General features: G+C 46.1%; 1 protein-coding gene and 1 long non-coding RNA gene across 2 annotated transcripts; both read left to right on the forward strand.

Moving 5' to 3' along the window:
- Window positions 1-609: 609 nt before the first annotated feature.
- On the forward strand, window positions 610-90294 carry LOC119175670 (E3 ubiquitin-protein ligase KCMF1). The gene is made up of 7 exons (XM_037426600.2): window positions 610-834; window positions 19736-19903; window positions 31646-31785; window positions 37039-37140; window positions 53605-53764; window positions 68129-68411; window positions 89719-90294. The coding sequence occupies exons 1-7, from the start codon at window positions 819-821 to the stop codon at window positions 90077-90079; spliced, it is 1230 nt and encodes a 409-aa protein (XP_037282497.1). The 5' UTR covers window positions 610-818; the 3' UTR covers window positions 90080-90294.
- A 9262-nt stretch (window positions 90295-99556) lies between these two features.
- LOC142777438 (uncharacterized) lies at window positions 99557-107901 on the forward strand. The gene is made up of 2 exons (XR_012888092.1): window positions 99557-107572; window positions 107702-107901. It is a non-coding gene; the product is annotated as an uncharacterized LOC142777438 (long non-coding RNA).
- The last annotated feature ends 23172 nt before the right edge of the window (window positions 107902-131073 follow it).

The raw sequence follows: 131073 nt of genomic DNA on the forward strand, positions 1-131073 counted from the left end.
TGCAGAAGATTATTTTTCACTCACAGCCAACAACGCCCTTGCCACCGCCGTCAGAACTTCCTCGAAAAGAGCTATCGCTTTAAAAGAACAAAATTGATCTTTTGTTCCTCCAACGAGTTGTCCTATTGAGGTTTTCTCCTCAGTTGTCGTTATTAGAAAGTGATTAGAATAAATATTCCGTTGTTCAATTATGAGCTCTTCGATTGGCGATTTAAAAATTTCAAATATTCACACACCCCTAATATTTGCTGAGCTCTGTGTATATGCAGCTTACGTTTGATTAGTGCGGAAGCTTATACGCTTTTATAAAATCACACCTGCCCATAAATGATTGGAATCAAAATAGGAATGCTTTTTTCTTTGCATTCATATACATGTTGTGCGTAGATGCATGCAAGAAAAAGTCACTTGACAGTTTTCTTTGAACTGTAAGGTAACAAAGCAGCCCGTAAATTCGTTACAGTCTTATATTACACCTAAGAATTCTAGAAAAAATAATTCAGCTGCGTTTTAGCATAGACTATGTTTTTAGCTTCTTGCTAGATTGCTTTAGCTACTTATGGCTACTTTTACGCTGCAATCTAGCCATTTTTGTTCTCCGGCATTTGGCAACACTGCGTGTGACGCCATCGACGGCAGGAACGTCGTGTGGACGGAGTGCACATCGCGGTTGTGTAGTAATGGGAGTCTTTTCAGCCTATTTGTTAAAGGACAGCCGCTGATGCGGTCACAGTGAATGTATATTTCCGCTGTAATCTCGGAAATATTTGTGCCGCCTTGTCTCACGGGCCCTGTTTACTTCTTTATATTGTTTTAGGATGTCTCGGCACGAAGGTGAGTTAGCTAGGGTCATAAGGCTTAAAGTACTCAATATCTTCGTGAAAAACCATGTAAAATATGGTTCTCACGCACTCGTGCTCCCTTGTATATGCTGTACGATGTCTTTGTGGTGCATATGGTAACACAGCTGCTGGAAGCTTCTTGCCGCTGTAAGATATTCTGTATTTCTTAAGCCTAGGCATTTTCTTTATTGCATTGCAAGTTTGCAGAACCTGCATCGATAGTTCTTTGCCTTCGAATTGACTGAGCTGTGTCGCACTGGATGAATGCAAGTGTTCATTGCCGTCTAGTTTCTTGCTTACTAGTATCGCATTTTCAGCGCTGTCTCGCTGCGCTTGTCGAAGTGACGTCTGCGTGCTGTAGTCCGGCTTCTGTAATTGCAACAGCCGTTGGTGTTGAAACAGAAACTCAGGCGTTGGCTATGTGGCGGGATCTATGAATGCATTGCAAAGGGGATGTCTACACAAGCGTCGGACAGTGCCGCATACTTGTAACGTCCATGACAAATCGCTCGTCTCGTCGTAGGACGCCTTGTGGCGCCAAATGCAAAAGTTAGTGCAGACTTATGATAAATGCAAGTGTGACACCCAACGCTGCCAAACGCAACGAGGGCGGAATAGCTGTTTATTAGAAAATTGGCCAATAGCGGTTGTCATTCGAAGGTTTGCCGTGGAAAACTGCGTGATTCATGACACGTTTAGAGGTGGTTGTTAACTACTGAAATTGTAACAGCCACTCATTGCTATGCGAGCTTGCTTGCGGCATTCGTACGCCGTTTTGAAACCTTTAAACGTTTTTGGGAGAATCTACAAAGCTCATCTGATTGGAGGAAACCATCTGTGAAAGCAGAAGTCATGAATGGAAACCAAAATAACAGCTGCACATTCAGTGCACATGATATCCAACTTAAGTTTATAATCCTAAGAGGTGGTACATTGATCATATTTGATGTTGGACATCATTATAATGTTGTTTAGAGGGGTAAGCATTTACATTGGGTCATGGTGAAGAAAATAGATGCTTGAATTGTGCTTTTGCATCTGTTTTCTTTGTGCTTTTTGAGTGTTTTATTCTCATGTTTTATATAACTTTTGGTGCAGAGTTGCAAAATAGAGCAACTCTGATTAACGCAAGTGAATTTGGTTCAGAAGTGTTGAAAGTGGCATCCACAGCTCTTTGTCACATGTTTACCTTTCTTCTACACTATTTGCTGACCTCATTCTCAATCTGCATTTTTTAGCCTTAATTAGTGTTGTGGGAAAGGGAGCCAAAGACCCTTAAAGTTTAGAACTGTCTATTCGCCAACTGATTAGCTTTTTGAATGATTGACATTGAAGGGCTACTAAACAAACAAAAAACAAAGCTTTAGATTGAGAGAAAACGACATACTTGGTCAATGGGAACATGGCGCTGCAAGATATTTGCAAATAAGTGCTGTAATGATGAAGGTGCAGCATGTAGAACCCGCTTTGGCTAGTTTCGGCATCTCGCTTGACCTTCCCAGCTTTCTCTACAGTCAAAAGGGGCAGGCCTCTTTATTGTGGCCATGCCCACTTCTCGAATGTAATGTAACCTGTGCAATTAGTCATTAGCCAAGGACTGAGCAGGGCTTCCTCTTGGTATTGCTCCTGTCAGAGCCGCGTGGTGTGAGAAGTGCGAGCTACATGTAGGAGGAGGAGGAGAAAAACTTTATTTATCCCGAGAGGCAAAGGTGCGGTGGTGGAGTATCAGAGGAGCCTACCCAGTCTCCGCTACCCTCTTGGCCCAATCCAAGATCTAGTCCTGGACCTCGGGTGCCAAACTGCACATAGCAGCCTCCCACTGCTCCTTACTATTAATGTGTAGAGAATTGGGTGCTGGGTTTCGAGTACACCCCCACATGATATGGTCTAGGTTAGCTCTTTGTTGACAGAAAATGCACAAATGGGAGGGGTATATCGCAGGGTGTATAAGATGGCGAAAAGATGGGGTAGGAAACATACGCGCCTGTAACTGGCGCCATAGTATTTCAAAGTAGCGCGAAGCTCCATGGTGTAAGGGGGGGGGGGGGTATATAGTGCGCTGTAGGCAGTAGTGATTTGTTATATTGTGGAAGGTCAAAAGACGATCTCTCGCTCTGAAAAAGGCCGCGTATTCTAAGACGCCATCAGAGGCCTGCGCTCGGCCGGTCATTCCTCGAGCACAGGTATGAGCCGCCTCATTGCCACTCAACCCCGCATGCGCGGGCGTCCATATTAGAGCAACGTCTTGCGTGGGAAGATGTTTCTTAAGAATTGAAAGGGCAGTTGATGAGATGCGACCTGCTTTGAAGTTACGTATGGCAGTTTTGGAGTCACTTACAATCATAGTGATATTGGGTATGGATAGACCTAAAGCAATGGCAGCCTCCTCTGTTTCCTCCAAAGAGTTGACAGTGATGGATGCTGTTGTGAGCACCTTGCCATTATAATCGACAGCAGAGAGGGCATAGGATGGGAAAGATGGGTATTCTGCCGCATCGACATAGAGCACACCATTGGCTCCATGCAATTTTTTCTGAGGAGCTTTTGCTCTTTGGATTCGATGCTTAGTATGTTATGTTGAACGCATGTTTTTAGGAAGGGGCGATATAAGTAATTGTTAGTGTATGTGGTGGGGAATCTTGTATTTAGCATTGGTGAGTGAGGTGAAGTCAATTCGGGTAGACGATTAAATGCAGCGACCTGCTCTAGTGGTGGCGAGCCTTGTGTATTGAGCTGTTAAATGGGCTTCACGGATTTCACATGGGGTATTTATGACTCCTGTCTGTTGGAGTTGTGCGTTAGAGGTATTGATTGCAATGCCTAGTGCATATCTGTAAACTCTGCGGAGAAGGGTGTTGACCGATTCCTCCTCTGGTAATTTAAGGTGAAGGTAAGGGAGAGTATATGTGATATTACTAATCGCAAAAGCTTGTATTACACGAAGTAGCTCTGACTCTCGGAGCCCTTCATTTTCCCCCGAGATTCTTCCTATCATTCTTAGGGTGTTTTCAACGGTATTGCTTAAAGCTTCGAGTGTGTGCGTATTAAGTCAGTTGTTTTGGGCAAATAAACCTAGCACACGAATGCGAGATACTCTAGGAATGAGGCACCCATTTATGTGAACTTCGATCATTGGAATGTGTTTGTTCCAACGATGAGTTGGTAGAAGGAGTAACTCTGATTTACTCGGTGTGCAATAGAGAGGCATTTGAGATGTTAGTGGTGCTATTATATCTACAGCTGTTTGTAGGGTGTCTTGAATGTGTCCATCTGAGCCTCCTTTCACCCATAAGGTGATATCATCAGCATAGATGGAGAAGTTCAAGTCAGGGATCCGTTGAAGAGCGTTGGGTATAGGTAGCATAGCCAGGTTAAAAAAGATTGGAGAGAGCACTGACCCTTGAGGCGCTCCGAAGCTGCCTAGTGTATAGGGTGAGGAATGTTCTGGACCTAATGTAATGTAGCTGTACGGTCTGTGAGGAAGCTTCTGAGGTAAGAGTACATTTTAGGGCCACAAGAAATTTGGTTGAGGCCAGCATATATAGCTGAGTGGGCTACGTTATTGAATGCTCCATGTATGTCCAGACCAAGAATCGCCTGAGTATCCTCCTTAGGTTAGGAGTTATGTCGTGTTGAAGGCGAAGCATCACATCTTGTGCCGAAAGTGAGGCCCTAAAGCCAATCATTTCTGGATGCAGTAGTCCATATCCTCCACATGTCTTTGGAGCATGTGAGCAAGCACAGCATGCTCCATAGTCTTTCCGAGACACGATGTTAAGGAAATGGGCCTCAGATTTTCTACTAAGAGAGCTTCGTTCGGTTTAGGTACGAATATGACTCTGGCATCTTTCCACGAAGGTGGAAGGGTGCCTGTGTCAAAACAGTCGTTAAAAAACTCAATCAAAGCTTTAATAGAAATGGGGTAGAGATTTCTAAGTAATTTGTTGTTAACGCGGTCGGGGCCTGACGCCAACGTGGTACGGAGTGTTGCGAGGGCGTGCCTAACTTCCGCCTCCGTTATCGGTGCATCTAATGACTCATTAGGTTTTCCTGTGTAAGATGGTACAGAATCCTTTCGTAATTGAGGTAAATGCAACGTGCGGAGGTTATCGAACAGCTTTCCTAAATGGTTACTGTGCTCGTGTAATAGTTTAGTGATAGCGTGGCAGTGTCGTGTGCAAGAAGTACTGGGGGTATAGCAGATGTCTAAGAAGTTGCCACGTTCGTTTATTACTGAGGTGGTCATGGATTCCTTCACAAAGCTGACCCCATTGCTGTGCCGCCAATCTAGTCGCATATCGCTCGATTTGTTGGTCTAGCTTCGCTATCCTAATGCGGAGTTTCCCGTTGTGTCACTGGTGTTTGTCGAAGTGACTGTTTTGCTTCCCACATATGGAGAAGCTTGGAGTCTAGAGTACTTATCGGAGTGTCGGGGGGTAAAGTTTTCCTGTGAATTTCAACATCTTTTTGAAGCTGTTGAGTCCACTCAGTAAGGTCTGAAATACGTGAGGGAGCAGTGCTGTTGCGGGTCTCTATAAATTTGTCCCATTCTGTGAGCATCAGTGGTTTGGGTGCAATGGGTCTGTGTTTTAGTTGTAAAGTAATGCTAATAATGTAATGATCACTGCCAAGATTAGTTTGGGTGTTAGTCCAAATCATTGTGGGAGCATTTTGAGTGAGGGTAAGATCGGGGGATGTATCTTTGTTCACACTGTTCCCCAAACGAGTAGGCTCCTCTGGGCCGTTGTGCAGTGTAAAACAATGTGCCTGAATATGGGACCAGAGGGCTCTACCTTTCGGTGTAGATGCGGTGTAACCCCACGCTGGGTGGGAGGTGTTGAAATCCCCCACTATGAGGAGGGTGTGTTTGCCTGCCGAGGATGTAGCTCGGGCACATAGGGAATCAAAGCGGTGGCTTTTCTCGTGGTCTACTATATACGTTGAGAATGTATAAGAATGGCGAGTTAAGTTTATCAGGTAGTATTTGGAGAAAGTCGTGCTGAATGTTGATGTCAGTGAATTTTGAATAGGTAACTGTAAGGTGCTTTTTAGTTAAGACAGCAGTGTTTGGTTTGGTATCAGCCAGGTTTTGATGCATTCTATAACCTGGCAGCTGCACTACACCATTTGTTTCTTGTAACGCAATGATTGGGGGAGGGGTAGTTTGTGATTTGATGTACTGCAGGAGGTTTGCCTTTTTTCGGCGAAACCCCCTGCAGTTCCATTGCCATACGCAAAGTTCAGTGCTGTTATGAGGAGCCATTTTTGCTAATTTGATTTTGCTTAGGTTGGGCAAGCTCTGGATTGTTAGCGTGGACCGTGTCGATCCACTGCATGACTCTATCTAGGGTTTGTTGCATTAGTAACATGGCTTGTTGTATCCGGCTGGCCGAAGACGCCGCGAGGATTCAAGGCCTTGCCGCCTGAGAAAGGGGGTTACAGAGGGGCCCGTCTCCCGGCCCCCCGTCACCTTTGACCACAGCAGGGACACTTCAATTAAGTTTCTTCTCTCTCTCTCTCTCTCTCTCTCTCTCTCGAGGCCATGGATTCATGTAGTTTCTGCAAGGATGCTGTGGAGAAGGTAATAAAATTGTCTAGTTTTTCTTCGTGTTTGGTTACTTTTTCTACAACTTTGTCAACCATCATAGTTTCGCTTCGACTTGGTCTAGTCGCTCTTAGAATGACAATGTGGGAGTAGAGACTTTTCGTTTTTGCGCAGATAGTTGAGCGGGGCCCCTAGCTATTGGAGTGTGTGGTGAGTAAGGGGTTTACTCAATGGGCCCAGGTCATCGGACGCACTCAAGACAACCTGATAACACGAAGACATTCTCTATATTGGACGAGGACAAGAACACACTCGATGAAACTTCACAAAGAACATCAGGACGATGCGAGGTTAAAAAAAACTACTGGCAAGTTCCTGTCCACGCAAGACGCAAGTCTACATCTTAACACTCAATGCACTTAACTCCCGCACCACCAAGTTTCAAGTTTTCAAGACGACACTCACGCGCACCGTCGTCGTGGTGACCTGAAGCTCTCTCGTCGTCGGGAGGCGGCGTGCCTCGTGCTTGTGGAGTCCGTACCGAGGTGGGGCCCGGCCTAGAAGAGAACCGCCAGGGGCATCCCAGTGCGCTGGTCAACGTCTGGGCTTGACTGTACTCACACCGAGAACAGCGTACCGACGACTGCCGCGAACAGACCTGGGACAGTGTCTCGCTCCGAGACCAGATTAGCAGCTGGCCGTGAAGAACGTTGCTTCAGACCAACCCGGGGGTGAGGTGGGGCGATGCCCAGTCCAGAACACACCTGAGGACTTCAACGCCGAGACGAGGCCCGGACACGGAGGGTCAGAACGAGCAGTCGGGGCGTGGCCCGAACTTGTTCTTGCGCTCTGCTCTCTGGGGTTAGCCGAGCTGTCCCCGTGGCTCGGGAGCTTTCCACGAGGTACGCGCACGAGCACGCGCATAGGTGAGCTTCATCGTTTCACCGCTATCACCATCATTGTGATTCCCGCGCACCCTGAAATGCTAAATCGACCCCGCACACCGATCTTCTACGTAAGAGCACGACGCACACTCTCCAAGGCAATGTTTTTCACCACAGAGTGGTTGAGGGAGGAGCTGGTGGTGGTGAGATAGGTGTAGGGGTGAGAGATGAGGCGGGAAGGTGTGGTGTGGTAGATGGTTGTTTGAAGGACTGAAGCTCTAGGCGTAGTTTTGTATTTTCTGCCCTCAATTTAGCCATCTTATTCTGCAATAGTTTGAGCTGCCTTTAAATGGAGCTTTCAGGGAAGGCTACATCAGCCCAGCTCGCCTCGTGTCCAGGGCCAGTCCGGGGGCAGGGGTCTCGATGAATGCTTTTCTTGCGGCTGCGGCTGTGGCTTTTTCGACTTTGTTGTCTTGTGATACTAGGTGAGCGTCCTCTAGAAGCATTCTTGAAAGATGTGCTTGGGTCGAGGAATGGAGCTGCACCTTGCTCGAAAGTTGAGGGTGCGGGCTTTGGTTTGGGCTTGTAGAGCTGTGGGCACTGGGGCGAGCTGGTGGGGTGGTCACTGTTCCACACCACACACTTAGGTTCACATTCATGATCAAGGAATGGGTTCGGAATGCCACACATTAGACATAAAGGCTGAGGGGCGCCTGTGCATATGTCTGGTCTGTGGCCAAGCTTGCGGCAGAGATTACAGGCTTCCATCTTATGACGATAAGGTACGCATCTGGTGATGCCACCCTGATAACTTATGTAGAACGGCACGTGCGTACCTCTGAAGGTGACCAAGATGGACGTTGTGGAACCCATGCGAGGTCCGGTCAGGATGAGGCCTAGTCTGTCATAGTCCAGTAGACTTGACAGGGTGATTTCAGGTGTGTGTTCCAAAGGAATATTACGGATGACCCCTCGGCATGTATTCGATGGATCGGTAATGTGGGGGACCACTTCAAAGCTGCGCTCGTCCATCTTGATGGATTTGATACGATGGTATGCTTCGGTGCGTGCCGAGTCCAGTGTGCTTATGAGCAGAATGTTGCTTACAGAGTTGATGCGGTATTGGTCATGTAGGGAGCTTGTGAGCGCTGCCGCTTTTAGGACAATGTATGAGCTTCGGAAGTGGAGTGTCAGCTCAGCTGAGGCCTCCACGTATTCGCAGGACTATTTTGTAGTCGTCCGCTGGAAGTGGAGGGTGGCTGGGGGCACTGCGACAAGTCGATGGGGGAGCTTTCTGTGACTGCTCTTGTGAAGTGTTGATGGCAGGCGTCGATTTTTTCGGGGATGAAGCGGGCTTTAGTGCCCTGGCATACACTTGACGCCAGCTTCCTTCATTATCAAGAGCTTCGGCGGGGGGAAGCTCCTCTCCCTCTGCTTCATGGTTGACCGTGTTGGTAGGCTTAGCCGGTAGGCCCACCGAGGTAGTCAAACGCTGCCAAAAGGTCGATCTTCGTGGACGCGAAATCTGAAGCATTCACTTGAAATCGCTTCAGATGATGTGGTCTATTCCGTAGAAAGCTTGACATTTGTTCAAGTTGCTATTGAAGGACTTAAGCAGTCAGAAACAGGAGTTTTGCTGGAGCCATTGCGAAACGTGGCCGCTCCCAGTGGCGTCTATGGCACGTCCGCCTACATGTAAGGTAAACAAATCACATGAAAAGCTCTTGCTACATACTTCAAGAAATTGAAAAATCAGTTTTTGGATGCATACACAAGAAAAGATGACAGACACATGCTGGAACTAGCAACAGGTTTTAGAACGTGGGAGCTAGCAACAGCAAGCCTGTTGCAGTGGTTGTCTTATTGTGTATGCGTCCATGAGCTGGTTATTTGTATCTTTGAGGCATAGAGTTTCATACAATAATACCTAGAGGGAAATTTGGCGATAGTGTCTATGCGGGCTTAAGGTCCCTAGATAAAAAGTTTTCAAGGTAGCGACACCCTCCCTTTTCTTCCTTGTTTATTTGCCCGGAGTGCCCCCTAGAAGGGTCAAAGTGTGCATAAAAAGGGAATCTTTTGGTTCAGTGATACTGCGAATAGAAACAATCCTACCAAATTAGAAGTAAATGAGGTGGAAAATGAACGGTTACTTATTTCAAAATACTATAAGCAGTTTCACATAAGGACCAGTGGTATGTGTGTTACTCAACTGGTGCACACTGAGCACTTCCAGTACGAATTATGTCTTTTCATCATGATATCATCGCTCGGTGTGTGTATGCCCCGCCGCGATGGTCTAGTGGCTAAGGTACTCGGCTGCTGACCCGCAGGTCACGGGATCGAATCCCGGCTGCGGCGGCTGCATTACCGATGGAGGCGGAAATGTTGTAGGCCCGTGTGCTCAGATTTGGGTGCACGTTAAAGAACCCCGGGTGGTCAAAATTTCCGGAGCCCTCCACTATGGCGTCTCTCATAATCATATGGTGGTTTTGGGACGTTAAACCCCACATATCAGTCAATCAAATCGCTCGGTGTGTCTGCGATGATCAGGGCGACACCTGTGCTTCTTGTGGTGTGCCGGTGCATACACCGTTGAAGAGAGCGAACGAGCAGGTTGGCAGGTATAAAAAAGGCGCGTGCGTAGTGTGTGCTCTCGAGCTTCGCGGGCAGATGTCGGAAGGCGCTGTTTGAAATCCGCTCCTATGGTTCACAAAATTTCGACCCCCAGTGTACATAAACTTAATCACAGCTAATGTTCTTTCAATATGCACCTGAACTTTAGCTATGGACCTTCACCTTAGAGTTACAATAAACACCCATCACAGTGGTCTAGTAGTTATGGGGCTTGACTGCCTGTTTGAAGGTTGTGGTATTGAATCCAGCCCAATGTGGTTGCATTTCCATGAAAGTGAAATGCTACAGGCTCTTTTGCTTATATTTAGGTGCTTCTTAATGAGTGCCAAGTGGTCGAAATTCAGGAAACCCTATATTACAGCATATCTCTTAATTATAGCACGGTTTTGAGATGTAAAACCCCGGCAATTATTAGTGTATATGCTGTTAAGATTTAGAATTTTATTGATACAGGGACAGAAATGTTACATATGTTTAGTATACATAAGGAGGTCCCGAAGTCAGTCTTTATTGGGACCTCCTGTTCAAGGCAGATTACATTAATACGTAAGGTTCGTAGCAACAGTAGAAGTTTTCATAAGTATGAATTGGACTAAACACATTTTCAGCAGAACAGTAAAGCAATATACAAAATGAAAATAAAATATACGTAATTAAGCAAAATGTAGGTATGAGTAGTGCTATGCATGTTTGAAGTAGAACAGGAAAACGAAAACAGAGTGAAGCTATAATACACAAAATGCGCAAATTGAAAGAAATAAGGATATAAAAAGGAACAGTATTAGTACTTATGTATGTGTGATTTTAGTTCTGTCTTAAATTGGTGTGTCTTTTATTTTTTATATAAGCTGGTAGTGTATTTCATTATGATATTGATAAAAATGTAGCAGTCTGTTTACTGTAATTGTTAAGTAATTCGGGCAAAAGAACGTAATGGTTATGCACAAATGTAGTATTACTATGAGCAGTCAGGTCAGACGATGACAAGCAGATCAGAGGTGCCTTGGTTATGTTTGTATAGAATATGGTTCCTAGGTTATATTTGAGGAGCTCTTAAATAGTTAGAGGTTGTTTTTATAAAAGTTAGCATCCATCTCTAGAGAACCGTGAATTTTTGGTAATGATTCTTATTATGGTTTTGTGATACTTGAAGGGAAGCTGAATGAGTGTGATAGGTGTTATTCCAGCACATCATGACGAGTGAACGAATGAGTAGTACAGCGACAGTTGAAGGGCCAATAAACAGGGTTTGACAAGCTACACCTTCTAAACAAGCTTGCCAATCTATACAGTAAACTACGGTGATCATATTTTTCAATTACGGCATTGCATACCTTGTAGACTCTTCATTTTGAAACTGATTCTTGCTCCTGACCAATCCCCCTTGTACACTCAAACATCATTATAATGAAGTTGCATGTTACACAAAATAGTTTGTTATATCCAAAAACTTTTTATAAAGGTTTATTGCTAACACTATATCTATTATATAACCATTTTTCGTTTACTGCATCATAACCAGTATTTCGTTATATCTGGGTTCGTTATATCGAAGTTTGAGTGCATGTGCAGTGATGCACACTTGCCCATGAGCAACTAGACACACCACTGAGCTCGTTAAGTCCTTTGCCCTATGAATCAGCACCTTGGCCCTGCGGTGATGCAGTTTTGATCACGCAGTCGACATTTTTATTTTCCTGTGCCCCCTTCTGCCATTTTGTAGAGCGCGAGACTGTTGGAGGAAGTGGTATTGCCAGAAGGAAAGCCTGTGAGATAAATAGCCATCGCACTACTTAACCGCTAGCCGAAGTGTGCTTTTCTCGCATTGTGCCTTCTCCCCGCATTGCTGTGACACATGGTCATGTGGGGGAAGTCTTGCTCGGTCGTTAGCTGCGCGCCAATGCATCGCTCACGTCTTGTCATGTTGCCAAAGGGGGCAAAGTCACGATGGCAGGGCTACTCTGTTGGTTCCCATTGATTTCCCTATGGCGGAAAAAAGTAGCGAGGCGACGGGAAAACGTGAAACCAGCCGAAACGGTTTTTCTAACCCTGTAACTTCTATTCACAGAATTATTGCGGCAGCATGTTCACAAGGGCTGCGCAAAGATATTCGAAAAAGTATTCCCAAATACAGATATAGAGATACATGGGTTGGAAGCCTAAAGTACTGATACTGAGATAAATTTCTCTTTGACGTAGTGAGGTATTTCGGAGATACTTATTAAGAAGGGAAAAAATGTATCTAGGAATAAAGATACAGCATTGCAGATACTAAAATACATTTTTTTTTTTCGGTGAGGTTCATATTCCATAAAAACATTTAAGTGATGCATAATATTGTAAATCTTATAGCTCATGGAAACTTGCAATTATATTGCTTATCACAGAACTGCTCTTCCGGTGCCTTTGAGGTACTGCTTATATCCTGTTACAGCATTTGGATATACTTTCTGGGAAGAAATGAAGTGTATTTACCTTGAGGAGTAGTTTGAAGGTTGATACTGATGTTCGCAAATCAGAAATTATCTTTCTACAATGTTTGAATTCTGCTTTGAGCACTGAAGCGTTGTAGTGCTGACAAGCAGTGCGGCCCATTTATCTGTATTCGATGCAAAGGCGCAAGGGGCCCAAGTGATGCACTGTTACAACAAAAATACCACCAGATTTAGAGGGCTTTATCACCCATTAACTGAATGTTAGGTTTTTCCATATTAACGACCACTCCAGACATGTGGTGAAACTGTTTAGTCTTCTTGAACACTGATTTTGTCAGAATGAAAATAGGCTGTGTCGTCATTTTAGCATCAACACATTTATCTCAAACAATAATAAACATAATCATTTGTTCTAACTTGCTGACAATGTAAATACTATAGGTAGCGAGAGAACTGCCTCTGTGGGAATTAAAAGGGTGGTTTTACTGTACAAGATATGTCACCAAACTACTATCTCTCGACCTTGGCAACATGTTTTGCCTAGTTTTGAGAGTTCTTAATGCATCTGATGACGTTAGCTTTATGGTGCGTTCATTTTTAACTCAATAAAACTATCAAGATGTCTTTCCTATGTTGAAGAATTACAGGAATGGAATCAAACTGTCCGAAAGCTTTATTCGAAATTTGAATAAAGCTTTCACTACCACCTATGCTATCAGGGCCCACTTAGCAAGCCCCTGTAAAAAGTCATCTTTGGGTTGCGGGATCCTGGTATCGCAAAACACCGTTTCACGCTTGTAAATCAACTAGGAATGCACCCTGACATGCTGGTGGGGTGGCGTAAAGCGCAACAATGACAGCCATTATTGAGTCACTTGCACTGCAACAAGGGGAAATTTGCAAGTGTTGTTGCGCGGAAAGTCTCTGTTTCAAGGCAGTGTCCATGCGTGTGGCAGTTGTCTGGCTGCAAGAAAAAAAAAAAAGTCATGCTGCACTGGTATTAAGTGACAGCCAAGACAGCGACTTTCTTTGGCTGAGGCTGATTGGCGTCCGTGGTTCTCCTGTCGGTGAGATCTGGTGCTTTTTCATATTGGCTATTTTATGCCTGTGGGAAACCATTGCTGCCCTCCCAGTTTCAGTCACCGGAACGTGTCTTTGTAGTTTAACACACACTGACAGAAAGTAAAAAAAAAAATGGCCGTAAAAAAAATGGGCCCCATATCGGCAGGTTTCACTGCAAATGTCGTCAAAAGATGATAGTCCTGCTTTTGGAGAGAGTGAGCAAAACGTTTATTTGATGTTCTGCGCAAGAAAATTAGTGAATGGTATTCTGAAGGTGCTGCGTTAGTACCTCGATTCGTGCAGCGAAGGCGAACGAGCGTATCGAGGCACGTTAGACACAAGCTCTATCTGGCAGTTATCTTCAAAAACAAAGGAAGGCATGCGCGCCTGTCTCAAAAACGATAAGCTGTAGAACACAAAGCCCCGGGCAGGTGCCACCACGGTGTCGTCTTAGCAAAGCGTTGGAAACACTTGCCTTTTTGAGCATAGTGTTGCATTGTCAGCGCAGCGTGATAAACGCTACGGTCCTTAGAACTGCTAATGCATGCCTTCTCTAGTATAAATACATACAGAATGCTGGTGTGTTGTTATGGTGCCTCATATATGCGCAATAATTGCTTTTCAATTGACATTCGCACAAATATGAACGCTAAAACTTCAGCAATATTGGTGGGCGCTGCGGATGGGGTTGGTCGTTTAGAGTATCGCTTAAAGTCGTTTGGGCGATCTTTTCAGTGGACAAACAGACAAATGTACAGAAAGACAGACAGGCCAAAATTTTTACGTCGAATAACCCCAAAAAAGACTATCGTCTTTAAAAACTTTCTCCTTTGGAAACTCGCCTCAGCTCATTTCTGGGGAGGGGGTGGGGAGATACCTGTGCCCCACACAGTATCGCGATACAACCAACGCATCGTAGAGATATTTCACTTCCGAGATACAAATGTATTTTCCGAATGTATCTCGATACAGAAATACAGGTGCTCAAAAGTATCTCTGAAATACTATCTCAATAATATACTGCCTAGCCCTGATGTTCACGTAGTAAAAGTGTGCATATTTCTGTTTTTACAATTCTTGGACCTTGAGGTTGTTTACTGGCCCTGTAAATGAGCACCGACATAAATTTATGCATGTCAAAATTTTTGTATTTACAAGTTATCAATCCCCTAGTTGACCACAGATGCACGGTTAAGCCATGCTTTTTGCTATGTTGGAGAATTTCAGGGGGCACAGCACTCCAGTATAAGCAAACGGGTTAACGGAATATTGGAATAGCAAATGGACACTGGCAGAGAACTAGGATTTGTTCTGGGATTCACTGCGATAGCTTGTGTTCATGTTGGTGTACCCTGTACATGTATCAAAACAACACACTCTTCACACATGTTCTGCACTTCAAACAACACAAATGCAGCACATAATGGTTCCCCGACATGAGTACATGACACATCATTTGGAGTGGTACGATGAAGATCATGGATGAGGCATGAGAAGTAATAGTCGCTGGGAGCAAGAGCGTTTCCGAGTATTGGCGGCAAGATACGAGCACTCAGATCGCCGCTAGCATATCGTCACTCAGGATAGCATGGGCCGTGCAAACACTGAATGATAATGTTGATATCGCAGGGTGCTGAACATCCCATTGAGCTTTTGTATGCTGTTTGTCCTTGAAATTATATAATTTCTAGGTCACAAATGCCATTCATATTTGGTCAAAACTGCATGCTACAATGCATACTGAGCGGTTCATCTCCAGTTTGAAATTTTGTGTCGATTCCCCTTTAAAGGGCCTGTAAACAACCCCAAGGTCCCAAAATTGTTGTAAAGAAAAATAGTGCACTTTTACTTCGTGAACATGCTGCCGCAAAAATTTCTCTAATACGTTCTATATTAACGAAGTTACAGGAGCTAGAACATCGCGTTCAGTTCATTTCAAAGTTTCGCACGGCCTCGTCACCCTTCGCCTTCATAGATGAGGCCTGAGGAGTAAGATGGAGGGGAAGGCGTGGCCCGTTGTCGTGACTCCGCCCACTTCGGCAATGTGACAAGACGTCATCGATGGACGTCATCGGCAAACTCGATCATTCGCAACGCACTTCCGCTTGCCGTCATGCCTGGTTGTTTACTGTTTACCCGATGCCGATGCTTTTCCGCAGCCCTAGTCACTCGATTGGCAGCAAAACTACGTTCCAAAACCTGGACATGAGATTGGCCCGATAATTCTGGAGGTCGATTTTTTGGCAGCAGATTGTCACGCCATCTGGGAGCTGCAACACAAAACACAAATAATGCGTTTAATAATGGGTGTGCTGATCAATAGGTGGAGCGACAATCTGCTCACTCCCAAAAACTGCGTAAGTGAAGTGTCCTGTTTTTGATGCATGAAGCCTATGGAAAGTTTCGCAACTCGTATGATTGAATAGCTCTGTCATAGCTGTAGGTGGGAACAGGAACTGAACTGTCGTTGACTTCACTACTGTTTGTTGAGACCTGGTTTTGACGAATCGACGAGCCGCATGCTGCGTCACGTTGCCGAGTTGTTGTCACTGCGCGTGGAGCATTGTTCAGGCGTAGGAAAGGAGCGCGGGAATCGTATTTCGAATGCTCTACTCTGCAATATTCAGAAAACGTGATCGCTGTGGTCTTTTCTAGGAATTACGAAGGTTGTTGGGTGGTGTAAAAAAAGTCTGAGCCCGTGGACTGGCCATTTAAAATGAAGCGCACAGTTCTTCATGGTGCCTTGCAAGGAAGCTTAGGAAACTGTTGTCATTTATCGTCTCGAAAAAAGGCAGTTAAAGAAGTTCTTAGGCAGTTTTGCATTAAATGTGAAAGAAACGTGTAATTGTTGTTTTGGTTACCTTCAACTGCACAGAAGGCCAGCAATGTTGGTATAATGTGAGTAGAGCAGGCTGGCTGCAACTATAGTTGGCTTCACAAAGAACGCTTTTTTCCATTTCACATCTTCTGATGATGTTTATTTACCCCTCCGCAATTGGCCCAGTTTTGTAAAGCAGAACAATGGGGGCTTCATCAGTGGTGGTGTCTGATCCAGGGACCAATATGATGCAAGCTTTGAGTGGTTCGACTTCCACTCCAGCCTGCTAGCAGCCAGTCACTGCTGCAATCAGCACTGTGGGTTATTAATACAGCTGTGCAGGAAAGGGATACTGAACATAATAAATGTTGGGGCTGACATTTTCAACTAAGCTGAAAGATCAGGTGCAGTGATCAGTAGATGCAATCTTCATTTCTGGCAGAAACTAGTGGAAAATACTGGGTTGAATGCCTTTTTTTCTCAAACTGCCATAGGCTGAACTAAAGGAGGTGACATTTGTCCTTAGAAACCGGCATGTCAGCCGTGCCAATCCGTCTCACTCGTACTGCAGTTACTATAAGCAGGATTTTTTTTTTTTCATTTTATTGAGGTTGCTATGACTGCATTTCAAAAAATGCACAACACTGATTAGACCCATAGCCATAGGCTAGTAGGGGGTCTAACGGGAGAAAGTAAACAAGCAGAATACACTTTGTATAAAAAAATCAGATAAAAAACGTTGATTTTTCAAAAAACGAACAAAAATACTAGAAGATAATATTGGGTTTTAAGGTGATGAAAATGCTTGAGAGAACGTACAGAAATGTATATAGAACACATTGTTGCACTTTGTTAATAAACAATGAAATAATCAAGTACAGACAAAACATCAAACTATGTGTAAGGCTTAGTACATGGTCATTACTATTGATCTACATGTAGCAAATATTTTTTGAGTGCGCTCGAGAAAGCCCTAGAATCTTTAATCTGAAGTGGTATGTTATTCCACACTTTAGCTCCTACGAACTGTAGTAAGCGTTCGCCATACACGTTTTTAGTAGGTGGAAGATTAAAATTCCACAATGTCATGCATCTAGTGACGTGGGACGAGGAAGAAAAGATAGATACATTGAAAGGTACACTGTGTGCAATAACATTGGTACACTGTGTGCAATAACACTGTGTGTTCATTGCTGGTCCGAACCAGCAATGAACAATGCAATGAACAAAGTCTCTGACGGTGGGGCACGTCTCAGTAACTTTGTAGAAGCAAGAGAGAGGAATGTAAAGAAGAGGTGGAGAAAGCGAAGTAACAGAACGGGAAAATGATCACGTTATGGGATTAATACAACTGACTTAGAAAAAAAAGATGGCTTTCACCTTCCAGGCGTCTAGGTTATAAAGGACCGTGTGACTATTTATTGTCGCTGGAATACGGACAACTACGAGACGCTGTCACTCTGACTTGAATAGTTTTTGCTTGCGTTCTTGCTTGATTGCACATAACTGCTGAGGTGCAACTTGGTAACTGTAGGCAAACGGTTAACAGCTCGCCATTGCGTCTCCCTTCTTGTGAAGTAGCCACAATGTGAAAAAGTGTTCTCTGTGAGCTGCTGGTCGGTTCTGCTTGTGGTAAAGTGTGTGCATCTGTTGTTTGTGGACTGCTTGTTATCTGCAAGGACAACACCTACCACCGTGGTTATTTTGTTCGACTGCTGACCTGAAGGTCGTGCAATGAAATCCTGGTTGCCGTGCTTGCATTTTCGATGGAGGCAAGAACTCTTGAGGCCTGTGAACTTATTTAGGTGCACATTAAAGGGCCAGTTAACAGGCTTTAACTTTTTTTACGCGCCCCAAAGAAGCTCGCCAATTCGTAGAGTAGACCGCCCCGATCACGTTTTTCGAATATTGTAGTACTGCGTGCTGCGCAGTGCCTCCATGTCGAAAAAATTTCTGCGCTCTTTTTCTATGCCTGACCAATCCTCCTTTCACGCGCAGTGATGCGAAGTTGTTGATTGGCGACTTGACATAGCATGCAGCTTGTTGATTGGTCGAAACCAATCACAACGATGGTCTACGCCTTCCCCTCCCTGTGAGGGAGAAAGGTGGTGACGCCACGTGAAAATTTGAAACCAGCCGAAATCGATGTTCGAATCCCTGTAAATTCCTTAATTTAGCACAAAGTGGCAAAATTTTTCTGGCAGCAAAAGCGCACATATTTCTTTTTATATCAATTTTTGAACCTCAGGGTTGCTTGACTGGCCCTTTAATGGCAAACTCTGGCGATATCTTGATTCATGTTAAAGTACTGATGCTTTTATGTTCCTCAGATGCTCCTGTCATGGAGGCAATGGTAGGGATACTAAGTAAATCGTAAAATAATTTTAAATAAGCAAAAATGCACAATGCCGAAACCCAGCTAAGCAGTACTGTCTTTGCATGACATATAAGCTAGTGAGAACAGGAAATTGTGGAATGTGTGCTGGTCCCATCAGCGTGGAATATGAAAGCTGTGAACGCCAAGAAGAGCACACACTGTGCAGAAAGGTGACCACGGTGCACCAGGCATAGGGTGTCTGTGACTGACCATGCCACATGCACAAGCTCCTTCGAGCTGTCGGATAATGACAGCTGTGTTTTGTGTATCATAGCTGTCATTATCCGGTAAATGTGGTTATGCCACAATGACAAATGTGAAAAAATGGCAAATGACAAAAGTGACACCCACCACAATCTAAGCTGCATATTCACAAGGTTTACACTCTTATTTTATCTATTACTTATCTTTCCTATTTTTTTATTGCGCCAAGCATCAACAAAGGCGTGAACATATGAAATCGTACTCTAGAGACTTTTTTAAAACTTTAAAAATAGTGCTTAGCACCGAATAAAATAATAAAACATTTTTATAGTCATTCTAAGCAGCACTATTCACATTTATCATTGTGGCAGTTGTCACATTTGATTTGTTTTGTGATGGCTTTGTTTGTGGCATCTTTGGTTTTGTGTGCATTGTGGAAGTGCAACGTAGCATGTATATATTGGCTTCATGAAACGACAATAAACAGTTGGTAGTCTGCGCTCTTTCCTTTCTCCCTTCTCGTTTTTCTTCAAGTTTGTGCAGCAAGTCTATTTTTTAAGTATGAACCAACTAGTATGCATGAAAGTATTACTTCAACCATACTCCAGGATGTTTAGGCACCATGTATGGGTCCGTTTTACTGACTTGCACTAACTGCGTAAGATCGCAGAAAATTTTCACTCGTGTAGCCAGAAGATTACATAATGAGCATGCGTAAATGGCAAGCGTGTCTGGTTTATCGTTACTGGTGTCAGTTGAGCAATTAGCATTCTAGCAGCCAGTGGGACAATACATCCTCTGCCTTGGTAACAAGGAACCTGTACACAATTCTGAGACTTATGAGTACTTCAGACTTGATTGGGGACCATGTTTCATTCCATTTCTAGCCTGACCAATGAACTTTTGTCAAACTCTTGCTTATGTTCTCTTACAGGTGTGAGCTGTGATTCCTGTATGAAAGCAAATTTTCGGGGAAAACGTTACAAGTGTCTAATTTGTTACGACTACGACCTGTGTGGCACGTGTTACGAGGCAGGAGCAACCAACACAAGGCATACTCCAGACCATGCCATGCAATGCATTTTGACACGCTCAGATTTTGGTGGGTGTGTTTGCCTCGTTTATGGTGACCTTTCATATTTTTTGCAGTGCCAGTAGATGCTTGTAGTTGTCACTGAGTTTACTTCTATATGCTGACTTCTTATTGCTTGTTACATAGCCAATTTATGTTTTAGCAGTCGAACCAGCATATTAGCCCACATATGACAAATTTTAGGATATCGAGCAGTTGTGGAGTCTCATTGAATATCTTTTTATATAAAATATTTTATGTATATAATTACCTGTATTTTTGCAATTCTCCTCACATTTGATATAGCTGTTTGACTGTAGTTATGGTACATGACTCATTCCAGGTTGAAGTTATTCTCTTCCTTGACGGGCAAAAAATTTGTTTCATTGGTTTGGGGTGCGCTTCAATAAACGCATTTCAGACATCTTGAAATTCAGTAAAGCACTGAAGTGAACAGAGCCCTATCCGGACATTACTTAGAAGACTTCACTTGGCTTGTTGCAGTGGTAGTTTTTTTGTTGTTAAGGAAAAGAAGTTGGTCGAAACATAGGGAAATTTTAAAACGTGCTTGTGTCTGTATCGATTGTCTGAGAGGATCAAGCATATTGATCCAAACTGCCCTTCGGGCGAATATTGTATTCAAGCTTTTAATGCGATATAATTTCAGTTCAGCTGCAATGACCACACAATAAAATGGGGAAAAAATGTAGAGTAAATGGGGAAAATGTAGAGTAAAAAAACTATAAAATTCGTACTTTTGTACAGTAATTCACAAAAGTTTTTTGAACTAAGAATGTACACGTGGCTTGATAAAACCTAGAATTTTTTTTTTTTGTGGTAGAAGAAAACTGGTTCATAGGTTTGCTGCACTGAGAGGCTCTGCCTAATTAAGGCACATGTCATGATTGCCATAGACTTAATTAAAGCACAGCAGCTATATTTGGAACTGTTCCCAACTTTCCTACTTTGACTTGGTGTCCCTTCGTAGCTGTGCATTGTTGCACTCTAATTTAAAGGGGTACTGACACCTTTCTTTAGAGGTCAATTTACTCTGCCATACAAATCTCCTGTATACTTAGACGACTCACACACTTAGCAAATGCTGATAAGATATTTCAAGGTATTTCATTTTGATATTAGTCAATTTTTTCGTGGCGCACCTACCAATATCGACACTACCGTATAAACCGGACTATAGGTCGAGTGGGAATATAGGTCGACCCGCCAAGTTCAGGTTACCGAAAAAGAAAAAAAAAAGAAAAAGAACCCGAAATTGCCGAACGACATTTATTTGCGAATTGGGCGCACCGCACCCCGATCGTCGGAGCTCCCCTCAACCACCATCGCAACTGTTCCTATTCGTCAGACGAAGCACCACTGTCTTCTGAAGACGAGAGTTTGTCGCTGGCCGCCTCCCACAGTGCGTCGTCTTCCGTGCCATACAGCGAGTTGCTGATAGAACATTTCTCAAAAGCGATTTCCAGCATGGAATCTGGCAAGGAATGCCAGGCGGAAAGCACCCAGCCACTAACAGTCGCAAGCGGAGGCCTCTGTAGGCGGCCCAGTGTCTTTGGGTTGTCGCCGTACATTTACTTTTGGTACTCCAGCCGCACTCGGTCCTTGAACGGCTTGTTTAGCACAACGTAGATCGGTTGGAGGGATGACGTCATACCACCTGGTATGACGGCGAGGTTCGTTTTTCCATCGCCCAGTGCGCACATCGCAGCGTTGGTCAAGTGACCACTAAACGCATCTAACACCAGCATGCTGCAAAGACGCAGCAGTGCACCTGGCTGACGGTTCCAGACTACTCGTATCCATTCGAGCATCATGGCCTCGTCCATGTATCCCTGTTTGTTGACTCGAACGACAACACCGGGCGGGAACACTTTCTTCAGCATTGTCTTACGTTTGAAAATGATGAAGGGCAGTAGCTTTCTACCATCTGCCATGCATGCCAGCATGACGGTGAAGCGCGAGTGCTCATTGCCAGTGGACAACAGCTTCATATCCTTGGCGCCACGCTGCATGATCATGGTCGATGAAGGCATGTCAAACCACACGGGGGTCTCATCGGCATTGTCAATCTGCCCAATCATGTAGTTGTTCTGCTCCCGAAGCCGGTTCACGAAGCCCTGAAAGTTTATAAGCTTGTCCTCGAACTCGTCTGGAAACTTCTGACAGATGGATGTGTGCCACCGGAAAAAAAATTCTTTGCGTCTTATGAATCGATGCACCCAAGAGTTTGGTGGACGAAACTCTTCTCTCGTGAGCTCAGCTTCTCGAGCGAGTTCCACAGCTTTCTTGCGAACGGTATCCACAGTCACTGGCAGCGAGCCTGCATGAACTTCCCACACAAAGTTCCCTAGCGTATTCTCCAGCTGCGGATGAACCGCACTTCGCCCACAAAATGACATTTTCCGAGGATTGCACATCTGCAGCTTCCCTTTCTGCACCCTCCAATAGCGCACGCTTTTTTCTGATACACCTAAGCGGCGCTGAGCAGCCATATTCCCATTCGCTTCTGCGAACTCAACAACCTCTAGTTTAAATGCAGCTGAGTAGTGCCTTCTCGTACCACTACTCATATTCAGTGAACGAAAAAAAGACCACCAAAAATGAAACATAATGTCAAGTGGAGCGAGAACTTAGAACAGATAGAAGGCAAATCACGAACACAAAAAAAAACAGACGAGAGGAAAAAAAACCTGCTATTGGATTTTAATGCGAATATGGCAGTGTCCAGCTTCTCATGCACATGCAAGCCACATGTTGCCAGACAGCGGTGCACTGTCCGGTAGACACCGCTATATAAGACGAGGGGCGACTTTAGCTCGTTGTTTTATTGAAAATATCTCGACTTATATTCCGGTTTATACGGTAACTTGACACCAGGCTACAGTACTAATTCTGGTTATTTCACGTGGCAGTCGGGCTAGTTGCGATAATGTTAATCACCGAAACACGAAAAATGACAGCTTGCGCGTCGCCTTCTCAATCGTGTGCTCGCACCGTGCGGTCACTGTCATCCAGCGTACCTTTGAAGTGAGCTAGGGGAGTTTGGAATAAGGTACGTGCACGCGCCGTATTTACACGCGTAATGAACACACTTTTTTGTCGAGAAATTGGAGCAGAGTTAGGGGGTGCGTATTATGGGGGGTAGATTTTATGAAAACTTTTTTGGGAGGAGCGAAAAATGCGGTAATGCAAAAAAAAAAATTGGGTCACTTAGCCTTTCGCTATTACCATACGCGTACATTTTTTGGAAATAGCTTCTTTGTTGCACTTAACTTATTTTCGGTGGCTGATGGCTCTATCTTCTGCAAGCTGGCCCCAGGCCGCCCGCACATGCCATAAAAACGTTTTGCGGCTATCTTTTCTCGCAATCGTTTAACTGCAACAGTGGTATCTGCTGTGATCTCGAGGGGAGTCCAGAAGCCTGCGCTATGTCGCTACGATGCACTTTGCCAACTTCGTGGTAACCTCTCACGACGACCGTGACGCCGCCGTTAACATTGTTGCAAACAATCAATATTGCAGCAAGCTACCCCCGAAGTATCAAAATTAAATGTCGATAACAAGATTAACGACAAATTACGGCCACCGTCTCGCTTTTATATAAGAAGTTCCTCTACGCGCGGTTGACAAGTGAAGAGAGAATCGGAGGTTTTACTGTGTTGTAGAAATCATCACATTTTTTCTGGACGACGTGCAATTTTTTCTGGTTTTCCAAAAACCTGCAATGCGATAGCGACAAATGACCCTTCAAGATTGCAAATCTTGTTGTCGTCGCTCGAAAATCGCGGGCACGTGGTTGGGCTTTTTGAAAATGCCCGCGTCGGTTGGCGTAGGCAGTTTCGTGACCTTCGCTTGCTGTGTGCTTATTAGCACTGTTGTCTCTACGCTCGCATCGATCGTGAACCCCCGCTGTGGCACACAAATAAGATGGGGGACTTGCCCTCCACAGATAGAAAGACAATACGGCACGCGGCGAAGTGGGAGAGGGAGCAAGCCGAGATGTATCGGCAAAATAATAATAAACGGAAGAGATCCAACGGGTGAGAAGGCGCCAGGTGTCAGTTAGTGGGACTGCAGCGAATGAGTGCAGGGAGTGCATTTATTACGCGGGGTAAAAAAAAATCCAAATTTTTACGACTGAAGCTGGGGGTGTGTTTATTATGTGAGTGCGTTCATTACGCGAGTAAATACGGTATACACTTATCAGACGGCAGATTAATCGTCTGATTTAAAATTTGTTATCATGGCCCCATTATTTTGCCCTGTGAAGTCTTGTGCCCGTGAAACGGGGGACCATTCATGCAAGTTCAAGCAATTGCCGTCCAATCCAGCACTGAGACAAGCAAAAGTCGTCTTTGTGTGCCGCGGTTGAGGCAAAATCTGGATGCCAACCAAACGGAGTTTACTCTGCTCGTTGCACTTAACTCTGGACCCGTGTACAAGCGCAACTTACAGTTGCTGACCGACTTCGAATTGTCATCAAAGAATCATCCCAACGCTGTGGCCCCCCTGTCGTGACAGTTGCCACACATGGGGTGCGCAGCAGACAACCGATGAAGCCACGTGTGGACGAGGATACGTCACGAAAACTTGCGCGTGCTGATACATTCGGTTCCTACTGTATCCTGACATCACAACATGGTATGAGCAGCGCCTGGTGGTGCTGCTCATATCATGCAGGAGTGGAACAGCTGTGCCATTTGCACCAAACTTGCTTACCTGTGCCATTCTGCGCTGACCCACCCCTGCTGTGCCAAACTGGCTTATCAGTGCCATACTGCGCCGCAGCACCAGAATGCAGCCGCAAATTGTGAAAGCCATCAAGCGCTGTTCCTGGAAGTGTGGCTGAAATATTGTCTTGTTGGTTTGAGCCCCGCCACGGTGGTCTAGTGGCTAAGGTACTCGGCTGCTGACTCACAGCTTTCGGGATCAAACCCGGCTGCGGCGGCTGCACTTCCGATGGAGGCGGAAATGTTGTAGGCTCGTGTGCTCAGATTTGGGCACACGTTAAAGAACCCCAGGTGGTCGAAATTTCCAGAGCCCTCCACTACGGCATCTCTCATAATCATATGGTGGTTTTGGGATGTTAAACATCACAAATCAATGAAATCTTTCTGGTTTGATGGAATTGGTTATAGTTTTGGTTTCGTAGAGGCTGTGATCGCTTCAGGAGCAGCTGTGAACTTTGATCCTAAAGGCGTCATCGCGATTGCTATGTGCGCGCGATCACGCCAGCCGTCAGTGCGAATCGCTCGTGAACTCTTCCACGTGCTGCGCTCTTGACGCGAAGTGAAGGCAAGAAGAGCATTTCTCCCCATTTTGTAGAGTTACACGATACAGATCTATGAGAGTAGTTGGCTGCCAGCCTTCTAATTTGTTGCAATCGGATGCATTGTTTCATCATTCCGGGGAAACTTTTTTTATAAAGATGTGGTGGCCACTGCACACAGGCCTGCGCAGCCTCAGTCTCGTCACTGATTAGCCCAGTGTGACACGGCCATTTGCTGCAAGACGCTTTCGATACACGACAGCGCCACTGCAGTCTCACCGGAGGCTTACATCACCCCTGCTGGCTATATAACCCAAGCTACCAAGCTTGGTTTATTAGCGCTTCTACATGCCTGGGTGTGCACACAGAATGAAGTCTATTTCATTTTTAGTTTCGCCATTAGAGCGTCGCCACATCCACTTACAGTTAGCCTGTTTTCTGAAGAAGATATTTAAGATGAGTAAATTATTACGTTCCGTGAACTCTACTAATAACTCCCCTCTGGCATTTTTTTTTTATTTGAATATACTGCAGGCTCTTCACGGCCCATTCAGGAGTGGGGACAACAAAATGCATACTAAACATAGAAAAATAAAGTACACACACAAGATAACAAGAAACAAAGATACATTGTCAGCATCTCACAATTCCAATTGGACACATTGTATTAAGTTCATAAATGATTAAATGGTATTACAACACACAATATTATTGTCTAATCTGTTCTAGTGGTGGATAGTTGATGGAAAAAGGGAGTGTTATAAGCATTAACATGACTGAAAGGTTGGTGGATTGTTTTAGAATGTTCAGTCGCAATGAGGGTTTAGGCGGGTCTAGCAGGTAATGAGAACGAAATATGCGGAATCGACCATGAAATAATTGATAAAAAAAAGTTTAGTCGCGAGATAATTCTGCGTTGTGAAAAAGTTTTAAGTTTCCCCTCTCGAGTAAGCCTGGAGAATTGCATTGCCTCGAGAAATCTGAATATACAAACTTAACTGTCAGTTTTTATATTCTTTCTATTTTATTAATGAGGTGCTTTTGATGTGGACTCCGGATGAGATTGGCGTACTCTAAATATGGTCTAATTAATATTTTATGTGCATGAAGTTTAAGGTGTGGTGGTGCAGTGCGCAATTTTTTCCTCAGAAAGGATAGTTTCTTCTCCGGTTTACGACACATGGCTAAAATATGTGGTTCTCAGTTGAGGTTAGGTGAGAGTGTACCGCCAAACTATTTTACTTCGTCGCTTTTGTCGATAGTTGTGTTTTCTATGGTATGTGTAAAGTCAAGGGGGTTCATCTTATTTGTGAATGAAATGAAATTAGTTTTGGTTGTGTTTAATTTCATGCCCAGGAATAAAGTATTCGCAACGAATTGTTCAGTTTAACTCGATCGTCTTCAATATTTGCTTCGCAGCCGCTGGGGACCGAGGGCCATGGGTTTATTGCTGTAGTTATGTGAGGTATCATCAAAGAGTGTGCAATGGAAGTCCGAGGTACAGTCACTAGACAGGACACTGGCAAACTATCTCAGGAGACAAAAAATCTCATTAAGAGACGACAAATCATGAAAGCCTCAAATGCAACTGACAATATAAATATAGAGCTTGTGGAGCTTTTGAAGTTCATAAATAGGCACAAGGTAGCCGACATCAGAAGGTATAAAATGGAGAGAACTGAGCCTGTAAAAAGTGGCAGAAGCCTAAAAGCAACGAAGGAATACTTGTGCATAGGCAAAAAATTGGATGTATGGATTAAGGGACAAGAATGGCAATGTCATAACCAATTTGGATAGGATAGTTGAGGTGGCGGAGGAGTTCTACAGAGTTGTACAGAAGCCGAAACAACCAGAATGATATCAGAAGCAACAATAGCCCAGAGGGGTTTGATGTCCTACCAGTAACGACAAGGGAAGTAAGGAAAGCCCTAGAAGGAATGCAAAGAGGCAAAGCCGCTGGTGAAGATAAGGTAAGAACAGACCTGTTGAAAGATGGTGGGGAAATTCTGTTTGCAAAACTGGCCACCTTATATACAGTCAAGCCCACATATAACGGCCCCACTTAAAACGAACTTTCGCTTAAAACGAACAATATCCGCGTGACTGTGAAAATATACATTGATTCAATGGCACAAATTCGCACTTACAACGAACGTCTCCGAGTGCCGCTGATCGGTTACAGCAAACGGAGTCAGCGGTCTGCCGACTTCCCGGGAAACCGATTTCGACCACTCATCAGGCATCAGCGAGGTGCCCATACATTCTTATTGTTAAACGCCGACCCTGCCTCTGCGCTTTTCTAGTGTCCGCTCTCCCCAACCCATGGAGGAAGAAAAGTTGTTTCCTTCCTCCATGGCTCGACTGCTCTTTGTTACGCACCCCTCCGTCCTTTGTCCCTTGCTACTCTGAGAGCCCCACATCTCCAAACGAGGCCCGTGTTTTGACACTGCCACCAATCTTTCAAAGACCAGTTGGCCATCTACCCTGTTTTTGATCGCTGGTACTGTCGTTGGCGGCGCCGGCCTGGAGTGACCAGACCATTTGCCAACATCGTCGGCCACCGACTGTATCTGATAGTCTGCGTCTAGTGCACGCGCGTACGCTACCCCAACGACTCTGATATGTGATTCGTTTCGTGTTTAGGACTTGAAGTTATCTTGGGAAAGGATTCCGGGTCATTGGCTGTGTTCATTCTCAGCCCAGAATGCTTTGAAAGTTTTATTACTTTTTTTGTGGGCAACTGGCCTTAGAAACATATTTTAGTGTCGTAATATTTTTAGTTTTGCTTTTCCTTTTTCTCCATCTTTTTTGTCTTCCTTACCCCCTTCCCCAGCACAGGGTAGCCAGCCGGTTTAAAAAACGGCTAACCTCCCCGTCCTTTCCCTTTATTTTCTCCTCCTCCTTATTTCACGAAGTAAAATTTAATCAACTAGTATTGTGTTTATTTGCTATGAAAATAATCATTGAACAAAGTTTTCCAGAATGCTCAACAGCATGACGTCCTTATTTTGCATTATCAACTGAAATAGGGAGTGCTCCAAAGATGACTGGCTCCATGAGATTTGCAATGAATTGAAATATTCCTTGCTCACCACAAGAGTCCTGAGATATTTATTCATGTCCTTGAGTGTAATGCAACTTCCTTCTCCTCCAGGATGTGAAGTTAGCTGCTCCAGATTTCTCCAAAATGGAAAATTTTGGTGCTCCTAAGTGCTCCAAACTTGAAAGTTATACTGCTCCAAGTGCTCCAAAATGAAAATTTTGCTGCTCCAAGAATCGCTCTAAATTGAACCTCGATAGTATTTATTACTGTATACTACGAACATGTGAAAAAGGGTAGGAAAGAAACAGATGGACGCCCGTCTGTCTCTTTGGAGCCCCTCTTTGTCATGTTCCTAGTTTCGTGCCAGTAACGAGATGTTCAGCAAAATATGTCCATTTAAGGGGAGATGCGGGTCGAGAAACGCGAGTTTTTTTTTTTCAGAATTACTGATTTTTTAATTTTTGCCTGTTTTGATAAGATTAGTACCTCTACTGTTATGAAAAAAAAAAAATACAGGTCGAGACTTAACTGGAAATGCTTTAAAATTGCATCTAAAGAGTAAAAGGTGCCTGTTAAAAGGCGCAAAGTGTGCAGTCTTTGAGCAGCTTGTGGCCGATAATGCGCCGCCGCTTGCCATTGTTGATCGCATAAGCTGAAGAGTCGAGCCTCACTCTTCAAACGACAACAGTTTTCTCGCTGATTCAGCGCAAGAAATAATAAAAACAAGCACGCTTCTGTGCGTTTTTTGAGCGCCGCGACTGGCTTATCACGTGGTACGGATCGTGGGACCGCCATTGGCCGCTGTGCGCCTGTATGTACTGTGTGAGCCTATTTGCAGGGTCCATGTCTTGTTGAGCAGTGCAGCTGAACAATGCTTTTCTCGTGTAATTATCTGCGTTATGAATGAAAAAAGCCATTGCTCGCAACTGAAAGCCGTTGTGCGGCGCGCTCTGTAGGAATAGGCTACGAGCAGCTGGTTCGATTTGTGGCAGTTGTTGGCTTGCAAAAGCCAATGCATCAAAAGTCATTCAGACTTGTCAGCTGGAAAGTTTGTGATGTGGCAATGGATGATGTCAGCGCCAATCTTGTGAGGTCGAAAGAGCTCACAGTGAGGGAACTTAGCAGGGACGACATTGCCATTATGTATGACGGTATGTGGCAAAAACATGGCCGCAAAATGGCATGACACTGGACTTAGTTTGGATTTCGCAGTCCTGTCGAACTTCTTCCTAGCTTGCAGTTGGCATATGACTCTGCCAGATGGAGCGGAAGTTTGGCAAGCGTTTCACGGCCCTGTCTGTGAGCGAAATGTCTGTGTGGATTTGGCTGGAAAAAGCAGAGAGAGACAAACTTGTGGGGCTGGCGTATTTTAGTGGCAGTGGCCACTACAAGAAAGATTGTTCTTTTTGGTTGTCAAATTTCATCAGATTTAATGATATCTTTCTTAATAAAAACTCAATTTTAACTTTAAAACTCAAAACACAAATTTTGCCATTTTTTTTTCAATGTGCCCCTCCTTTTTCAGGCACTTATAGTGCTCGGATCTGAATGAAGTTTTGCCCAAATTTTTTCCAAAGTGTGACAAATGCAAAAATCTAGCTTAAGTTTTAATATTTTATTGCATTATAAAAAATTGTATGTAAACCTTTACTAGGGTAGGTGAAATATAAACTTTTTACGCCTATTATTTTTCACGCCTATTACATATTTTGTATGTGCTTCCTAATTAGTTATTTGCATTCTACACTTTATTTCAAACACCCCGCCGCGGTGGTCTAGTGGCTAAGGTACTCGGCTGCTGACCCGCAGGTCGCGGGTTCAAATCCCGGCTGCGGCGGCTGCATTTCCGATGGAGGCGGAAATGTTGTAGGCCCGTGTGCTTAGATTTGGGTGCACGTTAAAGAACCCCAGGTGGTCGAAATTTCCGGAGCCCTCCACTACGGCGTCTCTCATAATCATATAGTGGTTTTGGGACGTTAAACCCCACATATCAATCAATCAAACTTTATTTCAAACATCATGAACTATGAATAGTAAAAAATTACGGAAGATCAGGCATGAAAAGAAGGGGGGCAAAAGGGTAAAGGTTTTCGCTTTGTCATGTTTCAGAGCTAAAAGTATGCAACTTGTAAGAAAACTAATAATATATTTGAAATCAGCATGAAAAGTTCCATAAACACCTTAAGTTTCATTGCTCTAGGGTGAATATTGAAAAAAAGTGTCTTCGAGTAGCATCTCCCCTTAACCTTGAAGTGTAGCATGACGATAGTTATAACACGAGAACAAAACTACGACACAGAGACAAGAAGGACACGAACGTCGTCGTTTTGTTCTCGCGCTATAACTATCGTCATGCCATACCAACTAGCCCAAGCTGCCACACTTGAAATGTAGCCTTGCGGCAGTGCAAGTTTTCTTTGGATGGTAGGTTTCATGGCATAGCAATGCTGTGTTACAATGAAACCACCTCTGTAGGGGTGTTGTATGCGGTAAAATGTACATACATTCGTTCGCTTAGAAATTTCGAATTATCGAAATTAATGTCAAAGGGAATTCGAATACTGTGATATTCATGTGAATATTCGAAGTGTCCGAATATTTGCCCATCTCTAGCTTTTTTCAAGTTGTGTCGACTAGTGGCTAAGGAATGGAAAGCTACATACAGGTTTGGATGAATTGAACCTTCTACATAATAAATGTGCTTTGGTTCAACTTCATTTTGCAGTGTATTGTTGTAGGCACTACCATGTTCAAGTCATTCTATGTGCCTTTTTAAATTGTCTTTGCTCAAAATGACATAACTTGAAAGTGACAGTTTCTTTTTGCTAGCCTGATATTTCATTCTATTTATGCAGAAATAGAACATGAATGACTTGAGGGTGAATAGATATTTGAATGAAATTAATTACTATTGAACACTTAAGTCAACTTATTATGACATTATATTTGTTGAAATAACATAATGAATACCTTTAAATAATGTTTAACCATGACTCTTTTAAGGACAGTTATTAATAAGTGGCATCTAAAAGGGTTGTGAGTCCTGTATTTTGCATGTGGTGGCTGGAGCTTATGTACTTGAGCACAAGGTATTCGTAATATTTTTGACTGCTGCATTTTCATATGAGCCAGAGCATCTATCCAGTAACAAAACATTGAAGCATGCTTTTGGCTAAGCCCATTTCGTAGGTGTTTGTTTTTTTACCCGCGTTTTTTTTTTCTCTTCTGGTCTTTTGAAAATTCTCAAGAGCACAATGTCTTAAGTCTACTCTGAAGAAGGGGCCTTGCGAGTTCAAGCTTTCTTGATAGTTTGTTCTCCATACTGACAATAGAGGCAGCTTTTAGTTTGGCCTTATTTGAGTATGCCTGAATGGGTCAAGGCACTGTTACCACAATTACTGATGAGGAGACTAGTCATCCTTTTTTGTTTTTACTTCTTCAGACCTATACTATGGTGGGGAGGCTGTTTCTGTGGAACAGCCGCAGTCATATACCTGTCCAATCTGTGGCAAGATGGGCTTTACCGAACTTGCCCTTCAAGAGCACGTGATAGCCGAGCACATGGATGCTACATCAGAAGTGGTGAGCAGTTCTGGACCTTATAAGCTGTTGCCATAGTGTGCTGAACTTTGTCCTTGTCTAGCGTGGCATGCATTAAGAGGTTCAGTTACTAGTGAAAAGTAGCGGCAGCTGTGTTAGTTGATGTGACAATCTTACTGATGGAAAAACTCGTAGTTTGCAGACAAAAAATATAAAGGAAAGAGGAAGGTGCCCAAGTGCCTGGTGCATTTTATTAAAATATGAAATATAACTCTTTCTTAAAGCCCATCTACCAGAAAAAAATATAAATGTAGTAAAACAAAAAAATTAAACTGGAAAGAAAAAAAAAACGACAGGCCTGCTTGGAAGGCGCAGTACAGTCGCAGCGAAAGCTAGAAAAACGGCCTTTCAGAGCCTTTTCTGAACACTCATTGGGTAACTGCTGCAAGCATACTTGCTTAATGCCCACTACGGCATTAATAATAAAAATTTTAGGGTAGTAGGCCGCTTTTTGTCATTCTTCTGTGAAGAATGACAAAATTCCACTACACTATTGACAAATTCCACTACACAATGACAAATTCCACTACACTATTGCAAGGAATTTTCTGCCAATTGTTCATGCAGTGACTGATGACGATGAGGAATTATGGCTGAAGAGGGTATGTGCCGCAGTTGATAGGGGAACAAGAACGAGGTTTTGTAATGAGTTGGAGCATTGGACGACCCACTCGTTATGCTATTCGCATTGTGCAATGAATAATTGTTCTTTCACTGCTTTAAAACACTTTATGAGTCGTATTAACGCGATTGCTTTCCCAACATTAAGCCTACCTAAAGCAAGTTTGCCAACAAGTCCCAAGCAGCGGCATGGCTCAGTGGTAGAATACTGGGCTGGCACCTAGCTGACCCGGATTCGAGCCCTGCTGTGTCATTGGTACTAGGTTTTTTTTCTTATTTCCTGCGATGTGGTTACGAACATTGGCGGTGGCGGTGAACAATTCTGGTGCTGCGCGATACCAGAGTCGTGATTACATAACAGCGTTCGCTGTAAAAGGGTGATGCTGTCGATGTTAGAGAGGGAACATCTGAGTGCGGCCCACGCCCCATGCAGCGTCATGCACAGCAAGCAGTTAAAACCAAGCGCATGTGCTAAAAGACTCAGAAGGGGCACATGCCACGTGTCGTCTGCTACTGAAATGCCCCTTTGTTTGAATAGGCTAACCACCCTAGTTCGAGCATGGCCATGCTGTCGCGGGCCTGCAGAGTGATCGCACTCCAATAGGCGTGTGAATAGTTTGAGTGAATTTTTACTTATGAATCCCTGCACTTAAGCATAGGTTTCCTATGGTTCAGGTTGGGGCTCGTTGGATCATGATTGCAACAGGGGAAGAAACAGCGTAAAAAAGTCACGGAAGGTAAACGAGAACTCTGAAATCATTAGCAGAGCGCGTGGGATATGCATACCCAAAATAAAATGCACGTTATCGAGCCGTACCTTGTCAATTGGCAGCCAGTATTGAAATCGCACCACACACAAGTTTAACACTAACGAGGTTACGAATAGGACACACACAATCACACATACGTACCTTCTAAACTGCACTTTATCAAGCCGTACCTTGGCAATTGGCTGCCAATATTGAAATCACACTTCACACAAGTTTAACACTAACGAGGTTACAAATAGGACACACACATATCACACATCTGTCCGAAAATAATCCACCCATGGGCGAGAGATGTGGAGAATCACTTAGTATGCTTCACATCCTCATTCAGTGCACTGAATTGGACGATATCAGAAAGAAGCACTTCACATTACCCTACTGACAACAATTTCCACTGAATCCTGTCATGTTCTTCGGTAGAGGCCCGCTTTTGACATGTCAGTCACTTTCTACTTTTTTTTAAACGATTTACATAGTTATCGTATCATACACCGAGGGGATCCATAGCACGGCCTCTCTGCAGAGGTCGTTGCTGCGGTGACTGCTATTTAAAAAAAAAAGGACCTACTTCGTGGCCCTTGGACTCAATGCCATGCTTCCAAAATCACGACCACAAGTGATTGATTTTCACAGCAGACGTCACACCACTTCCATAGTTTTAGTATTTACATGTTTTACCCGCCTTTACTGCGAGGAATTTTAGGCCCCTATTCAGCCACTTAACATGATTATTTTTCGCAACTTCACATCCCCTGAATGTCATTGTGAATAACTGATCATTGTTATCATTACATCATCTTTCATGGCACTCTTTGGCCGAGCATGGCCCTTGCAGCACTAAAATTCATATATCGTCATTGTTATCACATGCGTTTGGTTTTTACTGCTTGCGCTGCATGAGAGCGGGAGCCACACACTTGCGTGCTCCCTCTAACAGTTGACCGACTTGTGCATGACACCAATTTAACTTTGATAATAACTTCCAGGAGCCATTGTCAAGGTTAATTGTGGCAGGTCACTTTTACTTTCATAGCTATTTGGGGCCTCTTAGAAATGATATGAGGGTGTCTATTATTGAATTAGTGTTGCAATAAAAAAAAGCCAGTTGCCATTCTGTACTTATTCAAGATTTCACATTATGGGAAAGTTATTGTCAACAGACATAAGATTGACGCAGTGTTTGTACTCGCCGTCTATTTTGTCAGATCTTGGGAACCGAGAAAGATGTTGGCATGACTCTAGTAGAACTCACTGTTGGGCTAGTTGGTGCATGTCTTGATTAAATAGTCAACTGTCAACTTCACACCAAATTCACACCCACAGAGAGGAAAAACACATAGACACCACAGGCGCTCACTTTCAACTGTTTATTCCTTGAGGAAACTGGCTAATATAAACCCACTTCTTGTCGACACATGCACATGATCAGCCCTTCTTTTACTTAATCACACTATCAGACACATGCTCTCTAGATAACGTTTTTTTTACTCTTACAGGTTGAGTGACGTTTCGCTAACATACTTGATACCCTGAGAAGTCGGTTTATATTAGCCTGTTTTCTCAAGGAATAAACAGTTGGGAGTGCTCGTGGTGTCTGTGTTTTTCTTCCTCTGTGGGTGTGAATTCGGCGCGAAGTTGACTATTTAATCTAGATGTTGGCATGAGCGAACGTTATGTTTGGCATGCACTTTGTCCTTTGTTCCTTGCGGGGTCTGTTTATTTGCTAGCTGCCTTTCACTTTCATGAAGGCACTAATCGTCAATTATCTTGTAGTTGGTCAGTGTAGAAGATGCGTTGTCAGATAAAAAACTCAAGCAGACCTCTACGTCTCCACCTTTCTACCAATTTGCAAACAATTACAAGAAAAGTGGCTTGCCTCTTTATACTAATAAACACTCATTTTCGCCCACATCCGTAACTGGCTTGATTATATGTTGAGGCCCATCACATTTGTCTACTTCAGGATTGTTTTAAGCCCCCATTCACACCTCTAACATGTCATGAAATAACATATACGTATGCAATCACTGAAACAGTTTTGCACACGTACAGTGGTAGTCAAAATTTTAGAGACTGCAGGAGCGGGTGGCAAATAGCACTGTGGCGCCTTCTGGTGGCTGCCTACAAGGCCCAAGGAAGTCTGCATTGCGCATGGGCATCTTTCTTTACCTGCCAGCTGGCTCATTTGCTTTGTGAAAGAGTGTGCGTACCGTAAGTTCAGTAAAAGCGCAAGGTGTCACTTCTGCAGTTCCTGTGGAAGCACCTAGTGATGATGTGATAAAAATGCGTAATTTTTACAGGCTTAGCTCGGTGCGTGCCGTACTCGCGCCTTGGTCTCAGACGTTCCACAGCACGGAAAACACACATTGAATCAGTTCTTCTAAAGTTGACCTATCTAATAAGATTACCCAGCAACTTTCATTTGTGGAACTCACGCATGCTGGAATTTCTTGTGGTGTTTGGTGCAAGGCGTAATCTAGTTATATAAAAAGAGGAAGGAATAAATGTGTGCAGGCGAGCACTGCAGAAAGAGGAAGAAGTTGAAATCGTGAACAGCATTCGGTCTGGTTTCTTTGCCAATCGTTGGTTTTCCTTTACACAAGTAATGTAACTAAGTATTTCTCATGATTTCTTGCGGTTTGTGTAAAAACAAACACAAGTTGCATTTGTTATCTGTTCACTTCTTCAGGTGTCATCTACAGTTGCTCAATATCCAGATGTGGATCAGCCTGTAAAATTTATAGTGAGTATTACCAAAGGTATTACTAAAGGTTACTAAAGGCTGACCAAATTAGAGTGCGAAAGACAACGCTGCTTGGTAATCTGATTGCACAAGTTGAATTCAGAAAAATGACGCTATGCATGTCGGAGCACTTCCCGTACAAATGACGTATTTTTGACACAATATCAGTGCTCTGTACTTCCTCGGCAACTGTAGAAGTGACACCTTGAGCCTTTTCTGACATTCGGCGCACGCATACTTGAAGTGAGCTAAACAGCAAGCTGGCAGGTATAAGAGGGCGCACGTGTTCAATGCGTGCTCTTCAGCTTCGCAGGCAGTCGTCGCAATGCGCTGCGTTGCTCTTTGCCGCACACTCCTGTGGTCTCTAAAATTTGGACTGTCACTGTACCAACATGGTGGGACATGAATTTTGTGATGTTTTATTAATGCTTTCACATCAATATTCATGCACAGAGGCCAAAAATGTTCGAGTGCTGTCTTTATCAATTGAATCAGGCTAACTGCCAAGTAATTGTGATGTCTTGGCATCATCAAAGCCCCTGTAGTGGAGTACCAGTATGTTAAGAACCGTAATCTACGACATGACAAAGAAGCTATCAATTTGTGTTGCATTTCTGGGCTGCCTAATCTTGATTCACATGTTGATTGTATTATTTGTTTACTGTGTTGCTTTACTTATCGTAAGGTGCTGTGTAAGTGCCCAGTGTTAACATTTTTGAAACTTTTGTATTCTGAATAGTGTATGTTAAGCGTCTGCCCCTCCAAGTGCCAGCATCAGCCTAATTATTCATCTCATTGTGGCCATTATCAAACTGCTAGGGGCTATTTGCTAACTGCATGAGTCCGATCCTCTAGCCACATAATTGGCTCCTACATGCTCAAAGTGCCCTTTATTAGCTTATTTTGCCTGCAGATTATACCACAATCGGCAGACCTCCATCATTTGAGCCCAGTGGCATGTTCAGATTGCTATACATGGGGCCTATAGGGAGTTTCACATTAGATAAGGTTGAATAACTCGGGCCTCATTGTCTGGCCAGAGCGATTCTCGAATTAATTGAATGGTGTAACAACTACGGATGTATCATGCCTATTTTGCAGGTGTGTCCTGTCTGTGCTGCTTTGCCTGGAGGAGAACCAAACCACGTGACTGAAGATTTTGCTGCCCACTTGAGCCTAGAACACCGAAGTAACAGAGATTTGGTTAGTGCAGGGGTTCTCAAACCTTCTAGCCTTGGGGAACCACAATGGTTTTTCTAGAGTACCATAGAAATTTGTCATTAATTTTTCATGTAGGTTTAGCGTGACGAAAATCGAGGTAAGTGGGGAGCGAAGAGGGGGAGAGAAGGATTGGAATGCATGCAATCTCACTATAGATGCTGGCACATTGGCCTGTTATTTTTTATATGAAAGACCATCGCTGCTCCCTATCTTCTGCTTGTGCCAGTCCGTAAGCTGCTTAATACTCTGAGGGTTTTTGCTGCACATGTACAGCATTGCCTGTATGTTTGAAACGCATGCCTTTTTCGATCATTTTGTCTTGCTGTGCATGTGCTTCCACGCAGCGGGAGTAAGAGTAATTTTTTTCATGCGTCTGTGTCTCTTCGTTTTTTGCTATTTAAGGCGATGCAACGGCTTTCGCCTGCATATCCGCATGCGCAGATGCGGTGCGGTTGTTTCAGCTTTGTCCTTTGAGTGGTTATAGCTTCTCGCACCTGCAAAGCTGCTGGCTGTCTGATATCTGATCTCTCAAAGGGTGACCACTTGTGACTCTCGTATATTGCTCCCTGGGGCGCAATTGCATGTTTCTGTGCAGTGCTAGATTACACAAATGACGACACCGCCTTGGTTGCATTTCCAGTGATCCCACTCCTGCGCCAAAGTGGGCCAAATCAGAAATCTGGCTCGTGAGGCCTAGTCCAATTAATAACGTGAAACTGTAGCTGCGATTCATCGGTGGACATTGTTCGTTTCAGGAACGCTGCTAATAGTTCGTTTGAAGAGTTGCACGACAAGGAAGTCATGTGTTAAAATAACTACAGGTTGTGATTCGATGACCAAATATAAAAATTGGACCAGGGTTTATGGACAAGACAGCTAAAGCAGGGATCCTACCTGCTTTAGCAGGTAGGATCCCTGCTAGGATGAAAGTGTGTGTTATCTGAGAAGCACACAACTAATTCTGTACATGCCAAAAACTTATGCACTCTAATGAGGGATGACAGCATTTTCACTGAAAATTGAAAATGAAGTGAGAAATACCACAACTACCAAATTCTTATTGCAGACTATTTACTATTTACTGTCATGTAAAAATTAAGCAAGTGTCCATTCTAGGCTGTGCCATGGCTCACTGAAGCACACTGTATGTTTTCGAATAGCTCTCGCCCACAGCACAAAGTGAATATATGTGTACCTAATATATAATGTGAGGGAAGTCTAGCTGTACTATTCGAGAAGCTAGAGGGTGTTAAATGGGATATAATAGGGCTCAGTGAGGTTAGGAGGACAGATGAGGCCTATACGGTGCTACAGAATGGGCACGTCTTTTGCTATCGGGGCTTGGCTGACAGAAGAGAACTGGGAGTGGGGTTCCTAATTCACAGAAACATAGCTGGCAACATAGAGGAATACTATAGCATTAATGAAAGGGTGGTAGGTATCGTAATTAAACTGAATAAGAGATACAAGATGAAGGTGGTACAGGCCTACGCGCCTACATCCAGCCATGATGACGCTTCAGTTGAAAGCTTCTATGAAGATATGGAATCGGCAATGAGTAAGGTAAAAACACAGTATACAATACTGATGGGAGACTTTAATGCAAAGGTAGGGAAGAAGCAGGCTGGAGACCAGGCAGTAGGAGATTATGGCATCGGTACTAGAAACGCCAGAGGAGAGCTACTAGTAGAATTCGCAGAACACAATAATTTACGGATTTTAAATACCTTCTGCCGAAAACGAGGAAACCGCAAATGGACATGGAGGAGCCCTAATGGCGAAAATAAGAACGAAATAGACTTTATAATGAGTGCACACCCAGGCATCGTGCAGAATGTGGAAGTGGTTGGCAAGGTACGATGCAGTGACCATAGAATGGTACGGTCTCGAATTCGCCTACACTTGAGAAAGGAACGACAGAAACTAATACGCAAGAAGCCAATCAATGAGCTAGCACTGAGAGGCAAAGTACAGGAATTCAGAGTCTCGCTTCAGAACAGGTACTCGGCTCTTAGTGAGGAAACCAACCTTAGCATAGATACAATGAATAATAATCTGACGAGTATCATTACGGAGTGGGCAGTGGAAGTTGGAGGTACGGTACTTAGACGGGACACTGGCAAGCTTTCCCAGGAAACGAAGAATCTCATTAAGAAGTGCCAAATCATGAAAGTCTCAAGTACAACAGACAAAATAGAACTGGCAGAGCTTTCGAAGTTGATTAATAGGCGTAAGGTATCCGATATACGAAGGTATAACATGGAGAGAATTGAACACGCTCTGAAAAACGGCGAAAGCGTCAAAGCAGGGAAGAGGAAACTTGGGATAGGCAAAAATCGGATGTATGCACTAAGGGACAAAGAGGGCAAAATAACTACCAATATGGATAGGATAGTTGAAATAGAGGAGGAGTTTTACAGAGATCTGTACAGTAGCAGGGACAACCACGACTTTAATACTATAAGAACTAGCAGTAACCCAGATGACACCCCACCAGTAATGATAGAAGTCAGAAAAGCTTTGGAGAGCATGCAAAGAGGCAAAGCTGCTGGTGAGGATCAGGTAACATCAGATCTGCTGGAAGATGGAGGACAGATTGTGTTAGAAAAACTAGCCACCCTGTTTACGAGGTGTCTCCTGACGGGAAGAGTACCAGAGTCTTGGAAGAACGCTAACATCATCTTAATACATAAGAAAGGAGATGACAAGGACTTGAATGAATCCCGGCTGCGGCGGCTGCATTTCCGATGGAGGCGGAAATGTTGTAGGCCCGTGTGCTCAGATTTGGGTGCCAGTTAAAGAACCCCAGGTGGTCTAAATTTCCGGAGCCCTCCACTACGGCGTCTCTCATAATCATATAGTGGTTTTGGGACGTTAAACCCCACATATCAATCAATCAAACAAGGACTTGAAGAATTACAGGCCGATTAGCTTGCTCTCTGTAGTATACAAGCTATTTACAAAGGTAATTGCTAACAGAGTAAAGAAAACATTAGAATTCAATCAACCAAAGGAACAAGCAGGATTTCGAACAGGCTACTCAATAATCGACCACATTCATACTATCAATAAGGTAATAGAGAAATGCTCAGAATATAACCAACCACTATACATAGCCTTCATAGATTACGAGAAGGCGTTTGATTCAGTAGAAATATCAGCCGTCATACAGACACTGCGCAATCAGGGCGTAGATGAAGTATATATAAACATCCTGGAAGAAATCTACAGGGGATCAACTGCTACCATAGTGCTTCATAAAGAAAGCAACAGAATACCAATCAAGAAGGGTGTAAGGCAGGGGGACACAATCTCCCCAATGCTATTTACCGCGTGCTTACAGGAGGTTTTCAGAAGCCTAGGATGGGAACAGCTAGGGATAAGAGTTAATGGAGAGTACCTTAGTAACCTGCGCTTCGTCGATGACATTGCATTGCTGAGTAACTCAGGGGACGAATTGCAACTCATGATTACGGAGTTAGACAAGGAGAGCAGAAAGGTGGGTCTTAAAATGAATCTGCAGAAAACGAAAGTAATGTACAACAACCTCGGAAAAGAGCAGCGCTTCGAGATAGGTAATAGTGCACTTCAAGTTGTAAAAGACTATGTCTATTTAGGCCAGGTCATAACCGCGGAGCCGAACCACGAGATTGAAGTAACTAGAAGAATAAGAATGGGGTGGAGCACATTTGGCAAGCACTCTCAAATTATGACAGGTAAATTGCCACTATCCCTCAAGAGAAAGGTATATAACAGCTGTATCTTGCCGGTACTTAGCTACGGAGCAGAAACCTGGAGACTTACAAAGAGGGTTCAGCTTAAATTGAGGACGACGCAGCGAGCAATGGAAAGAAAAATGGTAGGTGTAAACTTAAGAGACAAGAAGAGAGCAGAGTGGATTAGGGAACAAACGGGGGTTAAGGATATCATAGCTGAAATCAAGAAGAAATGGACATGGGCTGGGCATGTAGCGCGTAGACAGGATAACCGCTGGTCGTTAAGGGTAACTAACTGGATTCCCAGAGAAGGCAACAAGGTTAGGGGGAGACAGAAGGTTAGGTGGGCAGATAAGATTAAGAAGTTTGCAGGTATAAATTGGCAGCAGCAAGCACAGGACCGGGTTAACTGGCGGAACATGGGAGAGGCCTTTGTCCTGCAGTGGACGTAGTCAGGCTGATGATGATGATGATGACGACGACATGTAATAAAGGAATTTTCATTAATAACTGCTTAGCGTGCCACCAGAATGTCAGTCACGTTTATGCCTGGACATTGCGATTTAATATTCTGTTCTTTGCGTCTGCAGAAGAACACATAAATGGTGGGAACGCGTTGACATTTTTCCTCTAATATGCTTTATGCATGGATCATCATACAGAAAAGCTTTTTCGTGATTCCTTCCACCAGCAGAACCGCATTTATAATCGCTGTGGCGGTAAAAGCCCCTAAGAGACCCTGCCCTTTCGAACTCGAGGTTGCTAGGGTCTAAATTGTAAATTCTCGTGTGCTTTCTTTTTAAAAATCATCTCATTTATAAAAGCATGCTTCCTGGTTGGGGCAGCCGCAAGTCAGTTTTAATACGTGCAGCTATATAGTGAGGCCATTGCTGGTGGCTCGGGTGTCGGAAGGCCTGTGAAGCGGCTACGCCTTGTTACCCGTCCACCTACTGCTGCGTTGCTTGAAGTAGCTGGTGCGTGCCGTCTTGAGGCATAATAAGACTGGCCGTTAACTTTCTATGCTACTAACATCTGCTTCGCGTTTAGATAACTGACAGCACGAAAGCTTCAGCAACTAGAGTGATCATTCTCCCTTTAGCCAGCGTTCTTTTGAGTTACGCGATATTTAATCTAAAATAAGATACAATTCGTTAGTTTCACTTACGCTCTTAGGAGTGAATGCGATACCAACAAATTTTATTGTTATACCAAATGTAAGGCTTGACGTCATTCGTGAGAAAAGCTCTGTGAGAAACGACGGCTCGTGGGGGTGCATGCCCGCCTGCCCGCCTTGTGCGCAGTGATGAGTGCTTGCTCTCGTGTGAGTGTCGTCGGGGCCACAAGTATGTGTCGCCGGGGCCATTGTGCATTTCATCAGCAGTAGGACAACAGTGGAAGATGCATGCTCGTGTGAAAATGACTAAATTTGAAGCAAAATTCCTGATTATCCTTGGCGAAAATTCTTTATATTGCCACAAGGCAGTAGTGGGATTGGGGCATAAAGCGGTAGAGGGTCCCTGCCTGAAAGAAAAGACTACGAAGTGGATAGAGACTGGTCCCAGCCCGCCAGTGTGCCAGGCATTGTCGTCTCGTGTAATCGTCGTGATTATCTGCAAATATACGTTTCCTTGTAAGATTATTGGCGGAGGTGCTGGGTACGTCTACCTGGCTTTCCCGGCAAACCAACACGGAACTTCGGAGTGGTCGCCACCTTCATTTTCCTGCAATGGCTCAACAGGCCCACCCACAAAAGCAACAGCAGCCGCAACAGCAACAGCAGCCGCAACAGCAGCAGCAGCAGCAGCTGCCTCCTCTGATTCTCCTGCCTCCACGAGACCCCGGAACCTTCTCGGGCACAGGCAAGGACAAGGTGAATGTTGAAGATTGGGTCGCATTGTACGAGCGCGTGAGCGAATACTATAGGTGGGACCCTACGTTGATGCTGGCCAACGTTGTATTTTACTTGCGGTATACAGCGCTCACCTGGTATGAGACGCATGAGTCGGAGTTGACCAGCTGGGACGTTTGCAAACTGAAGCTTGTCGAGTTATTCAGCAGGCCATTTGGGCGACAGCAGGCCGCGAGGAAAGACATGGAATGTCGCGTGCAGACATCGACAGAATCATATGTATCTTACATACAGGACGTATTGGGCCTCCGTCGAAAGGTGAACGAGAACATGAGCGAAACTGACAAAATCGCTCATATATTAAAGGGAATTGCCGATGACTCCTTCAATCTGTTGATCGTTAAAGATTGCGCCACCGTCGACGCAGTTGTGAAGGAATGTCAGCGCTTCGAGCACGCCAAGAACCGTCGCATAACCCGCCAGTTTGCGCGTCTGCCTAATACTGCAGCCACTTCGACCTGCGAAGACAGCCCCAAGTTCACGCAAGCTTCATCGTCCGAAAATGTCACCCGAATCGTTCGCCGCGAACTCGAAGCAATGGCCCCTGCAGCCATCGCCTCCGATGGTCCTCAAGACAACGCATCCACCGTCTCCTTCATCCAAGCCGTCGTTCGCCAAGAAATAGCAAATCTCGGCATCGCACCTGTTTGCGCTGTTCGCACTACCGAGAGCTCGGCTTCTGTTAACCAGATTCCGGTGTACCCTTCACGCTACCCTTCCCGCTACCGGAACCCTGCTGAATGGAGAACGTCGGATGATAGACCGATCTGCTTTCACTGCTCTCGCGCCGGCCACATTGCACGCTACTGTCGCAATCGTTGGACATCCAATGCATCTTGGAACTCTGGGACATGGCGTCGCTTTGAAGGCAATTCTCGCCGCTTTTCTATTCCGTACGATCCACAGCCTGCTCCTACTAACGTTCAGGGCCGAAGGTTCAGCCGGTCACCATCACCCCAAGGCCGCCGATCTCTCTCGCCGATGATTTCTCGATCCAGGTCCCCTGCACGACCTGGGCCCTCAACCTCGGGAAACTAGACCATGCAGCTCCCGGAGGTGACACTGCATTAATGACCCGTTCTGCAAATCCTCTGTTGACGATTCCTACACGCCGCAACATTTTGGACCTTTTGATGGATGACGTTACCGTTACAGCCCTCATAGACACTGGCGCACAAATTTCAGTCATGAGCGCTGCTCTCTGTATTAAACTGCAAAAAGTGATCACTCCTCCTATTAAGTGTGCAGTAATGCTTGCCGATGGGAGCACATCTACCGTTCTTGGCATGTGCACCTCTCGCGTGTGTATTGCTGGGCGCCAGACCGTCGTATTCACCGTGCTTGAGCAGTGCCCACATGACGTGATTCTTGGTCTCGACTTTCTCTCTGCGCACTCCGCCCTTATCGACTGCTCGACGGGTCTTCTTCAGTTGGAACTGCCTTTTGACGCCGCTGTTACCCGTGATGCTCAAAGTCGCCTTTGTGCCACCGAGTTCCTGCATCTTCCGCCGCAAGCCGCGACTTATGTGCAGCTCGTGTGTGATCCGCCTGTGCGCGATGGTGAATATGTCGTTTCACCTATTACCGACGTTGTGCTAAAGCACTCCATTGCTGTCCCGCACACCGTGGTGAGAGTACGGCACAACCAGACCCATCTGTCTCTTTTGAACTTTGGTTTCTCCACGCACGTGCTGCTTGCTGGTATTAAACTGGGCGTCATGTCGTCGTTGCAAGAGTGTGATATTTCTGAACTGTCGGCTCAGCAACCTACTCCGCACGTCAACTTGCTCACTGCGCCCAACCTGTCAAGCATTGACATTGCCAATATGATAGCGCCAGATCTTTCTCCCTCCGAAGCACAAGACCTCCACCGTCTGTTGACATCCTATGCGGACATATTCGATCTTGACAACCGCCCTTTAGGCCAGACATCAGTTGTGACCCATCACATCAACACCGGCGATGCCAACCCAATTCATTGCCACCCTTACCGCGTCTCCGCTGCCGAACGCTCTGTCATCCAGAAAGAGGTCAAGAAAATGCTCGCCAAAGGCGTTGTCGAACACTCATCTAGTTCGTGGGCATCCCCGGTCGTGCTTGTCAAGAAGAAGGACAACATATGGCGGTTTTGCGTCGACTATAGACATCTCAACAAGGTCACTAAGAAGGATGTTTACCCCTTACCAAGAATAGATGACGCCCTTGACTGCCTTCATGGCGCAAAGTTTTTCTCGTCCATTGACCTTCGATCTGGTTATCGGCAGATCGCTGTTGACACACGGGACCGAGAAAAAACAGCATTTGTAACCCCCGATGGGTTATACCAATTTAAAGTAATGCCGTTTGGGCTTTGTAATGCGCCGGCCACCTTTGAGCGCATGATGGATTCCCTTCTGCGTGGCTTCAAATGGTCCACTTGCTTATGCTACTTAGGTGATATAATTGTTTTTTCACCGACGTTCACAAGCCATCTTGAGCTACTGTCCAGTATTCTCCAAGTATTCCGCAACGCTGGTCTCCAGCTAAACTCCTCCAAATGCCGTTTCGGCCGTCGCGAAATAACTGTGCTTGGTCACCTCGTTAACGCATCTGGGGTACAGCCCGATCCGGACAAAATTCGTGCAGTGACTCAATTTCCCGTGCCCTCTTCTCCTAAGGATGTCCGGAGCTTCCTTGGTTTGTGCTCCTGTTTTCGCCGCTTCATCCGGAATTTCGCCGATATTGCGCGGCCTCTCACCGAGCTTCTTAAAAAAGACGTCCCATTTACTTGGAATTTGCCTCAAAGTGCTGCATTTTTGGCGCTCATTGCAGCCCTCACGACTACGCCAATATTAGCGCACTTCGATCAGACTGCCCCGACAGAAGTTCGTACGGACGCGAGTGGCCACGGAATTGGTGCTGTTTTAGCTCAGCGTCAGCATGGACGTGACTGTGTCATCGCCTACGCCAGCCGCCTTTTATCCCCTGCCGAGAGAAACTATTCCATCACTGAAAGAGAGTGTCTTGCTCTTGTTTGGGCTGTCGCTAAATTTCGCCCGTACCTCTTCGGCCGCAGTTTTACTGTTGTAACTGATCATCATGCACTCTGCTGGCTTTCCTCGCTCAAGGATCCCACGGGACGTCTCGGTCGTTGGTCTCTCCGCCTCCAAGAATACACCTTCTCGGTCGTGTATAAATCTGGTCACCTCCATCAAGACGCCGACTGCCTGTCACGGTATCCAGTGGATCCACCAGACGCCACAGAGAGAGCTACGGAGGCTTGCGTCTTATCAATATCAGACTTTCTTGATATCGCTTCTGAGCAACGCCGCGACCCGGATTTACTTTCCTTCATAGAAAGCCCGAGTTCCGCTACTGCACCCACTTCTCTGAACTTGTATTTCCTTCGTGTTCTCTACCGCCACAACATGCGCCCTAATGGTCCTGAGCGCCTTCTCGTCGTGCCTTCCCATTTGCGTGTAGATGTTCTCCGACAGCTTCACGATGAACCTGCCGCTGGTCACCTGGGAGTCACCCGCACTTATGATCGCGTCCGGCGCCGTTTTTTCTGGCCACGCCTATATCGCTCTGTGCAAAAGTATGTCGCCAGCTGCGACCTTTGTCAACGTCGAAAACGACCAACATCGTTTCCAGCTGGCCTTCTTAACCCTATTGAGATCCCTACTGAACCATTCTACCGCGTAGGGCTCGACCTTCTCGGGCCATTTCCCACTTCTGCATCCGAGAACAAATGGGTTGCCGTGGCGACCGGCTACGCGACACGTTACGCGATCACCCGCGCTCTTCCAACCAGCTGCGCTACCGATGTCGCCGACTTTCTACTGCATGACATCATATTGCATCACGGCGCTTCTCGACAGCTTGTTACTGACCAAGGCCGATACTTTTTATCTCGCATCGTCCAGGATATCGTACGTTCCTGTTCCACGAACCACAAGTTCACAACGGCATACTATCCACAAACTAATGGACTTACAGAGCGCCTGAATCGCACTATCACGGACATGTTGTCAATGTATGTTTCTCCAGACCACCGTGACTGGGACGCAACGTTACCCTACGTCACCTTCGCTTACAACTCCTCCAGACATGACACCGCAGGCTATTCCCCGTTCTACCTTCTTTACGGACAGGAACCCTCTCTGCCTCTTGATACACTCCTTCCCGCTGGTTCAAGCTTCCCTGTCACATACGTCCGCGATGCCATAGAGCGAGCTGACGCAGCACAACAGATTGCCCGAGAACGACTCACACTTTCTCAAGCCTCTCAGAAAGATCGATACGATCGTCACCACCGCGAAGTTTCGTATGCACCAGGTTCTCTCGTACTCTTGTGGACCCCATGTCGTCCCATCGGCCTCTCAGAAAAACTTTTATTTCGCTATGACGGACCATACAAAGTCCTGCGCAAGATCACCAACCTCACCTACGAGATACAGCGAGTCGTCGACGAAGCGCACTCAATGCCACCACCATCCACTGTTGTGCACGTCGTAAGACTGAAGCCTTATGTATCACCCAACACTCCCCTTTCGTGACAAGCGCCGGGTCGGCGCTTTAACGCCGCGGGGTAGTGCCACAAGGCAGTAGTGGGATTGGGGCATAAAGCGGTAGAGGGTCCCTGCCTGAAAGAAAAGACTACGAAGTTGATAGAGACTGGTCCCAGCCCGCCAGTGTGCCAGGCATTGTCGTCGCGTGTAATCGTCGTGATTATCTGCAAATATACGTTTCCTTGTAAGGAAACGTATATTTCTTTATATCAAGGAAAATTCTTTATATCAAGGATGTTTTTTGCTGTTTTGTTACATACAGGTCTCAAGTACATGTGCTTTGATGGGGTAATGGCTGGGAATAGAAAAATATCGTTATATATAGGAATTCATTATAAGGAGGTTCGTTATAAGCAGGTTTAACCCTTTGTTGCATGGTGAAAATCTACACATCTAAATGGCGCCTAGTTTTGGCTTTCTGTTATTTGCATTTAGAAAAAGCAGAAATTTTTTTTTGTTGAAATCACACCTTTGTTTCATGAGATATAGAATGTACACTACAGTAGACAACACAAGGGCTTCAATTAGTGAAAGTTGCTAAAATTATTTTTCAGTTGTCGAGCAGTCTTGCTCGCAAAAATGAATACAAAGAATTAGCTTTACCACCATGAGAGCAATGAGAAATTTTTTGTCGAGTGGAGGGGGACTAAAAGAGGTGGAGGTGCTAGAGGGTTCAACTACTATTTTTAAAAATTATTTTGACTTTGCTAAGTCACAATATTTACAACTCATGACTACAGGAGCTTCTTTTAACATGCATTTAATAAAATATACCAAATCACGATTTCATCGGTGTTATAGGAAAAAGAAGGGAAGAACTTGAATAACCCGCCAAAGTAGGAGTCTATTTGCTTGAACAAGAGCGCAGGAGAAAGCGTGGGACCCAGGCCCAATTCAGCGCAGTGAATGGAAACCCTCCTTTTTCATTTTAGTTACCAATATGCCCACATGCGTATTAGATGCGCCACAGCTGCTTTTCCACTTTGCATGGTGTCCATAATGGTAGACATACTGCAAAATTGGTTGTGAAAAATGATCTTCATTTCACTAAGACGCAATATTCACAGTTTGTGACTACAAATGTTTCTTCTGTAGCGTGCATTCAATAAAAAATACAAAATCAGGATTTCATTGGTGCTATAAGAAAAAAAAAAAAGGTCAAGGAGAACTTTACTTATCCGCCTAAGTACGAGTCTGCCATCTTGAATAAAGAGTGCAAAAAAAAGTGTAAGACCGTGCTGCGATCTAATACGGCAAATGAAACGTTTTTTGTGCACTTTAGTTACCAATATGCTCATGCATATCGCAAAGATATCAGAGCTGCTAAAAAAAAGTTCCAGAAATTTGTCCAGCATGCAACAAAGGGTGAACTGTAACGAAGTGAAGACTAGCTCTGTCATAAATAATGTTAAGAATATGTGGTTATAACGAATTTTGGGACGTAACGAAGCATTTTCGTGGCAGATGTGACTTCGTTATAATCATGTTTGAGTGTATCGAGGGACAATGTGGGTTTGCGGCTGAATAACGGGAAAGATTGGGAGTGACCGGCAGTGTGCGGTGGAGCAAGGTCCCAGTCAGAGTGGTCTGAGGAAACATACTTCAAAAGCACGTTGGTAAATGTTCAGTTCAGAGGCTCCGTGAGGCCATTCGTCTGTGGATGGCACGATGTAATGAGCTTGTGCCTCATTGCACAGGACTGTAGAATGTCCGACATGACCCGATATAAATATCATGTTCGGCCACGGTCTGTAAACAGCTGGTGTGGAGCTCCATGTTACAAGATCACGTTGTGTAGAAAAGAAACACCGCCCAAGCACTCCATACAACTGGTTAACCAGAGAACGCGAAATGTGCAGCCCTGGTGTTTAGCAGTGTGTTTAACCCGACGCTGCACTGAAGCCATTCACAACTATTGGTCATATGTTCTTGCTTAAGGTAGTTAGACACATGTTTGGCTTGGGTTTATTACAGGGTTTATTTCACATGCCGCACACAGACGTCGCAGGCAAAGCCAAAGTGCCGCTTTGCAACCACTTTGCAACCTACGAAATGCGACCTTCACAGCCGAGATAGAGAACTGCACAGGTGCTCTGGTGGTGCCAGACTGCTTGGAAACACAGGGTGGGCCACACGTTATCACAGTAAAAACCTTAGACAGTCCTCTTCTTAAAACGTGAAACTGCGAGGCGTTCTTGAGTCGCGGCAGAGCCATAGGAGAAGCGACAGAACGAGTGCGGCGCTGTTCAGTACAATCGTCTTGACTTAGTATAGCTGTTCACTATATGCAATGCATGGGGCTCATAGCTCAGACCGAGTATTCTGTGCCGATTATTTACGCGTTCACAAGAAGAAGATTGCTAAGAAAAAAAATTTTTTGTTGCATAAACGTTTTGGGTGTTGCTTCCTTACGGAAGCTACTGCCAGAGGTTCAGGCTATTCGTGACAATGGCGAGGCTTTCCTGCATTGCTTTACACGCCTCAATGAAATCCTCTCTTCATCTAGTGAGAACCGTGATGAAGCAGACCAGACATTTCTTCAGGACGAAGCTATAGTCGATGAAACCTGCTGAACAAGTTTGTCCACCTTTTTCCTAGTTTCTCATTATGAAAGCCCCCCCCCCCCCCTCCCATCTTCCATTCAGAAACGCATCAGACAGTCTTATGGAATGAAAAAAATGGGGGGTCCGCATTGAATGCGTTGTGGTGACGAAGATCCGTTCAACTTCAAGTACTGCATACAGATGCATCAGTATAGCTGAATCTGCAAGAGATAGCTGTGCATGGGCTAGATGCCAATGGATTGAAGCAAGCGTACGAGGCTTTAAGTTGCAATCGAGAGCATCTTTGTTCTTTAACCATCACACCACCAGAAATTGAGTGCAAACGTGTCCAATAGGCAATTCATCTGTCACGACATACATGCACCGAAAGGCTCGAAATTGGCGCGAGAAGCATGGTATAAGGCCAGATATTGATCTTTACATCAGGTCAAGGCTGAACCCATCCGTTGTGCAGGCTGCACGTAAGCACTTCACCAGGGATGAATACGAGTTCTCTCGGCAGAGCCCGAATGAGAAAAATGTGATGTCCATCATCACGAATGGCCAGACAGAGTACGTCTCAAAGCGGTTCATGACTCGCTCAAAACGTTTAGCTTTCAGATTTTCAAAGCTGGGCACCCTGAAACTGCCATTGGCCTGTAATAGTGTGACAGCCTGCATCCGGAATTCGTGCTGTTTGCGTTTTTGTTTATTGCGCTAATACAGGTCTTGGCATCTCTGCACTCGAGAATGCATTTAGTATCGAAATGTCACTTGAAGGCATGAAAGAACTGTGCCTTTGCGGCTCCCAAACAACAAATTGTATGTTGAGTGAGTGCGAGCGCTGCCCATGAACTGAAAGCCTCAACCTGGCTAATCTTGGGATTCTTGACGAGGATGAAATAACATTTGCTGTGTGGGAAAGCGGTGATTTGATAAAGAAAATGTTATCTCCAACCCTTTTCCAGAAAGAGCTTGTCAAATGGGTGGCCAAATGGATTCCCCACGATTACATATGCCACACTTAAGCAGCGGCCATTCATGAAGCAACGATGTGCGAGCAGCCTGCAAGCATTGTCCTACATTTTAATTTTTTGAAAAACTGGACTGCCCTGCTCTCAAACGAAATGCAGTCGTATCATTGGCATAAAAAGCAATCTCGATCTTCTCCTGTGTTGCCAGACAAGGAAAGCCACACGTAGTTTTGCTGTCATAAGAGACGATATGCATCACGACGCAGCACATGCCTGTTAGGCCCTAGTTAAGAGTGCAAGAAATTTTAGGTGAGAGAACCCATCTACTGTCACGTAGCATATGTCAGTGATAGTGCAGTGAGCATTAAAAATTGGTATCAACTTTAAGAGTTTTACTGCACCAAGTGCACGTCCATGAGGTGGATATTTTCTGCTATCAGGCATTGAAAGAATGCCTGTGATGGTTGGGTGGATTTGTTAAGCATCAAGCATCCTTGCACGACCTGAGGTCTGGATGCTCAGACTTCATTCAGTCAGCATACGAGATGGTGTCTCAACTTAGTGCCAAGCTGAGGAATGTGACTTTGGTTCGTGCGCCTGCTGCAGCCATCAAGGAGCATCGTCAGAAGAAGTCAGTGGAGCGGAAATCAGTGCTGCATGTACCAGGAATTCAGTCATGGCACGTGTGGATGTGTGCTTTCCATTCGAGAAATGGCACTGGCGAGCTGACGAAATCAAACCTTTTTGAGTACCTCTGAATAAACTTGTTCGAGTGCCGCTAGAAGTGTCCGATTCTGTCTTGAATGCGCGAATACAAAGCAGAAGACTTGTTCTCTCTCAGTGCCATAAGAGAAGACTCACGTAAATCTTTCTTAGTTTGTACCAACCATTGCCTGCCATTAATATTCTTTCTTTTTTTTTTTAAAGAAATAGCGTAAGCATTCAAGAAATAGCGTAAGCATTCAGAAGCCGAAAGGTGCCATCACAGTACAGTAGCCAGCAAGTTCAGCCTTGGCTTGCTGTATTTTGTGAACAAAGCAAATGAGGACATGTAATATTGAAACCTTGTATTGATTGACATAAGCGGACTTCGATAAGAAATTTTGGTTAAAATTGGGACTGGGTTTAATATTATTTTTGTTTTCAAAAATGAGCTTTAAAAAAAAAAACTCGCTTCTTTGACTACTTTTTTATTGCCACTTATATGGACACTTTTGCCTAGATTTTGCTACCGGCATCGACATGGGCATCGTCGTCATTCACCGTATATGTATATGTAACCATATATAAGAAAACACAAGAAAGAAAAATAACACAGAGACTTCGATGTGTGGAATCGAACATCTTACCTCTGAAATGCGAGTGCCTAGTGTTGGCCACTGAGCCACGAAGGAGCACCTCCTCCAACGTTCAAACGGCAAGCTACTTATATCTACTACTTACCACTGGCAAAGGGCATCTTGGGGGGAACTATCGTGTTTTCAGCATTACCAGCGAGATGGCCCAATGAGCGCACATCGCCACATCCTCACGACGCAGCGGCGCGCGCTCTCATCTCCCACACGTACTTTGCCCCACGGGTGGACAGTCACGCGTGCGCTCGCTTATTTCTCGGTGGGGACAATTGTACGCATTGGACTTTCAGGAACGATTCTGTTGTACTTACTGGGCGCACAAAGGTCACTGCATTTGTCGCACAATCTCCATTCGCAAAGTAACAACTATGGCGCTTATTCACATTAATCTGTACCTGTGAGTACGTTTCGTGTGTCATTTGTGCACGAGAAACATGGGGCATGTTTCGATGTGCTTGCCATTCTTCGCGTGACCTTCCAATTTGTTGCTATTGCGTTCATTGCTTCAGCTTTGCGGCAAAGCTGTGACTTTTTTCTTCTATTATGTGGCGTCTGGGAAAACAATATTTTGCAGGAATGTTAGAAGGATATCGCTCTATATTTGGCACTTTTTTTAAATTTTTGCGTGAAATTAGAAATGTGTCAAGGGGCACCCCAAAGATACCAAACTTTTTTATTTTGATCGAGTTTGCCATTTTTTTCAAAATTTTTCGGTCCTGCAGACAGCTTAAGAAAAGTATGGACGTAATTCACTGTGATGCATATTAAACAAGAAGAAAAATGTTTTGAGACGTTTACAGTGCACATTTAATTTGCCTGCGAAATCAGGAAATGTTGTGGCGAGATGCGCGCGCTTTCACCATGAAACATTTTTTTGTCGCATTGGGATCAACTTTTGAAACTTAAATTTTTGGTCCCATGCCATGCACTGTGTATATACCCACATAACATATAAAAAAACAAGACAAAAGAAAGATATTGTCTGAACATGCACGTTCAATCTCTCGTGGAATCACCTCCAATCATATGACCACTGGATTGCTATTTACTCCACCTTGCAGTTTTTTTTTTATATAGTATATAGCAAGATCGAAATTTTAAGCACTTTAGTAATCCATGCCTTGTCTCAATTGGCTTTGAACCAGAGCACTACGACCTACTCCCTAGTACAATGCATAACATAAACTGAAATATGGATGGCTTACTGGATCTTGCTCAATTTCTCAGATGGATTTTCTTAGGTCAGATGGAAGTATATTTTCTTAGCTGGAATGAAGCTCAATTTTTTATTAATGTCTTTGTGATGATGGGGCTCAGTGTCTAGCCTACTGCCTTACTGGCGTGACAATGTCTTCATGGGTATTTGCAGCCTTCTCACTGCGAGTGTACTTCATCGCAGGATGAACCGTCTGGATCAAGGCATGTGCGCAGGATTCCTCATCCTGCTGGCAGAGGCATGAGCAGTGCTCGAGCTCGACGCTCTCAAATGCAGTTTTCTTCCACTGGTGGTCTTTCTGCACTTTCTCCTAGCAACAGAGACTCTATGGATCCTATTGCTGGTGAGGTCACTGGCTTTAAAGGGCTACTAAAAGATGTTTTGGTGCTAAATAGGGTGGAATAATAGGGCTGAAGGGCATGGCACTGGTCAGAGATATATTTCGATACTAAAACAGGGTCTGGGGGTGCGGTAAGAGCAATCACCCCCCGCCATTTCAGTGGTTGTAATCCACTTCCTATCACCAATCAGGACAAATGAGTGAAACCACTGTAAGTACTCCTTACCGGTATTTGTGCTATGAAGGGGTTTTTCTGCTAGTTAAAACAAAAAGTACTGCCCCCCCCCCCCCTTCCCCTTTTCGGTGTTACCGAAGGCGGCCCCCCCCCCCCCCCCGCCCTCTTAAAGTGAGTGGCTGGATCCGCCTTGACAAACACTGCTGGCTTTTTGAGATACATAAGTGCGCTTATTTATCGCGATATAATACTAAGCGACAACTGCAGTTTCATTGATACACGGAGCGGTCGTGTAGACCTGGATCATCTCCTGGTTAGTTGCGTGCAGTGCGGCTTCTATGTTGCCTACTCTGTCGCTGCTGGGCAGCTTGCTGTACCGTGCACGCGGATTTGCTGTACGAGTTGCACGTTCCCACTTCGCTCCAGACCAAGCACAGTTGAGCAAAGTAGTGTGTTCAAGTAGCGTTGGTATAACAAACTTCCGCTAAGCAAAGTGCGCCGCGATTAGGCTACAATCCGTTTCACACATCAGGTGCAACGTTGCGAAGGCTAGCGAGACTCCTTGTTGTAGATACGTTTGCATAAAGAAATAGTTTCATGTTTTTACCACCCAGAGTATATTTCTTTTTGTTTCAGGTTTAGCATGAAACAGGCATGTTTTGTATCACACACACATGTACGTGCGTGCAGGTAGTGCTGAGTGTTTGTGAAAACCATTCGAATTTTTTACCAGCAATAATTTTAATTGACAATGTTTGACCCTAGAAAGCTGCTCCAAAACTAACTCGCGTTGCTCTAAAACACTCCTTTTGGAGCTCCGAACCTATTTCAGAACCCCTCTCTTACTGCACCAAAGCTGCTTCAAAACAGCATTATTGCTGCTCCCTTAGCTGCTCCAAAACACTGAAGTCCACTTCCACCCCTGAAACAGGTGGCTGATGCACTTTCTTGAGACTAATCGCCTACTTCACACATACCAGTGTGGGTTTCGAGAGGCTAAGTGCACCGCTGACCGCCTTGTTCGTATCGAGGCACAAATTCGTGACGCTGTTGTACAGTGTCAATTTTTATGAAAGGGAACATGGCAACGGGTGTCCTGCTCGCTGTGGTGGCTGCTGGCAGCGCGTTCAAGCGGGAGCGATAGCAATCACATTCTCTTCTCGCGCCATTTCACGGCGAGCAAAACAAGACGTCAGTGCTGATGTGGAACCGCAGGCAAGATTACAACCCCCTCCCCCTTCAAGGTGATTACTAGCTCTCCCGTAATCACCTTTAAGGGGGAGGGGGTCGCAATCTTGCCGATGGTTCTATATCAGCTACAAATTGTTGTTTTGCTCGCCGCGAGATGACGCGAAAAGAGGCTGTGGTTGCTCTCGCTCCCGCTTGGACAGCCTGCCGGCAGCTGCCGGAGCGCGCAGGCCACGCACTCCCGTGTTCCCTTTCATAAAAATTAACACTGTACATAAGCAGTTTCTTTTTTCTGTGTTCCTAGATATGAAAAAGGCCTATTAAACTACATGCCACTTTGGCATATTGCGAGACCTGCCACATTTAGGTGTGTGGGGGTAGAATGCTGACAATCATTGAAAGCTACTTGTGAAATCGGACATTCCATGTGTGAGTGGGTGCTGTTTTTTCCTTTAATTTTGTCCAAGAAACAGGAGAGCCACAAAGAGGTGTATTGAGTTGTACACTTTCCGTAGTCTAAATGAACTTCTTGCACCTCGTCATCCCATGTAATATGTTTTACTGCACATATGCTGATGATGCTGAGTAACTCGGAAGGATGAATTGCAGCTCATGATTATTGAATTAGACAAGTAAAGCAGGAAGGTAGGTCCTAAAGTTAATCTGCAGAAAACGAAAGTAATGTACAACAACCTCGAAAGAGATAGGTAGCAGTGCCCTTGAAGTTGTGAAAGAGTACGTCTACTTTGGACAGGTAATTACTGCAGAGCCGAACCTTGAGATTGAAGTAACTAAAAGAATAACCCCCGTATTCAGAAACGCTGCTTGACTTGATCTTGACTTGCCACCGACTTCAATGCGGCACAAATGCGTTTTGAATGCTCTGTCTTTAGGCTGTACAAACGCTCTATCGTTATGCACCACAAACGCACAGATGCATTGCGAACGCGCTGCATTAAAGTGGTTTCAAGTCAAGTTCAAGTCAAGTAGCATTTCTGAATACGGGGGTAAAAATGGGGTGGAGCACATTCAACAAGCCCTCTTAAATCACGACTGGTAGATTGCCATTATCCCTGAAGAGGAAGGTATATAACGTCTGCACATTGCCAGTACCTACCTATGGAGAAGAAACCTAGAGGCTTACAAAGAGGATTCAACTTAAATTGAGGACCTATGGAGAAGAAACCTAGAGGCTTACAAAGAGGATTCAACTTAAATTGAGGACAACGCAGCGAGCCATGGAATGGAAAATTATATGTGTAACCTTAAGAAACAAGAAGAACGCAGAGTGGATCAGGGAAGAAACCGGGGTTAAGGTTATCATAGTTGAAATCAAGAAGAGGAAATTGACATGGGCAGGGCATGTAGTGCGTAGGCAGGATAACCCCTTGTCATTAAAGGTAACTGACTGGATTCCCAAAGGAGGCAAGCGGTTAGAGGGAGACAGAAAGTTAGGTGGGCTGATGAGATTAAGAAGTTTGCGGGTATAAAGTGGCAGCAGCAAGTGCAGGACCGAGTTGACTGGCGGAACATGGGAGAGCCCTTTGTCCTGCAGTGGACGTAGTCAGGCTGCTGCTGCTGCTGATGATGATGATGATGTTGCCGATGTGCAGGTTGGTTTTAAATCTTGTAGCTTCAATGTGCGAACGCGAGGTCCAATTAGGTTTGAGCAAGAGTTGGAAATGGGCAGACAAAAATGGGTTTAAACAGGACGCACAAAAGAACACTTGCGTCCTATTCTCCAGAATGAGGGGCCTTCACCCAGATCCTGACATTGACCTTCATGGCCAACGTTGTTCTGTAAAGATTGAGCATAAGTTCCTGGTCCTAATACTAGACACAAAACTAACCTTCATACCATACATAAATGGAAAAATTAATGGAAAAATTGAACATTTTGAACTTCACCATTCCCATTGCCATGCCCCCCCCCCCCCCCCCTGAACAGTTAGAGAGAACATCAACAGATACATTGTGTGCATGCATAGTCAATGCTAAGTAAAAAACATTTAGTACAAGAAATGAGAAAAAACAAATAACTAACTCATAAATAAAAGCTAATAAAATGTACATAACGAGAGGAAAAAAAGTATTATGCATTTGGTGAGGTTATGGTGAGGAATGTAAAATGATGAGACTATAAAGTCCTATCAGGATTTTTCTGGACACTGTAAGGGGTATGAAGGTTAATGGCAAGTACGGCGGGTATCTTTATGGTAGCTGGCTGCCCGGTGTCATCCGCATAGCTAATCTTCGCCAGTGAGGACACGCGCTCTTAAAGACTGAACGAAGGTTTATTTACATGATAAAAGAGAGATGGAACTGTACAGAGATTCAGCCCTTATGTTCAAAATGCCTTTGGATTTTATAGCCCGTCGATTCCTTACACGATAGTCTGAAGAAGGCGGTGACCACTGTAGCCACGAATCAGGTGATGTCAAGTCTCTCAGTGATCCACCCACCAGAAAGGGTGCAGATATTGAACCACTCGGCTGATGAGGAACACGGGCGAAAATGTCCAATGCTAGCACGAGCACACCTCACAATAACACACCGGGCCTACACTTTGAAGTAATTGAAGGGTGAGAAGGTAAAGTCCGGTGAAGGGGGAAAGTTGAGCTCCTCCGGGGAGATAGCCGCTGACACGAACGTCAGCAGCGGTTCATGGCTGCGTTCAGCTACAGTGTTCCAGAAGTTTCTCTAACACTGCAGTCCAGGTGCTCGATCCCTGAGAACTGCGACTGCGATGCCTTCCCACGCTCACGCTTCCGAACTGTTGGTTCTTTATCACGACCTCGCATAGGCGACAATGGCTGTGTGGAGAGGTCGACTTCATGAGAACTACAACAGTGGCACCATCTCGCGCTGTTCGACCCCGTTCAACTAAATAGTTCACGAAGCTTCCGTTGAGTTCATTGTAACCCAACCACAGCGAACTGCCTGGAACACCTGCAGGACAGCGTTGTGCATGGTGCTTCTGACTGGGCTTCAATACCGGGGTGAAAGCATTCTTGCAGACCGGATTTCGCACTATGGCATCTGCTATGACGAACTGCCGGGTGAAACATAAGAGCACATTGAATGAGGAAGTGTATTCCACGCCTGAATGGCATGAAGAAGCGCCGACAAAATGAATGCGTGAGTGCTTCCGTACATGTGACTCAAACTGAGGTGACAATTTAATCTGTGAGATGTGCAATGAAATATCATGGTTTATTTGAGAGATGCTAGATTTATAAGTACAGTCAAACCTGTTTATAATGAACTTGAAAGTGCCGTGATAAATGCTCATTACCGTATTTACTCGATTCTACCGCACCCTCGATTGTAACGCGCACCTGATTTCCACAAAAAAAAAAAAAAAAAAAAAAAAAAAACGTAAGACATCGATTGCAACGCGCACCCATTTTTCTCGCTGGCCCGCACGATCACACCACTCGAAAAAACGACTCCTTTCGGGAGCGTCTTCCATTTAAATATGAGGTACGGGCGAAGCTTGTGCCCATCTGACGTGTAACAGAGCATTGCCGTCACTGTAGTTTTACCGTGGACTGATGTCAGCACGCGAACTTGCTTCGCCTCCTTCTTCTCGGCGGCTGTGGTGCCAGGCATGTCGAAGTAAAGAGGCGTCTGATCGGCATTCCCGATTTGCCCAAGCAGGAAGCTGTTGTTGCGCCGCAAGTTTAGGACGAACCTACGAAAATTGTGAAGCTTTTCATCGTACTCCACCGCAAAAGTTTTCGCATATGCATGTTCCCCTTCGGAGGGAAAAGCCTTTCCTCTTCATAAAGTTAGTTAGCCAGCACCTGCTCGCTTTAAACTGGCTCCGCATTAGACCTTTTTCTAAGACTAATTGCATAGCCCGCACTTGGAGCAGTTCTGTCGTCACGGGCCGCTGTGCCGCTCGCTGCTCAAGCACATACTCGCCGAGCAGCTCTTTAATTTGCGGAAACTGACCCTGCTGTGGTCCACTGAAGCCTTTGCGTGAAGCTTTGCTGTCGACAATCTTCTGCTTTTGTTTCCGCCGGTCCCGCACGCACGTTTCGGGAACTCCGAACGACCGCGATGCGGCCCGATTTCCGTCCGTTTCTGCACGCGCGACGACTTTTCTTTTAAAAGCGGCATCGTGGTGCACTCGAGTTTTTGGAGCCGGCCCTTCCACGCCGTCGATGCTAATGCGCTACTAGATGACGAACTGCTCAGAACACGTACGAAGTGCCGCACATGGGAAACACATAGGCAGAAATGGCCGACGCGCCATGCCGACGCACGTAGGGGGCGGCCATTTTGTATTTGCTGATGGCAATAGATTGACCGTAATTTTTTTGTTCGTACTCGATTCTAACGCGCATGCGATTTATGAACTCGCTTAACCGGAAAAAAGGTGCGCGTTAGATTCGAGTAATTACAGTATATCAGTAGTTCGTTGTATATGGAGCCACCCATAAAAACGGCCACATAATGGCCAAACCATTTTTTTCTGTGCATTTTTATTAAAAAGTGCGAACAAGCCCTCCGCTGACAAGTTAGGCATTTTCGTGTGTTAAATGAGGCCCGTTCACAATGAACTCGCGCCGTTCCTCAGAAGCGCGGTACCACCACATTCCTGGCTAGTTGCGTGCAGTATGTCGCTTATTCAAGCTACTTTCACCGTCGCATGCCAGTTCGCTTGCAGTCCAATGCATGCGTTCGTTGGTGCATTCTTCGCGCATGATTCACTCAGGATCGTGCTAGAGTGCGGCGGGTAGCATGTTCATTTTTCGCGAGCAACGTGCACAAGCGGCCTTGCACAATGCTACGGCAGCTGCGAACTTCGAACGACACCATGACGGGCTTGTACCATCGTCGCTCCACCGAGCAGTTATCTGCAGATGACTGTGATAAGCTCGGGGACAGTGAGTCAAAATGGTATGTTCATCGCCACCGGCCACCTCGCTATCACTCTTTTTTATGCTTATCCGTTAAGGCACCGCTGCAACCACGCAGAAGTCGTTATCAGAGATCGACCGGTCTTTGCCATTACCGGAAGGTGGAAAACCTTTAACGGGACATTGTGGTGTCGGAGAGTTCAGCATCGCAGTGAACTTTCACGTGACAAAAGTTATCGCTTCTCGCATTTGAGGCTTCTCACATCCGAAGGCATTGTTGGTTTATTGTGGGCACTTGCAGATACTGAGAACGGCATCAGAAAAGTTTGCCGTGCAAAAGCTGATTCTATTCTTCACGCTGCCTCCTATTTTTTCTTTTCATTTTTTCCCCGTCACTTTTGTTATGGCTGTGAAGAAACGTCGGGAAAGCGAACGACCTCACTCGCAACATCCGAAATCTGCGTGCGGTGCTTGCCGCGTTCTGTAATATTTTCGTCTCAAGTAAACTGCAGCTGTGCACACGCGTGGGCGCCTTTCACATGCTTCAGAATGCCTGTTTTATTAACTTTTTTTCGCTTATGTGCTATATTTTTGCCGCGACCATGTCGGCAGTGTTTGTTGTAAAGGTAGGAGGCTTTGAAAAATGTTTGCTGTATGTGGACTCAGTTTCAAAGGGTAGCACAGGAAAATGGTAAGTGCACCGAAATGGGGTCGTTATAACCGATAAATCAATATATCTGGGATAGTTATAAGTGGGGTGGACTGTACAGTTATTCCAGATAATTCTAGTCGCCCCATTTTGTGCTGATAATAATAAACTGATTAAGTTGTTATGATGGGGTGACCATATCGGAGAGGCATATTCTAGCTGTGGGTGAACATATGTCTAAAAAGCTAGCTTGCAGCTTTCGGTGGGAGAATTTTGCAGGGTTACATGTACGTACCTCAGTGACTTTGGAGTGGAGCGTTAGCACTTATGGTCGTCGCGTGAAGGTTTCTGGAAAGGCTTGACGTGGGATGTATTCTTAAGTACTTGTACGTAGTGGCAAAAAAAAAATAGGGTTGTTATTTATGTGATGAGAAAACTGAGGGGACTGAGTGTTCATAGAATATTTTGCATTTAGGTGAATTTAGGGTCATTAACCAAGTTTTACACCGATGAAAAATAAGCTGAAGATTGTTCTCTGTAATGTGATAGTCATCTTGGCCTGATATAATGCAATCATATGCCAACAATTGCACACAGAAGCTGTGTTATTAGGGAGGTCATTGATATATGTTAAAAATAGTAGTGGCCCAAAAAAGCTACCCTGCAGTACACCGGAGGTAACATAGCATAGGGGAGATGGAAAATTGTTGACTTTTAAATTAGTGGCGATTTGAAAAAAGATTCCGAAGCCATGTTATACCCCTGTGTCACGTGGAAACTAAAGTGCACGTTGAGCAAGTGAACTTGTGCTCACGAAGTGTCATTTTGGCGTTTCGCTGCTACATGAGAAACCGAAGTGTACTTTGGAAACGATGGCAATGGAAATTGGTGGATTTGTGCCCTGTCTCATCGTCGGACCACGTTGTCTTTGTAGAAGTATCTCCAGTGGCACACGTCATCGCAAATGACTAGAGAATGACTCACCTACACATGTGCAAGTAGTGTGACGGACGCAGCTATTGCACAGCATGTGCTGCTGCATCCCCCTAGCGGATGTGGTCGCAAACTGCCCGAGGGTGAGAATAGCGAGGTTTTTGTAGTATTATGACTTGTTTTAATAAATAGTATTCCTTATAACGAACACAATGGCTTAAAAATAGTGCGAGTGCCGCTTTACGCAACAGCATATTTCTATGCAAGCCACTGGTATCAAGGCTATGCACTTCGTCACAGTGGTCGCAGTGAAGTGAAATTGGGGAACACAATTCCTGGCAAGTGTGCTTTGCAGCGAGTGGCACTAAACTTTCTCGTGTGACAGTGCACAAATGACACTCGCGGCAAAGTGTACTCGCTCAAAGTGCACTCAAGTTGCCACGTGTGACAGCGGTATTAGAAACTGTGAGTCCAATTTTAGAGCAGTTGACTTTGAAATCAGGTGGCAATGGGCTACACAGTCTAATGCCTTCGAAAAAAGTTGAGAAAGATGCTATCAATTCGTAAGTTACAGTCCATGTATGTTACCGGGTTGATTGGGGGGCAAAAAGAGTTATTTGATTCAAGATGATTGTATATGTGCGATGTGAAAAGGGGTTTATTGGCGTGTATTGCGACGGTAGCCCTACGACGAAAACACGATCGGGACAGTGCAACGGTCAAGCAGATGCCGGCGACGATCAGCACGAGGCGAGCGTGCGAAGCCCAGGACCCAGTACCCAAGCTGTGGCGATGTTGCTTGCCAACGATGTGTTTTCTTCCAAGTAGCGTTGTGTTGCGATTGGAAGCGACGACGACAATATCGTGCCACGTGTCCTGGAGTACCGCAGGCGTAGCAGATCGGTCGATTGTCAGCAGTGCGCCAGGAATTGCTGACTCGCGGTGCGGCCCAAGGTGTCGAAAGAGGGGTAGAGTGGGGAGCAACTGCAGGCATGGGTGGCAAAAGCTGCTGGCGGGGTATGCTGCGTACCACCTGGGCATAAGTAAGAGGCGCGGCCACGGGCTGCATAGCCGGTGCGTGGGGAACAGGCATGGCCACAGGCTGCTGGTGGGCAGCGACGGGAACAGCCCGAGCTACCTCTGCGGTAATAACGTCGCGGAGTGGTGAGGGCAGACGAGAGGACGGCGGCTGCTGCGTGAAGGGAATCAACGACAGCTGCCGAGCTACTTCTTCACGCACAAAGTCTTTGATCTCTTGCAGGGTTGTTGAGTAATCAGGAACAGAAGTAAGACTAGATAGTGAGTCAGCGTGTGAGGAAAATGGCCGAGTCAGGGTGCACTGCTTCCTCAACTCGTCGAAACTTTGACACAAAGTGACAAGTTCCGCAACGGCGGCAGGATTACGGGCCAGGAGCATCTGAAATGCGCCGTCATTTATCCCTTTGAGAATGTCTTGAATCTTCTCTGACTCCGGCATGGTGGTGTTCACACGATTGCAAAGACCAATAATGTCTTCGATGTAGCTGGTGAAAGATTCCGTTGGCTTTAGTGCGCGAGTCCGCAAGCGTTGTTCGGCTCTGGACTTGCGGACAGCGTGTCGGCCAAAAACGTCAGCAAACAACGTTTTGAAGATGGACCACGTCGTAATGTTGTTTTTGTGGTTGTTTTATTGTTATACCACATTTCGGCCACGTCAGCGAGGTAAAAGATGACGTTAGTCAACTTGTCCGCGTCATCCCACTTGTTGTTTGCGCTCACCAGTTCGTAGTTGGTGAACCAGTCTTCCACGTCGGTCTCATCAGCTCCGCTAAAGACCTTCGGCTCTCGCAAGCAAAGAACGCTGGGGTTGCTGGAGGATGGAGTGGAAGAGCTAGGTTGCGCATTGTTGGTGGCCATGATGGGAGGATAGCGTTCGGTTGCGCAGCTCCAGGTTTAGGCGACGGGGAATGGCAGCACCCAGGTTCAAGCGACGGGGAATGTCAGCACCCTCCACCAATTGAAAAGGGGTTTATTGGCGTGTATTGCGACGGTGGCCCTACGACAAAAACACGATCGGGACAGTGCAACGGTCAAGCAGATGCCGGCGACGATCAGCACGAGGCGAGCGAGCGAAGCCCGGGACCCAGTACCCAAGCTGTGGTGATGTTGCTTGCCAACGATGCGTTTTCTTCTTCACAGATGCAATGATGTGCTCGAGCATTTTACAACAAATACAGGTCAGAAAGATAGGTCTGTAGTTATTTGGCAGTGTTGTATCTGTTAGCAAACAAAAGTAATAAATATGTTGTTCGTTACACCAACAAAAAAAGGAACGCATTACTGCCCTACGTTACCAACAAAAAAATGTAATGCGTTACCACTCCAGTTACTGAAAAAAAGTAACGAACGTTCGCAGTGTCGTTACTCAGCAATAATAAATAATAACCATTTTGTTTTTGCTGCAGGAACCCTCAGTAAGAATATCGTAAAGCTCTCACTTATTTTTTGCTCAAAACTTCTAAGCCAAACGACGATTTTACCCAAAATGTTGATTTAACTAGAATTGTTTGTACAGATGCACTGAACCTTAGCAATGTCATAGAGCTTGTAGTTAGTTGCCTCTATAGTTGCATGCGATGGCTTCGGACTCTAGGTGTTTCAACGTCACATCATACACAACACGAGATTTAATCATCAACGCCTTTACATGAATTCCCACAAACTAGCCCAGTTATCTGTTCTCGTAAGGGTAAACGCTTTCCACTAAGGAGGCATCACTTGACTCCAACAAATTTACGGCAATCCTTTCAGCGTGCTTCTATGGCAAAATAAAAGCGCAAAATTTGTACTAATAAAGAATTGTTTTACTGACCTAGTCGCCTGGGAATATATTTGTGCATAAACATCTCTTGTTCAGTTGAACCGGTTTACTTACCACAAAAATCGGGAGCGTTTATGTGAAAGTGTTCAATATGAGCCTTCTTCGCTCAAGAGCTTTTTATTAGAAATGTAGCTCCACTTACAGAGAGAAAGAAGTAAAATTTATTTTCAAAACAAAGTTGATTAGACACATAGCATTTCCAGTACAACTTTCCAATAACTACAACTTGACATCGAAATTAAGCCACAGCTGCTCTTCAATGTTGTTATCGGACAGCTTGCCTCGCTTCTTAGTGAATACATCTGCACCTACACTGAATAGCCGCTCGACGAACGCTCTGGATGGAACTCCTCTGTTCACTTTTAGGATGAGCTGATGAATGCGTGGAAAGTTTTCCTCGAGTCCACTCAGCGCGAAGTCCCGGGGTGCTAAAAGGTACCCAGACAGTTCTTCGTCAGTCGGTGATGACATCGTACAGCCACTACCAAAGAAGTCCTTCTCCGTCGAGCTGGAGCACAGGCAGGTCGCTGTGTGCAGTTTCGTTGTCCGCAAGCCGAGAAAGTCTCGACAGCTCGCTTTGGGGTGCTTGGGGCATCGCGCATGCGCAGTAATGCCGCCCCAACCTATTGGGTTCGCAGGCTTGCGTACCCATAGATAAAACTCTCTAGTGACGCTGAGGGCTTGCTCATGCAGAGCCGACCCTCACGTTTCATGAGGGCAGCTTGTATACAATGAGTCCATGACGTGAGTTCTTTCATCTCTGCGCCGGTACAGGATTGTGGTACTGTTGAGCGCAGGGTGGCAGCCGGAGCGATCACAATGAATAGCCACAAAGCCGTTGGTCTTGTTCCAAATGTTATTGTCGTGTGTTCTCGGAGATGGTCATTGAGATGCCTGCCTGTCTAGCCAATGTGGCAGGCTCCACACAACTAAGGGACTCTGTAGACTGGCCCCCGCACACATTCCAGAAACTGACTATGATGCATTACCTGGCATTCAACTTTGCGTCTCGTAACCGGACTGCTCCTCTGTGAGAGCGAGGCTAACTTGTGTGAGGCTGAAAGAACCACATGGACATCAACTTGCTGGCCGATCTTTTTCAACCTGTGTGGACAAAGCTGATGTTTGTAAGAAATGATTGCGACTTTTTTTCGTCTTCCCATGCTTTCCTGTACGCCATTATCTGCAGCACATCGTACATGCCCCTGAGCTCTGTAGATGCTTTCAGCCACAGTAACCAGCAATGTCTCAGGATAGCCAGCCTTTCCAAGACGAGCCACAGTGCGCTATACCGTCTTACGACCCCCCCCCCCCCCCCCAAATTCCTCAAACTGAATTTTGTCCACGCTTCCTTTGTCAATGCCTGGTGGGTGACAGCGGTCCGGTGCTCCAACAAAGGAATTCATCGGGGCGAGTTTTGGGAATGTGGCACCTACAGAATGAAAAAGTAACGAGTAACGTGGCACTTCAAGGTATCGAAAAATTTTAACGGAAGTACGTTACCTGTTACATTTCCGAAATTGTAATGAGTATGTTACTAAGTTACCGAAAAAAGTAACGCGGTACTGCCAACACTGCTATTTGGTGAATGTCTGTTGCTGCTTTTGAATATGGAACTCCAATCAAACGAGAGCTGTCCGAAAGTTGGTGACAGTCTGAAGATGGGATATTGTAGTATTTTGCTAGATGTAGTGATGATCTTCGTCAGTACTTTGGGGTTAATCCCATCGACACCACAAGAATTAGATAACACATGATTATTTACAAGAATAACAATGCTGTCGACAGAAATTTTAATAGGTGATACAGATTTCAGTTGACTCCTGTCGTTTTTGTACATAAGCTCCATGTTGAGGCAGAAATACATTTACGCAGCTAAAATGATCTTAACTGCCTAATTAACAAAAACTGGTTAACTTCTTAGTTATTGACTACAGTGCAGTTGTTCATATAAGAAAGTTGTATTGCACCATAATTTGTGGTATACCCAGTTTTCCGAAATCACGAAAGTAGTCTGAAAAATTGTCAAATTTCAAGAGCGATATCAAAACTGATGGCATTGGGCGGGCATGAAGTGGGACCATTCTGTTCCGTCAGACTGGAACTATCCGTGACCAGAAAGTGACTACATTTGAATGAAGGTGCACCACAGCTGTACATTTTCATGAAAAACTATAAAACATTTCGCTAGTGCCAGTGGTGCACTGCCTTACTTTTGTGTGTAGTGTTTGGCGCTTGTCTGTTTCTTTTGAGCTGTGCACAAGAAAACTGCTATAGCAACCTTTTCTTTGAGGAAGCATAAAAGCCAGGGTCAGCCATTATGGCACTTGTTCTTGCAGACAGGTGAAATAGTTTTATTGTGAATCTTTATCGCATGCGAGCATAGGGTGGCAAAACTTGTGGAGCTCACCCAGACTCACTCATGAAATATATTTTGAGCTTTGGACTCACTCGGACTCACGCTCGCAAAAATTTTCTTCAGCCGGACTCACTTGGACTCAAACTCGCCAAGACATTACTCACTCGGACTCGCTCAGACCCACGGTTTGATCCGAGTCTGAGTGAGTCCGAGTGAGTCGACTCATGAGTCCGTCAACCTAGCATTAGCTTCTTTGACCGTGGTGTCAATGCTTTTTAACACCAATACCTCATGTTATTGCGCTTCTCAGGGTGCCATTTGGCACAGAATCTTTGAAAATGAGTTTTGAGTGCTTCCAAACCTGTGAGGTCATTTTTCTTGGAAGAGATGACAGCATAAGACTTAATAATCAAGAAATGCCCTGGAAGAGTTGGTGGGGGGAGATAGACACCCCCCTACGTAATTCACACCTCTAACTAATAAATATTGAAACGTTGTATGAACGACACTGCTTTGAATACCTGTGAGTGGGCGCGAGTATAAACGTGAATCCAGGTAAGGCTGATAGTAAAGCTGAAGATGACTAGATAGGTCTTTAGGTTGGCGAAATAAAGTCGAACTGACTGAGACTCACTCAAAAAATATATTTTGTGCTTTTGAGTCTCTCGGATTCAGACTCACAAATTTTCTTCAACCGGACTTACTTGGACTCGCCAAATGTTTACACATCCGGACTCGCTCAGACTCGCCCCTAGATTTCAGTCTCAGTGAGTCCGAGTGAATGTACTGATGAGTGAGTTCACCAACCTATGCATGCTATGGATGCAAGCAATAAACTGTTTACTTATGTATTTAAGAATGCCTGTTTATTTTTCTGATGAGAATCTGCTTCGACGCACCTTGAATCAAACTTTGTAACTTCCCTGTCACTGGTAGGTCAGGCGATTGTACCCGAATGGTCGCACTTCGTGTGTGCTGGGCGCAATCAGGTTTGATTTCATGCTGGAAATTTGATAAAATATATGTCGAACTACGTGCAACTTTCTACAATGCAAACTGCACTGAAGTCGGTTATTAAGAAGTTAATGAATGAAATTTCTTGTTCATTCGCATTAACGTCATTTTAGCTGTGTAAAAGCACTTCTGACTCAACATAGAGTTCTTGTGGGAAAATGACGGGCCTAACTGTTGTACAATTTCTATTAACAATCTCTGTTGTCTAATAAAGGTGCCCTATAGAGACCCTAGGTATTGTGTACTAAGCAGTGTGTAGAGTACTACCTTTGTGGGTATGCTGGTCTTGAGCTAGCTCTTTCATTTCCCTTTTCTTTGCAGAGCTTCTGTCGCAGCTCTCATCAGGTGTGCGACGCACAGCCACTTTGGCAGCACCAAGCACGACATCGCAAATTCAACAGTTGCAGATGCAGCTCCAGCTAGAGCGCCAGCAGGCGCAGGCAGCCCGCCAGCAGGTGGAGCGATTGCCGCGTCGGCAGGCGCACTTGGCCAGCCCAGCCACTGCAGCTGCCACACTGCACTGCCCACAGGCAGGCAACACCACGCCTGCCTGTGCACCTAGTGGTGAAGCTTCGGCCCCTTCATCTCACTTCCTGCTCTCAAGGTGCGTATTGTGGTATTCCTGCAACATGCAATGTTTGCTGTGACCACTGCTTTGAAAAAGTGAGGGTGGTGCAGCATCCTTATTTTCCTTAACACCACTGTAGCTCAACTCCTAGAGCAATGGACGCATTATCCAAAGGTAGCAGTTTCAGTCCCTGATAGCCCCAAGTTGTGCTTTCATCCATTTTAATTTCTTCTTATTCATATTGTAATTACTACATCTCCTACACCATCCTTTGCTTCATTACCTGCTCGTTTTCATTAAAGGGGCCCTGCAACACCTTTCCGAATAGCCATAGAATGGCTTCACTTGTTATTGCCTCACAAATTGACCACGACAAAAATTTTTAAATTCTGTCTAGCAGAACGAGTTGATTTCTCAAAACGCCGTAATAGCTGTCTCTTCTCTCGTCCCGAAGTAAGCTTAAGCTATAAGCTAAGCAGGAAGGGATGGCTGTGATGCAGGTTTTTTATGCTTTTGATGAGCTCTCTATGACGGAGCCTCTGAGAGTTTTATGAAGGACAAAGACGTTTGTCTCAAAAACAACACACAGGCGAGAAGGTATCTACATAAAATACACACTCAACAAAAGGTCCAATGTACACGGTAAAACACTCATGATTACAACCAAAACACAAGTTCGAGAAATCAAACTAAACTATGCAGTTCGAATGTGGGTGATTGGCAGAGTGGAGAAAGATGAGAGCTCAGTCCCACCAGTACACGGAGGCTTGACTGTTCGAGTGGACATGGGTTGGCTGTCTCCAAAGAGGGAACGATGGTTGCTGGATGACGTGTGAAGTGTGGGGAAGCAAGGCCAGCCAACTCGACGCACAGCTCGGACCCATAGCTGCTGCTTGGCTGTGGGCACCGAAGTGGCCCCTGCAGGCCATGGCCTGGAGCTCACGAATCGGATGGCTACGGTCCTCTCGCGTGGGAACGCGACGGCAGGAGAACCCCGGCCGATTGAAGTCTGCATGGCTCGGGTCTGCAACCCAATAGCCTATCTCCAGCGCCCGGTCCGGTGACCACTTTCCGTTAGTCTCGTTCTCTTCAAGCTCTCTCTTTCTCTTGTTTAGTCCAGGCTTCTTCTACTCTCAAGCACACTTGTTCACTCCTGATTGTATACCTTTGGACTAGCAAGTTGGTGAATAATTGGATTTCTCTTGTTTTGTATTTTCAGGTTGCACTGCTCATCCTTGTGCTTGACGCACCTCAATGTCCCCGTTGTCTATGCAGCAACGCATGAGCGCACTGCTGCTTTTTCATTTTCACTCCGCACTCTTTCCAACAGGGCACCCTTTCAACCTGCACCACACATTACATTTTCGGAAAGTTCTTCTGCTCAGAAAGCTGTCGCATGGTGCGCGAAACACTGCATTGATAAACTCGACACACCTCACAAGATAGCTACAGTCGACTCCTCTTAAACGGAACTCGAAGAGGATCCATAAAACTGTTCCATTTATCAGAAGTTTCATTTAAGCAAAGTACACTTGTTGAGTGAATCAAAACCTTTATTCCAATTGCACGAACCTTACTGTACTCATGAGGATGAGTAGGGGAAAAAAAGGAGTGAAAGGTGGTTTGTTTGCCAAGCTTGAGTTGTTTTTTCACAAGGTACACACCCATGCCCGACAAACTAGCCAGAAATTCTGGACAAGCCTTATGCTCAAAATAGCACTGCAAAAGTTCAACAGCCTTTTTAGCTGATTGGTCTGGCGGCACATCTACACTGGCAATATTGTCACCACATTCATCGCTGGAAGGTTGATCCTCATCTCGCACTTTGGCTATCATTTCCTCAACATTCTTCTCACAACAGGTACAAACATTTTCATTTCATCAATTGATTTGTAGTCTTGCAGCGTGAAAGAGGCAGAGGGCACGACTTCACTGAATACTGCCTCAATGTCGATATCAGCAGGGCTTTCTTCTTCATCAGGTACTGCTTCTTTCACTTAAAGGCCAGCATGATGAAAGCATCTGTGTATTGTTGTTGCCTTCACTTGCTCTCAGGCACGGGCTAAAATGTGGATGGCTGCAAATAAATTTATGCTGTAGCATTTCCCGCTGTCTGCACAAAGTGGCAATCGATGGAGCAATTGTCTGCGGTAATGAACTTTAATGTTCTGAATAACCTCTTGATCCATAGGCTGGATCACTGCCGTTGCATTGACTTGCAAGAACTCCAGAGTGATGGCTTGGAGTCTTTCAACCTGACCGTTGGCTGGGAAATTATCCACGATGAGGACAACGTTCCTGCTTGCCTTGTAAATCTTGCGTCTTCCTCCCATAGCCAGTTTTCGAAAATGGCCATAGTCATCCACGCTCTTCTGTTCACATAGTACGCAAGGGGAAGGTATCCAATGCCTTTGAAACAACGTGGTTGCCTTGATCTTTCTATAACCAACAGCTTTAATTTCTTATCTCCTGCGTTGTTTGCACCCACCAGCTTAGTGATGCAATCTTTACTGCGTTTTTCTCCACTACAGGCTTTGCCTTTGAAGGTGAGAGTCTCTGATGGAAGCGTCTTATAAAAAAGACCCATCTCGTCGACATTGAAGACGTTTTGTGGCTCAAAGCTAATCAAAATTTCCTTAAGCCGCCCCTTTTGCCAGTTGGTGCAAATGTCCCTGTTCACTACAGCACTCTCACCTGAGATTGCTTTGAACACTAGGCCATGGCGTGTTTTGAAGTGGCTGAGCCATCCGTTGCTTAGGACGAAGTTCTCAACACCCGTTTGCATAGCGATCTGTCAAGCTTTCTGCTCAGGAATTGGTTCGCTTATGGGCAAATTGGAACTCCGTGGACGCTTGAACACAGAAAAAGAACTTTTTCTAGTTGTTCATAAGGCGTCGTTCGCATCCATTTAGATGTAAAGGTCCCGTTCTTTATAGCACCTTCAATCTTTTCTATGCCTTTGCAGATCCGCGACAGCGTCAATCTCGGGATGTATTTTTTCGCTACTTCTGTCTTGGGCATGCCGCTTCGATGATCGAGCTCCTGAAGAATTTTCAGCTTTTTTTTCAAGTGAGAGTGCATGGTGCAGCCGTTTCCTATTTATAGAGCTGAAATAACACCGTGATCCACCGCACTTGGCCGCACAAATAGGTCTAACACACAACTTACTCGCCGACTCGGCTCCCACCATGGAGGAAGGAAAAAACTAAGGAGAGGCCATGATGTCATATTCGTGAAGCCGCTGCATCGCAAACACTCGGACTCCTAGCAGAGAAACAGATAAACACTTTGCGATTTCCGGCGAGCAGGGCCTTGGAAGTGGCTCCGATGGAGTGGTAGGTGTTCTCTGCCGGTGGCGAGTCAATTCACGAGTGCTGCTTATTTTACGCGTTTCTTTAGGAAAGCTGTGCGATGCCCAGCTGTAGTGTATACTCGGTGCGAATCGCGTTGTAGTGACACGTATCCCAAAGGAGTACCGCTACTAGCGTGGGTACAGTCTTAGCGAGCCGCTGGGCACGCGTTAACCGTCGCCGTGGCGAGCACACGATACTGCTCAAGGTCGCAGCACTTTATTGTCTGTGGCAACACCAAACGCAGTACAGCCCATTGCAAAGGTGCGGCGAGAAAGCAAATAGGCTTATCCACGCCACGGGCATAAAAGTACTACACAGGGTGCCACAAGCACGTCTCCGCGGCAAAGGTAATTCACGGAGACACCGGGACCAAGGCCCGGTTGCTCGAGCGAGGGCAAAGGCGCTCGCGTTGGCTTCGAAGGGAGACGGGTCGGCGTAGCCTGGCCACGCACTAGGACACCGTACCACCCTTCGGCCGAGCGTACGCAGAGGGGCAACAAAAGGTGAGCGTTCGCCTCGGGCGCGAGGCACCGTCAGTGAAGTCCGACGAGCCCCGAGCGACGGGTGTAGACGGATGGAAAAGATTGCGTGGCTCACCGTCAGCTGTCCCGGAGAGTATCTGCCCTCTTTCGACGCAGTGCGCGAAAACCTCTCGGGACCGGCTTCGGCGGCTGCATTTCCGATGGAGGCGGAAATGTTGTAGGCCCGTGTGCTCATATTTGGGTGCACGTTAAAGAACCCCAGGTGGTCGAAATTTCCGGAGCCCTCCACTACGGCGTGTCTCATAATCATATAATCATATGGTGGTTTTAGGATGTTAAACCCCACATATCAATCATCAATCAAAACCTCTCGGGAGACTCCGCGCGCGGCGCCACAGTCAACATCCGCTACCGGGTGAGGGGGTTAAACATCACTCCGCTCTGCCAGCGCGGCAGACAGCGGAGGAGGGGAGACATGTCGGGACATGAGAACGACAGAAAAGGGGGCAAAGCCCGCGCAAAGGCAGCGGACTAGCCTCAGTTCCCACAGCGTGCATTGCTGGATGTACCTGGTAGCACTTTTTACGTATGTTCGCTTCACTGTTGATCAATAATGCATGTTATTTGCATGTGGAGCTCTCAGCTGTGCGCTCTGCTGGTTCTTACTCATTGTGTCAACTGAGAACACACGCGAACTTTCGTTTTTAGAGCTGTAGGCATTCTGTCGCGTTTTTAGAAGTTGTGTCGTTCATACGGAAGGACAATAAACTTTTTCTTCTTATTGGACTAAGTGTGTATGTATTTTACGATGTGCACTCGCTGCGCGTTAGTTGTGTGGGCGCTGGAATGGCACACTTTATGTGCACGATCGCGTATAATATAGAGTGGTGCCTTTTTATCGACATGAAGTACGTCAAGTACTAGGCTGGTGTTGCACGGAATAGCTATGAAGCAAGCTCTCAAAACCGTGCATTGCCACACTGACACAATATATATATAAGAGCAAAGAACTGCTAATCGACTTTTAGATAGGGAAATCTGGCAAAGAAAAAAAAGGCGTTACGGCAAGCAGAACGTGTAAGTCACTGCTGGGTGAGTTCGAATACGATGATGCAGGGGCTGAATGATTTTGGTTATGACACGTACTGGTGCTTTCTGTGCTGTCGCACGAAAACGCTCCACGAAGTATTACAGCACGCCGCGCTCGTCCCTGCCACGCGCGAACAATCTGGGAAAGGTGTGCTCGGAACATTTTACTGCATGCAAACCATGCAATATGCGTTAAGTTTATGCCGGGACTATAAGTCCGCGCAAAAGCGGAGCAGCGCTGAGAGCACGCCGCCGAGCGTCTGCTGTTTTGTTTGCCCCATACTGGTATGTTTGCCCCATAAATTTGACGCAACTTCTGCCACACTTCTCGTAATGCATTGGGATACAATAGGGCCTCTCCCCAGTTTTTCTTTCCTCCATGGCTCCCACAGCTGCCACAAGCGAGAATGACTACTGGATTGGCTTGTCTCGAAGGCTGTCATGGTTGTGAGACTACCTTTGGCCTGAGCGAGTCTATGCTGTTTAGAGTTTGTGCCGTTTAAGGGGGCAGGCTGGTCTTTGAGACCAAAAGTGACAAAAAAATTCATTTTTTAAAATTGACCCATTTGGTTTTTGCAAGTATTTTTCTATCTTTCTGCAAATTTTCACGCACCAGTAAGTAGTAATTTTTTGTAATGTCAACTGTCCATATTCTTGGTGCTGTTAACATGCAGAACCTGAAAAAAAAATGGGGAACTGATATTGAGGCTTCTTTATAATTTGCCAGCACCTGTGTCTAAAGCTCTACTACCAATTTACGAGCGCTTGTATGAGGATTGCAAAACATGCGCCCCATGATTGTTGCTTTTTGAAGAAACTGTGTGTTTTCAGTTTCATTTTTCTCAAAAAAGTAAATTTGCGACTTCAATTTTGAGGCCTCAATATCTCTGCAGCTAGGGCAGGTACAACAATAATTCTCTTTGCAGTGGAAACCTGTATGTGTATAGAATGCAAGTATGGGAGCATAATTTATAGCCATGCCTTTTTAATTAATTACTAATCAAAATTATAACACAATTCCAACTGCTTTTGAATAAGGATAGTTCATTTGCTGTAAAAAAAGTATACAAAAAAACTCTTCCATACTTTCACTCTATAGTCATTAGTATAGGTTGGCATATCCTAAATATCACTTTTAATTAGGCAATTTTTTTCTATGGCGGCCTTAAACAATAGAGGGGGAACTTTAGTTATCTCAGGAACAAGGTGAGTTACAGGAAAACTAGTCAAATATTTGAAATCAGCAGAAAAAACTGCATAACCCTGTGCAGTATGATTAAGATCACTGAAGAAATAAACAAAAAATGCCGAAGACCAGTCTGCCCCCTTAACTGTAGGTGACCGATAAGCACTGTTTCGATTAAACGATGAATTTTACTGTGCAACACACATAAATCCTGCCATATGAGCCCGTTTAGTTCTGTTAATGAGGTATTTTCGTTTAAGGGAGTTTCGTTTATTGGGAGACCAGTGTACTTAGTTTTGAAGTAGTTATTCAGTGCACAGCACACATCAACTGTGAAAAAAATAACAGTGCGCAATTGTTCAGTTTCTTGAATATAACAGAATAACTCAAGCGCACTATAATGCTTTAACATTGCACAGGTTACAGAAATGTACTAGTCAATGCAAATAACTTGCTTAGTCCTAGTGATTACACTGCTAGGCAGTGAAAGTCATGGACTAATCAGAAGATATGTCTGTTAAGTGCGAAAATCAACACAAAATCAACCGTGCAAAACTCCACTGATCATTTTACATTCACGTCCACTATCTGAATAATACAGTGAAACCTGTTTATAACAAACCTCCATATAACGAATTCCTTGATATAACCACGTTTTTCTATTCACCGCCATTGCTCCATATAAGTACATGTATTTGCGACCTCTATGTGGGAGACAACAGCGGCGGGAGACAACCTTGATGCAGTTGAACCCCGCTACAACGAACGCCGCTTTAATGAAATTCCCACTACAACGAAAAATTCACGGTTCCCCGTCAGCAATCCGTAGGAGTCAATGCACAAAATTGTCGCCACAACGAAGACTTTTCTTCTGCCATCCCGCTTCAACAAAATTTCACAATGCGATTCTAGGCTCAGATATTTATTGCTATACAGTAAACCCAATATTCAGCATTTTGGATGCATTTTCAGCACCTGAAAATATGTTGACGAAGTCTAAAACGCGCGTTAGCACCACCATAAACCGCCGCTGTTAAGCAAGCATAGGCGCCTCCATTGCTATCGAGGAATGGCGGTGCCCGCGCTTGCTGAACAGGGGTGGTTTCTTCTGGTGGTGCCAACACGTATCTTAGACTTCGTCGACGTATTTTCAGTTTCTGAAAATGCATCGAAATGTTAAAAATTGGGTTTACTGTAAAGCCGCAGACAATCCGAAGCTGAAGCTCAGTTGCTTAGTTCATGGTTTCCTTCGTGCAGCTGCTGGGTGCATCTGCGAAACGATGCCTTTTCCGATTCCAATGCTCATCATTTTGTTCGCTCTTGACGAGTGTGGTAACTGATCAGAGCGGCTGGCTGTTCATCATCATAATCAACAAAATCGGCTAGCTGCGAGTGATAGATGATAAGAATGGCATAAACTAAGGCAAAAGTCACCGCTTCACGATACCCTGCTGCCATCTCGGCGTTTTGACGGCGGACAGCTGCTGGTGTTAACGTGTTAATGCAACTGTTTAGTTTGTTCACGAAAGCGGTTATAGTCACTGTTTCATCAGTGCTTTTTACCATGACCTCGATATGCTTGGGTAAGAATCGCGTTGTGACGCGGCTGGGATAGAATAAAAAGCAGCGGACACTTTTTGAATTTTGAGAACAAACGTTTCTTTGTTTTGCTTGTTCAGATCGGCTATATTTTTTCGATTTCACTACAACGAAATTTTAACTTTAACGAAATTTTTTCTGCGCCCCTTCAGTTTCGTTGTAGCGGTGTTTATAACGAATTTTTCCTTCGGATAATTAGGAATTTTGCTCCGCATTTTGGTACGAGAATGCATCTTTTATGACTGCTCCGCCGAAGCGCAAAGTGGGTAGGCGGGCCCTCACCCCACGAGCCGCCGCTCTCGCCGCCTCGGGCACATGCGCAGGTGTGATCCCTCCCCCACTTCAAACAAACAAAAAAACCTACTTTTGCACGCTGGCAGTGCCACGCTTTTAGTTAGCATCACATATGTGGGCCCGCGCCGCATATGGAGGGCGCTTTACCAAATAGTTTTTCGCCGTATCGGTGTCTGTATCTGTGTCGTTCGCCTCTCATTTGCGACGCCGTGCGTGTATGCATAGTTTCACTGTGTGCGCATGGTGTGGCCCCTGACCACGTTCAGCTTCACTTTTTTTTTATTGCGCAACTATATGGACAGGCTCAGCTTATTTTTTGCCGTCGCTGCCATCATTCACCGTATATGTATACGTATCTATATATGTATCTGTATATATGAAAACTTAAGAAAGAAAAACAAAAGAAGCCACGAGTGCGCGGCACCCAGCTCGTCACGATGCGCCTACGCGCGTTTATCTCTGATGTGCACTTTGCCCTGCGAAGGGGGAAGATGGGGGGTTAGATTCTTGCGCGCCTGTGCTTATCCTTCGGTTTGAAGAATCGCGCACCTTCGACTTTGACCAGAACGACTGCATTTAGTTGCCGGGTGCACAAACATCATTTCAATCGCTGGGCAGGCGCCGTTTGCGAAAAGAGTGCGCTTTTCAAACACAGCGAAGTAACAACTGGGGCACTTATTAGTTTGCACTAATATCTGTACCTGTGATTACATTTCTCGTGACTCGTTTTTGTTTAAACAGCGCTTTAAGTGTTGAGCGTGTATGTTTTTTTCGTGCATCATTTGTGCATGAGCAGCGCACTGCACGTTTCGATCTGCTTGCCGTTCTCAGCGTTACATTCCAAGTTGTTGCTATTACATTCATTGCTTTGCCCTTGCGGCGAAACTGTGAATTTCTGAGAACCGTGTCGTCACCACCGAGGGGATGTCAGATTAGGCACTGATGGACTTTGAGATCACGGTGATGACTAGAGGCCGGAACTTTAGGCACAAAAAAAGAATGTTTTAAGTGCCTATAATAGACCATATAAGCTACCATTTAGGTATAAATAGGCATTAAAAACTATCATTTAGGCATATATAGGCAACATTCATAATTACTTCAGTAGTGTGCTCAGGACAAATATTCCACTTCTAACAAACACAGCAGGCAAAGTCTGCTTTGGGAAAGCCAAACCTATTTTTTCCATGACAAAAATTAACAAGTGCAATCATTTGAACAGATTTAGGTGAAAGCTGAGGTGATTTGACATTGTGGGAAAGGCTATGAAAACAGCGACAAACCAGCATCATCTCAAGGTTTTCGGGCTTGAATTGTGCTTGCTTTCAGTCAGTACTTGCTTTTATGCTAAAAATAAGGCTTGGCGTCCACTGAAGTTAATGAAGCATACTTGTGGCCTAGCACTTACAATGCTTTAATTTATGCTTGTGCGAATGGTGAATTTTAGGTTCGAAGCAAATAGTGATTCTGATCTAATAATTTCTAATCGAATTCGAATGATACGTATGACATATAAAAAAAAAGGCATATTTAACATGACCTAACTAACCTGCACAATATTTTTTTTGAAATTGAAATAGGGGCTTTATGTAAATGCCTTTTTTTTTTTGTTCAAAGGAAGTCGAAACAACCTTGAGTAGTAGTTTTGGTAGGATGCAAGTGATAACCTGTACGGTACTTAACGTTTTAATATTTATTATGCTTTAATCATATTGTCACGTGCTTGCTCAAGAAAAACGATGGCAGTTGTGCATGTGCCATGAAGGACTATGAAATGGATGAAAAAGAAGAATTCGCTTGCGCGTTTTATTAAAAATGTCGCCCTGCTTCTGGTGTCTCAATCTCTTCTGCGAGACCTCTGTTTTGACGTTCTGACAGTGGTGGAGGTGCTGGAGCCTACAACCTGATGCAGGACAGTCTTGCTTGGACCTGTTCACCTAGTCCAGAGATTCAGCCCCTCGTCACGACTCCGGTGCAACGATTCAGTCGGTGCCTACTAGGCCGAAGTCCGGTGTCCGCACCGGTTCCGCCTCATACCAGCATTGCAGCTCCTACGACACCCACGGTTATCCTTTCACCGCAGACCACTCTTCCCTCGCAGGTGACTCTTGAACATCCTCGCATTCCTGAAGTTTTCCGTGGGGAAGAGTACGAGGATGTCGAGGACTGGCTCGAACAGTTCGAACGAGTCGCTGTATCCAACCACTGGAGCGAACAGCACAAACTTGGCCATGCATATTTCGCATTGGAAAGTAGCGCTCGCACGTGGTACAAGAACCGAGAGGCTACTTTCCAATCATGAAAAAATTTCCGTCGAAAGCTCCTCGCCTCATTTTTGAACTCGGACAGACGGGACCACGCACAGCAACTGATTGAGGCCTGCGTGCAAAAACCCAACGAAACAGCCACCATGTACGCAGAGGGTATGATTTGTCTGTTTCGACGAGCTGACCCTGACATGCTCGAGGCAAAGAAGGTGCGTCACCTAATTAATGCAGGGTGTTAAGGAACCAGTGTTTGCTGGCCTTGTACGAAATCTACCTACAACAGTAGATGGATTTATAAGAGGGGGGGCTGTCATCGTACTTGCACTGCAACAACGATGCCGACACTTTGACCGCCTGCAGAACCACACGGCAGTAAGTGCTACAGCTCAGAACACTGCCGTTTGGGAAACTTCCCTGCGACAAATGATTAGGGAAATACTGCGTGAGAAACTTTGGGCCCTTTGCATTCCTCCTACCCAACCGCCTGTCGCATCTGTTGCCGAAATCATCCACCAGGAGTTGAGGCAAGCCGTTACATCACCCGCGCCAAGTCCTGAGCCACATCCAGCGAGCTACGCTGATGTGGTCCGTCGTCCTTCACCGTCATTTGTGGCGACGCCCTTCCAGCCACGACCCGCTGCTGTACCTTGGTGGCTACGAGATTCTATGAGACAACCACCAGTTCGCCGAACTGACTTATGACGCATGGCTGACCGTCGACCTATTTGTTTCCGCTGCGGAGAACCAGGTCGCATTGCTTGCTATTGCCGTCATGGCGATTCCGGGTTCGGGAACTTTTCTCGTCCCGCTTCTTTCCGCTCTGAAGACAGTCGCGCCCACGATGCCGATTAACTGTCGACTGGCCAAGCAACTCCGCCGCGTCGCTGGCGATCTCCATCACCTGCGCGTCACGGTGACTTTCCTCAGAGCTACGCGGACGTCGCCCGAGGCCGTACGCCTAACCCACGCCGGCGAAACTAACTGTCGTTTCGAGGCCCCTAATTGGCTGTGGCCGCCATGTTGCCTCAGCTCGCCTCGCCATTGTCCCAATGCTAGCTGTGTGAGATCGTCGTCTGCTGCTTGCGCTTTGCGACGGCACAGCTCTCAAAAATTGCTACTTTGTGACGTGTTCATGGCTCGACGATCACTTATGGTTTAATTACACTTTAGTTCGGAGCTGTAAGCGGATGCACGATTAGATTACTACGAGCGCGGCACGTCATCGCGAGCGGGCGTGTGGTCTACGAGCCTGGCACGTCATCGGAGTCGTCTTTAGGCCAAAGTCCGCTGACGGCGAAACTGCGGGCAAGAATAGCGTGCTAGAGCGCTCGTGGTGACGTGCTTCTTCGCAAGCAACGAAGCATATCACTCGCTAGCTCCTTGGAACCGCGGACGGGCATTTCACGCATCGGTAGCGAACCCCACATTCAAGCTCGTCACCCCGCCAAGGATTGCTCGAAACAGCGGCTATTAGTTTCGTGCGTTGTCACTCGAAAGTGCGTTACAAAGCACAGTGCGCGTACACATTTCACGCGTCGTCACTGAACGCTACCGCCAAGTGCATCACGTGCTGGCTGCACTATCCACATGGCCGCATACTCCACAGTCATATGGAGTGCTGTCAATAAGCTTTTGTGATGCAATTTAGACTTGCTTGAAGCTGTGCTTGGTATCGCCACGAGCGTCTATGAATGCTCTCAGACAATGAAAGCCTCGTAGATTTGCATTTCTGCGACTGGCCGTATGGTGATGCGTTTCATGGCTAGAGTGGCAAAAGAGCATGTATGAAGCAAGGGCACGAATTTTTATATGCCCGTCTCGCGTCAAAAAATAAATTGCTAAAAAATTCCTGTGCCACCAGTCTCCTGACCATAACTTTGTTATTTGGAAAGAAGGCGTTGGGTGTCATGGTGGGAGTCATTTTTTTTTATGCAATAAACCTCTCTACATATAAAAAATATTGAGTGATTATTTGTAATTACGTACTTAATTATGTTAATGAAATGCAAAATGGGCAGAGGCCACATGCCTGAGAAGTCTAATATCACAAGACAAACCTGAGATCACAATTTTTGCATGCTTTAGAGACGTAAAGAGAAGGTGAAACTTCAAACGCAGTTCTCTCAATACTGTTTTTTTTTTGGAATTATGCTCAGCCCCTCGACGAGGTCCAATGAAGAAATAATTTGTCTCTCGGGAAGTATTTATGGTATCGCCTCGAAATGTTTATGGAAGCATTGTGAGGCCATTTTAGCGTCTGTGCCAATTTTCATCAATATCCAACCAGAAACAAGAAAGTTCGTCAAAAGAAGCCTGTCGAAGTTTTCACCAGGCTTTTTCTCACAAGTGTGTTTTGGACATAGTGCATTGCTTGTGGATATGTAGCACGGGAATGACCGAATGGATTTTGATGCAGCTTTTTTTTTTTGTTGAACACATCAACAGGCCAAAAGAGACTGTTAGCAGAAGTTTTTACCGGCATCAATTCTTATACACATGAAAATGAAGTCTGGAACATGGTTGGTAGGGTAGCAGGATAACAGGTATATTCCCTACCGCCAGTAAACACACAAGGCAACAGCTTCGAAGGCCAGGCTAACTTTTTCGGCGTGCACTTCGAACAGGTGTCCAGCTCGTTGCACTATTCAGAAGCCTTCCAACGATACAAAACAAGAATAAAAATACTAACTATATCAAAAATCCACAAAATGCGAGGCATACATTACAATGAACCATTTTATTTAGCTTAGCCACACGCCTAGCTAAACTGCTGCAATAAATCTGCCCCAGGCTCCGATCCGACCATGTGGCATATGCAATGTTTAGACACCTGCTCTCTGAAACCAAAAAAGCCCTCCTGTACCTGTGTAATGTTGTATGGTTGTTTGGCAAGACCCCCTTTAGCTGGGAAAGAAGCCATCGTTATTCCGATCCTAAAACAGGGCAAGGACCCATCCTCAGTGTCAAGCTACAGCCCCATCATCCTAGCTACTGATCCTCGCAGGGTCTTTGAAAAGATGATAAACAGGCGACTGATGCATTTCCTTGACGCGATCTACTTGACCCACACCAAAGTTGTTTTAGAGAGGCTAAATCCACAACTGACCACCTTGTTCGTATTAAGGTGCAAATTCGGCACGCTTCCGTCCATGACCAATTTTTAAATTTCTGTGTTCCTTGATATGAAAGAGGTCTACGACACTGCGTGGTGCTTTGGCGTACTTGGAGGCCTTTCACATTTAGGTGTGCGGGAAAGAGTGCTGACCATAATTGATTTAGCTGGCGAATCGCACATTCCGTGTTCGACTAGGCAATGTTTTGTCCAGAACTTTTGTCTTAGAAATAGGAGTGTCACAAGCTGGTGCACTGAGTTACACACTTTTTATTGTCAAAATTAATTTCTTGCACATATCGATCCCACACGGTATTTTTATTGCACATATGGCGATGATGTAAGGTCAGTTTTGAATCTTGCAACCTTTCAATGTGTGAATGGCAGATAGTAAGGTCTCAATACGGGCAGACGAAAATGTCTTCAAATTGAACCCTCAAAAAGTGCAGTTGCATCAACAAGTGCTTAGAAACCAAGAATATTCTTGAAGTACTTTCACGCAATTCAAGGGGTAGGGACAGAAAAATCTTTTATGAGTTTATATAGAAGCCTCATATGACACCTGCCTAGATTATAGGGCAATAACCTATCACGCTGCTACACCAACTGCCTTTAGGATGGTCAGCACTGTCCACCATCTGGGCATTGGCCTTTTTACGGGTGCTTTTCGCACTAGCCCTATAGAAAGCCTGTACGTAGAATCGAATGAGTTGTCGCTCCACCTGCTGATATGTTACATATATTTTGTATACTTTCTCAAGCCCCTTTAACTCCAGTTGTTACTCCACAATCTATAATTTGTCCGATTATGCCTTGTTCCACTACTGTCCTTCGTTGAGAAAGCCCTACTCACTCCATGTGAGGGGCCTTGCTGAGGAAACAGGCGTGCCACTTCTTGAACACTGTTTGATGGTTTATCCGCCGCTTATCTGTTGCCGTGGCAGTCTATTGACTGCGATGTATCTTTTGTTGAAGCTACTGAACATGTACCTACTGCACATATCCACACACACTTACTCGAACTCCAACACAAATAAACTCGCCCAGAAATCTTTACAGGTGCTTTAAAGTCTTGCACTGGTACAGCTGTTAGCTGATCCTTTTTGGATTTTGGTATTCTCAATTTCTAATCAAGCATTTTTACCACAGAATCTCATGCAATATCTGTGGTCGTGAAGCATATTAAGGAATTGCATCTGCAACGGGCGGTTATATACGCAGATTCTCTGAAAGGTTTAAAAACTCTGAAACAACATAAAAGCTGGACATGAAAGTCCTGTCCTTGTGTCGCTTTACTCTTTCTATGCAGATCTACGCACTCAAAGGACATGTTGTAGTGTGCTAAAGAACAGGACACCGCGAAATCAGTGGGAACATCTTAGCAAACCAATTAGCTGCATACGCCCAAGACAGCGCTGCTGCCAATACATCTATGGCTGTCTCTGCGCTTGACCTGAAACACTTCCTAAAGTAAAAGCTCAGGGCATATTGGTAGCACTTTTGGGATAGGCAAACACTAAATAAACTGCATGTTATCAAACTGAACCTTGGAAATTGGCCACCAGTATCTAGATCATGCTACACACAAGTAACACTTACCAGGCTACAAATAGGAGACACACACAGTACACATGCATATCTTTTGTCTGGCACTGGTCGACGTATTTGTGAGAAATGTGGAGAACCCCTTACGGTTCTTCGCGTCTTTATTCAGTGCAACGAGTTAGATGCCGTCGGAAAAGAACACTTTTTATCACCCTACCAACAGCAGCTTTCACTGCATAAGTTCATGTCAATTGGGGAGGATGCGCTTTAAACGTGAATTATTACTCTTGATTTTAAGATTTACGTAGTGTTCACCCCATATTTCGAGGTGCTCTGTTGCATGATCTTTCTACAGAGGTCACTGCTGTGATGTCTACATTAGGTCTCATGCACTCAAAAGCATTGATAAGACAATGGGGCTAATGCTATATCTCCACCAAAGCTTTATTACCATGAGAATTGCTATTGGTTATGAGTTAAGGTTGGTTCACACGGACGACTAGCACCGATTGGGAGACTATTTGCAACTGGCGACTAAAAAGCAACTGATGTTCACAACGGCAGAGGCTGCATGCGAGCAACGGGAAGTCGCAAAGCCTGTTAGTGCTGGCTGCGCACAAGCCTCCAAAGAAAAAAAGCCGGTGGTACGTGTGACCGTCCCTTCGCTTGCGACAGTTGGCTGGCCATGCAAGCCGCTTGCCTCCCGAGCTGTGCGCACGATGAGGAGTATTTCCAAGAGTGACGTACTTAGAAATGCTTTTTGAATTTCAAGGGTCAGCAAACAACCCCTAGGTCCAAAAATTGTTGCAAAGAGAAATATGTGTACTTTTACTTCGTGAACATGCTGCCGCAAGAATTTTGCGAATACGGGCTATATTAAGGAAGTTACAGGGGCTAGAACATCGTGTTCAGTTGGCTTCAAATTTTTGCGCGGCCTCGCCACTCTTCTCCTTCAGAGAGAGGGGAAGGCGTGACCCCGTCGTCGTGACTCCACGCACTTCAGCAGTGTGACAAGACGTCAGTGATTGACGTCATCGACAAACTCGATCAGTAGCAACGCACTTATGCTTGCTGTGATGCCTGGTTGTTTACTGTTTACCTAGTACTGATGCTTCTCCGCAGCCCAGTCGCTCGATTTGCCGCCGACAACGATTTGCAGCAAAACTGCGTTCCGAAACCCGGACATGAAGTTGGCCCGATTTTTCTGGAGTTTGATTTTTCGGGAGCAGGCTGTCGCTCTATCTGAGAGCAGCAACACAAAATACAAATAATGCACTTAATAGTGGGTGTGCTGATCAACAGGTGGCGTGACAATCTACACACTCTCAAAAACTGGGTCAGTGCAGTGTCCCGATTTCGATGCATGGAGCCTATAGGGAGTTTCGCAACTCGTATGATTGAATAGCTCTGTCGTAGCTGTTGGTGGGAACAGGAACTGTCGTTGACTTCACTACTGTTTGTTGAGACCTGGTTTAGACCAATCGACGAGCTCCGTGCTGCGTCACGTTGCCGATCGCCGAGTTGTCGTCACTGTGCATGCAAGAAGCATTGGTCAGGCGTAGGACAGGAGTGTGGGAATTTTTTTTTTTTTCGAAATGGAGGCTCTGCATGGTGCATACATACAAATTCGTACAAGTTAGGTCGTACAAGTTCAGCGCGCAGCTCTGTAATATTCAGAAAACGTGATCGCTGCGGTCTACTCGACGAATTACCAAGCTTGTTTGGGGGGTGTGAAAGAAAGTCGGAGCCTGTTGACTAGCCCTTTAACTTGACTTGGCATCGCTTCCAATGCAGCACAAACGTGTCTCGAACGCGTTGTCTTTAGGCAGTGACAAGGGGGAAGATACTGCACAATCAATTGTCTATTTAGTTTGACGGTGTTTAGCTTCTTGGGAATGTGCCCACATGAATTCGACACTTTGCATGAGCTGCTGCGCCCCGCCATCTCTAAACCAAGTACTCCGTGTTGGCCATAGTAGCACAGACCCAGAGGAACGCACTTGTTTGTATCTGGCGGCAGGGAGCCAGCACAGTGAAAAAACAAAACAAAAAAACAATGAGCCAGGATATAGAGAAATGCTGGCGTCACTTCTGAGCATCGCTGATTGGTTCTAGCACCTTTGCGACTGCAGTCGCACGACTAAAAAAAATCAGTCGGGAAGCGACTAGCCAAAGCAGTCGCTTTGCGACCGTTTGCGACCAGTCGCAAATGGTCGCGCGAACAGTGCTAGTCGCCGGTGTGAACCAGCCTTTACACATTTCACCTCACCCCCATAATTTAATACCTATATTGTTTTTACCCACGTTGGAGCACTGAATTTTAGGCCCCTATATAAGTAGGGAACAGTAAGGAATAAGAGCTAACAAAGCATATTTTGGTAACCTGTGATTTGCTCAATACATTGCTCTGATGAGTAACTCAGGGGACAAATTACAGCTCATAATACTAAACTGGACACTGAAAGCAGAAAAGTAGGTCTGAAAGTTAATATTGCCGCGCTCCTTTCTCAAGTTTCCTTATCGCCGTACGACATGTGTATGTGTTACATTGTGAAACCACGCCCAGTGATTAAAGAATTATCAAGATAATCGTAGAACCTTCCGATGTGATTACGCCCACGGCGGGAACATTACAGATTCTTTTGGAACTTATGTCGCCCCTAGGGATAAGTGTTGGAATATTTGACAGCATGTGTATAAATGCCGATGCGCGTCATCACTTCTCAGTTGATCGACGGCCGACGCTATGTTCGCTGTTATCTGTGCAATGTGCAAATGTGTATCAGTGTAGTCTCAATTTTTGTTTACGGCCACAAGTTTGGCCGTATAAACAGTTTCCTTTTGGACAAGTCGTCTGTGCCTTCGTCTATGTCGCGATCCCCGTGACAATATGCATAAAGGCTGGAATGGTCAAATGGTCATATATAGTAACTGCCGGATAGATAAAGCAGCAAGGGAAAGAAAGTACATAGGCAACAGGCCGCACCTTTTTGTTTTCAACTGAGGTAATTGTCTTTGCCAATAGTTAATTTGGGGAATGCACCCGCTTCATTGTGCTCTTCTGCATACGCAGAAGAGAGCAGTGACAAAGTTCTTTGAAGAGCAGTATGTGAAGCTTAGGTCGTACATGCAAGGGTAGTGGGACAGCCGCCGTCAATGGTGGGGGGGGGGGGGGGGGGGGGGGGGTTCTGTTGGAATTTATGTTTTGTTTTTGCAAAGTCTCGTTTCAAATAGGGGCACAGAGAAATCAGTTTGCATTCAGGTATTTCTTGGCTTTTACTTGTTGTTCTTCCTTATTTATTATGTTAATGTCATCATCATCAGCCTGACTACGTCCACTGCAGGACAAAGGCCTCTCCCATGTTCCGCCAGTTAACCCGGTCCTGTGCTTGCTGCTGCCAATTTATACCCGCAAACTGCTTAATCTCATCTGCCCACCTAACCTTCTGTCTCCCCCTAACCCGCTTCCCTTCTCTGGGAATCCAGTCAGTTACCCTTAATGACCAGCGGTTATCCTGTCTACGCGCTACATGCCCTGCCCATGTCCATTTCTTCTTCTTGATTTCAGCTATGATATCCTTAACCCCCGTTTGTTCCCTAATCCACTCTGCTCTCTTCTTGTCTCTTAAGGTTACACCTACCAATTTTCTTTCCATTGCTCGCTGCGTCGTCCTCAATTTAAGCTGAACCCTCTTTGTAAGTCTCCAGCTTTCTGCTCCGTAGCTAAGTACCGGCAAGATACAGCTGTTATATACCTTCCTATTGAGGGATAGTGGCAATCTACCTGTCATAATTTGAGAGTGCTTGCCGAATGTGCTCCACCCCATTCTTATTCTTCTAGTTACTTCAATCTCGTGGTTCGGCTCTGCGGTTATCACCTGCCCTAAATAGACATAGTCTTTTACAACTTCAAGTGTAAAACATTAACATTATGTTAATGTAAGTACATCTATTTCGTTTGTTGCAGCTTCTTAATATGTTCAATAGTTATTCCTCGTGTGTGCATGAATTTCAATTTATTGTCTGCTGATGCTCATTTTTAATTATTTATTATGTAGTGTTTATTTCATTGAGGTGCACCTGTCTTTTTTTTTTTTTCACTGTTCACTCACATTCTGCCTAAAAACACTTGTCCTTGCGTCTTTTTATCTGGTTGTTGTATTTGTTTTTTTAAGTAACAGCTATAAATATATATGCAAATTGATGTCTTTATACTCAAATGCAACTGTGTAGAAAAGAATGTTAATAAACTGGTAGTACTGAAGTCTGGAATGTCCTAAATCTTCGTTCTGTGCGTGCTATATATCCCGCTTAATTTTTGTATGTGCTGTTCAGATGAAGATAACCTGGCAGCATACTCTGAAGATCAGTTTTGTACCCTTCAATTTAAATTTATCAGCGCTTTGTGCGACGAGCACAGCAACATTGTACCATTGCCACAAAGCTTGTTTTAAACGAGAAACACCTGTGAGCGCGAACTCGGACGCGTAAATGCTGCGCGCCAGCAAGCGGTTGTCCCCACTGGAGGCTGTATCGTAAACTCTTTCAGCTTTGCGCCTCATTCACAACACTAGGAAAACCTTTCTAGCCACTGTAGCACTGGCGTAGAGCCACAAGACAAGACAGCAACGACGCCCAGCTCCCTGAGCCCAAAGAGATAGAAGCTTTTATAGAAAATCTGACCACCCACGACGCTTCTGTACTCACTCGCTTTGGGCTTGGCCTACAATCCACGTGCTCTAAGCTTTGCTCACATCAGGACGCAGACCGCATAGCTCTCGTACCAATTCAACAATATTCTTTAAAACACACCACAAAAAAAACCACTTGCGAGCAGAAAGAAACTCAACCTTCCGTCAAGTTGAAACACGTCTCAAAAACTCATCTTTTCGCTCTCAACAAAGCACACTGTCGACTCCAGCAATGCAAGCCCCCGTAGGCCTACTCTACCCTGGCTCAAATAAAAGCTTGCACCGAACCGCGAAAAACTGTCGAAAAACTCCACGTTGGGCACCAAGTGTGGGGTTTCGAAATGAGAGAGCGCTGCGCTCTTGGAGTGAACGGACGCAGTTGACACGCTCGGAACGAACCACACGACAGTCATTTAACTACTGCTAGAACAAGGATATTGCTAGCAGAATTATTATAACATTCATTGCGATCAACACACTAAACAGCCTTACACAATATTACACAACACTCGCCAACATGACAAACACAAGAACACACACAAGGCGGCTTCGCCAACATTTGACTCACCATGAGGGCCTACGGCAAACGACCCACGAGGCCATCCACTGCAGACCCACCGCTAGAGACAACCGTTCGCGCCAACCACCACCCGCCAAAGAGACCTGCTCATTTCCACCGTGCCGCCACCAAGGCCAGGGGTCACTGCTAGTGCCGCCGTTCTAACCATGATGATGATTTTGGTGGTAAACGCTCGCGAGAACAACGCCACCTACCACTCGATAGTTGTGACCTCTCAATGCGACCTATGCGCGAGACACGTGCACTACGAGGCAGAAACAACTTACAGGGGGTGTTAGCACCCCCACAATGTGTTAGGAGCTCGAGCATGCTCCAACAGGCCTAGTGCGATCTTGTGAACGTAGCGTTTGAAGAGCGACCTCTTGTGCGCTATTACGAAATGCACTCTACGTGCTCCAGGCCTGAGACTGTGCTTGACGACCGGCCGGAGAGCTTGCCTCAGCTACGGCTTCCAGAAGAATGATGTGTGCCCTACTCTTTCTTCCGATAAAGTGCGTTCTCCTTCGCCACCTGTTCCTACCGTGTAAGCAACGTAATGATTGCCATGCAATGCTTTCGTGCGCCCTAAAGCAGTTGGCGTAAATTACCGTTAAGCTAAGCTTCGAAGACGTCGCACTCGAGCGCATACCTTTGGAGTTGAAATGCGCAACTTTACACACCCATTGATACTGGCTTCAGTAACCCTGAATCGGGACGAATTTCTGGCTACTAGGAAGCTTTCTGTCCACCAAATTCATGCATATATTATTGTGGCTTGATGCTATGAATAGGTTGTTGTCAATTTTCTTTCTTCGCTTTGAATTCTAGGCCTGAATTCGAGTTCATTTTCCTAAATGAACATAGGTTGCCTTTCAGCATTCTGCCCACCGTAGCTATGACACAATTTCAGTACTACATTTGGTTCTTTCGCTTGATATTGCTTACTAATGCATTCGAAGTGAAAAATGATTGCTTTTTCTAAGAAATATTGTGCTTGCAACAAGTAAACACTGATAAATATAGGGTGACAAAGTGGGGAGGAATCTAGCGCGTGTAGCCATAGTACTTGATTATTCTGGCGTTGCTGCTGAACTTCATAAGTCTAGCAGAGCAACACATAATGAACTCTACTGACTTTCAGTGCTGCTGATATTGTTTGGTTCTAGGTGTGTGGAGCCAAGCCTTGTAGAGTCTGAACAACATGCACTGGAGCTTGAGCGTGCCGATCGAAGTTTGTTTGCCCAAGAGCTGCTGCTGACTACATTAGCCGAGCGGTTGCATTGGCCACCTGGTGGTGCTTGGACTCAACAGGACACGTCCAAGCCCACCGTAGCTACGACACCACCCTGCGCTACTGTGGAGAATCCTGATCAGGCAACCCCAGCTGCACGTACGGCTGAGCCTGCCCAATCCGAACGAGCCCAGCCTGACCGGAGCCGATCACGGGAAGGTCGGCTATCTCCGTCACGTCGGAAAGTGGTGCGCGTGCTTGATGAGCGGAACAAACTGAAGGAGCCACCGCATTAAGTGGGCTGTGCGGGGGAGGGGGGGAGGAAGACGCCGCTTTTGTTTTACTGCTGCTGGTTTTCTCTCACCTCTCCCTCTCCTGCTAGAAGACTTTGCTGGCTCTCACGTTGTGGTGTGGGTCAGCAACGCGCTATTTATTCTGCTGCCAAAGTGCATGGCCTTGTGGATATAGCACAACTAGTTCATGGTGAATGAAATAAAAAGTTTTCATCTGACCAGCAGCGAAGTTGCAGCAAGAGAGCATCAGTGCCTTAGCAGGAAATCACTTTCTCGATATGAAAATGCTGTCAGCCCATGTGCTCAGATTTGGGTGCATGTGAAAGAACCCCAGGTGGTCGAAATTTCTGAAGCCCTCCACTATGACATCTTTCATAATCATGTGTTAGTTTTGGGACGTTAAACCCCATATACAATCAATCAATATGTTCTCTTTTATTAACTGCCGTGGTTGTGGGGCGGACAAAGGGGTACTGAAAGGAAATTTCAGGGCCGATGTAGCTTGCGGCATTGATTCCCATGAACTTGCATATATCATCTGCAAAGCATCAGCAGATAGCTGAGAAGGGATTTTATAGGAATTTCGGGTTTGAATTTTGAATGTATTGACACCATTTAAAGGGGCTTTGCAACACTTTTTGAACATGGTCAGGAAATGCTGCCAATCTGTAGTAGAGGGTCCCGACAACACGCGAGCCAAATACAGTGCAGCACGCGGCCTGGAATTCACAATAAATTATGAAAGTCGGCTAAATATTGCTTTCTCTTCTCTCGAAAAATCACGCAATAAGCCCAAAAATTGCTCGTAGTAAGCCCATCTATCAGCCATTGGCTAATTTGAACATGGCGTGCTTGGTCCTTGTAGAGATCGTCGCGGGAGGCCATCACTTGTCCACGCGTGTGCGCGCGATCACACTGGAAAAGCTACGTATTCGGAAAAAAAAAAGTGCTCAAGGCCGCGAGGCGCGCGTGACGTTTTTTTGTTTGCCCCTCCCATCCCTCCCTGCTTAGCTTCCTGCGCTTTCGTCGGGGCGAGAGAAGAGAGAATGCAATTGCAGTGTGTGACAAATCTTTGTAACTCCGCTTGTACTGGACGGATTCTTAAAATTTTTGTGGCTATGAATTTGTGAGGCAATATGCTTTTCCAGTGAATTAATTCCATGGTTACTGAAAAACGAGTTTCAGGGCCCATTTAAAGAAACCATATAGTAACCCCTTTACTTTCCTCACGTCACCACGCTGCTGTCAATAAAACGAGTTATGATGACGTCATAGCCGTCATTTTCTTTTGCCGCGTTTGTTCTACTAGTCTTTTGACCCCGAGGTCTTGGAGTGGCGCCCTCTCGCGTGTGACGCCAGAGCGGGGACTCCACTATGGTAGCTAGAAGGGGGAGGTGGGAGCATCGCGCGCTGCGGAGGTTGGCGGAGAGGGTGTCAGTTGTTCATGCCGACGAGCGGCGGCGCGCGTGTCGTTTTTTAGATGCCCCTCTGGGCCGAAGCGGAGCACGTGCGTTTCCGCGGCTTGCGTTCGTACTGTTCGCACGATGCTCGAAGTTTTGAAGCCTCCTCACACCGCATATCGTGATGGCTAAACCAGTGAAGCGCCAGACTCACTGTTTCGCGCCCGGATGCTCTACCGGGTACGTTTCAGCCCGAAAGGCAGGTGTAAAAAGGTCTGTTTTTACCGTGCCGAACGATGAGGGCCGGCTGAAAGCATGGCAGCGGTACGTTCCACGTGGTGACAAACTGCTCGACCGAACTGCAGTCCTGTGCGAGTTACACTTCGAGCAACGGTTTATTGTGAGAGATTACACCCACATCGTGAATGGTGAAGTTGTGAAGATTCCTCGCGGCCGCCCATGTCTTACCGACGATGCAATACCGTCGATCTTCCCAAACACGCCGAGTTATCTCTCTAAAAAGCTTCCTCGGAAGCGCAGCTCCAGGACGTCGAGAGGAGAAGTGCTCGGCAAAAAAAGAAAAGTGAACGATGAAAACGAACTTCCTTCGATGGAGCACGATTCTTCCTTAGATGTGACAACGAACGGTGAACGTGTTCCCGGCGCGTCGTGTACAGTGGAAAAACTGGAGCATATGAAAGGTGAAAAGCTTCCAAGCAAGTACTGGTCGATGTGCCTACTTGCGGATGCCCCGAACGCTGTTGCGTTTACTGTTTGTGCTCAAGATGGTGATAGCGTGTGCTTCAAGAAACTGGTGTTGTGCTCTGCTGAGGATACTTGCTATCATTGTGTAGTGTTTGTGCAAGGGAAAGTTGTAAAAAAAGTGGACGTGTTTGATGTGAATGCTGTGCAAAGCCTCCTCCACTCCATCGACGAGATGGTTGTGTGCTCCGGTTTTGAGCAAGGTGCTATTCCACTGGAGCGGCTTAACAGTTCCAATCAATCAAAATACAGAACGCATGGAAACAAGTTGTACAGCAAAAGTTGCTCAGGCATGTCTCAAGATCAAAGGCCTTGTATACACTGCAGGTATCTAAGGAAACTGCTTTTGAACCAAGCATCCTATAAGAAAATAAAAGCTAGAGTGGCTACTGGTTACCGTGCTTCGAAGAAACTAATTATGCGGGGAAGACAGTTGAGGCGAGAAAAGGCAAAAGTCGGTGAACTAAAGCAAATGCTTGCGAAAATGAAGCAAAGTAATTCTGCCCTCTCTGAATCAAACCTTCAGGAGAGTCTGTCTAAGCTGCCTGAGAAACAGCGGCAGCAGGTACAAACATGCTTTGAAGCAGCGAAAAGGAAAGGAACACAGGGGATGAAGTACAGCGATGAATGGCTTCTGGACTGCATTATAAAGCGCATGAAAAGCCCAAAGCCGTATGAGCATATTCGAAAGCATAAAATAATGGTCTTGCCCAGCAAGAGTTGTTTGAACAAGTACGTGAGAAATTAGAGCAACTTTGGGTTCAATGACAATGTTTTTGCTGTCATCGAAGAAAAAACCAAAAGTATAGATGAGTTTCACAGGCACGGAGGTCTCTTAATTGACGAGCTGAAGCTCTCGGAGAGCCTCAAAGTGACAAGCAGTGGACTCATCGAAGGTTTCGTTGACTTGGGCAAATACACTTCTCTAGATCAAAGCACACAAACGTGTGATCACGGTCTAGTAGTATTGTACCAGCCATTTTCAGGCAACTTTCAGCAAATCTTAGTGGTTTTCGGCTCCCATGGAAATGTCAAGGCAGATGTGCTTGCAAAAATCATTGTCGATGCAACACTAACTGCCGAGAAGTCTGGGCTTTTTGTGGATTTTGTGACCACAGATGGTGCATCCTGGAACAGGAGTATGTGGTGACGATTTGGCATCAAGGGTTCTTCAAAGTCAGTTGTTTGCAAAGTGAAGCACCCCGCAGATCACAGCAGAAGTCTGCACTTCTTATCAGACTTTCCGCATCTTGTGAAGTGCGCCCGCAACAGCATTGTGTCGACGGGTCTCCAGGTGCCCGAAGGAAGGGTCAGGATAGATGTTGTGAAAGAGGCATGGAAGTGTGACAATAGGGACATTGTGCGGCTTAAAGCAATGCCTCGTGTCACAAGAGTCGTCATCGATCCGAACGGATTTGAAAAAATGAAAGTGAACTATGCCTTCACTTTTTTCAGTGATGAGATGGTCAGGGGTTTGTATGCATATAAGGAAGAGATCGAGAGAGTATGGGGCGTTCGCTCTAGTGATGCAACAGTGTCATTTATCAGAAGAATGGCTAGGCTGATTGCAGCCACGACTTCCCGCTGCAGCCGCGGTGCCATGCGTCTCAACTCGCCAGTCCTGGCTGAAGTGGAGGAATTTATTGCATATCTAGATGCGTGGGAAGGAAACGGAAAGCTGGGCTTCTTCAGCCAGGGTACTGCAGAAGGGCTTCGCGTTACTCTGAAAAGCACCATGTCGATTTTCGAATATCTCACAAAAGAGCTTGGTTACAAGTACTTGCTGACATCAAGACTAAGCCAGGATCCTCTGGAGAATGTGTTCGGAATCTTGCGGCAAATGTCGGAAAGCAACGACCACCCGACGCCAACCCAGTTTCTGCTTTCGGCAAATTGTCTGTCGTTCTGCAGTTTGGTGAAGGCACCTGCTAACGGAAATGTGTCACCGTCAGTGCTGAAGAGCCTCATACATGGCAGCCACAAAGACCGGAGAGAGTTCCAGACGAAGCTTGACGAGCTCATGGACATAGGGTGTCTCAATGAAGTACATGAAATCCTTGAATCGTCTGGCATCCCAACAGATCACTGCGCAATGGTTTCGGTAAAAAGCGACTCCCGAGTTATGCATTACGTTGCTGGATATGTCGCCCGAAGGATGCTGAGCCAAACCAAGTGCCCTGAATCTGCAAAAGCCCTTATCCGACCACGCGATTCTGATATGCCCGCAGATGCCTGCCTAATCAGAGAAGTAGACCGGGGTGGGCTGCCCTACCCATCTGATGAACTGCAGGCTTTTATCGAAAACATGGAAGACTCATTCGCACGCTGCTTTAGTTTCAGCAAGCTTAAAGCAAATAGCATAATGGACTTCATTTCTGCGTTGACAAGAAACCGGCTAACTCATCTTGGCTGCGGAAAACATTCCAGAGATGTTACTAACAGGCTCGTCAAGTTTTATACAATGACAAGGCTGCACTTCATTGTAAAAGCGGAAAACAAGGCACGGGAGGGCAAGCGACGGCAGCGAATGCACTATTTGAAGCTTCGTCGCGTAACGTGAATATGTGTGGAGTTACGCTTTCATGTGATTGTAATTTAGAGCTGCTTGCTGTATGAGATTGGCGATGTAGAAAAATAAAGATGCAGGCTGTTAATTCCCTGAACGTTGCGCATGTATACAATTTTTATTAAAATCTCCTTGATTGAATATACGTCACTCGGTGTGTAGAAAATTCACCAGACACGAAACTCATCGAAAAAGTGAACAGCAGCGAAAACTACAATATAATAAAATCGTTAAAAGTTGCGCATCGAAATATAAAGGGAGGTACCGAACGTTGCGATTGTGAGCATATGATCGTTTTACACCGACGTTTCAAATGGTATTCGAACTTACACGCACGGTCTTATCGTGGAGTACGCAGCCTTGCCTTTTGGGTGCTATCGCGTATGTTCGCATGCCATTAGAGGTAGTTCGTTGCCTTAATCTCTGTATACATTCTGTGCTTAAATTTTCGTTTAAAACACCCTATTTCTAGTGCACACAGCTGCATTCCAGTTATTACATGGAGGTCGCAAGCTCTGCAAAGTGCACATACCTTCTCATGCAGCGCCTGGCCTGTTTGGCCGTCAAGGACGCTCGCCCCCACCGACCGATCTATAAAGCTACAGCAGCGCCGCCGCTGCCGCCATGATCTGCTGCTACACTCCGCAGCTGGTGATGCTCCCACCTCCCTGTTCTAGCCACCATAACTCCACTTTCGATTGCTCTGCAGCAGCCGCTGCCCCTGTACGCGAATGGCCTGCTTCAAGTGGGAACATTGTAGAACGAACTGCCTCGCGAGGGTCAACGCCTGCAACGAACGTTTTCGAGTGTACTTATGAACTTCTTCTAGTTGCGGCCCAATCGACAGGGCCAAGAAATCTCTCAGAGGGCTGACGAGCACGCTGATGCCGCCGACTGCATTGCTGGTAAGAAAGTGAAGCTATGTGTGAGTGTTCTCGCTTTTGAAGGGGTACTGACACCTTTATTCGGAGGCGAGTTAACTCTGCCGCACAAATCTCTTGTATACAGAAACTGCTTGAAAGAAGTGTGATGCTCAGCAAATGCTGATGAGATATTTTACTTTGATAATAAAGTCATTTTCTCGTGGCGCACCTATTAACATCGACACTAACTTGACGTCAGGCTACTAGTATGGTCCCTAGAATATGCTGGCCAGTCTGCCGTCTCCGCGGCCGCGCCGATGATGCTTGCCCCCAGCGCATTAACCAGCGGCACAGCCGCCTTCGTGCCAATGAGGTTCTATGGAACCTCTGGAGTGGCAGTCCCGGTCGCCACCAACAAGAGCAAGTGAAGCCGGCGGCGGCCATATTGCTAGGGGAAAACCGGGGCGGAACCGCCATAGACCGTAATAGAATACGCGCTTTGCGCGCGTCGGTTTGCAGTTCCACGATCAAAAAAAAAAAAAAAGAGATGGAAACCACTTTTAGGTTACACCAACGAATAAATGCCTCTTCTTGTTTATGAGACAAGTTATTTCATGCACTCATTGCGAGCTGCATGCTTTCAGATCAATCTGTTGTCGAGGGATGCTTCGCATATCGAGCTTGCTGGCGTACTATTGCGGTACAAAAGGGTTGTAGTATATATTGGGTGTTTTAAGAAATGCGCCTGCAGATACTCAAGATCAAGGGGAACGCGACATTTGCTCGCCTCTTTCATATATGTGCTTGTGTGTGTGTCGGCAGATTACCATAGTAGTTGAAATAATTAAAGCTAAAGTTAGAAAATAGAGGTAATTAAGTAAACTGGGATCACTAGTAATTTTTTAGAGTTATCGAATTTTAACCAATTTACAGGCGGAACCAAAACCGAAGCACCAATGTCGCATGCTACCGAGGTCGCACACAACGAAGTCACCATGGCCTTGCAAAATCTTTTATCTATAGAACCTCCTTAATTCGTGCCGCTGGTTCATGCGCTGGGGGCCAGGGGGCGCCACGATCGATCAGAGCGCTATGACCGTGGAGTGCGGATCACCAATCGGCCGCGGCGGAAACAGCACACTAGCCAGTATTCTAGGGACCATAGTACGAGGGTGACTTATACCCCTGTCACACGTGGCAACTTAAGTTCACTTTGAGCGAGTGTACTTACGCTCATGAAATGTCATTTTGGCGGTTCGCTGCTACACGAGAAAGCGAAGTGCACATTGGAAATGATGGATGTGGTGATTGATGGATTTGTAGCACAACGTATATTTGTTATTTTTGCGCCTGTGTCTCAGCGTCGGACCACGTTGTTTTCGTGGAAGTAGCCCCTGTAGCACATGCGATGTTAAATGATTAGAGAATAACTTACCTACACATGTGTAAGTGTATTTGGAAATAAACAATGCGACGGACGCAGCCATTGCTGTGCATATGCTGCCGCATCCCCCTAGCGGACTTAGCCACAAACAGCCCGACGGTGAAAGTAGCGAGGTTATTGTTGTATTTTATGACTTGTCTTGTACATAACAGTATTCATCATAACAAAAACAGTGGTTTAAATATAGTGTGAGCGCTGCTTTAGGCTGCAGCGTCTCTGTACAAGCCACTGGTACCGAGGCTACACACTTCATCACAGCTGTCGCAGTAAAGCACGGAGGAAGGAAAGGTAGGAGAGGCCCTGACGTCACTCGTTGTGAAGCCGGAAGTTGGCCATGGTGACTGGGCGAATTCTCCAGGCACTGCGCCGTGCTCCCGACCGGGTTGCAGAAATTAGGTGCCTTTTCTCATCTTCTAACCACTACCACCACCAAATTCTCCTTTTTTGTTTACATCCGAATGTAAAGCAGAAGGCGCGACTCTCTCTCCGGCTCGAAAAGCACGTGGGCTGCGCAGCGCGTGTGTTGTGACGATCCGAAACTAATGGTACGGGGCTCATCACTCTGAGCCAGCGGGACACCTTCGGCGAAATCGTTTCGTCCGAGTAATAACAGGGAGTAACGGCTCGTCGACAACGAAGCAACTACAAGAGAACGCGTGCTATATGCACTGACAACGGCAATTGTTTTCACGTCATTAATTCAGCAACTGTACAGACAACATGATCGGTTGTGGGCCTTCTAGGGTTGCATTCCGCCACGCGGCCGACACAGCGTCCGGTCACTGTGTCCGTGTTCCGCGTGAAACTCACCGGGGTCAGCATTCTGCGACCGTGGTGACTTTGAGCACGGTGCTAGTGACAGTTGAACGCGGTTGCTGTTACGTTGAGATTACATGCAATGCTGGTGGAGAGTGTACCAAGCGGAACAGAAAAGGTGTTTTAATACGCACATGCAAGTTGTTACTGTACACACTACACGAAACTACGTATGTGCACATGGCCCTCATGGCGTTTTGCTGGGCTCAACAGCGTCGTCCGTTGTCAGAAGCAGGAGCATTGCTCAACCGTCACTGACCTGTCAGACGTTCGTCGTTGTTCAGCTTCGTCAAGGTGCCCAACGCAATTTCGCTGAACACTAACTGCTTCATTCGCGTCATCCGCTGCACGACACAAGGATATGCCCTCGTTCGACGCACTGTTGAAACCACGTGATGGACAAAGGGATTTGTAAACGTTGCTAAGGGCACAGTAACTGCCAGGAGAACACTGCGTAACCATTAGCGTGGCGCAGAGCACGGATATTGTCCGGCACTGCTCAGCACGAGATCTGGGGAGGCACACATGCCGCCGCTCACTGCGTAACCATAACAACGCCGACATTGTGCCCAGTGAATATGGCCGCCATGATGTCATTTCCGCCACATTTTTCACGCCGCGCGCCGGCTGGGCATACCCTCTCCTACCTTTCCTTCCACCGTGCAGCAAAGTGAGGTTGGGGAACCTACTTGCCGGGAAGTGTACTTTGCAGTGAGTGACACTAAACTTGCTTGTGTGACAGCGCGCAATTGACTCTCGCGGCTAAGTGTACTCGCTCAAAGTGCACTTAAAGGCCAACTCCGGTGATTTTTCGACCATGTCAAGGTAATGGTGTTTCTATGTTGCTGAGACACTCTTGTCATGAGCCCAATAGCTGAAATGCTCAGGAAATTTGAAAATAATTTTTAATAAGCCAAAAAGTGCAATACCGAAACCAAACCGGGTGCCCTGTCTGCTTATGACGTACTATTTTGTAAGAACCGGAGTCCCACCGCTGCGGAGTATCAAAACTGTGAAATCCAGACTAACGAAGCGCCGGCCAAAGAGCACAGATGAAGGAAGAAAGATTTTCTTTGCTATACACGTGCCAAACACCACCGCCCTCGCTTTGTGGTCGCACAATAAACGCTGTAGCGGCCAAACTAGTGTTGCCATCGGCTACGTCACTTCCGTCGACAGGCCAAACATAACGTCACACAGACAGTGTTGAGAATAATTCTGGCAAGCGAGGTGAGCTTTTCGAGGCAATCTTTAAAACGCATTCGCAAACATGGCAATCGGTGCATCTCTCAAAGCTGTAACTCGGCATAAATGACAGAAATGTGCAAAGGAACGTGCCCAGAGAATTTTATTGACATCCATTGACCTAAACAAAAATCGCCGGAGTTGGCCTTTAAGTTGCTACGTGTGACAGGGGTATTAAAATAGGGGGAGTGTCGTCCAAAGCGCCGGCTCCCGCGATGGCCTTTTGCGGTGAACTGCCACGCCGCTGCTGCGGCGGACTCGTTAAAGTTGCTGTATATGCTACCTAAAAGTAGCATATACAGTAACTTTAGGCACGGCCGCTGGATCGTGCGCTTTGATCCAGCGGCCGTGCTTTAGGACTCGTTAGAGTGCCTCGATGCGCGTGCCACCGAGGCGAACGAGCGTATTGAGGTACTCTAGAACCCGTGGGCTTTCCGCGCCCGGAAGCGCGCGAAAAGCTAGGGGCGTCTGCTACGCGCTGCAGTTTTTCGCGATGTGTTTCCACATAGGGCACATGAAGTCAACTTAGCTTTAGTAATGTGGTGTGGGAAGGAGCTTCATAATTATCATCAGCCTGTCAACGTCCACTGCAGGACAAAGGCCTCTCCCATGTTCCACCACTCAACTCGGTCCTGTGCTTGCTGCTGCCAGTTTACACCCGCAAACTTCTTAATCTCATCTGCCCACCTAACTTTCTGTCTCCCCCTAACCCGCTTGCCTTCTCTGGGAATCCTGTCAGTTATCCTTAAATACCAGTGGTTATCCTGCCTACGCGCTACATGCCCAGCCCATGTCCATTTCCTCTTCTTGATTTCAACTATGATATCCTTAACCCCGGTTTGTTCCCTAATCCACTCTGCTCTCTTCTTGTCTCTTAAGAATACACCTACCATTTTTCTTTGCATTGCTTGTTTCGTCGTCCTCAATTTAAGCTTAACCTTCTTTGTAAGTCTCCAGGTTTCTGCTCCGTAGCTAAGTACCGGCAAGATACAGCTGTTATATACCTTCCTCTTGAGGGATAGTGGCAATCTACCTGTTCCGATTTGAGAGTGCTTGACAAATTTTCGGCCTCAATAAATTTTATCGTTTTCTACATGGGCAGGCATTCACATTGTTTACGGACCACCAACCGCTGATCTTGGGGCCAGGAAAGCAAGCTCCATCTTTAGCGGCCATTCATATGCAGCGCTGGGCTTCAATATTGGCTTCTTATCGTTACGACTTGAGGTATAGAAATTGATCTGAAATGGAAGTTGCAGATGCACTGTCGAGGCTGCCTATTTCAATTTCAACCGTGACGCAGGGACAGACACCCACGCTGTTTTTGAAACAACTGCACTGACTGCTAAGGACGTCGCTATGGTGGCCAGGGCTTGACGTAGAAAGGGCAGTAAAGAGGTACAGCATTTGTCAAGAGATGCAAAACAGCGCTCCTCTTCCCCCACTGGAGCCATGGCCATTTCCCGTTCGATGCTGGCAGAGAGTGCATGCGGATTTTTTCGACTTCGAAAAAACATTTCCGTTGTGCATTGACTCATTTTCAAAGTGGATTGCAGTGTTTTTTTTACGTACTCAACTACCGCGGTGAAGACTATTGAGCGTTTGCGGAGCTTGTTTGGTTCTTACGGATTCCCTGAGCAAGTGGTTCCCGATAATGGTCCCCAGTTTTCTTCGCAGGAGTACCAAGACTTCCTCGATGCCTACGGTATCCGGCGTGCCTAGAGCCCGCCGTACCACCCGGAGTCCAATGGGGCTACTGAGAGAACAGTGCAAACCGTTAATAGGAGTGTTCGCAAGCAGCTAATGCATGACAAGGGGAGTAACAGCAGATCCCTGAAGGAGAGTCTGGACGACTTCTTGCTGGCGTATCGGACCACGCCTAACTCGGCAACAGGCAAGTGTCCCGCCGAATAGTTTCTGAAGCGAACGCTGCGCACGAAGTTGTCCTTACTGAAGCCATCGTTTCGAGACGACATGCAGAGAAAGCAAGAAATGGTGAAACGGCAGTGTGATGAACGGAGATCGACTTTCCGTGGGTGTACGTGAGAACAGTCAGGCAAGAGAAGGTATCGTAGACTGAAGAGCGACTGGTGTGGACACTCAGCCCTGTGACCCATTTTCTCGGTATATTTCTCTCAAAAGCTGTACACAGTTGTCATCTATGCCCACTTCCTTCAATATGCCCCACAAAATTTCCTGAATAACGTTGTCGTACGTCCCAGTGATGTCCAGATAAGCTATGTATAAGGGCCTGTTTTCTATTTTCGATATTTCAATACCTAAGTAAGAACAATCTGGTTATAGTATAACCGCCTGTCGATTTAGAATACATTCTGAAGTTCTCCCAAAATGTTATTTTGTTCTGCCCACGTTTATATTTTTAATTTTACTGTCGCATCACCAACCTGTATAGCACAGATGTAATAGTTAGTGGTCTATACGAGCGAATGTTAACCTTTTCTTCCTTGCCTTTATAGATTAAGTTCATTCTACTTTCCCGCCAAGTGTCTGGCATTTCCTTCTCCTGTAATCACTTTTCTAAGTGAGTTTGTTAATGAGGAATTTTTTCTGCTGCCTAATTCCAATTGAGATTCCCAAGTACTCGGTTGCACTCTTTTTCATAGTTTTACTCTCCGGGAAAGTCCCTTGGGCGACCTCTTTAAACGAATCTGCTGTTACTTTCAGATATAACCTAGTGAGTCATACCCATCTAATTTCTTTCCTCTTTCATCTGCCATATGTTCTTGCATTGTGGCAGACTTCCTACCTAGCGCTTTTAGGTGGTTCCAAAATATTCTAGGCGCGGCCTTTTTTTTTCACGAATATCTGTCATTCAGCGTTCACTCGCACCTCTGATTTTCGCCGCAACCGATTTCTGCACAATGGTTTTTAAATACGGTAGTCTTTTTAGGGACCTTAGACGCAAAAATTTTGGTGTGTCTGTTTGTCTGTACATTTGTTTGTTCGACCACCCCCTAACGGTACCTTAAACGGCACCAAAGTGACTAAACGATACTCCAAACGGTCGACACCATCCGCAGCACCCACCAATCTTGCTCAAGGTTCAGCGTTCATACTTGTGCGATTGTCAATTAAAACGCAATCATTGCGCATATCTGAAGCACCATAACAGCGCGTCAATATTATATGTGTATTTTTTACTAGAAAAGGCATGCATAGGTAATTTTAAGGATCATAGCCTTTATAACGCTGCGCTGGCCATGCAACGCTTGCACGACACGGGAAGTGTTTCCAACGCTTTGCTAAGGAGACATGGTGATGGCACCTACCCGTCACCTTGCGTTCTACACCTTATCACCTCAGAGACGGGTGCGCACGGCGCGTGCCCCGTTTTCCAGGAAAACTGCCAGATAGCGCTCATGTCTCGCGTACGTGTGACGCCACTTGATGCGCTCGTTCGCCTCCGCTGCACGCTCGAGGCACTCTAACACAGCGCCTCCAAAATACCATTCACCGATTTTCTTGCCGAGAACGTCAAATAAACGTTTTGTTCACTCTCCAGACGCAAGACTATCGTCTTTCGACGGCATTTGCGGTGTAACATGCAGATACGGAGCCAATATTTTATTTATTTCTCCTATTTGGTTGACTTCATCTTGTGACGCTTCTCCCTTTTGCCTGTCTGTGCTACCGTGATGCCTCACGTCGCTTCTCAATCGCGCTTCCCATATTTCTATGTTCCACCAACTTTTTGGCTTTCCAGCAAGTAGTTTTCTTCTCTTTTTCCACCTCTCTTGCCACTGAATGTAAAAACTCCCTATACTTGGAGTCTTTGCCCGGTAGTTTTCCTACTTCGTCCCCGACTCTTGCGCCTATATTTGTTATCTGTGTGTCATTTGAATCCGAGCTTCCAAACCCTGATTCTATGTTCATACTTTGTTTTATATACCATTTGCAATGTTATGCGTTTATGATTACTACCCAAGCTGTCAAAGCCTTCCTCGTGTATTCTCATCTCTATAAGTTTGTCATAGATTCCCTTTGTCATAAGACAGTTATCAATGCTCGATTGCCCGTGTTCAGTCAGTTACCCTTAATGACCAGTACTTATCCTGCCTACGCGCTACATGCCCGGCCCATGTCCATTTCCTCTTCTTGATTTCAACTGTGATATCCTTAACCCCGGTTTGTTCCCTGATCCAATCTGCTTTCCATCGCTCACTGCGTCGTCCTCAATTTAAGCTGAGCACTATTTGTAAGTCTCCATGTTTCTGAACCGTAGGTAAGTACCGGCAAGATGCAGCTGTTATATACCTTACTCTTGAGGGGAAAGTGGCAATCTACCAGTCATGATTTAAGAGTTCTTTCCAAATGTGCTTCAACTCATTCTTATTCTTCTACCTACTTCAATATCGTGGTTCGGCTCCGTGGTTATTACCTGTCCTAAGTAGATGTAGTTTTTTACAACTATTACCTCTTACACTATTACTTTCCGGAGCCCTCTACTACGGCGTCTCTCATAATTATATGGTGGTATTGGGACGTTACAGCCCACCTATCAAATATATTACACTATTACCTATTTCGAAGCGCTTTTTTCTTCCGAGGTTGTTGTACATTACTTTAGTTTTCTGAAGATTAAGACCTACTTTTCTGATCTCCTTGTCGAACTCCGTAATCATGAGTTGCAATTCGTCCCCTGAGTTACTCAGCCATGCAATGTCACCGGCGAAGCGCAGGTTGCTAAGGTACTCTCCATTAACTCAAGCCTAACTGTTCCCATCCTAGGCCCCTGAGAACCTCCTGTAAGCACGCGGTAAATAGCATTGGGGAGATTGTATCCCCCTGCCTTACATCCTTCTTGATTGGTATTCTGTTGTTTTCTTTAGGAAGCACTATGGTAGCACTTGATCCTCTGTAAATTTCTTCCAGAATGTTTATATATGGTTCGTTGATGCCCTGATTCCGCAGTGTCTGCATGACTGCCAATATTTCTACTGAATCAAACGCCTTTTCATAATCAATGAAGGCTATAATATGTACAGTGGTTGGCTGTATTCTGAGCATTTCTCTATTTCCTGATTGATAGTATGAATGTGGTCGATTGTTAGGTAGCCTGTTCGAAATCCTGCTTGTTGCTTTGGTTGATCGAATTCTAATGTGTTGACTCTGTTAGCAAATGCCGTTGTAAATAGCTTGTATACGACGGAGAGCAAGCAGGCTGATTGGCCTGCAATTCAAGTCCTTGTCATCGCCTTTCATATGTATTAAGATGATGTTAGCATTATTCCAAGATTCTGGTACTCTTCCTGTCAGGAGATACTTTATAAATAGGGGGGAAGGGTGGCTAGTTTTTCTAACACAATCTTTTCTCCGTCTTTCAGCAGATATGATGTTATCTGATCCTCAACAGCAACTTTGCAATTCGCATTTCTTCCAAGGCTTTCCGGCCTTATTCTATCATTACTGATGGGATTCCATTTGGGTTACATTTAGTCTTTATATGAGGGAGCTTTAGAATAGCGCACCGCGAGCCCTTGTGGTGTGGTCGCTGCCACTGGGCATGCGTCGTAACGTGAGTCGGCGTTCACGTTCATCGACCGCACGCAGAAAATCCGAAATTGCGTGCGGTAATGGCGGCCCGCATGTGGCCCGTAAGTGGTGGTTTCGAGGCTACGGTGTCGCTGCGATCATGCGTTGAGGTTCGCAGCAGGGAAAACTCTATTCTAAAACTCTTATGGCGCCCGCTTCGCCCCCAACGCCCGCAGCGCTTGCAAACGGTATTCGATAGCTCCCTATTAAGGTCGTGGTTGTCGCGGTAACAGTACAGATCGGATAGTTAAAACGCCTTCGCCATTCTAACTATCCTATCCATATTGGTAGTTTGCCGTCCTAGTCCCTTAGTGCATACATCTGGTTTTTGCCTAGCCCAAGTTTCCTCTTCACTGCTTTGACGCTTTCTCCGTTCTTGAGAGCGTGTTCAATTTTCTCCATCTTATACCTCCTTACATCGGAAACCTTACGCTTATTAACCAACTTTGAAAACTCTGCCAATTATGTTTTGCTTGTTGTATTTTAGGCTTTCATGCCTTGACGCTTCTTGATGAGGTTCTTCATCTCTTGGGACAGTTTGCCAGTGTCCTGTCTAACTACCGTACCCCCAACTCCCACTGCTCACTCTGTTAGCGGCTGCGGTTTTTCACTATACCCCCTGTGAAAAAGTTCCCCTGAATGTTTTTTTTTGTTACTAGCTATCTTGGACGACCAAGGGCCCAGGGGCCTCCCCCCCCCCCCAAAAAAAAAAAAAAAAGCTACTGCGCGTCTTGCAAGTCGCCAAGAGAGAGAGATAAAGATGCAAGGAAAGGCAGGGAGGTTGCCCACCTGATGAACGAGCCTCCTATCGAAGTGAATTCCGTCTCGTTGAAAACCACCGCAACTATGCACCTCTCTGTTTATTTGCACTGCCTTAAACTCTTTCTCTCGACTCATCTGCTACATCTCTCTGTGTCAACAACCACTCTTTGCAGGTTGCCTTCACGCACCGGTACCTCCGGTATAGTGCATACCGCTACCTGTACCTGAGAGGAACTGGTGCGCATGTCATCAAACCCACTCTAAGGCGAAATTACCCGAAAAAGGAGTAACGGAGCCTAATAGGCCCGCGCGATTAACGGATATACCGTTGAGGAGCAACCACAGAGGGAAGCGTGCCGCGCGAAACCAAGGGATGAACCGCCCGGGGATTGCAGGCAGCGCGAAAAGCGTTGCCAAAGAGACCAGCCCTTCCTCTCCTCCTCTGCTGGCTCAGCCTTTCGCCGTATTTTGCCGGCGACGGTTCGCGTTGCGTCGCGCTCGGAGTGCTCGACCACGGCCGCCTGGATTCGATGATCTAAGAATTACGACGTGGTGCTTCTGTGTACGCTTGGATGACCGCGGGCTGCTGCTTTTGCGTTTCGCTGCACCCATGAAGTCTGGAGCAAGTCTCGACACGTCACGCCACGCTGTATATCTCTGGCTTCAAGATAGTCACGACCAACACACGACAGCAACAGTTGAGAAGGCCAACATGGCGGCCGAGAAGACAACAGGCCTACCGGATATATACTTCAGTCCGACTCAGGACAGAAAGCAGCGCTGGATTCTAAGGGAAATAGGTTATCATTCTTTATTCTACTCTACTTGCCGTGTGTGCGATACGGATCGCGCTTGCCGGCAACGGACTCGATCGTGTTGTATATGGCACGCACGAAATGCATCGCGAAGGTCAGCTTCGGCGTCTGCAGTTCGCCTGCGCTTTGCGACCGCCTGGAAATCGGTCGCCATTGCCGTCGGCCTCCCGTACGCTCGCTCGTCGAGTGCTCGCCTGTCTTCGCTGCCACGATGAGCTCCGGACTGACGATATTGGGCTGAGACCTCGTCGCTGTGTTGGGAGTCGTCGAAAACACGTTGCGGGTTCTCGTAAAGATCTTGGTTGTAGTATGTCGCGAGCTGTAAGTGCACCAGCACGGGCTGGTGGGGCTTTCGCTTGCGTCGGAACTCACTGAAAATTGGTCGCCATTACTGTTGGCTTTCCCGTCAGTCGGTCGCAAGCAGCTCGGCGCCATCCGTTGGCCGCGGCGGCGGACTTGCGTTTGCGCACTGCACTCGCTCGAGTTTGCGGAAAAGCCCCGCCGCGGTGGTCTAGTGGCTAAGGTACTCGGCTACTGACCCGCAGGTCACGGGATCAAGTCCTGGCTGCGGCCGCTGCATTTCCGATGGAGGCGGAAATGTTGTAGGCTCGTGTGCTCAGATATTGGTGCAAGTTAAAGAACCACAGGTGGTCGAAATTCCCGGAGCCCTCCACTACGGCGTCTCTCATAATCATTTGGTGGTTTTGGGACGTTGAACCTTACATATCAGTCGAGTTTGTGGAAAAGGGCTGCATTACCGTCGATTTCTTCGGCGCTAGCTCGAAATTAGCTCGGCGTTGTTCGTGGCGGCGGCCAAGCGTACGCTGCTCTCCTGTTCGAAGTTCGCTGGCGGCAGACACTCCGCGTGCAGCGCCGTGCTTGGTCGCGCGTTCGCTTGCTCGAGCTGAACGACGTCGCTCGCTTAGGACTCTTCGACTTGTTAGCGGCATGGTGGTTCACCGAGTTGTGGCTGCGGCCGCCACTCCTAAGCTGTTGCGCTACGGGGATCGAAATGAGTCTTTGACGTTGTGTGACATCACGGTGAAATTATTAGCATGTCATATCCCACATAGGTTTTCACTTCACCTTGCACGTGTTTCTCATATGCATTTGTATTCATCCTCTGTCACATGTGACTCACTATTTTACATACTTATTGTTTAGCCGTGGGCACACACCGTGCTGAAGACTGTGTCGCTGGCGTCTGTGATGCCTGTCATCCATCTCCTTTTGTCAGAGCAGCTTCAGAAGGACTGTGCGAGATGTGAAGGTAAAATTATTTGTGTGTCATATTTTAATGCTTGTTTTTATATTAACGTGCACGTACTTGTCATATGCTTGCATCTTCATATTCTGTCACATGTGTCTAACTATTTTTACTATAATGTTGTACGTGCAGCCGTGGGAACACAACAGGCAGAAGGCTGCGTGCGCTGGCGTCTGCAATGCCTGTCATCTATCGCTTCCATCGAAAGAGCTCTCCTAGGAGTGAACAAGATTTGACAACGAGACTGGACTAGTACACTTCACCATGAATTCACTTAAAAGAATGGGGAAACTTCATGTGTATGTAGAAAAATAAATTATTTCGATATCTCATGTTGTCTTTCGTTGTTGCCGTGACTGTGAAAGCAGTTGCACATAGGTAGGTGGCTAACTACTTTTTCGCATGCTCTTTTCTGCGCGATCGCATGCTCTTTTCTGCGCTCACTGCGCAGAAAAACAGGCAAGAAAAGTACATGCCTGGCGGAAAATAAACAAAAAACAATGTTTGAAGTGCGGACAAAAAGTCCATCCGATTGGAGTATTTGAGTGGATCAACCGTTCGTCCGGCAAGGTGCAACTCTGAGGATTAACGGTTGCCCGCTAAGGTGTAAATGTGGAGATTAACAGTTGCTCTATAAGGTGAAAATGTGAGGACTAAATGTTAGTCCTTTGAGGTGAATTGTTGGACTAACAGTTACTCACTAAGGTGTAAATGTGAGGACTAAATGTTAGTCCTTTGAATTGGTGTGTGGGGACGAACTGTTAGACCCAGTACCTTTAGTCCTTAAAGGGATTAATGGTTGTGGCAGCCCCATTATTCCCCAAAAGGATGAACCACACACCCTTTTAACACCCTTTTGCCTTAGAGTGCCCTTTCGCCAATGTGGTTGCTGTGCTGCTGATTCGTCATTCAAGACATCGTTTAGACCGCCCGCCAAGTTATCACGCGGTTTCGCCCATTAGCTTAAGTTGTCAGTTTTGCTCTCGCTTGCCTCATCACTAATTCCAGTTATGTACTGGGAACGTCCCTATCAAAACCCTCTCTTCGCCTCTCACCCTCTCTTTGATTGCATCTGCGAATCTATTTAAATTCGAGTCCCCGGTGATTATCACGTGCTCTGACTTTTCTGTTAAGAGATTGGCCGCTAGGGGTCTTGGAGTGCAGCAGCACTTCGCTTCGGCTCCGTACCGCGACAGCGAAAATTGCCAATCGCTGGTATCTCGAGTGCTCTCAACAACACGAACGCCTTCATACAGGTGAGCGCTCTCCACTAACCCCTCTTGAGGTTTCGGCGAGCCCCAGGAGGGCCACCAGGCCCAAAAACGAGGCCCCGTCGCGCCACCGCCGTGCTAGGCCTTGCGACGCGTCGCGCCGCAGCCTCCTCACTTTAGGCCAGCATGGAGGTTCGAGTACAAGGCACGGACATGGACCCAAGCCAGTATGACCCTCGGGACTGGACCCAAGTCATCAGAGCCCAGGCAAACCTCCGGGAAACACGAAACGCGAGCCACGGTACGAACGCCGATCCTTCTGTGCGAGAGACGCCGAGCCAGTCGCGCGAGACTCCGCAGACCGCCACAACTCCCGGGCTACAGAGCTCTTCGACGCAGCTGCGCGTTCTCCATACAACCGCCCAAAAGATCAAGCAACTACTGCCCCTTCCACCCGACGGATTTAAAGTGGTGTTCCGCTCCCAGGGAGGCCTTGACCTTACGACGCTCCAGCCACGCTACCTCCTCACCGCCCTCATGCAGGCCGCTGCGCTGACCGACCCATCTACGCTGACCCCCCGGATTCACCCTGTCAATAACACTTGCACAGTGTCTGCGGTGAATGAAAAGGACGCGCTCAAGCTTGTGCAGCTACAGCACATCACCTACAACAAGCATGAGTATGCCATGACGGCATACATCGCACCCCCCGATGGCTCAGTCAGGGGTGTTATTACAAACGCCTACTGGAAGGAATCACCACAAGAACTACTCGCGGACTTGATCTCCCGCAACCCTCACGAAACTATACTAGACGCTCGACGAATGGTACTCACGCGATCGATTCTCATTACCTTTGGACAAGCCACCGTCCCACGAAAGATTGTTTATGGTGGAGGACTGCATCTGTGCACGCCCTATACACCAAAGGTCGAGACGTGCAGTAACTGCCGGACCATAGGCCACCGCACGGATGGACGCACAGGTGCCCCAGATGTGGCCAATTACACCCGAAGGAGGCAAATCCAACGTGTACTCCAGTCTGCATCATCTGCGAAGGCCCACATTTGTCGGGGACCCGGGAGTGTAAGCACCGGCACCTACCTAAAGTAACCAGGCCCAAGTCACCACGTGAACCACGATCACAGGAAGGAGTAGACCACTCACTACGCGGTGCAAGCACCAAACGCTCTGAGCCACATGCCGGCCAACGCAAAGGGCAGTCGAAGAGTTCCGACCAACCTACATGGGCGGACAAGCTGAAGACGCCCAATGGGACCAGACCACCGGCAACCAACACTCCGCCTGCCCCGGACCCCCGTGACCAGGAGCTCCGGGCCCTGCGTGTGGAGGTAAGCCGTCTCACGACCCTTCTAACACAAAGCCCTACTCCCCCCTCACCTCCTTCGCAACAGCGATCCCCAGAACAAGTCACCCCACCCACTGCGCAGTCACCCAACAGCCCCGCCACACACTCCTCACCCCCCCTTAAAAAGAAACGCAGCTCAGACTCAGTCGACGATTATCAGGCTGACCTAAGAAACTTGGAAGCCAAATTTGACGCCAAATTGGTAGCGTTGGAGGCGCGCATCGAAGCTAAATTTTCAACGATAGTCGAGCAGCTGTCTACTCGTTTTGAGCAACAGATGGATGCACTATTCACACGCCTAACCCAAACTCTAGAAACTAGGTTTACGCAATTTGAGACCCGCCTTCAGAGGCTCGAAACTACCAGCTCATCACATGAGGGGTCTTCTACCTACATCTCACACACACCTGCTCCTTCTATTTCACTTCCACTACAGCAACAAAAACCAATCCTAGCTCCGCCCACGCTCCAGTATGGCGGGTCGTGATACGTCTACGCACCTATCACTAATCCAATGGAACTGCCGCGGCTTTCGGGGCAAGCGCGCACCGCTGCAGCTCTTAATACCTGCCCTCCCTGCCATACCTAAACTTCTTTTGTTACAGGACACGCAACACCAAGCCAAACTTCCAAGTTACCATGCAGTACACTCAGACCCCACTGACACTCCCCGAGTGTCCACACTTATTCATCGCACCCTTACCTACCAAGAACACACAATCACCTCCTCCACTCCGTGCGTCCTCATAGAACTCATCCCCACGAAACTTAACACACCTCCGATTTTTATAGCCAATATCTACCACACCCCACGCCAGGCCATGGCCACTCTCGATGCGCTATTGCAGAGAATTCACCGCATCGCGGGCCGAAACCCCCTACTCATAGGCGGCGATTTTAACTCTCAGCATACAGACTGGGGTTATCGGTACACCACAGCACGGGGTCGCAGGCTTTGGACTACCATTCAAGACTTGCGCCTCACTACACATAACAACTTTCTCACACCAACCCGAATCGGCAATAGCGTAACAATGGACACTAGTCCAGACATCACACTCAGCCGTTCTCTCAAAGATATCTCATGGTCTCGTACACAACACACACTTGGAAGCGACCATTATATTATCGCCATACAAATACCTCACACACCACACAGACCTCGACTCCTCACCCACAATCTGATTCGCTGGGACGCTATCCGATCCACTCGTCGGGAACTCCCCAATACCCCGATACAAGACATTGATCATTGGGTCTCATCTCTCCTAGATGATATAACCGCACACACACAAAAGATTACCACACCACCCAACACCCCTACATTGGACACTCGCTTAGCCCACCTCTGGGAGGCGCACCACAGCATACTGGAGAGATGGAAACGACAGAAACATAACAGAACGTTAAAACGCCGACTGGCTACGCTACAGACACAAATAACTGCGCACGCCGAGGAGTTGTGTCGTTCCAACTGGGGTCAGGTGTGCAACAGCATAGCTGGCAACCTCTCTACCAAGTAGGCATGGCACCTCCTACGGCACCTTATCGACCCTACACACTCACGCACAACATCACAACATCACATTACACGCCTACTTCACAACTCCACGCTTTCCCCGGACACCCTTCTGGACCAACTACGCACAACACACACGGCACCCGGCACCTCCTCTCCTCTCCCGCCCTACACGGGAGCCCCGAATGAAGCCCTGGACAACGACATATCGGAGCAAGAGGTCCGTATGGCCCTCCAGAACATCCGAACAAGCTCTGCACCGGGGAAAGACAGGATAACTAACTCCATGCTCCGTAATCTGGATGATCAATCGATTGCACAGATTACAGATTACTTTAATAAATGCTGGAAGGAAGGCACCTTGCCGCAATCCTGGCGCCATGCCAAGATTGTATTCATCCCTAAACCTAACAAACCCCTTACCATATCAAACCTCCGCCCCATTTCACTCACATCGTGTCTCGGGAAGCTTCTCGAGCACGTTGCTTTAAACAGACTGACTCAACACATGCACGACCACAACCTATACCCGCACAGCATGGTGGGCTTCCGCCCGTGTCTCTCCGCCCAAGATGCCATGCTTCAACTGACGCACGGAATTCTTGATCCTCTCATCCCCGCTCATACTAAAGCCGTCTTGGCCCTGGACTTAACCAAGGCCTTTGATCGAGTAGAACACCGAGCGATCATGGCGGCTCTCTCCCCCCTCAATGTGGGCGTTAGTATGTACGCCTACATACAAGCCTTCCTATCAGGACGCACGGCCGAGGTTCATATGGGCCCCCATGCGTCCCCTCCATATACCCTCAGTGGTGTAGGCACTCCGCAAGGTTCGGTCCTTTCCCCTTTTCTCTTCAATGCCACACTCATTCCCTTAGCCCGTGCTCTTCACAATATCCCTCACCTTCACCACACCCTCTATGCAGACGACATCACACTGTGGACCACCCACGGTAGTGATGGCGACATAGAGGAAACCTTACAAACCGCCGCAAACATTACACAACAACACGCACAAAGCATTGATCTCTCCTGTTCCCCGGAAAAATCTGAGCTGCTTCTCATACGCCCTTCACCACGTACTCTTCCCACTGCCCCCATCACCGTTACTCTGGACGGGCGCCCTATCCCAGAGGTCGACACAATCCGAATCTTGGGCCTTCACATCCAAAATAACGGCCGTAACACTTTCACTATCCGGAAACTCAAGCGGGTGACGGATGCGCTCTCGCACCTCGTCCGCAGAGTTTCTGGAAAACACTATGGCATGAAGGAACACGATTTGTGCCGTCTCATTCATGCCTTCATAATGAGCCGCTTCCTTTATACAATCCCGTATCTCCGACTTCGACAAGAATAGCCACCCTGGATGCCATGCTTCGTAGAGCCTACAAGGTGGCCTTACACCTCCCCCCTAACACACAGACCACTAAACTTCTTCAGCTTGGGCTCCATAACACCACAAACGAACTCATTGAGGCCCACAGACGAGCGCAATACACTCGTTTAGCTCACACTTTAACCGGACGCTACATACTTAACACCCTCAATATTCACATACCAGCAGCCGACCCCACACTTCTACCAATCCCCCGACCCATACACACACAGATAATAGTTAAACCTCTCCCAAGAAACACCCACGTTACCTACCATTCGGCCCGCCGCAAGGCCCGTGCAAAGGCTCTCCACAAATACTACGGTTCTGAAGAGGACGCCGTATGGGTGGATGCAGCTTGCACGGGCGACGACGCGGCAGTTGCAGTCGTTGATCGCACACTCCAACCCATTGCAACTCTCCACCTTCCTCCTGCATCCACCCCGGAATCCTCGGAAGAAGCGGCGATCGCGCTTGCCCTCGCACACACTGATGCCCGGTACGTCCTTTCCGACTCGAAAACCGCGATCCTAAATTTCGCGCGAGGACGAGTCCACGAGAGCGCTTTCAGAATTCTCAGCTCGCCCACCAAAAACCCGGCCCGCCATGTGGAGCTGATCTGGGTGCCGGCGCACTCTGGAAATCCCGGCAACGAAGCCGCCAATGACCACGCCCGAGGTCTCATCAACCGGGCGGCGGCGGAATCGGAGTCGGGCTCTTCCAGGGAGCGCATGCATTCGTTCAACGAGATCACCCAGTCATATCGCGCCGAACGCCAGCTATACCCACCACCCCACCGATCCCTGAAAAATTTTCACCAAATATTATGGCGTCGCCTTCAGACCCGCACCCTTCCCTCCCCCTATTTTCTTTCCCGCATTTACCCGGGAGCGTACGCCCCGTCCTGTGCTCAATGCACTCACCCCCACGCTACCATTACCCACATTCTCATGGAATGCCCGGCGGACCCTCCCCCGCGGGGCCCGGAGCCACTGACCACATGGGAGGAATGGGAGACCTTGCTGCGCTCGACGGACCCGGCCAGGCAGAAAATCGCCACTGACCGGGCCGCCCACGTCATGGAACTGCATGAACTCATGAACGCATAGCGCAATGGGGTCGTGCGGGGACCCTGGGACGTAAGTGCCCAAATCCCTTGGTCTAATAAAGTTTTACCTCCTCCTCCTTTCTGTTAACGCGTCCCGCACCTAGGGGTTACTTGCGCTTGTCCACCGGCTCTTTTGTCCCTTCCCACGCCCACAACTACTTTGCGGAAGCTGGGTCTTGTGACCTTTGAACAGATAAAACGCGTTTTTTTCGAACCTGTTTCCTTTTCCCCGCCGTTCTGGGTGCCGGTGCCCTAGCGTTCTCTCCATCGGCTGCTACTTTGTCCTTCTTGCTCACCTTCGCTAGTGTCCCCTCGGCTGACCTAAGTCTTTCTCCCATAGCTTTCGTTTTGTCTTGCTCTGTAGCCAACACAGTCTCCAGCTCGGCAATTCTCATCATTAATTCACTATGGGCAACCATCATTTTCTCCATTTTTTATCTCAGCCTCACATTGTCTACACTTGTCAGCTTCATCTGCATTCACATCGGCACTGCCCTTCATTTTCAAACCCACCCCGCATCCTAGTTCTAGTACACTGTGCCGCATCCTGAACATTTTAGTCTTTTTCACCATGTCTTTTGTTTTACAGTCGTTTTGACATGATTTAAACAGGGTCCGCGAGTAGCTGAATAGTCCCACTCGATAATTGCAACGACGCGGCGCACGAGGAACACTGCGCTAAGTATGAAAAAAAAACTATAAGCTCTACTAAAGTATGTGTGGTCGGTGTCTTTGCACTGCAAACCGTGGTGGCGGGTAAAAAAAACACAAACAAAAAAATACCAGGTGACTGACCCCCCTCCAAACAGCTATACAATGTAATAAGTGAAAAAAAGAAAAAAAAGTAGAAAGAAAAAACGCAAAGTTGGAGCGGTGTAAGGGGTGGCCACGTATCTGACGCGTCCGCCACTTTTGCAGCACACCACCCCAACTTTGCGTTCCTTCTTTCTTTTTTTCTCTCTTTTTCCCCCTCTCTGAGAACAATTTCTGAGGCAGCGATTATCATCAGGGACACCCGCCACCACCAGGAGATGACGTCACCACTAACCCCTTTAAAACTAACACACCAAGAATGACATGGCGCCTTTGAAAAAGATAGGCCCTCTTATCGAAATGTCGGCCATCCAGTCTGAGGCACTTCCACTGTTCACCCTGATTATCTCACAAGAAAGTTTAGAGGGTTCTAAAATTTTGCAGCTGCCCTTTTATGGCTTTTATGTACTTGTGCCAGCCACTGAGCCCCGTTTCTTATCCCTTCATTGATAATAACAGATGCTTCCCTTCCACAGCTTAGAAAGATATCTAATTTTCTTTCGACATCATCTGTCGGTTCACCCCACGGTTTAGCATGTCTGTCTTTTCTAGAGGCTTCCTGACGTTTTGCTATAGTTTTCTTAACTTCTTCTGGGTCTGACACGGCAGCGCCGCGGCGCGGGAGTTCACCGCGGAAGGCCCTCGCACTCCTCCGATGTTTTAACGCGGCGATTTGGACACTCCCCATATTCTAGGCCACTCTAGCAGTACTACTAATTGTGGTGACTTCACGCAGTATCCTGGCAAATTGTGATGACGTCAAGCTCCAAAACACAAGAAACTGGCACTTGCGCGTCGTCCTCTCGATCGTCTGTTCGCACCGTGTGGTCACTGTCATCTAGCGCACCTGTGAATCGACCTAGCGGAATCTGGAATATAGTGTACAGACACGCGAAAACAATAGATACACTTATCAGAGGGCAAAGGAATCGTTTGATGTCGAATTTGTCACCATAGCACCAGTATTTTGCCCTGTGAATTGACTTGCGCCAGTGAAACGGGGGACAACGGTTGAAGTTCCACCGATTCCAGTCCGATCTGGCGCTTCATGAGGCAAGCGTGGGCCGACCTCGTTCACCGCGGCCGAGCGGGAGACTGGACGCCAACGAAGCGGAGTTTACTCTGTTCGCTCCGACGCATACACGAACAACATGCAGTTGCTAACCGACTTCAAAGTGTTGACGAAGAACCTACGCCTGAAAAAGCGCTGGACTCATGGTGAGATTCAGCATCCGAATCGGCGTGCGACGGCGCACGCGGCGTACGATGATTCAAGACACATGGGGAGAACGAGCCATCAGCGCTTGGTCTCCGCCTACATACGACACCTCGGCTTGCACTCTCGCAATCATCGTATCCTCCTTATTAAGCACACAATAAACAACCTCACGCAGCTATGCTTCGTTATCTGATAACAATGCCAACAAAGCAACTTCGCGAGCGACAAACATCGCCACAGCCCACATTCATTCTCGACTCCGAGCGCATAGGCCCAGCAAGGGCGACGTTCTCGGTAGCGCCGCTCGCTTTGCAACGTGAGCTCATTGTTCAGCGCTTTTTGCCAACACGATAAAAAATTGTGCTCCTATATGATGCTTTTACACGTGCAACTGGTTTTCTCGGTGGCCTCTATGTAAAGAACAAAGGTGGGAACGAAGCGGGCCGGTTCACCGAGATGGTCGGTGCCACTGTTCGTTTACCTGTGAAATGGCCTGTCATCACGGCTCGATATCCCTTTGGTGGATCGGAAACGAACGTTGCCTTGCAGAAATAGTACACTTCAACAATAACTTCTTTTTATCGCGGGGTATTTCACATCATAAACAGTTTATTTAATGTTTTTAAAGTCACCTTTAACAGTGATATTCACAAATACCAGAGTGATCGGGGCGGTGAGGAAAAAAACCTTGACAAGCGCCCACCAGTGGCGCTATTTGTCGCGCTCACACGCGGATACGGCTGTTGGCACGAACAGCCATACGGCAGATCGCATCCGAATTCGCACCTTGTATTCAGCACATAAGTTATGCCATCCAAACGTTGAGCCTCCGTGCCGTGACACTCGCCACACTTGTGGCGCACAGCAGACGAACGAAGAAGTGACGTGCGCTGACGAGTATGCAGCACGTAAACTTGCGCGTATACATACTACCGCCTGGTGGCGCTGCTCATACCATGTCGAACCAAGACATATCGGGCCAAATACGAAGGGGTAGACACGGTGTGCAGTGCGTGTGGAGAGGAAGAAGAAACTGCCGAACACTTGATAATGTTCTGTAAAGGGCTGCACCCTGTAGTTCAGGTTGATGGCGCAGAGTTTTTCAAAGCACTGGGGTTTAGGGACAGTGAGGGCAAAATAGACTTTAAGCGGGTAGAATTAACTAGAAGGAGGTTATCCGATTGGTGGCTAAAGTCAAGGCACGAGTGAAAATTAAACCCTTCCCTGCAGAGTACGAACCCTGAAACTCATTATTTAAAGAAAAAATATACCTAGTTTTTTGGTTCACTAAGTACTACGGCTTGGTGGCGCTAGCCACCACCCGATCTAAAGGGTACAGCCATATCCATCCATCCACCCATCCATTGTGGAGCGTCATACCATGTCGTGGAGGGTCAGTTCGGACTGGCACGGTGGATGGACGTGTTTTTTGAGCGCTCCCGATTGACTGCGCAGATATATTGTTTTGCATGTTTTGAGCTTGCCTTTATAATTGTAATGCAGCAGTTAAAATCTTTCTAGCGCTTATTACATTGTACGGCTTTTCCAGGGGACAATCACCAGGTATTTACTAGTTTGTGCGTGTGTGTGTGTGTGTTTGTTTCTTTGTGTTTTTTGCCACCACGTGGGGGAGGTGCACGTACATTGAACACGCAAATTTTTGTAGTATAGCTTAGACTTTTTCTTTTTCGTAGGGCAGGGATCGTGTTTTGTAATTATCGAGCGAGACAAGTTATAAGGACAATTGGTGTCATAAAGACATGGTTAAAAAGGCTGTAATGTGTTCATGATGCGGAGTGAGTTTGAAAATGGACCCAAGTGCAGAAGCAAACAGAGAGGAGACTGACGCGAAGTGTAGGCAATGTGAGGTCGAAGAAGAAAAAATGGAGAAAACGATGGTTGCTCAGAGTGAACTGCTGTTGAGAATCACCGAGCTGGAGACTGCGTTGGCGACAGTGCAAGAAAAAAAACTAGGACAATGGGAGAAAGGCTGAGGTCTGCCGAGGAAGCACTAGCCAAGGTGAACAAGGGAGCGGCCCATGGAGAGAACAGTAGGACACCGGCAACCAGAACTGCGGAGAAGAAAGAGCTAGCAAGTTTGGAAAAAACAGGTTCAGCCGGTTCGATTGTCGCAAGGCCCAGCTTCAGTGAAGTAGTGGTGGGGCGGGGAGGGGACAAAGCAGCCGGCGTCACAGATGCAAGTAACCCCCAGTGCAAGAAAACCCAGTGTGGTGCGGACACGGTTCTACGCAGTGTGGACTCATTTCTGTGTGGTGTGGACACTTAGTGAGGAAAAACGTGAACTCATTGTGTAAGTGCTGTGCTATGTACATATGTATAGCCTTGTGTTTGCTACAAAATGTCGGATGTTGACTTTTGTGCAAGAGAAGAGGAGCAGCCGGCGCCATGCATTGGCACCAACCTCTCCTTACATACATTTAATAAAAAAAACCCAGGTGCAGGACGCTCCAGCTGAAAAGTCACAGCATCTCATAATTGCCAGGGACTCGAATTTAAATCGATGGGCAGAAGCAATCAAAAAGATGGTAAGAGGTGACAAAAGGGTTGCAGTAGGGACGTTCCAGGGACGCAAGCTGGAAGCAGTCATGAGGCAAGCGAGCGCAAAACTCAAAACTACAGCTGATAGACGAAACCTCGTGATAATTTCAGGCGGTTTAAACGATGTCTTAAATGTAGAGGACTAGTGACCACACTGGCGAAAGGGGTCGATGACATGCGCGCCACCTCTCCTCTGGTGCAGGTAGCGATATGCACGATACCGGATGTACCGTTGCGTGACGGGAACCTGCAAAGAGTGGTTGTCAACGCAAACCAAGAGATATGGCGGATGAGTTGAGAGAAAAACTTTGAGGTGGTGGAAATAAACAGAAGGGTGCATAGGTGGGGTGGTTTTCAACGAGACAGAATTTACTTCGATGAGCGCCTAGGTCATGAGGTGGGTTGGCGACTTGCAGAACGTGCATTAGCTTTTTTGGGGGGGGCACGCGGGCCCTTCGTGGTTCAGGATAGGTAGTAACGAGGAAAACAACCAGGGAGACTCTTTGACAGGTGGTATGAACAGATACGATTCCAAAGTGGCACCCGTATCTAAGATAGGTAGAGTCCGGGGCAGAAATAGACGTAGCCACGAGCACCGAGCCAATTCAGACATAGGGTATATTAACATGCAGGGTGGTAGGAACAGGCTGAAGTGGGAAGAGATCGAAGAACAGCTAAAAGAGGGGAGGCTGATGGTATACGGTTTTGTAGAAACACATCTTAGGGACATGGAACAACCTCCTTACAATCCGGGCTGTGCGTGGGAATATGGTAATAGAACAGAAGGCAGCAGAAAGGGGGGTGGCATTGGGGTATTCATTCATAAAAGTACAGACTGGCAAAGGGTCAAACAGGAGTGCAAGGAACATTTATGGCTAAAAGGAAAAGTGGCAGGGCAAATGACACTCCTTGGTTTGGTGTACTTGTGGACGGGAGTAAAGGCCAGAGAGGAAAACCAGGCAATGGTAGAGTGCATATCAAAGGACTTTAAGGAGTTAGGAGAAGAGTGTGAAATAAGTACACTAGGGGATATGAATGCGCACATAGAAGATATAGATGGGTATACCAACCCAACAGGCGAAATGATCATAGATATGCGTGAAAGACATTATTTGATCATTTGCAACAGTACCGAGGAGTGTGAAGGGCAAATAACATGGGAGGTAGGAAGGCTGCAGTCGACGATATATTACGCACTGATGTCACATAGGATGTATGATAAGCTCAGGGGAATGCACATAGATGAAGGTGGCTCCAGAAGTCTGGGTAGTGATCACAAACGTATCAAGCTAAGTTTTGGAAGAGCAGTAAAAGCGGGAAGGAGGCAAGATGAGCAACTATAGATACTTTTTATTCAGAAAGGCAAATAGAAATAGCTAATAAAAATTGAGAGTTTAATCACTGAGGATAATAAAACAGTGTGGACATACACGAATATAATTAGACTGTTTGAGCTAGAGTTTGCTAGGGCACGTGGGAAGTCACTCCGGAAAAGAAAACACAAACCCAAGAGTTGGTGGGATGAGGAAGTTAAGAGAGCCATAGCAAAACGTCAGGAAGCCTCTAGGGAACACAGACATGCTAAGCAGCGGGGTGAACCGACAGATGATGTTGAAAGAAAATGAGGAATCTTTCTAAGCTGTAGAAGGGATGCATCCCTTCTGATCGATGAAAAAATAGGAGAAAGGGGGCTCAGTGGCTGTCAGAAGTACATAAAAAAGATAGAAAGCCAGCTACGAAATTTCGAAACCATCTAAACTTCCTATGAAATGAGACGAGCCTAGAGCAGAGGTTTATAACTACAGCTCAAGGTGCTAGGCTAGATGGGGACGAAGCTAGCGAATATATAAGAAGAAGGGTGACAGAAAAAAATCAACAAAGAAGTGCTTTATGCACCACAATAGACAAGGATGAATCAAGTGGCGCAATGGCTCCATTTTCACAACGAGAGTAGGAAAGGGCTGAGAAGAGGGTTCCTAGTAGCACATCAACAGGCCCAGGTGGCATTCCAATTATGCTGATAAAAACATTAGGTCCGAAGTCTAAGCAGGCTTTGAGAGAGGCAGTGAGCAAAATAGTAATCGATGGTGAAGTTTCTGATAAATGGAAACTTAGCAGGCTGAGCATTATCTATAAAGGAAAGGGGGACAAAGCTGACATAAACAACTACCATTCCATAACAGTGACATCAGTGGTGTACAGGCTGGCGATGCAGATTATAAAGGAAAGACTGCAGGCATAGATAGAGGATGAGGGGGTGCTGGGGGAACTGCACAATGACTTTCGTAAACACAGGAGCTTGGAAGACAATCTGTTCGCACTGACGCTGTGCATCGAAATAGCAGAAAATGAACACAGGTCCCTGTGGCTAGCATTTTTGGATATCAAGGGAGCGTACCATAGCGTGGTTCAAGAGGACTTGTGGGGAATACTGGACACACTAGGTGTGGAAGATGGAGTCACTAATCTTTTAAAGTATATCTATAAAGGTAACAAGGCAGTTATAAAGTGAAAAAAAAACAGGTATCCAAGCGTACAGAAGTAAAACGTGTGCTTAGGCAGGGGTGTCCTCTGTCACCCTTGTTATTCATGATGTACCTACAAGGATTAGAGGACAAATTAGAGGGAAGTGGACTGGGCTTCATTCTCTCTTTCGTCAAACAAGGAAAACTCATATAACAGGCACTACCAGCATTGATGTACGCAGATGATATAGGTAGTGCTCATGGCTGACAACAAGGAAGATTTGCAGAGATTGATGGACATCTGCGGTAATGAGGGAGATAGGTTAGATTTCAGATTCAGTAAGGAAAAATCAGCAGTCACGATTTTAGTGATAATGAAGGTAGTGAGCTTAGCATATAGGAGGTCACGCTAGAGATAACAAATAAATACAAATATCTGGGCGTATGGATAAGCAATAGGACAGAATACCTAAGGGAACACGAAATATACGTGACGACTTAAGTTAACAGGAATGCAGCGGTGACGAAAAACAGGGTACTGTGGAATTACAATTGGTATGAGGTTGTAAGAGGAATATGGAAAGGGGTCATGGTTCCTGGTATGACGTTCGGCAATGCGGTCTTGTGAATGAGATCAGAAGTTCAAGCAAGATTAGAAATTAAGCAACGTGGAATAGGTAGGCTTGCCTTAGGAGCACACGGGAATACACCAAATCAGGGAGTACAAGGTGATATGGGATGGACATCATTTGAGGGCAGGGAAGCTAGCAGCAAGATAAAATTCGAAAAGCGATATAGAGAAATGGGGGAGGAGCGTAGGGCTAGGAAGGTATTCAGCTACTTGTACATGAAGAATGTCGATACAAAATGAAGGAATCGAACCAGAAAATTGACTGGTAAATACTTAAAAAACAGCAGGGGGCCAAACCAAAATAAATTATCGGTTTAGAAGATGTTGAAGGAAGCTGAGACCGATATGTGGAGAATCGGCATAATTAAGAAGTCCGCACTAGAGATCTATCAAACTTTTAAGCAGGAATTGCCAAGGAAAGGAACTGTGATAATACTCGGGGTAGTTCTCTACTGTTTGAGGCCAGGACAGGAGTATTGCGAACCAAGACATATCGGGCCGAATACGAAGGCGTAGACACGGTATGCAGTGCGTGTGGAGAGGAAGAAGAAACTGCCGAAAACTTGATTATGTTCTGTAAAGTGCTTCACCCTATAGTTCAGAATGATGGCGCAGAGTTTTCGAAAGCACTGGGGTTTAGGGACATGGAGGACAAAGTAGACTTTAAGCGGGTAGAATTAACAAGAAAGAGGTTATCTGATTGGTGCCTAAAGTCAAGGCACGAGTGAAAATTAAACCTTTTACTGCAAAGTACGAGTCCTCAACCTCACTATTTAAAGGAAAAAATAAATCTAGTTTTTTGTTTACTAAGTATTACGCCTTGGTGGCGCTAGCCACTGCCCGATCTAAAGGGTACAGCAATATCAATCGATCTAATCCATCCATCGTGACGTCAGGGTACAATAGGCACCGAAACCAGCCTTTTAAAAGCATGCTGTAATCATTTTTTTCTTCAGGGCGCACCCACGCTTCTCGGTATGTTTTCTACGCTCTCAGGTGCTTGGCCTATCATCTCACGCAAAAACAAAACAAAGCAAACGATAAGTGAAAAAGTTTGTCAGTATAGTAACGTATGCTGTCGGGCTAGTTGGTGTGTAGCTGTGTAAAACATCATTGGTGCAAACAGGAAAGAAGACGAAAAAAGACACAGAAAAGCGCACTCTGAAGAGACACGAATGTGTGCCTTTCGTGTCTCTTTTTTCGTCTTAATTCTTTCATGTTTGCGCCAACGATTTTCATGTCAGTACCCCCTTAATCAACAGTTTTTGCCGTGCGATCCTAATTCGTTCATTTTTCAGGCACATTGCGTGAGACGAACTAAAACGAACAAGGAATATAGAAGTGGCTGTCATCTTTGTGTCACGGAAAGCGACTAAAGGATTAATGCGTCCCCACTAGGCTGGCTAGCTTCAGTTAGTTCGCGTGTTCCTTTTGATATTTCAGTAAGCGTGCCTTTCTCCTGCATCTATAAGTATGTAGACAAAGCTTGTGAAACGTCGCGGTGTCTCATCGAGGGCGAGGTGGTGTAAGATTGACGCAGGTCACATTGTTGCATCAAGGGCGTCAACGGAGATCGCATAACCGTCGCGTCACTGGCCCTGCAAACGAGTGGACTTGCAAAACCGCCACTCAACGTCTTCGTGACGATCTAGTTCGTGACGAATAATATTTTAGTTTCTTTGTACACAGTGTGTTACAAAATAGTATATTTCTCCGTGTTGCGCAATGGTCTACACTGTGCTTTGATTGATTGATTGATATGTCGGGTTTAACGTCCCAAAACCACGATATGATTATAAGAGACGCCGTAGTGGAGGTCTCCGGAAATTTCGACCACTTGGGTTTTTTGACGTGCACCCAAATCTGAGCACACGGGCCTACAACATTTCCGCCTCCATCAGAAATGCAGCCGCCAAAGCCGGGATTCGATCCCGCGACCTGCGGGTCAGCATCTGAGCACCTTAGCCACTAGACCACCGCGGTGGGGCAAAAAGTCTAGTAATAATGACACAGGGGGGTAGAACCAGGGTCCGCTGGAGGTCTGCAATGTGCCTTGGTGTACTTAGTCCGCCCGTGAAAAGTGCGTCAGCTTTGTGGAAATCGAGACTAGCCCGCCGCCTTTGCGCGAGCTTTGCCGCCTCTTTCTGCCTTCTCATGTCCCGACATGACTCCCCTCCTCCGCAGTATGTCGCGCTGGGGTAGTGGGGAGTGACCCGGTAGCCGATGCCAACTGTGACGCCGTGTGGGCAGTCTCTCGGGACGTTTCGCACGCGCTCGTCGGGAGCAACAGAGAACCTCTCCGGGACATGGGGTAAGCACGCATTTCTTTTTAGTCCGTCGGCTCACTTTGTTTGGAGCTCGTTCGGACATCGCCAACGGCGCCTTGCGCCCGCGGCAAACGCTTACCTCTTGTCGCCGCTTCGAAGCGCTATAGGCCGAAGAGCGGTGCGGTGTCCTAGTGCGTGGTCAAACTACGCCGACCCGTACCCTTCGGAAGCCAATGCGAGCGGAGTTTTTCCCTTCGCTCGAGTGACCGGGCCCTTTGTCCCGGTGTCACTGTGAACCACTTTTGCCCCCGAGACGTGCTCGCGGCACCATGTGTAGCCCTTTCAGTCGCGGTGGGTACAAATGGAGACGCAAACTTCAATGGCACGTCACGCATCGCTTGTTACATAATATTGCTTGAAACTTAATGTTTACATTCGTGAATGCCTCCTGCGTGGACAGCTGGGGATTATTCAACTTCATTTTGCTACGTATTGCTGCAGAGGATCACTTTGCTGAATGCACTACCATGTTCAACGATTGTTCTACGTCATGCATTTCAAGACCAACGTGAAAAGTATTTTTTTTCGCTCGAAACAAACGCAACAAAAAACAATTTTTACATTAATTTCGAGCCTAATAGCGGATTCTTTTTATGAGAGCACTGAGATTGACTGATAGCAAAATAAATAGATAATTATATACACACTCATTACTTTAATTACCACTACTCGCACAAAAACACCCTTCCCTTTATTTTTTATTTAGAATGTAACACTGAGTGCACTGGAATAATTCCACACGAATTTGTCTCGTTTTTGACAGCCCACTATTAGTCGTGGCTTAAAGGGGTAGTACTTCTCGTGTGGGACGTGGATAAGCCCATTTACTTTCCCGTCGCCCCTGTTGCAACGGGCTCCGTACTGCGTTTTGGTGTTGCCGCAGGCAATAAAATGTTGTGACCTTGAGCAGTTAAGACCGGACCCACGCTGGTGGCCGTACTCCTTCGGGATACGTGTACACTACAGCTTTCGCAACCATCCTAACAAGGGCACGCCTGCCCTCCTCCTTATATATTTTTTTTCTGCGGTGCATCACAAGTGACAGCGAACTCGCGGAAATCTGTGATAACCGCTGATTGATTCTGCCACTCTGGCATTCGCAAACACATGAGATAACTACTGCAGGTCAGCTGTTTAAATTACTGCTTCAGCGGTAAATCGATCGTTCATAACATATACCAGAAATTCGAAGTAGCATCAAATCATAAAATGAGAGATATTCGTGCTCGGAATGCAGTCACGGGCGTCGGCAGGTTTTTGTCTTAAAAGGACAAGGCAATAAACTTGTCAGAGCGAAAGCCGAATGTATAACAGCGTCTAAAACGGTGATGCTATCAATAGCAGTGCCCTATACTTGCCGAGAAATCAAGCTAAATGTACCCCACAACGGGCCTCACGAATGCGATATTTTGGAAGTGGTTCCGATCACGTTGGAATGTCCGACTACAATTAATCACTATACTCGGCGACAGCTTTTTTTTTTGGCTCTAAAGGGAAAGCTACGGGGCGGAGTTTCTGCACATGTAGTAGTACTTCGCTATAGTATAGTCCGATTTGGCGCGCGTCTCGTAACGCTGTGGAAAGTGACGGGGGCGCACCAACAGCGTTTCATGTAGAGGCAGACGCCTCTTAGCGTTTGAGGTATATACGTAAAGAGTCAGGACTTTCTCGCGCGCTTGAAAACGTGAAGTCACATAGAATAAATTAAAAGAAGTGCCAATATCGTATTGTTGTGAGCTGCGTCCTGTCGCGAGTAACTCCTCGTAGAAAAAAAAAAAAGGAACAACCTACACAAAACTATTCCTTGGATGCATGTGCCTCGGCAAAGCAAGCATTTGTGAGCTGAAACGCGTGAGAACGTGTTGATCGGACCAATTGGAAATTGTAGTACAGTGCAGCAAGAAAACATTTCAAGAAATGATCAAGCTAAACTACTCTAAACGCGCCCGCTCTTCGGAGAGACGCAGTAACGCAGCTGGTCGGCCGAGCGCCGCTCCCCTTCATAAGGACTGCCCGAAGAGCGACCACCGCGTCATTCAGTAAGCGTGCTCCCTTTTCTCGGTGGACGACGGAATATAGTCATTATCCTCGGCTGTAGATTCGTGTGCTCAGATTTGCTGTAGATTCGCGTGCCCAGATTTGGGTGCACGTTAAAGAACCCCAGGTGGTTGAAATTTTCGGAGTCCTCCCCTACGGTGTATCTCATAATCATATGGCGGTTTCGGGACGTCAAACCCCACATATGAATTATTGCTATGTGAATGAGGCCAACGCTTGGGCTAAAGTCGTCACTAAGAGGTTTAATGTCTCACCAGAGTTTCACTTCACCTGTTGTAAACGCGCCGAACAGGTCATGATGCATTGCTTCACGGTGATGACGAATTACTTCACTTTACCGCTCCGAGACACCAACAACACCCCGCCGTACAAAAGCAATGTGAGACGAAAGTGGTAGATATAAAGGCGCGTTTACAAAGTTTCACGAGTGTGTGACCGGGGCACAATGGAAACGTGCGTATCATCTGTCATCGTAGACTGAGAGGTCTTCGGTTCGACTCCTGTGGACGAAACTTTTTTTCATTTGCGATTTGATCGCGTCAACTTCTCGACGTCATTTGCGTGACTGAAATACGTCACTGAAATCTCGATGGACCCCGGAATAAAACACTTTCTTGTTAAATTACGCAAGTTCGGCGCAATAACTGCAAGGATGCCCCTGCACGCAATGAGCGATGCGCGCACTTGCCAATGAACATCAGCCAATGAAATGAAATCCCCCGAAACCTCGTGAACCTGCATCGGCTGTATCCTCGGTGTCAGCCATATGCCCGGCGTTCTAGACTATCGAGTTGATTAGCAGCGACAGCACTGACGTTACTTTCTCGACAGCATGACGTGCGACCTCGTAAGGATATGACAACAAATCGGCTCATACCCGTTGAAATATATATATGTTTGATATTTGGGTTTGGAGACACCGTATTCGAATGGCACCAAGTTTTTGAGATGCTCAGAAATGCAATCCTGGATGCGGCTATTGTATAATCAGGAGCGGAGATGGTGGTACCACTGTGAACCCGCCACGATGGTCTAGCGGCTAGGACACTCGGCTACTGACCCGCAGGTCATGGGATCGAATACCGGCCGCGGCGGCCGTATTCCGATGGAAGCGGAAATCCTTTAGGCCCGCGTGCTTAGATGTATAGGCTTAGATGTAAGAACCCCAGGAGGTCGAAATTTCCAGAGCGCTCCACTATGACGTCTCTCACAATCATATGGTGGTTTTGTAACGTGAAACACAAGCAATTAATATTATATTACTCTGACTCCATGGGGAAGTTTATTAGAATTTTACTGAACTACAGCAGAAACCGGCTTGAGCAAAAAATGAGCTTTTGAAATTTACACCACCTTTTCTTCAGTATAATTTTCAATGTTATTGTTTGTTTTTGAAAAAATAATCATGACAAATTGGCATTGAAGAATGAAACAAAAATGAAGAAGATGGTGAAGAAATGCACAAATTCTATACAATAATAGCAAAGATGTTCTTTCACCTAATGATCGATCGGGGCAACGAACCCGCATTGAAATAAAATGAGCGTAACATTTTTACGCTATAGTTATACTGCATGGACAGCAATATGTTTCGACAATATGGTTGGACAAACCTTGCTCGGATTGAAACAGCTTCCAATGGCGTGAAAAAATAAATGTGCCCTATAGCAGGACAACTAATGGACTGTAAGATATATATATCCTACCTTCACGCTCCGCGTGCGTAGTCCTTCATTGAAAACACCGTAACAGCGTGCAATATTTGCTTGCAAGAAAACACGAAAATTTCGTTGTCTGCGAACTGTATTAGGTGCTCGATTGGGCAATCAAACAATCTTTAGACGACGAACAACTTTCGAATGCCGATAGGCATGTAGGAGGACGGGCAATGATGTCAAGCGAGCCAACAGGCCGTGAGCCGCGAACGTGGCATGTAAATCATGTTGTACGGAAAATTCGCGTCATGATTTTTATGTCTACACCGTTTTTTTACTGTTAGTCGTACATAGTCAACTCACAAAATACCAATTTCGGTGAAAATCAAGCTAGCCTACCGACCGTGAGCTCATCATGGGCGGGGCGTGTCAATCGGGCTGTACACGGAATGCATCCCATGATTTTCACGTTACCATCTGTCATTCATATTTCTCATACGAGTATAACTCGTCGTAGAAATTTTGGCATATATTCATTCAATCAAATGGCCGCGAGGGCGCCGAGAAACTAGCGAGACGGGCGAGACGGACAATTTATGTGGCGAGGCTCGGCGAGAGCGCGCGGCGACGAAGAGAAAGCGAAGACGGTACTTTCTCCGCTGTGAATTTATTTTTGGCTTTAGATCGGACTACTCCAAGTGGTGTGCACATGTGGATTTGGAAAGTCGCGTACAGCTGGCTCGGCATCGGCGCGAATACTGTGCACTAGTCACTCTAGACTGAGCTAAAGCGTACGACAAAGTGGAGTATCCTATCCTAATCCATCAGATGCAAGACTATCGCTTTCCAAAATATATAACATCATGGATTACAGAGTTTGTGAAAGACAGATAGTTTTATTGCTTCTTGGATGGATGCTCTTCTGAAATATATAAGCAGACACGAGGTGTACCCCAGGGCTCAGTATTATCCCCTGTTTTATTCAACATATTACTAAGTTCCATTCCAACTCATCGGGATATCCAAATTTACGTGTATGAAGATGATATTGCTTTCTTTGCAACAAACAATGATCGTCACTCATTGTATCAGGTATTACAGATTTACATGAACATGCTAGAAGAATGGCTTGACAATATCCATATGTCATTGAACGTCAAAGAAAAGTGCGCTTCTGCCGTTCTCTTTTAAGGATCGTGTCAACATTTCCCTGGTGTATCGTACCGAGCTCATCCCCCCGGTCGATTTCCTGGAATACCTAGGCATCGTATATAATAGGACGCTAAATTGGAAAAGCCATATAGACGAGGTTCCAGGAAGCCATATAGACGAGGTTGGCTGTAAAGCGTCACGTGCCTTGGGGTGGTTACGCAAAATGGGAAACAGAAAAACAGGATTGCGAAGGAGTTCATTGATAATGATTTACAAGATGTATGTGTGGCCTATTATGAAATTCCGGTGCGTATTATTTTCAGGCAGCGCGGCATACAAGATGAGACAGTTAATAATATTAGAAAGAGAAGCTTTGCGCTTGTGTCTTGGACTCCCCAAATTTGTGGCAAATAATGTTTTGTATGTGGAAGCGCGTCTTCCACCTTCGTTAACTTGGTTTAAAATATTTACAGTTCACACTTTCTTAAAAATATACAATTCGCCTCTGAGACAAGCGTCTTAAGTTTTTATTGAAGAACCAACCGCATTCTTTGGAACACAATGGTCTAGACTACACTCCCCTCAGATTAGGTTCGTCCAAGCGCTGCTAGAGCCTCTCAATGTAAATATTTATCAGATTGCCATAACGAAGATGCCTAATTCAAAACTTGAAATTAAATTTGATGATATTTCCCCTCTAATGCGAAACAACTGCCCCTTCGATATTTAAATAATTGGTTACAAGATTACTTGACTCATCTGTCTATAAACAACATTATTGTGACGGATGCATCCGTATTAAACGAAAAGGCTGGAGTAGGCATCTTCTGTACTTCTCTCAACTGGTATTTTTCAGTTCGATTACCAGATTACACGCCTATAATCATCGCTGAATTATTTTCTATAATTCTAGCGCTTCGTAAACTTCCTGCAAGCGAATCAGAAGCTGTCATACTTACCGATTCTCTCTCAGTATGCGCTGCACTGTCTACAGCAAAAAAAGTTTGACATTATTGAGTATGATTAGCAGTTTCTTACCAGCAAACCTGAAAAAATTTCACTTGCTATGGATACCGGGCCACTGCGGGATTTATCCAAATGAGATGGCAGACTCGTTAGCCAAAGCATTTTTAAGCGGACCACTCTTACCTATTTTACCTGATTTCGCTTATGTAACAGCACTCAGATTTAGAAATGCTTGTTTGCACAAGGAAATAGAAAAATTATCATTGGATAAAGTCAGAGATTTCGTACATCAAATATTTTGCTGGAACAAACAGTGGTGTGTATCTCGGCAGTTAGAAATTACAATCACCAGATTACGATGCAGAATTTTGCACCTGAATTATTACCTGCATAAAGCTGGACTCACAGCATCTCCGTTATGTCTATTTTGCAAGGAATGAGATCAATAGATCATTTCTTTTTATCCTGTCAACGATATTCTTATCAAAGGAAAAGATACCTGGTCGAACCGATTGAAAAGCTATGTTTAAAAATAAACGTGGAAGTAATTTATTCCTTCGGAGGGATTACATTAGGTTATAGAGCGGAAAGAAGCGGGACGAGAAAAACTTCCCGAACCCGGAATCGCCATGACGGCAATAGCAAGTAATGTGACCTGGTTCTCCCCAGCGGAAACAAATAGGTCGACGGTCGGCCATGTGCCATAAGTCAGTTCGGCGAACTGGTGGTCATCTCATAGAATCCCGTTGCCACCAAGGTACGGCAGTGGCCCGTGGCTGAAAGGGCGTTGCCAAAAATGACGGTGGAAGACGACGGACCACATCAGCGTAGCTCGCTGGATGTGGCTAATGACTTGGCGCGGGTGGTGTAACGGCTTGTCTCAACTCCTGGCGGACTGTTTCCGCAACAGATACGACAGGTGGTTGGGTAGGAGGAACGCATAGGGCCCGAAGTATCTCACGCAGTATTTTCCTAACAGTTTGTCACAGGGAACTTTCGCAGATGGCAGTGTTCTGAGCTGCAGCACTTACTGCCGTGTGGTTCGGCAGGTGGTCAAAGTGTCGCCATTGTTGT

This window comes from Rhipicephalus microplus, chromosome X (genome assembly GCF_043290135.1).
Source record: "Rhipicephalus microplus isolate Deutch F79 chromosome X, USDA_Rmic, whole genome shotgun sequence".
In the NCBI taxonomy this organism is placed as follows: Eukaryota; Metazoa; Arthropoda; class Arachnida; order Ixodida; family Ixodidae; genus Rhipicephalus; species Rhipicephalus microplus.

What these genes read in the sequence shown, in the direction of transcription:
- LOC119175670 (XM_037426600.2), top strand. An exon ending in TGGATGCTACATCAGAAGTG is followed by an intron (nt 31,786 to 37,038) that starts GTGAGCAGTTCT and finishes CCTATTTTGCAG; the next exon opens with GTGTGTCCTGTCTGTGCTGC. An exon ending in CTCTATGGATCCTATTGCTG is followed by an intron (nt 53,765 to 68,128) that starts GTGAGGTCACTG and finishes TTTTCTTTGCAG; the next exon opens with AGCTTCTGTCGCAGCTCTCA.